Source organism: Salvelinus namaycush, chromosome 41 (genome assembly GCF_016432855.1).
Source record: "Salvelinus namaycush isolate Seneca chromosome 41, SaNama_1.0, whole genome shotgun sequence".
Classification (NCBI taxonomy): domain Eukaryota; kingdom Metazoa; phylum Chordata; class Actinopteri; order Salmoniformes; family Salmonidae; genus Salvelinus; species Salvelinus namaycush.
The window spans coordinates 21,012,292-21,153,814 of record NC_052347.1 but is presented as its reverse complement, the minus strand read 5'-3'; the positions used below and the strand labels follow the sequence as shown (position 1 = coordinate 21,153,814).

Below are 141,523 nucleotides of genomic sequence, written 5' to 3'. Positions count from 1 at the left end.
TTTTTTAGTCATGTGCAAATTGGACAGTAACATTTTTGTTCAGGCTTTTTTCTGTTTTGATTGGATGGTTTTAGACGGTGGGGTATTAATGTGTAAATTGCCGTTGGTGGTGTAAATGAGTGCATATAAGGTGAAATGTGTAGTTCAGGGATTTTTCTGCCATTGAAATCATTGAGGTGGTTAAGTCCAAACAGTGTAAAAAGAGTTCTAATATACTGTATATATACTTTTTTAAATACATTTTCGGGATATCAAAAAACACTTTTAGTGTGTACTTAAATGACTAAAACCAGACATAAAGTGTGTAAAAAAGATAATGGACCTATATATTTTTTGATAACATTGAGAACTTACAATCTCCAAAATAAAAACTAGACAGTCAGGGAGAATTGAAAATTCTAAAAAACAATGAATTTAGCATTATAGATTTTGTTATTATGTTTGAGCAAAAGAACACAACATTAGCCATTCTTTACCCCGCCAAGATGGGGGCTTCTAAAATTATGACGCGCCGACGGGCCAACCGCGCCCCCTGCCATGCCCACCACCTAAGCCCCTTTTTGATCCAGAAGAAAACCTCTAGTTGTGCACCTGAAAATAGCTGTGTGTGCGTGCCTGTGTGCATGTGCATAATACAGTATGTCTGTATAGATGTGTACTTGTACATTTGAAGGATGAACTCACTGTCTAGGCACTGGGCGCAGACGGTCTGGTTGGCACCACACCTCCTCACCACCCCCTCTCCAGGTGGGCACACCTCGCAGCACTCTCCACCCTTGGTGTACTGGACTGACTCACAGGGCACCTGCACCGCCCGCTCCGTCTTAGAAGCCACCAATACCCCAACCTGGCACAGACAGAGAAACAGACAGAAGGGTGTTAAAGCAGAGGTCACCCATAATACTGGCTCATAGAGGGGAATGTTTTGAAGGCAAAAATGACAGCCAGATGCGTATTACAATCATGTTCATAATCTAACCTCGTATCATGATTCGCAAATAAATAATTTTGTCTACATCTAAATCAGAGACAAATTCTTCTACAGAGTAATACATTGTCCCATCCTCAGAGAGCCTTCAAAGGCACATAAAGGCAAGCCTCAAGGTGCTCACCCATGACTGGTCCAAGTAACACCTTTAAACATATGTGCCTAATGCACAACCTCATGTTGCATGTTAGCACTTCAATATATCCTCCCCATACACACATACACACACACACACCCATGATTGCACACACATACACACACACACACACACACACCCATGCATGCACACACTCGTGCACACATACACACACACCCACCCATGCATGCACACACTCGTGCACACATACACACACACCCACCCATGCATGCACACACTCGTGCACCCACACACATACACACACACCCACCCATGCATGCACACACTCGTGCACACATACACACACACCCACCCATGCATGCACACACTCGTGCACCCACACACATACACACACACCCACCCATGCATGCACACACTCGTGCACACACACACATGCACACACACACTTCCCCCCAGAATTCCTGTTCCGATCATCCATGTCCAGCCCACTGCCCTTTACAGTGAAGCTGTCAGTCTGCAGGGTGTTTACAAAGTCTCCTGAACCCATTCATTTATAAGGAGAAGATCTACCTTTGTTTTTCTAAAACTTGATTTGTGTTTTCTTCCCCATAGGGGTTACTCTCCTCCTTATTTATTCGCTTGTAGTGCAAATGTTATTTGAATACTGCTGGCTGGAGCATACTGCAAGTCCAGGCGGGACTGTTTCGGGAAGTAAAGCATTTGAGGAGCTTCACTTTTTCTTTAAGGCCAAGACAAACGGAGCTGTCTACAGGGCTATTGGTCAGACTCATTACTGTTGATGGAGGGCCTGGGAGAGTTAACGTCCTTGTTTTTCATTCTAATTGCTAGGTGTGGTAAAAGACAGATTCCTCTCTGGAATTTGCATAACAAGTCCTCATATTGCGCAACTTAAAACTATAAATTCACACACACACGCACGCAAAGGCATACACACATGCTGCTTCCTGCTACACACAATCTTCTCTCTGTCTCTTTATTTCCACGCCTTTTCTCACTGCCTCTCTCCACTCTCCCTCTCGCTGTCACTTCCTCTCTCTCACTCTGATATAAAAGATGCACTGAGAGCAGCCGCCAGCACAGCTCTCTCTCTCACTCTCTATCTATCTATCTATCTCTCTCTCTCTATATCTCTCTCACTCTCTCTCTCTCTCTCCCTCTCTCTCTCTGTCGATCGACTCTCATCCGCTCTGTACATTTCTCCCTCTCTCTCTTCCCTCTCTCTATCTTCTTTGTATGGTCCTAAAGCACACCGTTGCCTCGTTTTGTACCACAATCCAATGATAAAACTGAGGAGGACAAAATGCAATTTCAGAATCCCCCCCGTCCCCAGTGAAAGTTGTGCCTGTGACCCCTCTACTCTTGGCATGTCTCCCTCTGTTGGAGAATTGCCCAAAGCATTGTTAAACCACACATCAGCATATTTTCTTATCCTTACTAATTTATGCAAACCTTGGCTCTAAACCTCTGTTTTATTTGAATAGGGTCTTACACTATAATCACCAGGTCGGGGAATGTGAACTTGGAATGACGCCCAAACCCCCAAGTTTATCTGTATTTGTGTGCATCTTGTCAGTGAAATAAACTGGCAATTTACCAGCTTCACCTCTGATAAGGAGCCTGCTACTCTCAACATGATCTGAGTGACTGAAAGGTGCTACATGGTCAATCCGACGTCTGCATTGGCTGTGCAGCATTTAGGGTGATATGGCCTCTGCAGAAGTCAGGGTATTCATACTTCTTGAGCTTAGCGGAGCAGCACAGAACTGTTGTGAAGGAAGTTGTCAAGGAAGTCCGTTTGTGTTTATACAGGACCTCCTGACCTACAGTTGAAGTGGGAAGTTTACATGCACTCATGTTGGAGTCTACTTTGTGCATGACACACGTAATTTTTCCAACAATTGTTTACAGACAGATTATTTCATTTATAATTCACTGTATCACAATTCCAGTGGGTCAGAAGTTTACATACACTAAGTTGACTGTGCCTTTAAACAGCTTGGAAAATTCCTAAAATGATGTCATGGCTTTAGAAGCTTCTGATAGGCTAATTGACATAATTTGAGTCAATTGGAGGTGTACCTGTGGATGTATTTCAAGGCCTACCTTCAAACTCAGTGCCTCTTTGCTTGACGTCATGGGAAAATCAAAATAAATCACCAAAGACCTCAGAAAAACTATTGTAGACCTCCACAAGTCTGGTTCATCCTTGGGAGCAATTTCCAAACGCCTGAAGGTACCACGTTCATCTGTACAAACAATAATACGCAAGTATAAACACCATGGGACCACGCAGCCATCATACCGCTCAGCAAGGAGATGCGTTCTGTCTCCTAGAGATGAATGTACTTTGGTGCGAAAAGTGCAAATCAATTCCAGAACAACAGCAAAGGACCTTGTGAAGATGCTGGAGGAAACAGGTACAAAAGTATCTATATCCACAGTAAAATTAGTCCTATATCCACATAAACTTGAAAGGACGCTCAGCAAGGAAGAAGGCACTGCTCCAAAACCGCCATAAAAAAGCCAGACTACGGTTTGCAACTGCACATGGGGACAAAGATCGTACTTTTTATATAACTGTTTGGCCATAATAACCATTGTTATGTTTGGAGGAAAAAGGGGGAGGCTTGCAAGCCGGAGAACACCATCCCAACCGTGAAGCATGAGGGTGGCAGCATCATGTTGTGGGGGTGCTTTGCTGCAGGAGGGACTGGTGCATGTCACAAAATAGATGGAATCATGAGGTAGGAAAATTGTGTGGATATATTGAAGCAACATGTCAAGACATCAGTCAGGAAGTTAAAGCTTGGACGCAAATGGGTCTTCCAAATGGACAATGACCCCAATCAAGGTATTGGAGTGGCCATCATAAAGCCCTAACCTCAACCCTATAGAACATTTGTGGGCAGAACTGAAAAAGTGTGTGTGAGCAAGGAGGCCTACAAACCTGACTCAGTTACACCAGCTCTGTCAGGAGGAATGGGCCAAAATTCACCCAACTTATTGTGTGAAGCTTGTGTAAGGCTATCTGAAACGTTTGACCCAAGTTAAACAATTTAAAGGCAATGCTACCAAATACTAATTGAGTGTATGTAAACTTCTGACCACTGGGAATGTGATGAAAGAAATAAAAGCTTAAATAAATCACTCTCTCTACTATTATTCTGACATTTCACATTCTTAAAATAAAGTGGTGATCCTAACTGACCTAAAACAGGGAATTTTTACTAGGATTAAATGTCAGGAATTGTAAAAAACTGAGTTTAAATGTATTTGGCTAAGGTGTATGTAAACTTCCGTCATCAACTGTACCTATCATCAACCAATCATGTCAATGAGGAGCTATACGGAGCCCTCCGCATTGTCACAAAATTTGAGACGCGCACAGCGACGCGGTACGGAGCTCATTTTTGTCTCTGCGTGCCTCCCCTCTGTAGACTCCGCATTCGCATCACACCACCATCCTCCGACCACATTTTCGGATCAAGCATAAATTGGCTTTAAGTCTTTAACTCAAACGTGTAGAATGAGGCAATGCCCTCACACACACACACACACACACACACACACACACACACACACACACACACACACACACACACACACACACACACACACGCAAACACACACATACACACACACACACGCAAACACACACACATACACACACCAGGTCACATTCCCAGCCTTGAGATGCCTGCTTTGCACTCTCCCTGATTTCATAGTCAATTAGAGACTATTTCTGAATCTAATTCTACAAACATGCTCTATACTACCACAATGTTGTAAAGAAGCTGTCAAAACAGACTGCTCCTGAGTAATGTAGAGGGCTGTTCACATGGTGAGTGAATGAACAAGCCTTATTAGACCAGCAGGTCTTGAAATATCAGGAGGATTAGCCTATGACAGCCACTCACCAAATAATAGCAAATAGTTTGTAATCATCACCATTATCATTATCATCACCCAACTATCCAACATTCACATGCGTGTCATGAATTACTCAAAACTTTCTGAACTTCAGATAAGTCACTACCTCCACTTCAACAGAAGCCTACTGCCAAAAAAAAGAGAAAATATGGTTATTTTAGGATTTCATAACAGGTTCATGCATAAAACTGTTATTAGATCACATACGGGCTGAAATGTTAAGGGTTTGATCAGTCATCAGTAAATGGCACAGATCTGTTTCATATATGCATACTCAGTGTTGGGGAAGCTACTCTGAAAATATGTTTTACCAAGCAACCAATTACTTCACACTGGAAGAAGTTAAACTGGGTATATGGGTGAAGTAGGCAATCATTTTCTTTTTTCAGCATTAGACCTGACTAATTCTCACTTGAAACGTTAGTTTTTTTGTTTCTCATGCTAAATGACACATTCTGTTAACATATGACCTCAATTGCAATTTATCTATGGCATTTCAGGTGCACATATGAACGTTTTTTAAGAACTAGTTTGAGAACAGTTTTTGAATGGATGGACCTGCTATGAAATCCTACATTGTAAAAGGAACCTTGGGCTACGGCACCTGCCTATGAAAAGCTTCCAGGATGGTTGTTCTATAAAGGATTCAGATGAAGAGCATGGGGAACTATAACTGTTATTAGAAAACACACATTCCGGTTTATTATGATCAGTTCTGAGATGAGGGGGGGGGGGGCTGATAAGCACCTTCCCTCCAGCAGTTCTCCTCAGATTAGTATCGTGACTAATTTGCCAGCATTAGATGGGGAAATACGAGGGACAGTGCAGGGATCCCCAGTCCAATACAACTACAGTGTTATAAAGCAAAGTAATAAAATGCAAACAATGAACACGTTTCTCCCATGCTACCTATTCAATCAAAATGAAATATATCTTTATGAAATCAGAGTTATAAATCATGCCATTACTCACCACTCCAAACAACATCACCAATGATAAGGTACCCGCCATGCTTCGGTTTCCTACAGTGTCATAAACAAATAGACTATACTAAATGGATACTGCAAAGGAACATACAGGACGAATTGTTAATTTTAATTCCAGTGGCAATTCTTTATCAATGAGTCCGCAGTGAATTCCCCATGCTCTTCGCTGCCGTGTAGCGTTCGAGACCTTTTGAGAGTGAGATGCGTCGCATTGGCAGGTCACTGGTGCGTGTGTGCAGCGTTCCGGCGCAGGCTGACTGTACTGAGCGCTATCCAGCAGTGCACTGCGGAGGCAAGAGTCGTGCACGAACTGAAGAGAGGCACGTCCACTCTTTCCTGATTTACCCTGTGACTTCTACAGTAGACGACTTGCACGATCTACACCTGGGATCATCAGCTAGATTCAGACGCGCGTCAACTTTTTCTTGAGTGGAAGGTTGGGGGCAAGAACAAAATTACAAATAATTTGTAGACTTCAGATTTACCGCATTAATAAGCCCAAACAGATATAATATTTGACTAAAACATAATAATTCCAAACCTTGCTTGTATTTGCATATGGTAATGTGTCTCTATATTATGCATGGAAATACTTGGAAACAGATATTCCAAATTAAAATAACTTGGAGCTGATTTACATTGTTTTATGTCCAACAATGAAAATGCAACAACAAAAAACACCTGCAGTACAAATTCGGCACTCGGGCCGCCAGTTGGGGGACCCTGATCTACATAGACAAGGATCAACTGGAGTCACTTTTCTGACACTTCATCTATATCTCGCTCTCTCTCTCTCTCTCTCTCTCTCTGTGTTTCTCTCTATCGCTCTCTCTCGCTCTCTAGCTTTCCCTCCAAAGCGTTGCATTGCATGTTGTTTGCCAAAGAAAGCATCCCCGGAAATCTACCTGAAATCTACTGGGCAGATGCGTTTTTCACATGCAATTTTATTGATCATTTCTAATTTATGTGGTCTGTATTATTGCGTCAACTGTATATTAATGAATTAATTTAATGAGCTGGTGCACACCCCAAAAGTTGGTAGAGGTGCTGGCCAACGGCGAGCAAACTAAGCAAAAAAAAAGCGTTGCATACTCTATATACAAGCTCCCGGTAATGTATTGGGTAAACCACCAACGTTTTGTCATCACTGTGCCTTCTTCAGGGTCTGGTGTCAAGCACATCATCATTCTAGGCACAGCTTGATTCTTGCGCTTTTTACATGTTTACGTAATAGTAGCCTATAGCCTACAATATTTACCAGCTGCACCCCAAAAAAGTATTATATACAGTATATGTAGCGAACAAAAGAAGTGGGAAGCAAATCCAGGCGTGAAGGGCAAACACCCTACGCAACGCGCCAATAGGGTTAACCCACTTGGTGGGAATTGTAAAGTGGCTCATATATCGAGGACCGCCATACTGCCCCTTTCGAGCCGGTAGGCACGTCGACTTTCTTTCAATCCCCTTCACAAGTATCTCTGCCTTTCGATGGCCCAACGGCCGCCATCCGACTTGACACCAACGTAGCGAACAGAGGGAGCGGCAAGCGAATCCTGGTCTCAGGCGTGAAAGGCAAACACCCTATGCAACGCGACAATAGGGTTAACCCACTTGGTGGGAATTGTAACATGGCTCAAAGAGCTAGGCTTTTTACCAGCCACACCACAGTATCTTACACAATATAAGGATGCACCACAAGAGGGAGACTGCTTCACTTGCATAGTTGGTCATCCCTGAAGTAACACCACTGTGAATGATCAGGCTATCAAGGTAAGACAGTTCAATGAGGGATGTGCACTTTCAAGAAAGAAACAACTGAATTAATATTGACTCATGTTTTACAATCCATTTTATAACATCATTTCATGTCATGTAATTTCATACCAAGGCTTACAACCGTTGACCTACCACTTGTACTTATCGTACCATGACACAACGCCATATGGTCAGTGAATAGAGTGAGAGACAGTGTGAATTTTCAATTGAGCCATTATGCTCATACACACACCTCTGGGATATGTTCTGTATTGAACCTGTCCATCAAAGCAGATCACATGGTCCATTATGTGGAGTTTTTGAACAGGCTCCATAGTCCTTGATGATACAGTAAATTTGGGAAGGCCACTGAAAGACCACTAATGCACGTCTGAGTTCTATAATTGTGTTTACTGCTCATTGAGGTATTTACACTTAAAGGCAAACTAGTGTTGATGGCTATTGATCTCAGACAATTTGGCCAGCAGAAGCCACCAATCAGGTTGCAGCACACTGAACCTGCTACCGTCACGTCCCACCTCCACTATAACCTTATTGTCCCCCTGACCCTGTCTGGCTCCACCCCTTCTGTACCTATCAGCTGAGGGGGTCTGCGCTACTCTATGGGCTGAAGCCCCCTTGTATTGGCAGGCTGGTTGGGTTTCACGGTTGAGATCTGAATACTCTCCTTTATTGATCTCTGGACACATCAATGATCCCACATCCTCCCAGAAGACCAGCCCCCACTCCTCACACCCCCACGTCCCCCATCCAGAGGACACGGACCAACCAGTCAATTTAATCTAAAACATTGCATAGGAAATACACAAGTAAGAAAGTCTTCTACTGTGTCACTGACCTTTACAGATGGTGTCACTCAAGTTGTTTTTTGTTTGTATGCATGTAGACACAATATGACTCTTAAGACTATATTATTATCCATGATGGTAGGTGGTAGGCCGACCATAGTTTGTTGTCATACACTTGGTTGGTTTGTTAAGATGATTGTCATGGCAACTTGCTAATGGATAAACAGTCCATTGAAAGAGGTGATGATGAATATGATGGTGATTACATGGTTATGGAGGTGTATAGAACTTCTTGCTGAAATGTATCTATCCAACTGGCCATAAATAGCAAATAGTCAGTGAATGAGGGCTCTTTAAGTAGTGTTATGTATATGCTGCTGGTGTGCTGACAAGGCCTTCTATGAGTCATACATTATTCTCGCCCCACATATCATGTTCCTGTCCTTATGATTAGTCAGCATACTGTAAGCCAATGTCATTCCACTCGGCAAGGTCACTCATAAAATATACTCTTGATAATGATTTGATGAGGCTGAACGTTTTAAAGGTTTGAATTGGTAAAGTAGCTGAATGGCCTATTCATTAGATTAAGTAATGAAACATGATAAGTTTCTTAAAGTACCTTACTGTATGACTTTGCCTCATACAGTCTGTTACAGTTTGGTATGGTAACATGGACAGTCTCACTAAGAAGACACTAGAGAGGGTTGTGCTGAAAGCCTCAAAGATTACTGGTTGTCCTGGGACCTTCCCTCTGTGAGCTTTCTGTACACCAAGCGCACCTCCAAATGTGCAGAGAAAATCATCAATGACCCCTCCCATCCATCCAATTACCTCTTTCAGCTCCTCCCCTCTGGTAGACGCTACAGGTCATTGACCACCAAAACTGAACGTTTTAAAAACAGTGTTTTTCCCGCAGCAGTCAGAACTTTGAACTCCCTTCGATAATATAGAGCTACACTAGATGGCCAAAGGTATGTGGACACCCCTTCAAGTTAGTGGATTCACCTATTTCAGCCACACCCGTTGCTGACAGATGTATAAAATTGAGCACACAGCCATGCAATCTCAATAAAAAGACAGTGGCATTAGGATGGCCGGTACTGAAGAGCTCAGTGACTTTCAACGTGGCACCGTCATAGGATGGGACCTATCCAACAAGTCAATTTATCAAATTTCTGCCCTGCTAGAGCTGCCCCAGTCAACTGTAAGTGCTGTTATTGTGAAGTGGAAACATCTAGGAGCAACAATGGCTCAGCTGTGAAGTGATAGGCCACACAAGCTCACAGAACAGGACCCCAGAATGCTGAAGCGCGTAACTCCTAAAAATCGTCTGTCCTCGGTTGAAACACTCACTACTGCTTTCCAAACTGCCACTGGCAGCAACATCAGCACAAGAACTGTTCGTCGGGAGCTTCATGAAGTGAGTTTCCATTTCCTAGCAGCCACACACAAGCCTAAGATCACCATGCGCTATGCCAAGCGTTGGCTGGAGTGGTGTTAAGCTTGCCGACCATTGGACTCTGGAGCCGTGGGAACGCCCTCTGTGGAGTGATAAATCCCACTTCACATCTGGCAGTCCGACGGACGAATCTGGCATTGGCGGATGCTAGGAGAACGCTACCTGCCCCAGTGCATAGTGCCAACTGTAAAATACAGTGGAGAAGGAATAATGGTCTGGGGCTGTTTATCATGGTTCGGGCTAGGCACCTTAATGCTACAGAATACAATGACATTCTAGACAATTCTGTGCTTCCAACTTTGTGGCAACAGTTTGGGGAAGGCCCCATCCTGTTTCAGCCTGACAATGCCCCCGTGCAGAAACTGCTTGAAGAGATCAGTGTGGAAAATCTTGACTGGCCTGCGCAGAGCCCTGACCTCAACCCCATCGAACAACTTTGGGATGAATTGGAACGCCGACTGCGAGCCAGGCCTAATCGCCCAACATCAGTGACCGACCTCACTAATGGTCTTGTGGCTGAATGGAAGCAAGTCCCCGCAGCAAAGTTCCAACATCTAGTGGAGTTAGAGCCTAGCAGCACAGTGCACTGGAGTTAGAGCCTATCAGCACAGTGTACTGGAGTTAGAGCCAATCAGCACAGTGTGTACTGGAGTTAGAGCCAATCAGCACAGTGTACTGGAGTTAGAGCCTATCAGCACAGTGTACTGGAGTTAGAGCCTATCAGCACAGTGTACTGGAGTTAGAGCCAATCAGCACAGTGTGTACTGGAGTTAGAGCCAATCAGCACAGTGTACTGTAGTTAGAGCCTATCAGCACAGTGTACTGGAGTTAGAGCCTATCAGCACAGTGTACTGGAGTTAGAGCCTAGCAGCACAGTGCACTGTAGTTAGAGCCTATCAGCACAGTGTACTGGAGTTAGAGCCAATCAGCACAGTGTGTACTGGAGTTAGAGCCAATCAGCACAGTGTACTGTAGTTAGAGCCAATCAGCACAGTGTACTGGAGTTAGAGCCTATCAGCACAGTGTGTACTGGAGTAGAGCCTATCAGCACAGTGTACTGGAGTTAGGGCCTGTTAGCACACTATTTGGTATTTTTTATATTTTATTAGGATCCCCCATTAGCTGTTGAGAAAGCAGCAGCGACTCTTCCTGGGGTCCACACAAAACATGAAACATGACATAATACAGAACATTAACAGACAAATGATGAGTTAGGGCCAATCAGCACAGTGTGCACTGAGGCTGGGACCGGGCAGGTAGAGGCTGATCTAAGAGGTGGACTGTTCCCTATGAGGTCACAGCCTGGTGTGCATTTCAGCATGGAGTGGAGAGAGTGGACACCACATGTGTGTATCTATTGCTAAGAAGGGAATAGGCTATCACCTGAGAATGGTTACAGAAAAGACCAACATCTAAAAACAAGAAATATGGTTCCCTTACATAAAAGAGTGGCGGTTCAAATAGTTTGTAAGTATAGATAGGCGGTGGGGGGGGGGTTAAAATGTGGACTTTAGCCAAGACTGCAGCAGGGGAGCATTTTTCATTGGCCAGCCATCTTTGTGTTGTCACATTAATTTTGGCATTTACCGTAACCCTGACAGATTGCTGGAGTTCTGTGTTCAGATCGGATGTCAAGGGTTCAAAGAGGATGATGAAAAAGGATGCACAAAATGATGATCCCATCAGGACCATGATAGACATGCCCCCTCTCCCCCTTAAAGTGTTATTATAGGAACCACCTTCAGGTGGAGTTGTTGATTGCTTAGAAACCTGAAGATTCTGCATCGTTCTGAAATCTCTTTTCATTAGAACATCAGGTTAGTGGGGGGGGGGGGGGGGGGGTTCATAGCCGTGCTCCCCCCTCAATCATAATGCGATGCTAAGTGCATTAGTTATGTGTTAATTAGCCCTCTCGTTAATGGGCTGACTAATGATATCCATTCTGTTTTGGGGCCTGCGGTCAACAAGTCCAAAATCACAGATGACTGTATCTCTCCCTCTGTTTCTTTTAGGGAACATTCCTTTGTTCTAGTTATGTGTGTGCATGCATAACTCTCCCCTGTGAGTATTTTGCTAGATTGAGTCATGTTTACTATGCTTTGTACTATGCTGAATTCCTCTAACTGACATGGACAGTGAATTCAAATGACAGCTCTGTATAAAATCAAAGGGAAAAAGCAAAATGCATACAATATGTTATACAGCACCCCTCGTCATGCATTGTGTGGCTATACTGTATCTTCAAAGTGTAAACTCATACCTCATGTCTCGAGTCACAGTCCTCCTCTGACATCTGTGAGGCCAGATGAAGTTGGGCTGGGGCTGGTAGGAGGCACTAACCATGACCAGACATTGACCCAATCTACCCCTTGACTCTGTGGCTCAGAAGGGAAAGCTAGTGCAGTTATGGGTCATATTATAGCTCCCTGAGATGCTCATTCTATCTGGGAGGAGACAAGGGAAACCACGGTCCAACCACTGTCCAAGCCCAACCACTGTCTCCACACAGCCCGTGATGGTGCAATGTGTTTACACTGACTCGACCCACGCACTCACTAACACCACCTTTCTCAGCTCACTAACCCAGCATCCACAATACTAACATAAACAATGGGCAGGTGTTATGTAATGGTCCTGAGTGGTTGTAAAGTCCCTCGACCCTGTTCCTGGTTACAAGCCTGGCGACAGGCCCGTGTCACCCTTCCGGCTCACGCCCGCTCCCCTGCTTTTATCTCGTAAGGCAGCAGCACGAAGCCAAACAGAATCAGTGGTCAGGGTTGTGGCAAGGTGCACTGAGGCTGGGGAGACCAGGTTGTAAAGCACCTGACCTGTTAGAGGGGATGATCCTGAGGATATCACAGGGAAGTGGCCATGGCTCCGTGTTTGTACAGGTGATAGAGACAGACCTGTCTATTACAGTATGGTCTATCTGGCCATTAGAGCATTGAGGAGTGAGAGGGTGTCAGACAAATACAGACGTGGTGGTCCTCTGTTGGCCCTGAGGATGTGGTCTGAGAATTCAGCAAACAGGATGGAAGTCCAGTGTGTCCCTGACATCCCCCAGATGTGAGAAGGATGTTGTCTGTAAGCAGGCAGGTCAGCTAATAAACACAGCATCCCGTTTCCACTGGTGGGATAGATGCTAGGTTGTTCATGTTGTGTGTGTAGACTAGAATGGAAAACTCCCCACTGGGAACACGCTGGTGAATCAACGTTGTTTCCATGTCATTAAAATGGAATTACTTTGAACCAACGTGGAATAGATGTTGAATTGACGTCTGTGCCCAGTGGGTTCTGCCTCCCTTCTCCTACTGATTGTACAGAGTGTCGTAGAGCACATGGGGGCACATGTAGGAACCCAATCTGGTGGATGGATGCATAGCAGTATTTTACAACTGGACACTCACCACCACATACTGGCAACAGAAAAGAGAGGAGTGATTCTCTTTAGTGTCCCTCCTGCTCTCCCCTCTCATTCTAATCAGTCTGGTTGAGCTACTAGCTCTAATCAGCTAAATGGATGGTCTGCTCTGGGTGAATATTGATGATGTTGGGAGGTGGGGACCTTGAAACCTCCCCTGGGGTCTTCTCGGGGGGAGGGAGATTATTATTGCATATTGTTGTGGCAGAATTAGAATTTTCCGCAACAATACTGTTATTATTGTATTGTGTAAAATGGTGTGTATAACATTTCAAGAACATAACGTAATATATTTTATTATGAGTATATCAGTATCAGTAGTTTGCTATTTGCACTATGATATGGTTTCATTTATATCTCTCAATACATACAATATGTATTGAGGGGAGGGGGGGTGTCACGTTCGGGCGGCGTTCGGCGGTCGACGTCACCGGCCTTCTAGCCATCGCCAATCCACTTTTCATTTTCCATTTGTTTTGTCTTTGTTTTACACACCTGGTTTCAATTCTCCAATTACATGTTCATTATTTAACCCTCTGTTTTCCCCATGGTTTTTGTGCGTGTTTGTTTTATGTATTTCGGTCCTATTGTGTGGGCTTGGTATTACTACATGTATTTGGTAATTTTGAGTAAAGTTACTTTGATTACTCATCTCTGCTGTACCGCGCCTGATTCCTCTACACCGGGTACCCCCAGACCTTTTACAGAAACACGCACCTTAAAATGGAGTCAGCAGGAGCAGACAAAACCCCGTTGGCGGTCAAGGAGCGCGTCCAACAGCATGCGACCATGTTGCAACATCTCGGCACCGCCATGGATCGCGTGCTGCAGACGATGGACCGATGGGAGAGAGGAGGAGTTCTGCCAGCGCCTCCACCGGCACCACTACAACAAACACCACCAATCACCCCTCCTTCACCCGGTCCCAGTGGGATTCGGCTCGCGCTCCTGAGGGAGTATGATGGGACAGCTGCCGGATGCCAGGGGTTCCTACTCCAGCTGGAATTCTACCTGGCGACCGTCTCCTGGCTCCTTCGGGACATGAGAGCGTGTCCGCCCTCGTCTCCTGTCTCTCAGGGAAAGCCCTGGAGTGGGCCAATTCCGTATGGGGGGAAGGAGAAGCGGTTTTGGACCATTACGCGGTGAATGTCTGTTCCACTTGAGGCAGGGGACGAGGAGCGCACAGGAGTTCGCCTTGGACTTCCGGACCCTGGCCGCCAGCGCGGGATGGAACGACAGGGCCCTGATCGATCACTACCGGTGCAGTCTGCGCGAGGACGTCCATCGGGAGTTGGCTTGCAGGGATACCACTCTGACGTTTGACCAGCTGGTGGACCTGTCCATCCGGCTGGATAACCTGCTGGCTACCTGCGGACGTCTGGATCGGGGCCTGTCAGTTCCATCCCCCAGCACCACCGCTCCGACGCCCATGGAGCTGGGAGGAGCTGCGCTTAGGGCAACCGGAGGAGCGGCCGTTCCATGCACCATCTGTGGCCGCAGAGGGCACACTGCTGGTCGGTGCTGGGGAGGATCCTCTGGAACTCGAGACAGCAGGTAGGGCACTCTCGTGTCACCCCAGGTGAGTCGGCACCAGGCTCACTCAGAGCCCCTTTTTGCTCACATGTTTTTGTTTATAAAATTTCCTGAATTTTCCCCGCATTCCCAGCATAAGGCGCTCGTTGATTCAGGCGCAGCTGGAAATTTTATTGACAGAGCATTTGCCCATAGTTTAGGGATCCCCATTGTTCCTGTGGATATGCCCTTCCCTGTGCACGCCCTAGATGGTCGACCATTAGGGTCAAGGCTAATTAGGGAGGCCACCGCTCCACTGGGCATGGTTACGCAGGAGGGTCACAAGGAGAGTATTAGTCTTTTCCTTATTGATTGTCCTGCGTTTCCCGTGGTGCTGGGCATACCCTGGTTGGCCTGTCATGACCCCACTATTTCGTGGCAAAAGAGGGCTCTCAAGGGGTGGTCACGAAAGTGCTCGGGGAGGTGTTTAGGGGTGTCCGTCAGTGCTACTACGGTGGAAAGTCCAGACCAGGTCTCCACCGTGTGCATCCCCTCTGAATATGCCGATTTGGCTCTCGCCTTCTGTAAGAAGAAGGCGACTCAATTACCACCCCATCGACGGGGGGATTGTGCGATAAATCTCCTGGTAGACGCAGCACTTTCCAGGAGTCATGTGTATCCCCTGTCACAGGAGCAGACGGCGGCTATGAAAACATATGTCTCCGAATCCCTGGGGCAGGGGTACATTTGAGCCCTCCACTTCACCTGCCTCTTCGAGTTTCTTTTTTGTGAAGAAGAAGGATGGAGGTCTGTGCCCGTGCATTGACTATGGAGGTGTCAACCAAATCACTGTGAGGTACAGCTACCCGCTGCCTCTCATCGCCAGTGCAATAGAGTCAATGCACGGGGCGCGCTTCTTCACAAAATTGGATCTCAGGAGCGCTTACAACCTGGTGCGTATCCGGGAGGGGGACGAGTGGAAGATGGCATTTAGTACCACCTCAGGGCACTATGAGTACCTCGTCATGCCGTACGGGTTGATGAATGCTCCATCAGTCTTCCAGGCATTTGTAGACAAGATTTTCCGGGACCTGCACGGGCAGGGTGTAGTGGTGTATATCAATGACATTCTGATATACTCCGCTACACGCGCCGAGCATGTGTCCCTGGTGTGCAGGGTGCTTGGTCGACTGTTGGAGCATGACCTGTACGTCAAGGCTGAGAAATGTCTGTTCTTCCAACAGTCCGTCTCCTTCCTAGGGTACCGCATTTCCACTTCAGGGGTGGAGATGGAGAGTGACCGCATTTCAGCCGTGCGTAATTGGCCGACTCCCACCACGGTAAAGGAAGTGCAGTGGTTTCTAGGGTTTGCCAACTACTACCGGGGGTTTATCCGGGGCTTTGTCAGGTAGCGACTCCCATTACCTCACTGCTGAAGGGGGGACCGGTGCGACTGCAGTGATCGGCTGAGGCAGACATGGCTTTTGGTCACCTGAAGGCTCTGTTTACCTCGGCTCCAATTTCCTCACGGATCTTCCTCCCTCACAGGATAACACCACGATCCTGGTTGTTGTGGATCGATTCTCTAAGTCCTGCCGTCTCCTTCCTTTGCCCGGTCTCCCTACGGCCCTACAGACTGCGGAGGCCCTGTTTACACAAGTCTTCCGGCACTACGGGGTGCCTGAGGATATAGTGTCTGATCGAGGTCCCCAGTTCACGTCAAGGTTTTGGAGGGCGTTCATGGAACGTCTGGGGGCTTTCACCCCGAGAGTAACGGGCAGGTGGAGAGAGTAAACCAGTATGTGGGTAGGTTTCTGAGGTCTTATTGCCAGGACCGGCCGGGGGAGTGGGCGGCATTCATCCCCTGGGCAGAGTTGGCCCAAAACTCGCTCCGCCACTCCTCCACTAACCTCTTTCCCTTCCAGTGCGTACTGGGGTATCAGCCGGTTCTGGCACCTTGGCATCAGAGCCAGATCGAGGCTACTGCGGTGGACGAATGGTTTAAGCGCTCGGAGGAGACCTGGGACGCCGCTCATGTGCACCTGCAACGGGCCGTGAGGCGTCAGAAGGCGAGGGCCGATTGCCACCGCAGTGAGTCCCCGGTGTTCGGACCGGGTCTGGCTCTCGACCCGAAACCTGCCCCTCCGCCTGCCCTGCCGGAAGCTGGTCCCGCGGTTTGTGGGGCCATTCAAAGTCCTGAGGAGACTGAACGAGGTTTGCTACAGGTTACAGCTTCCCCCAGATTACCATATTAACCCCTCGTTCCATGTGTCTCTCCTGAGGCCGATGGTGGCTGGTCCACTCCAGGAGTCTGAGGTGCGGGAGGTTCCTCCGCCCCCTCTGGACATCGAGGGGGCCCCGGCGTATGCTGTTCGAGCCATACTGGACTCGAGGTGTCGGGCGAGGGACCTTCAGTACCTCGTGGAGTGGAAGGGGTACGTTCCGGAGGAGAGATGCTGGGTGCCGGTGGAGGATGTTTTGGACCCTTTGTTGCTGCGGGAGTTCCACCGTCTCCATCCGGATCGCCCTGTGCCTCGTCCTCCGGGTCGTCCCCGAGGTCAGTGTCGACGTGCTGCTGGAGTCAGGGGGGGGGTACTGTCCCGACTTCCGCCGAAGTCTGTCCCTCTCCTTGTTTGGGCGGCGTTCGGCGGTCGACGTCACCGGCCTTCTAGCCATCGCCGATCCTCTTTTCATTTTCCATTTGTTTTGTCTTTGTTTTCTACACACCTGGTTTCAATTCCCCAATTACATGTTCATTATTTAACCCTCTGTTTTCCCCGTGGTTTTTGTGCGTGTTTGTTTTATGTATTTCGGTCCTATTGTGTGGGCTTGGTATTACTACATGTATATGGTAATTCTGAGTAAAGTTACTTTTATTACTAATCTCTGCTGTTCTGCGCCTGACTCCTCTGCACCAGCTACACCCAGATATTTTACAGGGGGGGTTAAGGCATCACAGCTATTTTGTTCTGGACACACGCAGCTAGTCATGTATTCAGCATATCAAACAGTGGAATGATCAAAGTGTCTTAGTGTATGTGAGAGTGCATGGGAACTAAGCCAGGAGACCATCATTTAAACCTCTCATCCTCTGTATGAGTGTCCTGGGATCCTTAACAACCACTGAGACCAAGACCTCCACTGGATGTCTTCTTCTTATCTGTTAAATGGACAGCACCAGGGAGGAGGGGAGGGGAGGGGAGGAGTTGAAAGAAAAAGCAAACGAGGAAAGGAGGAAAGGAGAAGTGTTAACACAGAATATCTTAGTGATGAGTATTGACAGCCAGGCACAGAGAGGGACTAATCTGATTGGTTGGTGGCCTGGTATTGAATAGCCATCAGTGATAACCTGATCTCCTCTCTCTTCCTCCCTGCTTCCTTTCCTTCCACAATGTGATCTGAGCTCAGGCTCTCATTGAACTCTGCAGGCACTGGACTTCCTCAGCTCCATTCTATTGAATAATATTTACAAATTAATTATTACATTTAATAGGATAATCAAAGTGTGTGCCTGATCCAATGAAATAAACCATATAAATAAATAATACACCAATTGTGAAATGGCAATCCCAAGAATGCTTACTCATGAATCCAAAACATCCAAACACAAATGTAGGCCTACATTATGTTGATGTGTGTGCTTCAATATGTATTTAGTTTGTTTGTGTGTAATTTTACTTGCCACCCAGGGCGGATGTGGAAAGATAAAAGTGTGCGTGTGTCTGTCTGTGTTGTGCATATGCTTATTTGCACGGGTCAGTCTGACCATATTGTTTGCCTCATTGGCAGTGATCAAGGCCTTTAACCTTGTTCAGTCAAGCAGCACACATGGCTTCAAGCTAATGTCCTGGAAATCCCCAACAAGCAAACAAGGAGAAAATAAATGTTCTGTGTGTGTGTGTGTGTGTGTGTGTGTGTGTGTGTGTGTGTGTGTGCGTTTGCATGGGTGTGTGTGTGTGTTTGTGTGCGTGTGCATGTGTTTGCGTGTGTTTGTACAGTACGTGCCATGCAAGCGTGTATACAGGATGTGTTTGTGGCAGTGTGTGTGGCATGCTTATGTCTCTATGTTTTTGCAAATGGATGCTAGAATTTGCACTTGAACTCTTTCCCCTTTCTCCTCCTCCTTTCTCCTCCTCCTCTCTCTAACTTGCTGTATTTTCATCATCTCTCTCTCCAATCAGCAGCCCAATAAACCTCGTCATAGACAACCTTAGATGCTTCATCCCTACAGGCTCTACTGCATCCCTACTGCTCTTTGTGTCCCTTATCATTCCAGCCACAAAGCAATAGCCTTGTTGTTATATCATCACAGTGTCCACTCTATACAAACCCCATCCGTATCAGAATTGTTTACAGGTGAAAAAGACAGTCCAACAACAATCACAGAAATATCCAGACATGCCATTTCATAACAGGAAGGAATTCATATTAAGTTAGGTAATTTGTAAGAGCACTCTATCTGTGGCCACAGCTCTTGAGGCAACAGGGCAAGTTTTCCATCCCACTGCATCTTCATCCAGTAATACATGATGAGAAGTAGAGTTTATTAACATGTCTGAAGGTTCAATAGAGCTCAGGGTCAGATAGAGGTAAACCCAGTCCTCATCGGCTAGGAGAGGGTCTTCTCATAGCCTTCTTCTCAGTGGATTTGTAGCATCAACCCTGTCATAAGTTGTTCATGTACAGTATGTAGCAGAGCAGTGTTTGAGGTTCATGATTTAGCAGGTACCAGTCCCTGAGAAACAGACGCAGATTCAAAATTAACTGGAACTCAGTTTCACTGGTGCCCAATTATTAGCCTTAATTGTTTCCTGCAACTTTATACTTGAGGTTTCCCTCGACCTCGGGATTTGCAGGTGGGGGCAGGAGGGGTTGGGGAAGGTTCAGTTCTTGAAAAGCTAGATAGTAAAAGTAAAATAAAATTTTCTTGGGCACATACACATGGTTAGCAGATGTTATTGCGAGTGTAGCGAAATTCTTGTGCTTCTAGTTCCGACAGTGCAGCAATATCTAACAAGTAATCTAAGAATTCCACAACAGCTACCTAATACGCACAAATCTAAGTAAAGGAATGGAATAAGAATATTTAAATATACGGATGAGCAATGACAGAGCGGCATAGACAAGATGCAATAGATTGTATAAAATACAGTATATACAGTTGAAGTCGGAAGTTTACATACACCTTAACCAAATACATTTAAACTCAGTTTTTCACAATTCCTGACATTTAATCCTAGTAACAAATCAAATCAAATCAAGTTTATTTTATATAGCCCTTCGTACATCAGCTAATATCTCAAAGTGCTGTACAGAAACCCAGCCTAAAACCCCAAACAGCAAGCAATGCAGGTGTAGAAGCACGGCGGCTAAGAAAAACAATTCCCCGTCTTAGGTCAGTTAGGATCACCACTTTATTTAAAAAATGTGAAATGTCAGAATAATAGTAGAGAGAATGATTTATTTCAGCTTTTATTTCTTTCATCACATTCCCAGTGGGTCAGAAGTTTACATACACTCAATTAGTATTTGGTAGCATTGCCTTTAAATGGTTTAACTTGGGTCAAACGTTTTGGGTAGCCTTCCACAAGCTTCCCACAATAAGTTGGGTGAATTTTGGCCCATTCCTCCTGACAGAACTGGTGTAACTGAGTCAGGTTTGTAGGCCTCCTTGCTCGCACACGCTTTTTCAGTTCTGCCCACAAATTTTCTATGGGATTGAGGTCAGGGCTTTGTGATGGCCACTCCAAAACCTTGACTTTGTTGTCCTTAAGCCATTTTGCCACAACTTTGGAAGTACGCTTGGGGTCATTGTCCATTTGGAAGACCCATTTGCGACCAAGCTTTAACTTCGTGACTGATGTCTTGAGATGTTGCTTCAATATATCCACATAATTTTTCCTCCTCATGATGCCATATATTTTGTGAAGTGCACCAGTCCCTCCTGCAGCAAAGCACCCCCTCAACATGATGCTGCTACCCCCGTGCTTCATTGTTGGGATGGTGTTCTTCGGCTTGCAAGCCTCCCCCTTTTTCCTCCAAACATAACGATGGTCATTATGGCCAAATAGTTATATTTTTGTTTCATCAGACCAGAGGACATTTCTCCAAAAAGTACGATCTTTGTCCCCCATGTGCAGTTGCAAACTGTAGTCTGGCTTTTTTATGGCGGTTTTGGAGCAGTGCCTTCTTCCTTGCTGAGCGTCCTTTCAAGGTTATGTCGATATAGGACTTGTTTGACTGTGGATATAGATACTTTTGTACCTGTTTCCTCCAGCATATTCACAAGGTCCTTTGCTGTTGTTCTGGGATTGATTTGCACTTTTCGCACCAAAGTACGTTCATCTCTAGGAGACAGAACTCGTCTCCTTCCTGAGCGGTATGACGGCTGCGTTGTCCAATGGTGTTTATACTTGCGTACTATTGTTTGTACAGATGAACGTGGTACCTTCAGGCGTTTGGAAATTGCTCTCAAGGATGAACCAGACTTGTGGAGGTCTACAAATGTTTTTCTGATGTCTTGGCTGATTTCTTTTGATTTTCCCATGATGTCAAACAAAGAGGCACTGAGTTTGAAGGTAGGCCTTGAAATACATCCACAGGTACATCTCCAATTGACTCAAATGATGTCACGCCCTGACCTTAGAGAGCCTTTTTATTTCTCTATTTGGTTAGGTCAGGGTGTGATTTGGGTGGGCATTCTAGTTTTCTATTTCTTTGTTGGCCGGGTATGGTTCCCAATCAGAGGCAGCTGTCTATCGTTGTCTCTAATTGGGAATCATACTTAGGCAGCCTGTTTTCCACTCTAGTTTGTGGGATCTTGTTTTTGCACAGTAGCTGTTTAGCCCTACAGAACTTTACGTTCGTTTATATTTGTTTTTTTTGTCGGTGTTTCAGTATTAAATATCATGAACACTTTCCACGCTGCGCTTTGGTCTCATTCATTCAACGACGGACGTAACAAATGATGTCAATAAGCCTATCAGAAGCTTCTAAAGCCATGACATCATTTTCTGGAATTTTCCAAGCTGTTTAAAGGCACAGTCAACTTAGTGTATGTAAACTTCTGACCCACTGGAATTGTGATACAGTGAAATAATCTGTCTGTAAACAATTGTTGGAAAAATTACTTGTGTCATGCACAAAGTAGATAACCGACTTGGCAAAACTATAGTTTGTTCACAAGAAATTTGTGGAGTAGTTGAAAAACGAGTTTTAATGACTCCAACCTAAGTGTATGTAAACTTCCGACTTCAACTGTACATATGAGATGAGTAATGCAAGATATGTAAACATTATTAAAGTGGCATTATTAAAGTGACTAGTGATCCATTTATTAAAGTGGCCAATGATTTCAAGTCTGTATGTTGGCAGCAGCATCTCTGTGTTAGTGATGGCTGTTGAACAGTCTTATGGCCTTGAGATAGAAGCTGTTTTTCAGTCTCTCTGTCTCAGCTTTGATGCACCTGTACTGACCTTGCCTTCTGGATGGTAGCGGGGTGAACAGGCAGTGGCTCGAGTGGTTGTTGTCCTTGATGATCTTTTTGGCCTTCCTGTGACAACGAGTGCTGTATGTATCCTGGAGGGCAGGAAGTTTGGCTCCGGTGATGTGTTGTGCAGACCGTACCACCCTCTGGAGAGCCCTGCGGTTGTGGGCGGTGCAGTTGCCGTACCAGGCGGTGATACAGTCCGACAGGATGCTCTCAATTGTGCATCTGTAATAGTTTGTGAAGGTTTTAGATGACAAGCTACATTTCTTCAGCCTCCTGAGGTTGAAGAGGTGCTGTCGCGCCTTCTTCGCCACACTGTCTGTGTGGGTGGACCATTTCAGTTTGTCCGTGATGTGTATGCCAAGGAACTTAAAACGTTCCATCTTCTCCACTGCTGTCACGTCGATGTGGATAGGGGGGTGCTCCCTCTGCTGTTTCCTGAAGTCCACGATCATCTCCTTTGTTTTGTTGACGTTGAGTGAGAGGCTGTTATCCTGACACCACACTCCGAGTGCCCTCACTTCCTCCCTGTAGGCTGTCTCGTTGTTGGTAATCAAGCCTACTACTGTTGTGTCGTCTGCAAACTTGATGATTGAGTTGGAGGCGTGCATGGCCACGCAGTCATGGGTGAACAGGGAGTACTGGAGGGGGCTGAGAATGCTCAAGCTTAATGATGAGCTTGGAGGATACTATGGTGTTGAATGCTGAACTATAGTCAATGAACAGCATTCTTACATAGGTATTCCCCTTGTCCAGATGGGATAGGGCAGTGTGCAGTGTGATGGCGATTGCATCATCTGTGGACCTATTGGGGTGGTAAGCAAATTGCAGTGGGTTAAGGGTGACAGGTAAGGTGGAGGTGTTATGATCCTTGACTAGTCTCTCAAAGCACTTCATTATGACAGAAGTGAGTGCTGCTGGGCGATAGTCATTTAGTTCAGTTACCTTTGCATTCTTGGGTAAGCCAAGCGGTCTCTGTTTCAGGCCAGGTGCCAACCAATCACAGCTGATTTATTGCCAACACACAACCCCCCCCCCCCCCCACCCCACCCCACCACCACCCCACTTAAGTGGACCTGATGGACTTTCCCTGGACCAGCAAATTGAGTCCCACAGGGATAATTTTATGGATGATAATAATTTTAGGAACTGTGCCTGACCACAAGCCTTATCCTGTTCCCCCAATAGAATCCTTCTGAATCCTTCTGGGTCCCATGGCATATTTTGAAAGCTTCACTATTGTTTGTTATTATATCGATCTAAATAAATGTTTTGTAGATAAACATTATGACAGTTGTGTCCAGCAGCTTTTTAATACCAGCTTGTTTTTATTCATATGAAATCAGAGAGCATATGGCCCTATGCATATTAAGATGCACTCTTTATGGGGTATAGAAGTTCAGGCCTCCCCCTGATCTACAGTGTACCACCTCAGACAGACATCGACCCTTTGGGGGGTCATGACATTGGAGCGTGGAGAGGGGAAGGGAAGGATGGCTGATTATTTTTCACGAAGTCTAAATCATCCCTCTCTCTCCCTCCCTCCATGCCTGCTTCTCTCCCTACCCCCTTTTCCCATCCTCTCCCTCCACCTGGAAAAATAGCAGGCGGTGAAACGTGATCCCGTGTGTGTGTGTGGGGGGGGGGGGGTCGCTGGGCTGGTCGCTGGGCTGTCCTACTAATGGAGATGAATGTGGGCTCAGGACTGTCTCCTGGGCCAAACGGCCACTGCACCGCCATCACGTTGAGAGATCCATTTCTCTCCAGCTTCCGTCCAAGCTGCAAATCTTTTTTAATGAGTGGGGAGGGCTGAGACTCACAACTGGATCTGTAAGATTGGGGGGGGGGGGGGATAGAGAGAGGAAGAGAAGAATAGTAACTGGAGGACTATCCTATGCTGAGTTGCTAGAACACGCTAACATCTGCTTTACAGGGATGGAGTATTTTCAACCTAACTTCCGTTTCCCCTGAAAATCGGAAGTGGGAACTTCGCTCAGACGTCTTTCTATGCCTGCTACGTTAGGCTACTGGAGGCTAAAGGAGGATGGATGATAAAGCAAGAGAGCGAGAAAGAGAGGGAGGAGTGGATAAAAGGGGGATTGATATTCATGAGGGAATAATGCAGTGAGATGCAGAGAGAGACTGACAGAGATAAAGAGATCATGATTGCAAACAAGTCACCTCTTTGGCTCACTGTGGGAGGAAGCCTTGCAAACACCAAATCTGCTCATCACCACTCTTTCCCTTCCTCCTCCCTTCCCTTGTACACTCTTAGAAAAAAAGGTGCTATCTGGAACCTAAAAGGGTTCTCCGGCTGTCCCCATAGGTGAACCTTTCCACAGAGGGTTCTATATGGAACCCAAAAGGGTTCTCCTTTGGGGACAGCCAAAGAACCCTTTTGGAACCCTTTTTCCTAAGAGTGGAGTTTACATGTTGTTTGAGAGCCATGGTTCATATTACAACATATTAAAACATCCCATATCCTCTCTGTTTACCATTTTGTACTTACTCTCCTTTCTCTCCAGTCCAGGCTATGCTGGGATGGCAGTCACAACCCTCTCTCCCATTGGCCAGTAAGGTGGGCGGTGGGGAGATGCACTCTGAACACACCAGGTGGGACCCTCCTCACTCTCTCCAAGCACTCTGGGGATCGCTGCATAATGCATGCTCCCAGAATGGAACTTCTAGTCTGAGTAGGGAAAAACACACCAGGCCAGGGAAGAGACTGGATGCCGAGGCTATGTGTCAAAAATAAAACAAGTGCATTTATGCCCCAAGAGCCTCACTTTGTGGCTGTGGGATTTCTTTACTCTAAAATAACCCAGTGTTGCTATTAACAAAGGTGAATATTGGATGTAGAGAGTTAAACTAGAGGTTGACAAAAAAAACAGTATTGAGAGGAAAGTACAATTGTCTGGCTGGTTTTTGGCCTACGTTTCAGCAATTCTACAATGTCTGAGTATCAATATTTTTTACAGTACTGCCTATCTGGTGTATGTGACAATAAAACATCTATTTTTTAATAAATCTGTCAACGTTGTAACCTTGTTCAGAGGGTCAACAAAAAATAGAGGGTCAAAAAAATAATAGCGTGGCAAAAAAATGTTTTTTATGTCTTCCCATTTCCGGATTTCAACAAAAATTGCCCTATAAAAACACTTTACTTTGAGGTTCTTACATGTTGGCTTTAAAAGTAGAGTAGAGATTGACCTTGACTGCACCAGGCTTTGCAAAGTGTTTACTTACCCAGCCAGAAATCTATTAGCCGCTGTATGTGTCTGTGTGACTCATCTCTCTGGCTCTTGGGCAAATTCTGAAAGGGTTCACAAATATAGCCTTCCAGCTTTATGGTATTCTCAGCTAACACAATGTCTGGTCTGCCTGAACCAACTTCCTGTTTTTCATTAACTGGAGATTGAAGGTAATTTAGGACATGCTCTGTTTCTGCATATCTCTCTCTCACTCTCTTCCTCTCCCCCTCGCTCTCTCTTGTGCAGTCTCTCTCTCTCCCTATTCCTCCCCCTTTCTCTCTCACTCTCTTTCTCTCTCTTTCTCTCTCCCTCTCACACACCTGAGCATGTTGCAAGATGGAGAGCAATTGTGAATAGCACCTGAAGTGTTTCCTAACCATGTGACCTGAAGAGGAAAAACTCCATGCCCTTATTTATGAACAGTAGCTACCCAATGTGAAGACCTACAGTATTTCCCTTCCAGTTGTGAATCAGCCCAGTTCTACTGTACATGTTCTGCTTCTGCTGTAGAGAGATGAGTCATCAGCCAGTGGGCTGAGGCTGGGGCTGCAGCACCTGCAGACAGTCACCACACCACAGCACAGTCAGACAGTTTTTCATCCTCAGCTTACCCACCACCTAAGAGGGTCACGGCTCTCAGTCTTTGTTGCTGTCAATTCTTTTTACATTGACTCGAACAAGTCATTCCATGAGCAAACACAAAAAAAGAGACGCCCCTTGGATGGTATGATATGTTTCATGATGTAATATGTTACTTTTATGGCATGACACGTGCTATCATCTGGACCCTGATATGTCTGTCTTTATACAAGCCTCATAAGATAAATAAAATGATCACCTAGGAAATGATCAACAATAACTGATTTAAAATGACTGGTATCTTGCATAATAATGGAGTGAAATATTTCATGTAGTGAATAGATACAGTAACCTATGCAGGAGACCAACCCCCCACAATTGCTTGTCAGAGGGCTCCCCCTTGTGGAAACACATGACATCATGAAGTTAATATACTGCCTCACCATTAGCATTAACTCCATCAATAAATCAATACTGTTAATTAGTTGTTACCTGAACAATGATGTTAGGGCATATTTAGATAAAACAAACCAATCTATAACTTATCATTTATGTTATTGTTGAACATCTCTCCTCTAGCAACTTTCCTCCACTTCTGCCTCCCCTGCATCAGAGGGAACAGCAGGCTTTTGTGTTGCTTTACTTTTGTCCCTGAGTTCCTGTATGATGTCACAGCTGTGATCCAGACTCTGTCTGAGGTCCAGCAAGTCTCTGCAAGCCTTCCAGGATGTCCAGCTTAGACAGCTTCTTGTTAATGGATGACAGCACCTCCTGGTCACCATTATTTACAAGATCCTCCCCAACATCATTCAGCTCTGGGCTGTTGCTGGTGAGACAGTCCTCCTCCTCTACTATGAAAGACCCCATGGTTTTCTTCCACACCATTTCAAAATAGGAGTCAATGAAGGATTCAAGCTCCTCCAAATTACTGTTCCCCCATTGGTCAATCAAGGCCTGCAGGCCTCCTGTTCTGGCAATCTCCTTGAGGGTCCTGTCCCTCAGCCTGGGGTGTCCAAGGGACTGTGTATCCACAATGTCTTCCTGTTTCTTCACCAGCATTCTTTCTGGTTCTTTGGGTTGCTCGACCAGGAGGAGAGCTTGGTGTCCTGGAGAGAACAGGGTGACCGGTTTTCTACCATTCTGTCCATTCCATCTCAGATGATGGCTCTGAGTAGGTCCAGTGTGGAGACAGTCTGGGAGATTCACCACTAGTGTCTGTCTGCCCCCCATGTTCCACATCAGCCCCTCCTGATTCCCCTGAAGCACACTGGCCATGCAGGACAGAAACCCCTCCACATCCAGGATGGAGTGATTTGCTTTAGTCCACCATCCTCCGCTGGCCTCTGGTAGTGCCAACTCCTGTCCACCAAAGTCTGGGGCTCCTGAGTCATCTGGGGTTAGAATGTCCTCTGAACTAGCCACCTCACACACTGCAACACAAGAGAGAGCTCTGTCAGAATAAATACACCATGAAATTATGCACTGTAAGTTCTATCTAATGTGCATCAGTCTTGCTTACCATCATGAAAGGGAGCGTCTGTGTGGTTTGCTACAAGGACCTCTATGCCCTCTCCCATCACTCCATCCATCTCTGGCTCCTGAATCACTGTGAGACTCTTCCCAACCTGTTCTCTTCTCTGTAGAACCTCCAACCTCTCCTCCACCAGCATCTCCTCTATCTTCTGTAGCAGCTCAGTGACCTATGCACCAGTTCCCTGGCTCTTACTGTCCAACACGTGATATCTGTTGCCACACTTCTCGACAAGCCTCTGGAGGGGCTCTCCCTCACTCTCAATGCGCTGCTCGATGGTCGTGTCCCCCAGCCAGTCTCCAAAGGTGAATCGGACCATGGTTCTATTCCATACTTTCTCTCCGAGCGCCTCCAGGTGTTTTACTGCTGTTCTCCAGACAGTGTGGCTGAAGGAGGAGCTCACATTCACCACCACCAGGACCACAGTTACCTCAGAGGCTGAGGGAGACATCAGGGAGCTAGGACCCACTGACAGCCAGCCTGGTGGGTCCAAAACTGTCACAGTCTTACCCCTGACCTTTCCTTGTCCTTCCACACAGTCAGTGGCATGGCACCCTACTTTAAAGTGCTCTCTGCCCAGGATGGTGTTTCCAGCAGAGCTCCTGCCTGTGTTGCGACCACTCAGCAGCATTATTCTCAGCTCTGAGGGACAGTAGAGCTCCCCTGTCACAAACAAATAACAATACTGTCATGTATAACACGTCTGCTGTGGACATAAAATGTATGAATACAAAGTGTTTCATTCACATTGTCAGATTTAAAGCTCTATGAACGAATGGAAAATGTTCATCCTAAATATTTCACACCAATATGAATAGAATCAGACACCTAAAGTGCATTTTGAGAGAGATTGATTTAACTCACCTAATAGAGATCTGGCAGTCTCTCTTTGTTTCTGCCTCCTCGTCAGTCTCTCCCCTGCTCTTTTCTGTTCTTCCCTCCTCTTCTCCTCCAACTCCTGCAGAATGCCACCCTCAATCTTACAGTAACAACTGCTGTTGCATGACATCAGTTCCTAAATCTTTCTCATCAGTTCCGTAACCTGAAATCCTGAGTTGCTTCTATTGTTGAGGACATGATACCTGTCGCCACACTTCTCCACAAGCCACTGGAGGGCCTCCCTCACTCTCAATGTGCTGCTCGATGGTTGTATCTCCCAGCCAGTCCCCAAAGTTGAACAGGACGATGATGTGAGCCCAGACTGTGTCTGTGATGAGCTCTAGGTGCTCCTGCACAGCTCTCCTGTAGGTCTCTGTGAAGGACCGGTCCACACGCACCATCAGCAGGAGGGCATGTGGACCAGGGGAGCAAAGAGATACACTACACACTATCTCCTGTCTGTCAAAAACAGGACTATCCTGAGAGAAGTAATTCATCCACCAGCCTGGAGTGTCCACCACAGTGACTTGTCTCCCAGCAACATCCCCTGCTCCCACCATGCATTGCGCTGTTCTCCTTCTGACCTCAAAGCTTCCTCCTTGACCCAGGATGGTGTTTCCTGCTGAACTCTTCCCTGAGCCCCGAGCTCCAAGCAGCACGACTCTGATTTCGGAGAGATGACATGACTCCCCTGGTAGAAAAGAAGGAAACAATGCAACATCATAATAGATAGTGCTTTACGCTGTCATTTTTTACAAGGAGCACATGTGCGCCTAAGTTGGAAAATGTACGAGGCCAATGAGAAATTTGTACATTTTTTATTTCACCTTTATTTAACCAGGTAGGCCAGTTGAGAACAAGCTCTCATTTACAACTGCGACCTGGCCAAGATAAAGCAAAGCAGTGTGACACAAACAACAACACAGAATTACACATGGAATAAACAAAAGTACAGTCGATAACACAATAGAAAAAGTCTATATACAGTGTGTGCAAATGGCGTAAGGAGGTAAGGCAATAAATAGGCCATAGTAGCGAAGTAATTACAATTTAGAAAATTAACAAGGGAGTGATAGATGTGCAGATGATGATGTGCAAGTAGAAATACTGGTGTGCAAAAGAGCAAAAAAGTAAATAAAAACAATATGGGGATGAGGTAGGTAGTTGGATGGGCTATTTACAGATGGGCTGTGTACACCTGCACCGATCGGTAAGCTGCGCAGATAGCTGATGCTTAAAGTTAGTGAGGGAGATATAAGTCTCCAACTTCAGCGATTTCTGCAATTCGTTCCAGTCATTGGCAGCAGAGAACTGGAAGGGAAGGCGGCCAAAGGAGGTGTTGGCTTCGGGGGTGACCAGTGAGATATACCTGCTGGAGCGTGTGCTACGGGTGGGTGTTGTTATGGTGACCAGTGAGTTGAGATAAGGCGGAGCTTTACCTAGCAAAGACTTATAGATGACCTGGAGCCAGTGGGTCTGGCGACGAATATGTAGCGAGGGCCAGCCGACGAGAGCATACAGGTTGCAGTGGTGGGTGGTATATGGGGCTTTGGTGACAAAACGGATGACACTGTGATAGACTGCATCCAGTTTGCTGAGTAGAGTGTTGGAGGCTATTTTGTAAATTACATCGCCAAAGTCGAGGATCGGTAGGATAGTCAATTTTACAAGGGTATGTTTGGCAGCATGAGTGAAGGAGGCTTGGTTGCGAAATAGGAAGCCGATTCTAGATCAATTTTGGATTGGAGATGTATAATATGAATCTGGAAGGAGAGTTTACAGTCTAGCCAGACACCTAAGTATTTGTAGTTGTCCACATTTTGAGGTAATAAAGCTAGAATCCTTCATTTTTGAATTACAGGTCTCACAGCAAAATATTTTGGCACATATGTGAGTAAAATGGTCACACTGTAGAGCCCTGATAGAACAGAAACATTCTAAAATCTACTGTTGGCAATATGGCAAAGCATTGTGTCCTAAGAACCATCTCAGTGATAACTCACCATTGAGCAGAGATCTCTGTTTCTGCATCTTCATCAATCTCTGCTGAGCCCTTTGCTCCACTATCCTCTTCTTTTCCTCCACCTCTTGTAAAAGCAGTCCCTCCATTTTAAAATAGCTGTCACTATTTTCTGTCACTAGTCTCTGCATCTTCCTGAACAGCTCTGTGATCTGATTTCCACCTGGTCCACTCTTCAAGTTGAGGCAGTGATACCTATGACTGCATTTCTCCACCAGCCACAGGAGGGCCGTGCCTCCTCTCTTGACTTGCTGCTACATGTGCATGTGTCCAGGCCAGTCACTGCAGGTGAAGACGACCATACAGTGACTCCACACTCTCTCACTGAGGAGGGCCAGGTGCTCCTCTACAGCCCTGCAACGCTTCTCACAGAACACTGAGTGTGCCTTAATGACGATAAGGAAAATATGGGGTCCCGGGGTGCACAGAGAGACACTGCGCACTATCTCCCTTTTCACCAGCTGAGGCGTGTCCTGCACCTTGAAGTCACACCACCAGCCAGGTGTGTCCACCACAGTAACCCACCCACCTGCCACCTCTCCCACCCTCCTAGAGCACGTGGTCCGCTCCTTGATGACAAACTCCTCCCTGTCCAGCAGCACATTGCCCACTTCGCTCTTCCCAGAGTTTCTGCCGCCAAGAAGGACAACTTTGAGGTCTGAGAGAGACACAAACAAGACACATGAGAGACCGAGTTACTGTTCATGCTAGTGCACATTTTGTGTTATACTGCCTGACATTAGGCTTCCATTTTAAAGGGACTGTCATTCCCACAATGATTAACGAATAAATTGTAAAAAAAAACACACGTACAGTCACAAGTACATACACAAACACACACACGTACAGTCACAGGTACACACACAAACACACAAGTACATAAACAAACACACACAGTCACAAGTACACACACAAACACAAACATGTACAGTCACAAGTACATATATAAACACACACACATACAGTCACAAGTACAGTACATACACAAACAGACACAGATAGCATGCATGTGTGTATTACGCCACTATGAAACTACTGATAACGTGGTGTATTGACAACTTGATCAGATGTCTGTCACATGTTGCTTTATCGCACACAGTATTATGTACCTGCTGCACACAGTATGTACCTGCCACACACAGTATGTACCTGCCACACACAGTATGTACCTGCCACACACAGTATGTACCTGCTACACACAGTATGTACCTGCTACACACAGTATACATACAGTACATGGGGATATCATAAAAACATGAATAGTTGCTATAAGTAATGGTAATGTTGCCTAGAAATATCAGTACACACACCACATTGATAGAAGAGGGCAGTTAATCATCTTAACTTACATTAAACTGGCCATGTTAGGGTTAGAGTAATACTTTTACACTGATTGATGCTAAAGTTATTAAAAACAACTTGTAAATTGTCCTTTATATACCGTACAACCTTTTTCTCAAGTTGATATGTAAGACAATTGAGATGAAAAAACTTACCACATGTTGATGAATCTCTGGTTGCCATTTCTCTTGATCTTAAGCTTTATCTGTGCTTAGTTTCTCCCCAAAATTGTTGCAATCCAACTCATTTTAGTCATCATGTCAATGCCCAATAACACTCCTTTTACTTCTGGCTTACCACAGTCCTTTTACTTCTGGCTTACAACAAGTTCCTGAAAGACTGGGGTGTAGCTTTTACTCTGAAGGGAGTGGACAGTTGCCTTGATGACTTGTGATGTCTTTATGAGTCTGAAGGTGGGCAGTAATAAGCAGTAATAATGTTGTGTTTATAACCAAATGGGAAGATGGTAATTACGAGTTGTGAAGTTGTAAATATGAATTGAATGCATGAGAATTAACTGAGAATAAAAATGGGTTTAGTAGAAAGCAGATTATTCAGTAGACATTCCTATCGGTCCTAGACTATGGCGACATCATCTATATAAATGCAGCTGCCACTTCATTAAAGCTGTTAGTTGCACATTGCGATTTATTACGGGCGACAATTTTAGTACTCATCACTGCATTCTCTACTAGAATGTTGGTTGGCCCTCTTTGATGACACGTAGGTTGATATATTGCTATGTTTTAATTTATAAAGCTCTTTTACAAAAAGACCCACTGTACTTAACATCATTACTAAACTTTAGACATACGAGTTACCACACCCAGTTTCAGGGATGGCTATCTCTGGAAATTCCTTTGGTCTCTACTGAGTTTTCTTGCACCTTAATTGTGGAACAATTGGCCTCTAGGCCAACTCAGAAAGCTGATTGAGGACCTTATTACTGATGAATGTGTTTGTTTTTTATGACCGTGTTTTTCTTTCTGCTTGCATTTTGCATTTATATTTGGATGTGTGTATTTTCTGTAATTTATGTAATTCAGGGCTAATCTGTAAAATAAACCTTGGTCTCAGTATGACTCACTGATAAAATAAAGGTTAAATAAAAAAATGTACTTCCGAAATGCTGGTATCAAGGTACTTTCCTTAGTAGGTGATGTAGGAGTTCAGCATGTGGGAGAAGTTGGAGCTCAGGGATGACAGACGAGCTTCCCAATAGTAATTACCAGTTGGAGGGCCATTCAACTGGATTTTTACCAGTCGTATATGTGGTAAATACTACTTTCCCACTTGGTTATGAATGCAGCATAAGTAAGGAGCCAGCCATTTATTGCAGTTAAAGAGACATCAACAAGCCACTCCTCTGAGTCAGCATGCCTTGCAAAGTAAAAGATAAGGAAGACAAATACCCAACTTTATGACATGACTCATCCGTCTGAGTTTGTCATCTGCCCAGCCCACCTTTGTCATTGATGCAGTACATCTGTACAGTTATTATCTTATGTTGACCTGCCCATGACTGAGAGGCAGTATATACATCATGTTGTTAAGCATGTCTTAATGAATTGGTGCAGTCTGATTCCGATAGGTAAAAACTGCAATCTTGCATACCAAACATTAATTTTGACAGCATTCCTAGAAAAAAAATGGCAAACTATGCAATGGACAGACAATTGTCCATTGTTTTAAAATACTGCTACTGCAAATGTTTTTTGCTTCAAAGTTGGATTGCAGTGTCACCAATAACGACCCAAACCTCACCTATATGTCTATAGTATTTGCCATTCAAACATATTATCAATCATCTCAAAGAAGGGAAGAAGAAAGGGAAAGGATGGATGCATTTCAAAAGTATTGGAACAGGTCCCTGCTAGTATTTTCTTCCTGCTTTTTCTCGCTCCTCCCACCTCTGGTTACGCCAACCAAAAGCATTTCTCTGCTCATACGCTTTAGCTAGCAGGTTAGCTTTTTTAGCATCTGTGTTACACAATCGTGTCTTTAGGTCAAACCTGAATCAGCTTATCGAGAAGACGGAACTAGCAAGCTAGCTAGTTTCTTCAACAGCCATGGGTGTGCAAGTCAAAGTCGAATACTGGTATGTTTATTTTCCATTTATTGGATTTTTCGCCTTTTTTTAAGCAACTCCCATGCGTTTTAGGTAGCTACTGTAGCTACAGTAGCTAGCAGCTCGAACCAGCCACTTTCATAGCGCAGTGTACCCACTCTTCTATTATGAAACGGGCTGTTTTATGCTAGCTAACGTTAGTTGATGAATGTTTACCTTAGACATTGCTTGGACATTTTCCCCCAACTACTTTAGGGATAATTATTCATCACTAAGCCATGTTTTTGTTTTGTCGTTGTCTTTAGCGGTGGATGAGGGTACGAGCCCCGCTATCAGGAGCTCGCGCGGGTTGTCACCGCGGAATTCACTGAAGCGGAAGTATCGGGCTTCGTAGGAAGGCAAGGTAAGTTGGTCCTTTCCACATAGCCTACTACAGACAATACAGGTATGTACAGTGTTGGTAAGTACACTAATAATGTGAAGCATTTTGACATCGTTACATGTTCTTCTATACTCACTGGACAGTTTATTAGAGGTGTGTGTCACCCTCATGCCGGGTTAGTGCAAAGGCTGAGTGAGTAATGACAGTGGCACTGCCACACGGACGCCCCTTTGCCTCCAGAACGCCCTGAAATATTTGGGGGAATGGATTCTTCAAGTCAGACACATTCCAAAAGGATGTTGGTCTACACTGATGCGATGGCATCATGCAGTTGCTGCAGATTGGATCGTGGTACACCACCGCCATCAGCCTGTACCATTGACACCAGACAGGATGGGTCCATGGACTCATGCTGCTTACGCCAAATCCTGACTGCCATCAGCATAAAGCAACAGGAACCGGGATTCGTCGGACCAGGTGACGTTTTTCCACTTCTCAATTGTCCAGTGTTGGCGATCGCGTGCCCACTGGAGCCACTTCTTCTTGTGTTTAGCTGATAGGAGTGGAACCCGGTGTGGATGTCTGCTGCAACAGCCCATCCGTGACAAGGATGAGATGAGATGTGCGTTCTAAAATGCTATTCTACACACCACTGTTGGCACCAACAATCATACCGCACTCAAAGTCACTTAGGTCACTCTTTTTGCCCATTCTTCTAACATCCAATCACACAGCAATTGAATGCCTCTGCCGGTCTGCCTGCTTTATACAGCTAGCCACGGCCACATGACTCACGGTCTGTAGGAGTGAACCATTTTCTGGGTGGTGTACCTAATAAACTGGCTGGTGAGTGTATGTCTCTACTATATTCTCAGACTACATTGTTTTCCTTGATTTGATGCTTTTGTTTCTGCAGGCAGTTTTGAGATTGAGATCAACGGGCAAGTAGTTTTCTCCAAGCTCGAAACAAGCGGCTTCCCATATGAAGACGACGTAAGTTGTTAACTTCTTACAAGGCTGTCATTTTAATGTCTGACATACTGTGTGTGTCAACTGCCAATGACTACCCCCATTGACACAAGATGTCTTGTCCCCCTGCAGATCATGGACGCTATACAGAAAGCCCATGATGGCAAGCCAGTGGAGAAGATCACCAAGAGCCGCCCGCCTTGTGTCATCCTGTAGATCTCCTCTCCCTCTATTCTCCAACCCTGCCCTCTCCTGACAGCACCATGCTGAAGACAGGACAATGCGCATCCATCACTGCCACTGTCATTACTCACTCAGCCTTTGCACTAACCAGGCATGAGGGTGACACACAACTCTCTGTTGAAACTACACTAGCAGAGTTGGACTAAGACCACTGTCTTTGATTTAGAGTACAACCTGTCGTAAGGTTTTGTTGTGCCTTCTCTCTCCCCTCTCTCTCTGCTCCCATTGAGGTGTTCCAGGACTTATATGATTACTGTAGCCCAAAGCTGAAAGGTTTATAGTATGATGACCCCAGTCCTGGCAGCTCCTATGTTATGGGATCAGAGAAATGGAGGAGACCGTAAGATCGAGGGGCAGACGGGTTGGGGGGAGCACCCTATTATATTCCAAAAGCCTCATTGCCTGGCAGACAGTTACTGCCTGATTGTTCTAATTCCTCTCAAATAATACAGCACCATCATTGGCCAGACATAAATAAAGTTTTGATGAACGTAAAAGATAAATGTTATTGAGTACCAAAAGCAAGACGGGAAGGAGCTCAATTATTTTCTGCCCTCTGAAAATAATTCTATCACCTAGCTCTAAGCATCATAAGCCCTGTTTCCCAACTTGTATCCTGTACCCTACTATGATGATGAATGTGCTGCTTGAACCTGTCAATGCAATGTTTGTCAATTTATTTAATAAGATGTGTTCTAAAGTGGAGACACTTTAAACAAGGTTGAAGCTTAGATTTTTAACGTTTTTTTTGTGTTCAGTTCTGTCACAACTTTTATTTCTCTTTAAAACTAGTGTATCTCAATGTCGGAACTTGGATGTAATCAGGTTTTTTTTCTTCAGTTTTGTCCATCTTATAGCTAATCTGCCTGAAGCATTCCAGGCAGTGTCTTTAACAGTGAACTATATCTCTGTTTTGAACTGTTCTCTTTAGCCGAAACGTGAGAAACACTGTAGTATCCAAACCTCTTGTGAATTTGCAATTGTATATTGCCACTGAATCATAGATAATGCATTTTCATTGACTCAGTGGCTTTTATATATGATCAGCTTCACTATTAGTAGAGCTGACCTTGCAAGTAGATAAATCCTTTGTTGTTTTGAAAGCCATCTCTCACTGGTCTGTTTATGTGCACAGTTTATTGAATATCATCTCTGAATACTATTTTTTTCTGTTTCTTAGGGCTGTCAAGTATGATACCCATTAGGAGAACTTCTATCACAAAATAAAGTTATGGATTATTTAACTGTATAAATATGTTAGTATTGCCTTAACGTGTCATGCTCAAAACTACTTAACATGCTTTTTCTTCTCTTTGTTTCACTTCTGTAATAACTACTCAACTCCATTAGAATGGAGAACATGTCCGTTCTAAAGGGCTATGTAACAACATATTACCATATTATTAGAGTATTGGCTCATTCACAGGTCTGAACTCTCCATACAGTACGTCCCCATGGCAACATAGCACCTCAAGTGTGTTACTCAGGTCTCGGTAATTACTCTCTTGTTGATGCTCACATTCAGACATCGAATGCCACTGTCATGTGATCATTCTATGGGGGGGAACAGCTGTAGGCTACACCCACGCTGTAATGTCAACACAGCCAGCCATGACAACTGCAGTAGGAAGAGAAAAGCCTTTGGAGCAAGAAGCATCTTGGTACGTTTCATACATTGCGCCTGCCTTGATCAAACCCTGTTGACTGGCTACAGTAAAGTGTGTCCGAGTTTTTCTTCCTGTATTGAATGTGTTAAGCAGGTTTGCGGTCAATTTTAATTAATTAGATTCAGGAAGTAAACTGAAATTGTAATTCCACATTGAATAGATGTTCAGGGCAATTTGAATTTTTCTTCCTGAATTAACTGGTGTTCAGCTCAAAATACCACTGCCATCAGGCTAGCTATGTACTTCTGTTAACTGAAATGTTTCCAACTCACTTTGAGTAGGAATAGATCCTCTCAGATATGACATTTTGTGGAGGTGTTGTTCCTGCATGTTATGGTCTTGACATGGAATCCAATACCCTGCCCAGCTATATTATTGTCTCAATACACGTTTCAATGTTTTTCTAGAACTTATCCATTACTATAGAAAAGGATAGAAACTTCAAATAACTCAGGATGATGAGCCTTTGGTGTCTTGATTGTCAATGGTTTTTGTTTTTGCAATGTTTTATTGTTTTACATGAAAAAACAGTTAACTATCGTGTAGTAACTTGCCTGTTTCAGTTGATCACTGGCCCAACCCTACCTGGGACAGTAAACCTGAAATCCAATATACCCTATTAGACTTATAACTAAGGAGGCAGGTTACGATTGCTGCTATTGTATTTTCATATTGAGGTTTCTTACTCCTCCAACCTCAGTCATCCGGGCAAAACACCTTTACATCAGCGAAGCAGAATCAAGAAGAAAGGAGTGAGAAGAAGAATCTGGGTCAAAAGCCATGGGTGTGGTGCAGATCGGAGTGAAGTACTGGTAGGTTTATATTCATTTATATCTGGGAGGATGCGTTTGTTTAACAAAGAGGCCGGAAACTATGGAAGTCATGGAACATTTCCATTATGCAAACTATGGAAATATGGCAACTGCCATACCTTTTAACATTCAGGTATGTTGTATGTTTTTATGCCGTTTTAATTATTCATCACAGTTTTGGTTTTCTATCACTGTTTCAGTGGCCAATGAGGGTACGAGCCCCGCTACAAGAAACTTCAGCAGGCTGTCGCTGTGGAGTTTCCTGAGGCGGAGGTGTCAGGCTTTGTAGGACGAAAAGGTCAGCTGTATAACCAATCAATCACATTTATTTTATAAAGCCCTTTTTACATCAGCAGTTGTCACAAAGTGCTATACAGAAACCCAGCCTAAACCCCCAAAGAGCAAGCAATGCAGATGCAGAAGCACAGTGGCTACAGTGAAATGTATTGTTGTCATATTTACCTATTCTTTTTGGTAAAATACCAGTTTTCATACCTGTTTTGTGTATGTGTCCATCAAGGTTAAACCTACATTTGTTTTGAAGAGAAGTGTAATGCTGTTGTTTCTGCAGGCAGCTTTGAGTTGGAGATCAACGGGGAGCTGGTCTTCTCCAAGCTGGAAACAGGTGGCTTCCCCATGGAAAAGGATGTGAGTAAAGGAAGCTTTCTCCTCTGAAGTTGCAGAACTGTCAACTTCAGACAGTTTGTTTACATCACTGAAATTGACACAAATGTTTTGAAATTCACACAAATGGTCTCAACAATGTGTATGCCCCTTCAGGTCAGGGACGCTCTCCAGAACACCTATGATGGCAAGCAAGTGGAAAAGTGGACCAGAAATCGCCCACCTTGTGTCATCCTGTAGATCTCAGTTCCCTCCATCCTCCAACAGTTATCACTCAGACCAATGCTGCTGTCTGTCACCACTCACACAGCAGAGACTCCTTTCTGTTCCTTCTCTCTCTCTGCTCCCATTGCAGTGTTCCAGGACTTATATGATTACTGTAGACCAAAGCTGAAAGGTTTATAGTATGATGACCCCAGTCCTGGCAGCTCCTATGTTATGGGATCAGAGAAAGGGAGGACATGTGAAGTCTGGTTGGGTGGAACTTCCTTATTCCAGATCTTCTATGCCTATCTGTTTACAGCACCATCATCAGCCAGATAAACGATCAATTTGAGCTGCTGAAGCCTGTCTCGCGTTGTGTTACTGTGTATTGATCTCCCATATTGCAACTGATGCTTTGCAATTAGCTTTAAGTAGAACTGGTCAGTTGAGTAGATGAATTGCTAGTTATGGTAATGAAGGCCACCACCCACTGATCTGTCTGCTACACTAACGAGACATCAGCCCATGTTCATCACACGCCATTTGAATTATCATCGCTGAATACTGTTATTGATGGCTGATGACAATGTTCGATACCCACTGAGAGGACTTCAATCTCAAAATAAAATGACATTGTTTGATACCCACTGAGAGGACTTCAATCTCAAAATAAAATGACAATGTTTGTTTTCTTCCTAATTGTTGTCATGTTCAGAACCCAGGCTTTACTGGCAACACAGGAGGAAGGAGGAGACCGCAACCCATACACACACTTGTTTTCACTGAGGCACATTTGTACACTAGAGGGTGACACAGGCAAAATCCTTTGCCTACAGTTTTCTATTACTTGCCATACTCAACTGAGTGTTAAAAAGTCCTATTCTGTGAAGTGATATTTGCTGAATTAGTTTTCACATGTATCTAACTTCTACAGTATGTTCTGCGTTGTGTACTGTCTGTTGAATTCCTTTTGCTTGGTTGATGGTTTTGCACTTTGGCCCTTTATGAGTTTCTGCTCCTTGGGTGGTAAGTGGCTGACACTGGCTAGGTGGGTCCAGGGTACAGGCTCTGGTAAGGAGTGATAATTCATGCAAGCCTGCTTGCTCTATGCCTGATAGAGCCTATCGTCTCAGTCTATGAGCTCCATAGTACTGTCACCGTCTCTGCCGCCCATTTTGTGCCACACAATTCCCCCATCAGAACTTTATGAATTGAAGCATTCAAAATTAGCATTGTGTAATTCATATATGATTGGGTTGCCATGATAATTTTTGCAATAGACCCCTCCATACCAGTCAACAGTAATTTCTCAACTCTGTGAAGTATGATTTTTTTATGGTGTTATTGGTTTGTCATATGATTTGTTAGAGGAGATTCCCTCCTGCATCGGTTTCGATCAATTATGAAGCTGGTAAGTGACTGTATGTCACAAGAAGGATGCAACCAACAGCCTCTTAAGTTTGTCAATATTGTAGCTAATGGCCGGGAATACATTGCTCCTTGCGGGGATTGAACCGACGACACCATGACTCCCAAGACAAACAACCCCAAGAGAATTATGTCCTCATCTATGTTCTGCATATTACGTACGATAATGCTAAAGAGGTACAGTACAGAGGCATATGGACACAGCAGATGGACCTCAACTATTAATGATAACCGCCCTGTGCCACAGCAAAATTGCAATTTTCTCTATCCCTGTCTGTCTCCCTCTCTCTCTCAGGCTTCTCCCCTTTTGATTTGTCCTATTATTTATTGTTTTCTCAGTAATTCAATACCTTTGATACTCCCTCAACAAGACACACTATTATCATTCCCAGAATGCTTCAGTTCCTGCTTATAACATTTAATTTGCATATACATAACATAAAAGGCTGATCAGATCACATGTTCACAATGAGTACATTACAATACCATTTAGCTCTGAGACAGGTGCCATAAATTGAATGGGAAATAGCATAGGCGCTATAGTAAACGGGGAAAAATTGTGAATGCAAAAGCCCAAGTGCAGTGAACATCTAGAGCCCTGAAATTCAACTCGAAGCATTGAAGACAGTTCCACTCCATTTTTTCATTGTTCCCCTCTAATAAGGGACCGATTTAGACCTGGGACACCAGGTGGGTGCAATTAATTATCAGGTAGAACAGAAAACCATCAGGCTCCGGACCTCATAGGGTAAGAGATGAGTACCCCTGCTCTAAAGTAAACACATGGGTGTGGTCCACTGCTTATCTAGTAACCCCTCTGTCATGAGCATGGATGAACACACTATCATATTTCTAATTTCCAATTCATGCTTTTCACAGATTGATTCAGCATTAATTGACTACTGGTAAGAATGGTGGTGGAGCATCAATAACATTTGCGTTTAAAGTAACAACAGTTGTTGAGTGGTAACAGGGGATGTTATTGATTTCCTCAAAGTTACCTCGCCAAAAAAAAGAAAGATCCAACAAGCATTGAGCCAGTTAATAAAAATGTATTTCAACCGGGCTATACGGTTTTTCAATTACAAGGGCCAGCATTTACAGTAGTATAAACATTTTGTTATTTCCCTTACAGGAGGTGCACAAAATAGAGAAAGTTCCTCACGCAAAGCTGGAGAGATCGTTCATACAGGTATTCAGATACAAATACAGATACAGTATGTTGTGTGTTTTGTAGAATCAGAGCAAATGGAAATATAGTTAAATATTTCATTCTCTGTTCATCTCATTACAAGTCCGGATGGATGTTCCTCTCCTGTCTCATAGAGGTATGGTACAGGTCACCCACAGACCCCCACCATCAGGCTCTCTGTATTTGGATACACAAGATATATTTACTTGTTTCATTGTATGTTGCTGTCATGAGTTTCTAGTGTTTGAAAACCAAGACCCAATCAAGGCCCTAAATGGATCAAGGTTGATCAGATGGTCTGAACATTAAGCCACAGGATGATGGGGGAGTTACAGTAGGTCATACAGTATGGCATGTGTCAGTGGGGGCCTGGGTAACACTTTATTTGGATAGTCCATTTGTAGATGCTGTACGGACTATCTACAGACTATCAGTAACATTTCAACTAACTATCTACTAACCCTAGCTCTAACCCTAACCTTAACCATTATCCTAACCCTAAACTTAACTCTAACCCTAACCTTACTCTAACCCTTATTCTTAACCTAACCCTAACCCTAACCGTAATCTTAGCAAGGAGTTGCTTATTAACAGATTGTTGATAGTATGACCATCTGTAGACCATCTACTGATGGAAAATCCGGACTGTCCAAATAAAGTGTGACCGAGGCCTGGTCATAAGTTTGGCAGCTCTTAATGGAAAAGGTTATTTTTAATAATAAAATCCACTCAAGGTCATCATGAAGGGGAATCCCTCCTTTCATAGAAGGGAATCCCTAGTACGTAAACAAGAGGACGTCAGAAGTCAAGATGCTCACGTCCTGATAGAGTGCCCCCCTTGCATACCCCCTTTCCCCTCCATGCAGGGTGAAGCTGGTCCTGTTGGTCCATACAGGTTTGGTCTCTCTGGCACCCTGTGTCCTGACTTGGCAGCATTCCAAACAGAGAGGGCGGAGGGGAGAGAGGAGGGTTGGGATATCCCTGGCCCAAGGTGGGCCACATCGATAGGGCTGTTTGTCTGTCACACAGGCCTTATCTCTCTATCCCCTTTGGTGCTGAACGTAGTACAGCGTTTCTTGCCCCGGCGTACTTTCAAATGGGTGTTCCCTCCATTTCTCTCTTTCTCTCTCTCTGCCTCTCCATCAGCCCCAGGTCACTCTATCATTGGGTACGTTTACGTTAGCATCGTGGCGATCAACCTATTTCTACTGCCACAGACTAGGCTGGATCACCTTTGTGCAGGTAAGGGTGTGGCTTCCCAGGCCGGGGGTCCTTTACTGGGGGTCTGTCATTGAGGGGGCTTGGGGGTCAGTGGTATTGAGTGGAGTACAGGTGAGAAAAGGTGGGGATTTGAATGAAACATGCGACAGACAACTTTATCTAACTTTCCATGTATCTGAGGTTTATACTAAAATTGTATCATATATGCCTATCAGTGAGAATACATTTTTGGAATGACATATCTGCAAGTTGGAGTTTGTCTTTCTACAACCCAAGTCTTTCAATTAGTCTGTTGCTAACTAACCGTACAATGACCCAGGTGCTTTTTTTCTTGTTTGTAATTGGTACAAAAATACTGTAAAATCTAACCAGCATTATGTGTGAGTTGTATAGTACAATTTAAGGTCTGTAGTGTTTGGTTGTGGACCGTGATGTTTCAAATAACAGCTAACATCACACTTCTCTTCATCAGTTTAATTAGTGATGGTATATGTGAAGAAAGTTGACTTTTTAAAGTTTTCCCGCTCACCTTAATTTAGTGGTCGACGGAGGTTTAAAAAACTCAGGGTCACAAGGTTTGAGAGACTTTGGCGGTAGTGAACAGTGTCTTCTTATCTGTCCATCAGCCTCTGTTGTTCCAATGTTAAACACATTTGCATAGTATTTCTAATCAACATTGTTTTATGTGTATTTGGAGCACTACATATTCATTGTGTAACCAGATATATGAAGACACAATTTTAAGTTAATACACATTAAAATATTCTACTTCTCACTTTACACTTAAAGATTTGTATTGCCTGTCATTGTACCACCAGCCTTTTTTCTCTTTACTGTTTTTGGAGTAGAGTAGATCTGTTAAATTACAAGTTACTGTACCAAATAGTTGTTACAGTATGAATTGTAATATTGTAAGTTACTGTAATAGATGACTAGAGCACTAGGGTGTCTGTCTGGCCTGAGGAGGGCGTAAACCAGAGATAAGACTCTGTGAGTCTCCTACTCAAGCCACTGCAAGGGCCACACTGTCTCAACGGCTGACTCATGGTTAGGAGCCCGGCTCATAGGGGCTATGACATGAGCTGGTGGTATCTTGATTAAATGGGCCTCAAAATGTGTCATAAGTCTGTTTATAAGGCTTACTTGTGTAGAGGTTCATATGCCCTGTTGGTTGGGCTTGTGACACATTGTGACCAATTTGGGTTCACTGTGTGTATGAGTAGTCCATGAAAACATGACAAAAACAGTCCATTTAGAGTTGACACCAGATTACCCCAGATAAAGTTTACCCCAGATTAGCCCAGTTAGAGTTTACCCCAGAGTAACCCAGTCAGAGTTTACCACAGATTACCCCAGTCAGAGTTTACCCCAGATTAACCCCAATTAGAGTTTACCCCAGATTAACCCAGTCAGAGTTTACCCCAGATTACCCCAATTAGAGGTTACCCCAGATTACCTCAATTAGAGTTTACCCCAGAACACCCCAGTCAGAGTTTACCCCAGATTAACCCAGTCAGAGTTTACCCCAGATTACCCCAATTAGAGTTTACCCCAGGTTACCCCAATTAGAGGTTACCCCAGATTACCCCAGTCAGAGTTTACCCCAGATTACCCCAATTAGAGGTACCCCATATTACCCCAATTAGAGTTTACCCCAGATTACCCCAGTCAGAGTTTACCCCAGATGACCACAATTGGAGTTTAACCCAGATTACCCCAGTTATAGAACTGATGCAGGGGCAGTTGAGTCTCAGGTATTCCCAGAATTATTCAGGCCCAGGGCCATAAGCCCCTCCCCTCCCCCAAAATGGTCAAGATAGAGCTGAGAGGTCTAGACTAGAGCAAGGTCTTATTCGATGTCACTGTTGAACCATTGATTGTGACATTAGAGGGAATCCCCTAATATCCCCCCTCTATATGAGAGCGGGCTGGCATTCCTTAGCTCTTCGGAGACTAAGTCATTGGTATGTTTATATTTATAAGGCCATACTGAGACAGCTCCCTTTTCACCTGTGTACCTACATTGTCCAGCAGAAAAATGACAACTATCGCCTGCGCTGACATGTGCATTGTTGACTGTGCCTTAGGCCCGTACAGAGCTAGAGGAAAAAGGTTCATTGTTTTTTAAATATTTCTTTTATTGAACCTTTATTTAACTAGGCAAGTCAGTTAAGAACAAATTCTTATTTACAATGACGGCCTACCAAAAGGCAAAAGGCCTCCTGCGGGGATGGGGGCCTGGGATAAAAAATGTATTTTAATAAATACAATAGAAATATAGGACAAAACACACATCACAACAAGAGAGACACAACACTACATAAAGAGAGACCTAAAACAACAACATAACAAGGCAGCAAAACATGACAACACAGCATGGTAGCAACACAACATGACAACAACATAGTGTGCACACAAAAACATGGTGCAAACATTATTGGGCAAAGTCAACAGCACAAAGGGCAAGAAGGTAGAGACAACAATGCATCACGCAAAGCAGCTACAACTGTCAGTAAGAGTGTCTATGATTGAGTCTTCGAATGAAGAGATTGAGATAAAACGGTCCAGTTTGAGTGTTTGTTGCAGCTCGTTCCAGTCGCTAGCTGCAGCTAATTGAAAAGAGGAGCGACCCAGGGATGTGTGTGCTTTGGGGATTTTTAACAGAATGTGAATGGCAGAATGGGTGTTGTATGTGGAGAATGAGGGCTGCAGTAAATATCTCAGATAGGGGGGAGTGAGGCCTAAGAGGGTTTTATAAATAAGCATCAACCAGTGGGTCTTGCGACGGGTATACAGAGATGACCAGTTTACAGGGGAGTATAGAGTGCAGTGATGTGTACTATAAGGAGCATTGGTGGCAAATCTGATGGCCGAATGGTAAAGAACATCTAGCCGCTCGAGAGCACCCTTACCTGCCGATCTACAAATTATGTCTCCGTAATCTAGCATGGGTAGGATGGTCATCTGAATCAGGGTTAGTTTGGCAGCTGGGGTGAAAGAGGAGCAGTTATGATAGAGGAAACCAAGTCTAGATTTAACTTTAGCCTGCAGCTTTGATATGTGCTGAGAGAAGGACAGTGTACCGTCTAGCCATACTCCCAAGTACTTGTATGAGGTGACTACCTCAAGCTCTAAACCCTCAGAGGTAGTAATAACCCCTGTGGGAAGAGGGGCATTCTTCTTACCAAACCATATGGCCTTTGTTTTGGAGGTGTTCAGAACAAAGTTATGGGTAGAGAAAGCTTGTTGGACACTAAGAAAGCTTTGTTGTAGAGCATTTAACACAAAATCCGGGGAGGGTTCTCTGGCCCTTCCATTTGGAACAAGCTTCAAGAAGTCCTGGAAATTACAAGAGCTCCTACATTTAAATTTGTTTAAAGCAAGGGTAAACACTATGATATAAAATGAAGTGAGGGGCTGTCAGTGTTTTGACCCTTAGTTGTACGACACTTCCCTAAACCATGTTGTTGCTCAATGTGTACATTTATTTTTTTAAACTGTAGTGTTTTACTTTTTTGGCCAGGTCTCTCTTGTAAGAGATTGTTCATTTCAATGGTAAAATAAATGTCAAATGCATGTCTGTATTTCATGTGTCTAATTCTAGTGTGTTTGTGTTTATTAATTTATGTCAATGTGCATTCACATTACAGGGTATGCACAAACGTTGCTGAAAGTTTAAGGACAGACGAAGCAAGCACTGACACACTCCAATGGAGAACGATCTGTCTTTTGGAGAGGTGGATAAAACACGTTTTTATTGCAATAATGCAGTAAATGGGATGGGGAAATATGAGTTGTCAATTCAAAGTATTTGTAACATTTTATTTACATCTTTTACTTTGACCCCCCCCCCCCCTCTCTCTCTCTGATTCCATCCAGGATGTCATGTCCTATGAGGAGGAGAGTGACTCTGCTTTCCCATCTCCGATCAGACCGTGAGTGCTCTCCCCTCTTAAAAGTTCATTTTTTAAGTCGAATTAGCATTTCCTCATACAAAAAGTCCAACCTGAACAATATTAGAAGGAATTAAATGAATGGGTGAAAGAGTCTAAAACAAGATATTGTGAATGCAGCTACATCAAGTGGTTGTCTAGATTGTCAGTGAGAGTGATCAGAAGTAGGCCTACTGTAAATGATTATACAACATCACCCCCCACTGGTCTAAACCAGCATGACGTCCTTATCTGAGAAGGCAGGACTGATAATGCAGAGCTTGCCCAAGTCTCTCACTGAAGTCACCAATCTCTGGTAACACAACCAGCGAATGATTCTGAGGCTACAGAATATACAGACGTCATACAGGCTTTTGCTGCCCCTTTTGGCCAGAACACTAAACACCAGGAGCTGCAGGTACTTCATGAAAGAAAGGAACACAACCTGGCCTGTTGTCTGTAAGATCTGGTGAGACATGGACAGGTGTTGAGGAGCAGCACACCTGCGTCCCGTGCCCCCCCTCACTAACCTGGTTCTCCCCCCTCCCCCTCCCTCCCCAGGACCCCACCGGGCCACAGTGGCAACTATGACCTGGAGCAGAGCAGGCAGGAAGAGGACAGCGACCAGGCCATCCAGAGCATCGTCATTCACACCGACCCAGAGGGTGAGCACTAAACGCTCATCAACACATTCTCTCTACTCCCCTCTGTATGTCTCTCCTACACAAGTACACCTCCAATGGAGTGCTAGGACTGAACACTACCTCTCTGTATTTCAGCCTATCTGAACCTGAACACCAACGCCAACACCAGAGGGGATGCTCAGGTAAGCCCCATTTGGGGTATAGCTTCAAATAAACGTATTCCTAGTATATTGACAAGGAAGTTGCCATTTTGAACCTGAGCATGATGTTGTGTGTGTGTGTATCAGGCCTATGTGGAGATGAATGAGCTCATGGGCAGCAGCTGGCAGGAGACTGGCCGCTGGGTGGGCTATGAGGAGAATTTGAACCCAGCAACGGGCAAGTGGGGCCCCTCCCACGTCTCCTACCTCACCTTCAAGAGTCTGATCCAGCTTCGCAAGATCATGAGCACAGGTGACTATCTGAACAAATTCACTGCACTTTATCACTCAATCTATAATAATTTCTTGACATAATCTGGATAATTTCATATTAGCAAATGAATCTTTTCACAGAGCCACCATATGAAACCGTATTTCCAACAATAGATGGCAGGCAGCAACAGGCCATGTTTGACCTATCCCAAAACTCTGTCTGTGTGTTCAGGTGCGATCATTCTGGACCTGCAGGCCAGCAGTCTGTCTGCTGTGGCTGAGAAGGTTGTGGATGAATTGCAGAGCAAGGGTGAGATCCGTGCCACTGATAGAGATGGCCTGCTGAGGGCTCTACTGCAGAGACGCAGTCAGTCTGAGGGAGCTGGAGCTCGACCCCTGGGAGGAGACATCGAGATGCAGACCTTCTCTGTCACCAAGCAGGTAACACTAGGCTTAGGATCTATATCCCACCGTTAAATCTACATATCATTCCAGCACTTCATGACTTCATTCAACCTCTCTTCCTCTTTCTTTGATAAATCTATCTTTCTCTCCCAATATCTCACCAACTGACCTTCCTCCCATCGCTTTTCAGAGAGATACAACTGATAGCGTGGAAGCCTCCATTGTCCTCTCAGGTAAGTCGTGTGTGAAAAGTGAAATACAACTCACCACCAACTTTTTAAATTTATTTTATTTAACTAGGCAAGTCAGTTAAGAACAAATTCTTATTTACAATGGCGGCCTACACCGGCCAAACCCGGACGACGCTGGGCCAATTGTGTGCCGCTCTATGGGACTCCCAATCACGGCCGGTTGTGATACCTCCTGGAATCGAACCAGGGTGTCTGTAGTGATGCCTCTAGTACTGAGATGCAGTGCCTTAGACCGCTGCGCCACACAGGAGCCCAACTGGATACTCTGCCTGATTTGCCTATTCAACCATTTATTCTAAAGAATATGGAGACTGTAATCTAAGCTCTATGTGTGTGTGTGTTTGTTCCAGGGGTGATGGACTCCCTGGAGAAGCCTGCCGTGGCCTTCGTCAGGCTGGGGGACTCTGTGGTGATAGAGGGGGCCCTGGAGGCCCCTGTGCCGGTGCGCTTCGTCTTTGTGCTGGTGGGCCCCAGCCAGGGAGGAGTGGATTACCATGAGAGTGGCCGTGCCATGGCTGCCCTTATGGCTGACTGGGTGAGAAAATAGGAGTGGAAAGAGGGATGGGTCTTATTAAGGCCAAGGAGCGCAAGGGGAGAGGGGAAGAATGAAAAGATGCTTCATAGTATCTAGATGAATGTTTTCAGTGTTTTACAATAGCTAACCATGCTCTCCCCACGTCTTCGGTCCTACAGGTCTTTAGTCTGGAGGCTTACCTAGCCCAGACTAACAAGGAATTGACCAATGCCATCGCTGATTTCATGGACTGCAGCATCGTCATTCCGCCCACTGAGATCCAGGACGAGGGCATGCTCCAGCCAATCATTGACTTCCAGAAGAAGATGCTGAAGGACAGACTCCGCCCCTCTGACACCCGAATCATATTTGGTGGCGGGGCCAAAGGTCAGTCACACAAACTAACCCTGTAGTTACAACTAATCTAAATCTACATATAACTTGTTAATTCAATTTCCAAATTAGGGATTGTTTACACTTGGCCTACATTTCCTTCTAATATGATTTTCCAAATAAAATTGATATTTAGAAAATGCAGAGATTCTGGAGATTCTAGTCTAAACCCATCCAAAACACTTGCTCTGTCTGTGCTCATTTTGAGTCATTATTTGTTTTGTTTTTGTATCCAGCTGATGAGGCCGATGAGGAGCCAAGAGAAGACCCACTGGCCCGGACAGGCATTCCCTTCGGCGGGATGATAAAGGACATGAAGCGGCGGTACCGCCATTACATCAGTGACTTCACAGACGCCCTCGACCCCCAGGTCCTGGCTGCTGTCATCTTCATCTACTTCGCTGCCCTGTCCCCTGCCATCACCTTCGGAGGCCTGCTGGGTGAGTTCATGTCTGAAGGAGGGACCCACCTAGTATCATAGAGGACAGGAGCACTGACTGACTCTATATAGGATTTGTGGGTAGGCCTACATAACAGCGGTTATAATCATGACCTTCATCCCCCTGACCTCTGCCTCCAGCCGATAAGACGGAGCACATGATGGGCGTGTCTGAGCTGATGATCTCCACCTGCGTCCAGGGCATCATCTTCGCCTTCATCGCAGCCCAGCCTACATTGGTCATCGGCTTCTCTGGACCACTGCTGGTGTTTGAGGAGGCCTTCTTTGCGGTATGTATCATAGAACTTTCACATAACAGCTCAGTGAGCCCTAGCTCTAACCCCTGATGACAGTATGCTGAGCCATCACTGCTTCATGTCCTCAGGATGTCAATCCTATTAGACATGATTTGCATTGGCTATTATGATAACTATGAATTTCAAAGTTACAATGCAAGTACATCATTAACATAAACAACTTATTTTTATAAATCCCATTGTCTAGTTCTGCAAGTCCCAGGAGATTGAGTACATTGTGGGCCGTATCTGGGTAGGCCTGTGGCTGGTGATCATCGTGGTGGTTATCGTGGCCGTGGAGGGCAGCTTCCTGGTCAAATTCATCTCCCGCTTCACGCAGGAGATCTTCTCCATCCTCATCTCCCTCATCTTCATCTACGAGACCTTCAGCAAGCTCGGCAAGGTACCACACATCACTCCACCTCATCTCCTCACATCCATCCCAACATTCACAACATTCCATCCTAAGCACTTTTTTATACCTCAACTGTAAATACAGAAATAAAACCTGTCTTTCTCCTTTCCTTCACACCCCTCCTGTCCTCCGCTGCTAATTAATCTACATACCTACTTTTCTTCTCTTGTTATTCAGATCTTCAAAGCTCACCCTCTGGTTCTGAACTATGATCACTTGAACGACACCCTGGAAAACCCTTTCCACCCGGTGGTCAAGGAGCACATAGAGTATCATGATGATGGCAACACGACAGTGCACGAGGTCGTACATGAGAGGGCCTACCCCAACACCGCCCTGCTTTCCATGTGTCTTATGTTCGGGTGTTTCTTCATCGCATACTTCCTCCGTCAGTTCAAAAATGGCCACTTCCTCCCTGGACCGGTAAGAGCTACAGCTGTTTTCAACAGTGATGACTACTGTATATCTGTGAGCAAAGCAAACTTTTAACAACCTGGTGCTTACACAGTATGTTACTGCTGGACAGTATTGAAGAGAGATGAATCAGGATAGGGTCTTTTAGGGCTGGAGAGCCCCCTCTGTGTTCTGTGTGTGATAGCCTTCACTTCATATGTTTTCCCTATCACCAGATTCGTCGGATGATTGGAGATTTTGGTGTTCCCATTGCCATTTTCTTCATGATCGCTGTGGATATCACCATTGAGGATGCCTACACTCAGGTTAGTGATTTATAGGTTTGTGTTGCCTTGACTAAAAGGTGATCTCGGTGGATAACATATTACTCTATCCTTAAACTGTTTCATGTAAAAAAGGATATCTATTAATAGATTAAATACAGCATATGTATTTTGTGTGTCCCCTGGCAGAAACTTGTGGTGCCCAAGGGTCTTATGGTGTCCAACCCCAATGCCAGAGGCTGGTTCATCAACCCCCTGGGAGAGAAGAAGCCTTTCCCCGCCTGGATGATGGGGGCGTGTTGCGTGCCAGCCCTGCTGGTCTTCATCCTCATCTTCCTCGAGTCCCAGATCACTACGTTAGTAAAATTGTCTTCATGTCCATAGTCCCTCCACAACCGTCAAGCCTCCTAACATTGTTTGACCTATGACCTTTCTAGGCTGATTGTGAGCAAACCAGAGAGGAAGATGGTGAAGGGCTCTGGTTTCCATCTGGACCTGCTCATCCTGGTCACCATGGGTGCCATCGCCTCCCTGTTTGGGGTGCCCTGGCTGAGTGCCGCCACCGTGCGTTCTGTCACCCATGCCAACGCCCTCACTGTCATGAGCAAGGGACCCAAGCCTGAGATCGAGAAGGTGCTGGAGCAAAGGATCAGCGGCATGCTTGTGGCCGCCATGGTCGGTAAGTGCTACCATATAGGCTACTGAGATTTAGCTGATGCAGTCAATCCCGACGAACAGACAGAACACTGGGTGTCTAAAGAAAAGGTAAGCACAGTCCTTTGTTGAGCTCCTAAAAATGTCTGAGAAATGTTTGTTGTTCCCAGGTGTGTCCATTCTCTTGGAGCCTATCCTGAAGATGATTCCCATGACGGCTCTGTTTGGAATCTTCCTCTACATGGGTATAACCTCACTCAGTGGGATCCAGATGTGGGACCGAATGCTTCTGCTTATTGTACCCAGGAAATACTATCCTGCTGACGCCTACGCACAAAGGGTATGCTGCCTTTCTCCACCCCCCATTTGTCCTCCTTTCTGTTTCATCGTTTTATATCATTATTTAATTTATGAAACATACGAGACAATTCCTACACAATAACACACTGTGGCAATCACAACGTAATTATCTGAAAAATCATAAATTACCTTTGCACTTACAAGTTTTACACCATAGTAAATATCAGGAGCGCAACTTTGGTTTTAGAAGTGGGGGAGACATAATTTTGTATTTAATTTTTATACAATCCGATAAACACTCCAAACAGCCTACCCGACCACTCGGAGGCGTCCGCATGGTCCTAAAGCACACCACTGCCTTTTTTTGTATCACATTCCAAAGATAAAACTGGGGGGGCCAAAAATGCTATTTCAGAATGTGCCCGTCCCCAGTGAAAGTTATGCCCCTGGTAAACATATGTATATATCCAATGTGTTGCCCCTGTCTTAACCCTCCTTCTCTCATCTCCTTACTGCAGGTAACTACTATGAAGATGCACTTGTTCACTCTGATCCAGATGGTGTGTTTGGGAGCTCTCTGGATGGTGAAGATGAGTGCCTTCTCCCTGGCTCTGCCCTTTGTCCTCATCCTCACCATCCCCCTGCGCATGGCCATCACTGGAACACTCTTCACTGACAAGGAAATGAAATGTGTAAGTGGCACACAAATGTTTTAATGTGGTTAACTACAATCACAACACATGCATATGTTTTGGGTAGGAGCCTGGTCCCAGGTCAGTACCTTATGTTGTCATGCCGATGAGTGGTCAGAAGATTTAACTAAATCACATACACATGAGAACAGTATGGACCTGATGGAATCTGCAGAGAACATTTTCAAAATACCCATTCAGCTGTTGATCAATAGAATGTCAGTATAGCTATTCATTTTCTACATATTGAGTTCAGTTTCATTTCTATTGGAAATGCTATCTTTCAAATCATTTCAGGAGGTTTAGAATAAATTCTGCCTCCAATAAATCAGTGTGACTCAACTAAACTGTGTGTTTCTCTAATGAGACTGTGTGACCTGTTGTAGCTGGATGCCTCTGACGGCAAGGTGAAGTTCGAAGAGGAGCCAGGAGAGGATATGTACAACGAGTCCCCGTTGCCATGAACACCTGGACACGACCTTTCACTTCTCAACTCGCTACGAGGATCCAGTAAACTCAAGCAATGCTTTAATAGGGACCGGTGTCTAACACATTTATTAGTATGTGCCATCAAAAAATATTCTTTAGGAAAATGTATTTTTAGCCAACTGTCCTGAAACCTCATTGCAATTGGGTATGTTTGTGTGCCAAGCTGAAATGAAGGTCTCGGGTAAGCATTCAAACATTTTTTTATGACAGGTAGCCTAACATTCTACACTATTAATATGACAATTAACATTTATCTCTCAAATACACAAATAATGCCAAAAATATAATCCCATCAGTTTTAGGCAGATAAATAGATAAATGCAATATTATAAGTCACACGAAAATACTTTTCTATGGGACTGTTATTTTAGCCTTGATTCTGTAGCCTATTTTATACCCTAGTTACATTACTCTCCTTTGTTACAGTTTGGTTTTATGCTACATTGTGTGCTTATTGAATGAAAGTCTTATGTAGATTACCTTTTGTTCTTGCTGTTTTGTTTAGTTGCAAGCTAAAGTGTGAGTATGGAGTTCAAATCATCTTAGTTCTATTGTTGGGTGTCCAGTGGTGTCACTCATTCAGTTCTTATACCTAAATACATATTTACTTCAGGATGTAATGCTTTCGGGATTGCAAAGGTGAGGGATACATATAGGAAAATGATTGATTAATCACTGAATGAATTGTAACAATATAATGATGATGTGGGAGAGAAATGTGTAAATATGACATATGAATCACAGCAATAAGATCGGACTATAGGCCTATTGCACCATTTTTTAATTGATCAGGGACAGGTGTAAAAGGACAGCTGTATATTTGGTTTATTGTATGTTGATGTGTGTTTGAATCACTGTACAACTGCTGTTTTGATTTTCACCCAACCAATTAAAGACATTTTAAACCCTTTAATTTCTTAATTTGAGACATTCCATCACTTTATTCATCAATGGTAGGAGGGCTGACAGTGCTGGTCCACAGGAGCACTGAGAAGGGCGCCACTCCAACGCGGTTTAACGAGGCTGTGCGCTCATTGGAAAGTCATTTGTTTCCAATGGATCTGGCTGTCTGGATTGGATGGCTGGTTTACGCCCCCAAACTGACAAGGTGGAGTTGGGAGAAATTACATGAGTGGGAAAATGAAACCGTCAAATAAGCTACTCGACTTTGCAAATGGGAGCACCACTAAAAGTATAGGCCTATCCAAGGAATACAATTCCAGTATCGTTTTCGCAATCTGTCAACAGAGTTAGCGCTGGCATGAATATATGTTTATGACACTTTTTTTCTCAAAATGTTCAGTAGGCCTTAACACTGCAGATTGTTATTAAATGTTATAGTTATTATGCTATAATTTGTGAAATTACTTTGATGTAACAACAGCTAACTAAAGTTCCACTTAGATATAGGCAGCTGTCTGGGACAAATAACTTTTACTAAAGTATCGGTAGTCTAAAAGATTTGCACTCGCTCATTGTCCTCGGTTGGCAACGGCGGGTCGGAGAGCTAAATGTGGAAAAATAGTATGGCTGTGGGTGATGCGTTCGGCAGCGGGGGAGAGATCGAAAATGCGGATGTCTTTGCTAAGAGAAATGGTCGGATCGAGAGAGCTACGCGTTGAGTGGAAGGAGAAAGCAAGTGAGATGGAGGCGGGGGGAAGTTCCCATCTCTGCGGGGACTGGAGCGCCTGTGCCCTGGACCGGCGGCGCAGTGCTGGCTAACATTCAACCCAACCCCTGTTCCACAACGAGCTCGACTCACGCTGAGACAGGTAAGGCTCACAGCCACCTCCGTCAATTCGACTGCTCAAAAGATATATAAACAACAATATTTCCACAAACAATTTACGCTCTATGGTTTATTTTCTCACTTGAGTAATTTTAAAATTACACCTCATCTTGAATGCCTTGTGTTAGCAAAACACTGACTGCTGTAGGGTAGACCATTCCGAGGTCGCCATACCCGAATTTCCTCTCCTTTACCACGGGTAAGAAATGCGAACTATAGGGTCTAAATAATATGGTATAAAATGATAACATTTGCATTGATTATGGACCACCGTCAATTTGGAATTTAATTCACCAATGTATCTTATTTTCTGCTAAGAATTGACTATTTCCGCGCCGAGACCTCCATGCGGTTGTTGACAGAACCAGCCGCCTCTCTGGTTAGCCATCATGGATCTCAGTTTAATATCTCACCGTGTGGGCTCGCCCTCTATCTCGCTTGACAACCATCATTGCCAACCTGCGAAAACCAGCCTTTGGTATTGTTATAGTTGCCTATGATTCTGGTGCGGGGCAGGTTAGTTGCACACCCAGGCTTACTTTAAACCCCATTTCTTGCTAAGCATGTAGTGCGCCATATGAGCTTGTCACCGTCGGTATCCTAACTGACTCGCGCTTTGCCTGTAGCATGGCGGCTCTGGAACCATCCTCGCGCCAGTGAACCATTTGCAATCTCGGATGTACAAATATTTCATTCTGTGTGGTGTCAATTTGATACAATGTAACCGCGGATTGAAACCTTGTGAATGATGATAGATTGTAGTTATGTATCATCATTTCAATTCTGAAGATTAGCGAAGATTGTTACCATTTATTTCCCTTTTTCTTCATTCGTGTGCCTCAGTCTTCATGACCCATCCTCGCCACACGGCTACAAAACCTGGTTTACCCGTGTTCAACAACAGCTGAAAGAAAAGCCGGGGTGGATAGAACCGTTTCACGGTGAGTTTGTATATTAAAATCGTTGTTTTTCAATAAACACAACAGTGAATTTGTCTGTCTGAGATGAATGATTTTCTAAACATGATTCTCTTTCATGGAGACGAGGTCAGTGTTCGGGTCGTTTGGAACTGGATTTTTTTCCTATGGGTTAATGCAAAACTAATAGCGTTAGGCCAATACGTAATATTTTGAACGACCAATTACAAATACATTTATCTAGTTAACGTTACCTGCAATATTGATGTAAATGTATATACAAAATAAAAACGTAAATCATTATCCATGGTGAATCCCCTGAAGTTAGCCAAGCTTTAGCTAGCTAGCATAAAAGTTGACTGGTCTGGTGGTGGTTTTCATATTTTACATTTACAGTAGCTAGCTACTATACCTTTTTAAACCTTAAAATGTATAGATTATTGTAATTTGATTATTTTCGCAGGTGGCCACCGTGTTGGCTAACATATTGCTGTAAATTAATGTAAATCTGATGGTTGCTAACATAATATAGCTAGCGAATTAGCAGCTAGCTAACCATTGCATTGAACCAGCGTAGTGCGGTTGCAGCTAGCTAGCGCGGTCGTTGGCTCGGTTGGAGTTTGTGGACCCCACAAACCGTCTTATCATACCAGGATAGTACTTTTAAATTTCCCATAAACGGCATTGATTTATTGGGACACTAGCTAACTATGTCCAACCACTGTTTTAAACGCATCATTAGACCAGCGATAATTGTATCCCCCCTTAAACACACTGGCAGTCCAACACAAGCTCGTGCGTACTATATCACCAAGAACGGGTAAACAACAGGCGGGGTGCTGACTGCAGAGTCGACATCACATATCCGAAATCGGTTACGCCTCGCGCAAGAATGTCCTGCTTTTTCGAGTCTTTTTCGGTTTGATTATGGTTGCCCGCTTCGATACTAAAACGATTAAAGCATAGAAACGGGTCTCTGAGGACTATGCCCAACAATTGAATTTATTATAAAGCGTAATATGTATCCCTCTTTGGCCCCTCACAAGAGTCGGCCGATAGAGATTCAAGGCGGAGGCAGGTTTCAATTCCAGCTCAATGTTGGTAGTGTGGCTTTGTCGAGTGGTTCATTTGGTAGTATTGTTCCCTGGCCACCATTCCCCTTCGTTGGAGACCGAAAGCAGATCTCCCGTCCATAGTCAGCTGGTTGCCTACAGCTGCCTCTAAATGTTCGCTTCCTCCTTCTGTGGAACCTCCCCACCACCACTCCGAGAAAATCCTCCATTACCGACCGACAGAAGACGTGGTCGACAGAAAGCAAAATGAGTTGCTACTTTAATGTAGAATAAGCTAGCCTATTTTCCAAATCGACATAGAGAACATTACCAGTCGTTGCCTTTTGCGGTGTTATTTGAGATGTGAAACCGTCACAAGCTATAGCCTGTCTCACCGTGTAGCGTAAACGTTTAGGGGCGGTGTAATAAACATTAATAACCATCATGTCGAGGTCGATTTTAATTTCTAGTATTTTAAAAGGCTGACATTTCTTACCTAATATCTTGTTTTGAATGATTAAAAGCAGTCTAATAATCTCTGTCCAATCAATCTTGTTTTCACTATCACATTTTACACACATATTTTAATATGCAAGTCGATATACTAGTAGAATTATATACATTTTTAACCTCTAACCTATGCCATTTCAAATGTGTTTAATCACCAAGCATTATTTTTTCCACATATTTCCTAATATCACACGGCATAGCATTGGCCAAAGTAGTTTTCTGTTACTTTCTCACATTTGCATGCATTAGGTGTATGCAAAGGTAACTTGGCTATTATATATCCTGTGTAGATTTGATTTTTGCCGGCACAGTAGTGAGAGTAAATTGTTGGTAAGATTAACAATGACTCACTGCACCTTGTATATTATTCACAGCCATTCAAATAAAGGGATAGTGTTTTATTAGGATCTGTTTTGTTTATGTGTAGGTTAAAGAAAGTACAGATGAATGGAGAAATGGACGCGTCCACTAAAGACCAAGGTGAGATCATAGTCAATCAACGTGAGATCATAGTAGTCAATCAAGGTGAGATATAGTCACAACATGGAACTTCTTCCTTCCATCCCCTTCAGAATATTGTGCAAAATGGAGAGATTCATGATTTTTTTCACTTCAGCCAGGATAATGGTTGCAGGACAGGCAAGCTGATGTGTGTGTCCTTGTGTGGCTATAGTGTGGACGCAGGACGACCTTCTGAATCTGCTAGAGGCCATGAAAGTCAATCTTCCCCAGAAGGACCTGGCCAAGTACAAGACATCGGAGTCCCATTTGGACTGGGAGAAGGTGGCCTTCAACTCATTCACAGGAGAGATGTGCAAACAGAAGTGGAACGAGGTCTCCAAAGTGGTACGCCATTTCTCTTTCATGCTATACTGTGGACTGGGGTATTGTGTATTTGAGAATAAAAGTGGATTTCCAACTCTTGTCAGTTCAATAGGTACATACTGCATCTTGCCTCTGCAATGCGTTTTATGTTGTTGTTCTGTGTCTTTGGTTCAGATCCGTAAATTTCGCACATTAACAGAGCTGATTTTCGATGCCCAAGACTTCATCAAGAACCCGTATAAGGGCAAGAAGCTGAAGGTGAGCTGCATATCCTCTTTTTATGATAGACACTATCAGTTGCTACTTTCACAGGTGACACATTTATTTTCTTAGCAAATTCAGTCATCTGATGACTGATTTGACTGTCTCTTTGTGTGTAATTTTACTCATATTTGGTATTGTTCTTTCGAATGTTCTTTTGTTTAATTTTTCACCGAACAGAAGCATCCAGATTTCCCTAAAAAGCCCCTGACGCCATATTTCCGCTTCTTCATTGAGAAGAGGGCCAAGTATGCCAAGCTGCACCCTGAGATGAGCAACCTAGACCTCACCAAGATCCTCTCCATGAAGTACAGAGGGCTGCCTGACAAAAAGAAGGTCAGAAGCAGGGAGAGAGTGGGAAGGAAAGGAAGAGATGCAATTAAAGGGAGGGATATAGTGACGTTTGGGATGGGGGGTAAATATGTTCTCCCTGGTAGATACAATTTATTTGAACTGAGTAATTTGCTGACGTTGCTCATGGTCGACTGACTTGTTTTTTTGACAACAGAAAAAATATCTAGAAGACTTCCAGAAAGACAAAGAAACGTTTGGGCACAGCATGTCAAAGTTCAGGTAAGGTTCAAATTTAGGTTATCTGCAACTGGAGTAAATATATATTTGAAGGGGGGGGGATTTCTCCATTGTGTTGAAAGTGTTTTAATTTGCTTGATGAATATGTTTATTTTTATTTAACCTTTATTTAACTAGGCAAGTCAGTCAAGAACAAATTCTTATTTACAATCACGGCCTACCAAAAGGCAAAAGGCCTCCTGCTGGGATTAAAATATAAATATAGGACAAAACACACATCACGACAAAAAACAAAACAACACTACATAAAGAGAGACCTAAGACCACAACATAGCAAGGCAGCAACACATGACAACACAGCATGGTAGCAACACAACATGGTACAAACATTATTGGGCACAGACAACCGCACGAAGGGCATGAAGGTAGAGACAATAATACATCACACAAAGCAGCCAAAACTGTCAGTAAGAGTGTCCATGAGTCTTTGAATGAAGAGATTGAGAATAAACTGTCCAGTTTAAGTGTTTGTTGCAGCTCGTTCCAGTCGCTAGTTGCAGCGAACTGAGAAGAGGAGCAACCCAAGGATGTGTGTGCTTTGGGGATCTTTAACAGAATGTGACTGGCACAACGGGTGTTGTATGTGGAGGATGAGGGCTGCAGTAGATATCTCAGATAGGAGGGAGTGAGGCTTAAGAGGGTTTTATAAATAAGCATCAACCAGTGGGTCTTGCGATGGGTATACAGAGATGACCAGTTTACAGAGGAGTTTAGAGTGCAGTGATGTGTTCTACTGATCACCCCAATCCACAGAAGTAGAGACAAATTTGACCCCAATAACTACCGTGGGATATGCGTCAACAGAAACCTTGGGAAAATCCTCTGCGTTATCATTAACAGCAGACTAGTACGTTTCCTCAGTGAAAACAATGTACTGAGCAAATGTCAAATTGGCTTCTTACTATATTATCGTACCACAGACCACGTATTCACCCTGCACACCCTAATTAACAAACAAACCAAAACAAAGGCAAAGTCTTCTCATGCTTTGTTGATTTCAAAAAAGCCTTTGACTCATTTTGGCATGAGGGTCTGCTATACAAATTGATGGAAAGTGGTGTTGGAGGAAGGTAGCCTAGTGGTTAGAGCGTTGGGCCAGTAACCGAAAGGTTGCTAGATCGAATCCCCGAGCTGACAAGGTAAAAATCTGTCGTTCTGCCCCTGAACAAGGCAGTTAACCCACTGTTCCTAGGCCGTCATTGTAAATAAGACTGACTTGCCTAGTTAAATAAGGAGCATTGGTGGCAAATCTGACGGCCGAATGATAAAAAACATCTAGCCGCTCGAGAGCACCCTTACCTGCCGATCTATAAATTATGTCTCTGTAATCTAGCATGGGTAGGATGGTCATCTGAATCAGGGTTAGTTTGGCAGCTGGGGTGAAAGAGGAGCAGTTATGATAGAGGAAACCAAGTCTAGATTTAACTTTAGCCTGCAGCTTTGATATGTGCTGAGAGAAGGACAGTGTACCGTCTAGCCATACTCCCAAGTACTTGTATGAGGTGACTACCTCAAGCTCTAAACCCTCAGAGGTAGTAATAATACCTGTGGGAAGAGGGGCATTCTTCTTACCAAACCACATGACCTTTGTTTTGGAGGTGTTCAGAACAAGGTTAAGGGTAGAGGGTAGAGGTTGGCCGATTTTAATTAGGGCCGATTTCAAGTTTTCATAACAATCGGTAATCTGCATTTTTGGACACCGATTATGACCGATTACATTGCACTCCACGAGGAGACTGCGTGGCAGACTGACTACCTGTTATGTGAGTGCAGCAAGGAGCTAAGGTAAGGTGCTAGCTAGCATTAAACGTATATTATAAAAAACAATCAATCTTAATATAATCACTAGTTAACTACACATGGTTGATATTACTAGTTCATCTAGCTTGTCCTGCGTTGCATATAATCGATGCGGTGCCTGTTAATTTATCATTGAATCACAGCCTACTTCGCCAAACGGGTGATTTAACAAGAGCATTCGCGAAAAAGAACTGTTGTTGCACCAATGTGTACCTAACCATAAACATCAATGCCTTTCTTAAAATCAATACACAAGTATATATTTTTAAACCTGCATATTTAGTTTATTGCCTGCTAACATGAATTTCTTTTAACTAGGGAAATTGTGTCACTTCTCTTGCGTTCTGTGCAAGCAGAGTCAGGGTATATGCAGCAGTTTGGGCCGCCTGGCTCGTTGCGAACTGTGTGAAGACCATTTCTTCCTAACAAAGACCGAAATTTATTAGCCAGAATTGTACATAATTATGACATAACATTGAAGGTTGTGCAATGTAACAGCAATATTTAGACTTAGGGATGTCACCCGTTAGATAAAATACGGAACAGTTCTGTATTTCACTGAAAAAAATAAACATTTTGTTTTCTAAATGATAGTTTCCGGATTTTACCATATTAATGACCAAATGTCTGTGTTATTATATTATAATTAAGTCTATGATTTGATAGATCAGCCTGACTGAGTGGTGGTAGGCAGCAGCATGCTCGTGAGCATTCATTCAAACAGCACTTTCCTGCATTTGCCAGCAGTTCTTCGCTGTGCTTCAAGCATTGCGCTGTTTTTGACTTCAAGCCTATCAACTCCCGAGATTAGGCTGGCAATACTAAAGTACCTATTAGAACATCCAATAGTCAAAGGTATATGAAATACAAATGGTATAGAGAGAAATAGTCCTATAATAACTACAACCTAAAACCTCTTACCTGGGAATATTGAAGACATGTTAAAAGGAACCAGCAGCTTTCATATGTTCTGAGCAAGGAACTTAAACGTTAGCTTTTTTACATGGCACATATTGCACTTTTACTTTCTTCTCCAACACTTTGTTTTAGCATTATTTAAACCAAATTGAACATGAATTATTTATTTGAGACTAAATGGATTTTATTGATGTATTATATTAAGTTAAAATAAGTGTTCATTCAGTATTGTTGTAATTGTCATTATTACAAATATATATATAAAAATCGGCCGATTTAATCGGTATCGGCTTTTTTTGGTCCTCCAATAATCGGTATCGGCGTTGGAAAAACATAATCGGTCGACCTCTAGTAGAGAGCTTGTTGGACACTAAAAGCTTTGTTGTAGAGCATTTAACACAAAATCCGGGGAGCTGAGTATAAGACTATCATCTGCATATAAATGGATGAGAGAGCTTCCTACTGCCTGAGCTATGTTGTTGATGTAAATTGAGAAGAGCGTGGGGCCTAGGATCGAGCCTTGGGGTACTCCCTTGGTGACAGGCAGTGGCTGAGACAGCAGATTTTCTGACTTTTATACACTGCACTCTTTGAGAGAGGAAGTTAGCAAACCAGGCCAAAGACCCCTCCGAGACACCAATACTCCTTAGCCAGCCCACAAGAATGGAATGGTCTACCGTATCAAAGCTTTGGCCAAGTCAATAAAAATAGCAGCACAACATTGCTTAGTATCAAGGGCAATGGTGACATCATTGAGGACCTTTTAAGGTTGCAGTGACACATCCATAACCTGAGCTGAAACCAGATTGCATACCCGAGAGAATACTATAGACATCAAGAAAGCCAGTCATTTGATTATTATAGTTTTTCTAACACTTTTGATAAACAGGGCAAAATAGAAATAGGCCTATAACAGTTCAGATCAGATTGATCTCCCCCTTTAAATAAAGGATGAACCGTGGCTGCCTTCCAAGCAATGGGAACCTCCCCAGAAAGGAGAGACTGGTTAAAAGTTGAGAGATAGGCTTGGCGATGATAGGGGTAGCAGCCTTAAAACTTCTTATGGCTGCAATCCCGGTAACGGGATGATATGACAACAGCCAGTGAAAGTGCAGGGCGCAAAATTCAAAACAACAGAAATCTCATAATTAAAATTCCTCAGACATACTTGTGTCTTATACCATTTTAAAGGTAATCTTATTGTTAATCCCACCAAAGTGTCCGATTTCAAATATGCTTTTCAGCGAAAGCACTACAAACGATTATGTTAGGTCACACCAAACCACAATAAGCACAGCCATTTTTCCAGCGAAAGATAGCAGTCACAAAAAGCACAAATGGAGATAAAATTAATCACTAACTTTTGATGATCTTCATCAGATGACACTCATAGGACTTAATGTTACACAATACATGTATGTATTGTTTGATAAAGTTCATATTTATATAAAGAAATCAGAGTTTACATTGGCGCGTTACATTCACTAGTCCCAAAAACATCCAGTGATAGTGCATAGCCACATCGTTTCAACAGAAATACTCATCATAAATGTAGATGATAATACAAGTTATACACATGGAATTATAGATATACCTCTCCTTAATGCAACCGCTGTGTCAGATTTCAAAAAAACCTTACGGAAAAAGCAAACCATGCAATAATCTGAGACGGAGCTCAGAACAATAGTCAAATTAGCCGCCATGTTGGAGTCAACAGAAACCAGAAATTACATGATAAATATTCCCTTTGATGATCTTCATCAGAATGCACTCCCAGGTCCACAGTAAATGCTTGATTTTTTTCTCGATAATGTCCGTTATTTATGTCCAGTTAGCGCGTTTGGTAAACAATTCCAAAGTCACAAAGCGCATTCACTAAAACATGACAATGTCCAAAAGTTCCATAACAGTCAGTAGAAACATGTCAAACGATGTACTGAATCAATCTTTAGAATGTTGCTAAAATATCTAGTGGAAGCCGTAGGAAGTGAATACTCATTCATATCTCGCTGTGATTTCAATGGGATCTTGGTTGAAACTCGACCAGCCTCAGAATTTCCACTTCCTGTTTGGATTTTTTTTCAGGTTTTTGCCTGCCATATGAGTTCTGTTATACTCACATACATAATTCAAACAGTTTTAGAAACTTCAGAGTGTTTTCTATCCAATACTAATAATAATATGCATATATTAGTAACTGGGACTGAGGAGCAGGCCGTTTACTTTGGGCACCTTTCATCCAAGCTACTCAATACTGCCCCTGCAGCCATAAGAAGTTAAAGAAGAAAGGGTCGAAACCATCTGACCCAGATGTTTTTTTGGGGTCAAGTTTAAGGAGCTCCTTTAGCACCTCGGACTCCGTGACTGTCTGCATGGAGAAACTTTGTAGTAGGGCAGAGGGAAAAGAGGGAGAAGCATTAGAGATAGTCGCATTAGAAGGGGTAAGAGACGAGGAAATGTTGAATGGGCAATGAGGCATGGCTGAGTCATAGGAATCCTGACTTGATGAAGTGGTGATTTAAAGAGCTCAGCCATGTGCTTCTTGTCAGTAACAACCACATCATCAACATTAAGGGACATGGGCAGCTGTGAGGAGGAGGGTTTATTCTCCATGTCTTTAACTGTTTTCCAGAGCTTCTTGGGGTTAGACCCATAGAGAGAGAACTGCTCCTTAAAGTAACTAACTTTGGCCTTCCGGATAGTCTGAGTGCATTTATTTCTCATTTGCCTGAACGAGAGCCTGTCAGCCTGAGTATGCGTGTGCCGAGCCTTTTGCCTAATGCAATTCTTGAGATGGAGTAACTGCAAGATCATGGTTGAACCAGGGGCTGAACCTGTTTTTAATTCTCATTTTCTTTGTGTGCGTGTTTGTTAACAATACCACTGAAAATATAAAAAAAGAAGGTCCAAGCGTCTTCGACAGGGGATCAAGCTGATTTTATATACCATTTTTAGAGGCCAGTTCATGAAGGAAGACTTGCTCATTTTAAAGTTTTTTAGCAAGCGTCTATGACACATCAGGACAGGTCGTTTCACTGACCAGCCATTAAGAACACAGGCTGTAAAACAGTGTTCATTAAGGTCATTACAGAAAACACAAGACTGATACCTATCAGGATAATTTGTGAGGATAACATTGAGGAAAGTAGCCTTTTCTGGGTGTTTTGAGTCATATCTTGTGGGATTGGTAATAATCTGAGAAAGATTTAAGGAGTCTCGTTGCTTTAGGACATGGTCAGGTGGTTTAAGCATGTCTTAGGGCAGTTAGGGTACATGCCGGTGCTGATGGAGGACGATAGCACCAAGCAACAGTCAACAAAAAGCTTTTTGAAAGTTTTAATGCTTAAAACCAGCAAATCAAATTGTTCGGAGACAGACTTGGTGGAGACAACCAAGCACTGAAGGTGATCCTTGGTAAAGATTGCAAAGGTTATAACCAGAAAGGTTAACATCAGTATTCAAAACACTCTTCCTTAACCACGTCTTAGTAATGACAAACACATCTGGAGCTGTGAACCCACACTTTCAATTGATAAATTTTAGGGAATTAAGCTTCTAGTGTTAACGTGCAGAAAACCCTGGCTTTTACGAGAGCAGAAATCAGTGAAGCAGATAGCAGAGCACAAGTCAGAATTGGGGCAAGCAACAGTAGATGGGCTAGGGTGTACATGCTCATTTCCAGATGTCATCAACAGTAATACAATCAAGGCACAGCATATTACAGGGAGAGCTCTGCAGTGTTGATTTATGACACCTGAATGTGCATCAGATGGCAACAAGACCCTATTGTACAGCAATTTCATCAGGTAACATGAATGCAAAGCCGGGGAGAGGTGGTTAGAATAGGATGGAAGGTCAAACGTCGGTGTAACCAATAGAGTCAGAGTCCCGAGTGTGGGAACAAACAGTCTGTCCCACGGTTTGGTAAAGAAAGTTTGTAGTGAACAAAGCATGCAGGAGTCATGAGGCAAATAGAAAAATGCACAAGAAAAAAATAAGCCATTGTAAGTTCAGAGTAACTCGCCCCAACAGTGCGTGTGTGCTGGAGGCGAGCGAAAGCTCAGGAGAGGGGAGTGTGGTGGGGGTACCTGTACCAGACGGGGAGACGGGCCAGGGCAGACGGTGAACAGATCGCCAGGTGGAATCCAAGCAGCATTGCAGCAGGCAATGCCCACTTGGGAGAAGCTTTTATTTCTGGAAGCAGATTTCTTGTAGAAAATGCCAGTGAATGGTCTTTGAACAGCAGGAAGGGGCTTCAAAGGGCGCTTCAAAGATTCCTGCCACTTGTTGGGCCCAAAGTCCTCGACACCCTTTACTTCACACCTCAGTGCTAATTGAAGTTGTATTTGGTCTGTCCTTGCAAGCCTGGCAGCCTTAACTCAGCATTCAGTCCCCATGAAGTAAAATATCATTCTAATGTACTTTTTAAATCTTTTTTTCTTCTTCTTGGTTTTCAAAATAGAATCAGACCAAATACTACTCACTCAGTTCCCGGTTGGACGGTATCCTCAGGTCTCTGCTGTTTGTTTGCTAGAGCACCCTCCGTATAGCTTGGAAAAAGGAAACCTTGGTAGCAGTAATCTCTCTGGTTAATTTTGGTCAAAATTAGGTTTTAGGTTCGAAGACCATGCTGTGGAGGGTAGCATCCTGCATATGTCCCTGCTGAAAAATCTAAGTTTATCTAACTCCAAGTCTTTCCTTTTGTAAAAAACATGTTGAAAAATGTGAGAGCTCACATGCAGCTGTCTCTCTCTCTCACAGTAGTCATTGGGTTTCTGTGTGACTATAGGGAGGACCATCCCGACCTGGTGGAGAGCATGGCAAAGAAAGGTTCTAATGTGCCAGAGAAACCCAGGACACCTCAGCAGCTATGGTACAGTCACGAGAAGAAGGCCTTCCTCAAAACACACGCAGACGTGAGTTACGCTTTTCAGGACCGTTTGTTAGCACCTACAAAAACACAATGTTCACACTCAATGCTAACATGCTAAAGTTGAACTATGTCCATCTGAAGCAACATATATGTTCTTGAATCTATAATATCTGTTACTAGGCGACCACCAAAGACATTAAAGACAGTCTTGGGAAGCAGTGGACACAGCTGTCAGACAAAAAGAGACTCAAGTGGATTGCCAAGTCCCTGGAGATGCACAAAGCATATGAGGTGAGAGCATCCTCAAATATGAGGCACAAGACTCTGAAGATGGCCAAATTACTGCCTGACTTGTATTTCCAAGAGGGTTAATAGATTTTTAACCCGTGACCCCTGTTTGTTTTCCACAGGAGGTGATGAAGGGCTTCATTGAGACTCACCCAGAGCTCAACATGAGCAACGAGGACATCGTCAAGTCCACCCTCACCAAGGCTGAGAGACACCTGAAGGACAAATCTGATGGCAGACCAGACAAACCACCCCCGTGAGTACTAATCCCCACCAGCACACTTTTAATCTTACCACTGGGTGATCACACCGTTAACTGGACATGGTGACAAGGGTTGTGACCGTGTTGTGTATTCTGTGTGTGTTTTAGGAATGGTTACTCCATGTTCTGTGCTGAGTTGATGTCCAGTATGAAGGACGTGCCCAGTACAGAGCGCATGGTCATGTGCAGCCAGCAGTGGAAGCTGCTGAAACAGAACGAGAAGGACGGCTACCAGAAACGCTGCGAGCAGGTCTGTACTTCACTAGCAGGTGGACTGGTCACTCCATTGTTGACTTTTTGGACATGTTGTCAGAAGTCTTAAGTGCTCAGGTTTTCACAATTCTGTTTTTCAGAGAAAGAAAGAATACGAAGTCGAGATGAACCGGTTTCTTTGTGTAAGTTTGTTTTTCAACATGTATGTGTGTGTCTATATACAGTTGAAGTCGGAAGTTTACATGCACTGACACGGAACCCAAACCGGCTGCGCGCGTGTGCCATCGTGCATACATTTATTTTGTCTCCCAACACCAAACGTGATCACGACACGCAGGTTAAAATATCAAAACAAACTCTGAACCAATTACATTAATTAATTTTTAAAAGCATTAAACATGTATGGCAATTTAGCTAGCTTGCTGTTGCTAGCTAATTTGTCCTGGGATATAAACATTGAGTTGTTATTTTACCAGAAATGCACAAGGTCCTCTACTCCGACAATTAATCCACACATAAAACGGTCAACCGAATCGTTTCTAGTCATCTCTCCTCCTTCCAGGCTTTTTCATCTTTGAACTTATATGGTGATTGGCATCTAAACTTTCATACTATTACCATGACGACCGGCAACAGAGTTCGTCTTTCAATCACCCACGTGGGTATAACCAATGAGAAGGCACGTGGGTACCTGCTTCTATAAACCAACGAGGAGATGAGAGATGCAGGACTTGCAGCGTGATCTGCGTCAGAAATAGAAAGGACTTCTATTTTAGCCCTTGGCAATGCAGACGTGCGCTAGCAGTGTGGGTGCAATAATTGAATAACATAGATTTCTAAATTTATTTTGGAGTCATGAACTTGTTTTTCAACCACTCCACAAATTTCTGGTTAACAAACTATAGTTTTGGCAAGTCAGTTAGGACATCTACTTTGTGCATGACACAAGTCATTTTTTCCAACAATTGTTTACAGACAGATTATTTCACTTATAATTCACTGTATCACAATTCCAGTGGGTCAGAAGTTTACATACACTAAGTTGACTGTGCCTTTAAACAGCTTGGAAAATTCCAGAAAATGATGGCTTTAGAAGCTTCTGATAGGCTATTTGACATCATTGGGTCAATTGGAGGTGTACCTGTGGATGTATTTCAAGGCCTACCTTCAAACTCAGTGCCTCTTTGCTTGACATCATGGGAATATCAAAAGAAATCAGCCAAGACCTCAGAAAAAAATGTGTAGACCTCCACAAGTCTGGTTCATCCTTGGGAGAAATTTCCAAACGCCTGAAGGTACCACATTCATCTGTACAAACAGTAGTACGCAAGTATAAACACCATGGGACCACGCAGCTGTCAAACCGCTCAGGAAGGAGACGCGTTCTGTCTCCTAGAGATGAACGTACTTTGGTGAGAAAAGTGCAAATCAATTCTAGAACAACAGCAAAGGACCTTGTGAAGATGCTGGAGGAAACCGGTACAAATGTATCTATATCCACAGTAAAACGAGTCCTATATCGACATGACCTGAAAGGCCGCTCAGCAAGGAAGAAGCCACTGCTCCAAAACGCCATAAAAAAGCCAGACTACGGTTTGCAACTGCACATGGGGACAAAGATCGTACTTTTGGAGAAATGTCCTCTGGTCTGATGACAAAAATAGAACTGTTTGGCCATAATGACCATCGTTATGTTTGGAGGAAAAAGTGGGAGGCTTGCAAGCCGAAGAACACCATCCCAACCGTGAAGCACGGGGGTGGCAGCATGATGTTGTGGGGGTACTTCACAAAATAGATGGAATCATGAGGATGGAAAATTATGTGAATATATTGAAGCAACATGTTAAGACATCAGTCAGGAAGTTAAAGCTTGGTCGCAAATGGGTCTTCCAAATCAACAATGACACCAAGCATACTTCCAAAGTTGTGGCAAAATGGTTTAAGGACAACAAAGTCAAGGTATTGGAGTGGCCATCACAAAGCCCTGACCTCAATCCGATTACAACATTTGTAGGTAGAACTGAAATGGCATGTGCGAGCAAGGAGGCCTACAAACCTGACTCAGTTACAACAGCTCTGTCAGGAGGAATGGGCCAAAATTCACCCAACTTATTGTGGGAATCTTATGGAAGGCTATCCAAAACATTTGACCCAAGTTAAACAATTTAAAGGCGATGCTACCAAATATGATGTGATGAAAGAAATAAAAGCTGAAATAAATCATTCTCTACTATTATTCTGACATTTCACATTCTTAAAATAAAGTTTTGATCCTAACTGACCTAAGACAGGGAATTTTTACTGGGATTAAATGTCAGGAATTGTGAAAAACTGAGTTTAAATGTATTTGGCTAAGGTGTATGTAAACTTCCGACTTCAACTGTATCTAGTGAATGAGAGCAGAGGCAGTATGTATGTTATTTACTCAGTGTCTGTCTGTCTGCAGAGTATATCAGAGGAGGAGCAGCAGCGTGTGCTGGGGGAGCAGAAGATGATTGGCTTTAAGAAGGGCAGCGGGGGCAGCAAAAAGAAGAGCAGAGCAAAGGTAAGTCCCACAATGTGTCAGTATCACTCACCTCATCAGCTCCACATATTTCACAATAACAATCATAGGGAAGTATGAAATGGAGATGACTGTAATTTTATCAATCTCAGACAAAATAGAAATTGACTGTAGTATGCATTATTTCAGAGGGGATCAATAAAGTTGTATTGAATTGAAAAAAGCTTCCATCGCTTAAATTGCAGCCTAGCCCAGAGAAGCCCAAAAGGCCCATCTCGGCCATGTTCATCTTCTCTGAAGAGAAACGTCCCAAGCTGCAGCAAGAGCGACCAGACCTGTCTGACAGTGAGCTCACCAGGCTGCTGGCACGCATGTGGAACGAGCTCTCAGATAAGAAGAAGGTACACACACCCCAGTTTAATACACACTACCATAGTGCAGCTGAGGGAGGGTTCTGAGCAGTAAGATGCAGTATATAAATATCTATGGTATAGAATAAAATGCAGTTCAATGCATGACCGCATCAATTATATGGCATCGGCTTGTGTCGATGAAAGGGGATTACTGGTTTCAGCCTCTACCTGTGATTGTTAGCTAAATAACTGACGTTGTCTTCCCCCTGTAGGAGAAGTACAAGCGTCTTGAAACGGTCTTGAAGGCAGAGTCTGTGAAGAAGGGACAAGAGGAGCGCAGCCGGCTGCCAGACACTCCCAAGACTGCACAGGACATCTGGCAGCAGAGCGTCATAGGAGACTACCTGGCCAGGTTCAAGGTGGGTGACACAACTATGGCCTTGGATCAGGACTGCCTTTTAAAGCATGTCAACTCCTTCTCCCCTTGTCCTTACTATCTACCTCATTCTTCCTGTGCTTTACAGAACGACCGGCCAAAAGCCCAGAAAGCCATGGAAGCCACTTGGAACACCATGGAGAAGAAGGAGAAGATCATGTGGATCAAGAAGGCAGCTGAGGACCAGAAACGATACGAGGTAAGTGGAATCCAATGTGTCTGAAAGGCAGAGGCCCCAGACATTTAAGTGTCCATTGAGACTTACTGGCACTCTTTTTGCTGACAGAGGGAACTGAGTGAGATGCGCTCTCCTGCAACCATCATTGCTTCAGGGAAGAAGATGAAATTTGATGGTGAACCCAAGAAACCCCCATCGTGAGTGTATTTCTGATGGAGTGCTTCTGTCTGTGTTTTTGATAAACTTACTTCACTGTGTTCAACTATAACTATATTGATCTAGGATTTGTAAATGTACCTTTCAGGAATGGCTATCAGAAGTTCTCTCAGGAGATGCTGTCCAACGGAGAGCTGAACCACCTCCCTATGAAGGAGCGCATGGGGGAGATCGGGGGCCGCTGGCAGAGGCAGCCCCAGAAGGAGAAAGACCGCTACAAAAAGATCGCTGAGGAGAAACAGAAGCTGTACAAAATAGAGCTGGAGCGGTGGCTGGCGGTACGCCATCTTTGATTTGTTGCTGACACTAAGTGCATTGAACATCCTAGCAATTGTGTGCCTGTAATGACCTGACAAATTAAAATGTCCCTGCTTTCACAGAGCTTGTCCTCACAAGAAAGAAATGTGTACAAGGAGTACAACTCACAAGTAAGTTGTCCGTGCTATTCTATTATGCCTTAGAGTGAGAGTATTCACAAACTCTCCCTGTAGTTGCTGGCAAATGAACATGTAAACAAACTGAGTGTTAATCCTATTGTCTCCTATTGTCTTCCTCAGAAAAGAAAAACCCCAGTGAAACCAGGAGGCACTGCAGCCAAAGTTAAGGCCAAGGTAACCAAGAAGTCGGTAAGTCCCAGCTCTGTTCAGTTTATCATTACCACTCTACTTTTACTACTCTGCTCTAAGTCAAACATCATTCATCTCTGACAATCAATCTTCCCCCAGGACACAGAGGATGATGATGACGAGGAGGAAGAGAAGGAGGCTGCCTCATCAGATAACGATTCGTCCAGTGCAGAGGACAGTGAGGAGGAAGATGATGATGATGACGACGATGTTAGTTTTTTGACTTGTGTGAAATTCATCATTGCTGTTGGAAATTATAATGGTGCCCTTGACTGACATGACATGAGGCTAATGTTCTTGTTGTGCGACACCTCCTCTTGCAGAATGAGGAAGACAACGATGATGATGACGATGAGGAGGCGGAGGATAAAGAGAACAAGTCGGAGGGGAGTAGCAGCAGTGATTCGAGCTCAGTGGAGACGTCGGACTCTGATTCAGACTGAAACTGGTCCGTTGTGACCCAAGAGAGACTGAGCAGCGCTGAGCCAAGAGTTCAGGGAGCGCTGCCACTGTGCCGGCCCTGCTCTCCTCACAACCCACCACCAGAGGGAGCCCCTGCCCCACCATGTCCATTTCTCACTCGCTTTCTCTCTTCTGTGTTTCTTCATTGGTGTTCTGTACAAGGAGGGTGAAGACCCTAACACCACCACATCATGACCTTCATCTGTTATTCCTCCAACCCTGCCTTGACCTGCTCCCCTGCCCAGCCCACACCGCTGGGTTCAGGTGGGGACATTTGGCTTCCTTTCTATATTCTGTGGCTAATACGTTTCTATTAGTTGTTTTTTGGGTGACTGTTGATTTTGGGCCCATCCTGTTTTGTCTGTGTCTGTCAGATGCTAGAGGCCACGGTTGTGAAGGGGTGAGTTGTGAACAGGCCTCCTAGAGCCAAAGAACCTATTTGTCTGTGGGATTATTTTGGGGTGGGGGTGCAGGGGACCAAATAATTGCACTCTTGAGAATGTTTCCTTTAGTCTTTTGTTCTTCAGCGCCTCTCAACTTTCTTCCTGCTCTCAATGTGTATGTTTTAATTAGTAGGTTCTTAACGAGGTGGTATCTTCAGGAAAAATTAAGCCATTATGACTGTCTCTTGTTGTTGCTGGAAATTTAGAGGAGATGTATTCATCCACAGTTTTAGTTAGATTTGGATGCATTTAGAAAAATGGCTTTTACCTGTCTTTGACAGGTATTCAAGTTCAAAGGTGACTGACAGTCTATTTATTTATGCTACATAGAAATGCGTCCAAGCTTTTTTGGGGGACAATTTCAAGGGTCTTTGTGGAGCAAGTCCAAGACAATTCGGTTTGACTCATGTTGATTCTCATGTTGATTTTTCAGTTTAGATTTGTTCATCCACTGGCCTGTTGAACAGAATAAATAATGAATGTTTCTTAGTGGTATCAAAGGAATATATCGTTTATCGATTAAGAGTTTTTGCTTGCCACTCTATTTTTGCCCGGACTGCAGATATGAGATTTAATTCCAAACAGACTATGTTGTACAATTTAATATTGGTTTTGATTTCTTCCTTGAACCACTGTTTTACACTTCTATTTGTTCTAAAGCTGATTTAATGAATTTGTTTTAATAATGTCAAGGGCTGTGGTCAGTTCCATTTGAAATCAGGGATAGATTTATTTTAAATAAAATAAAATTGACACCAACCCCGATATTCTTTTACTCGAAGTATCCCAAAAAAGCTTTGCACTTAATGTAAGCCTGTCCCATACTTCCTGTGGTCAACAGTCAACTGTTCAGCCCCTTCATGTGTATGTGTGAGAGCGACTGCATTGGTGTGTGCTGACTGTGGCTTTGATTATCTACCCTTCTCCATGTGTTACTTCTCCACTCCCCAAGGATTAAAAAACATTTGCTTGGTGAGAGAATGGGATAGACGGAGTTCCTAAAAATGTGTCTTACACCAGTCGCATGCTTTTAAATCCTTGAGGGGCAGTGAACAAGTTTGCACTTAGGGGAGAAGGGTACAGAAACCGACTGCAATCTGTGAAGGATGTATGTGCCTGCGTGGTGTAGGAGGCACATCTCATCCCATTACCACACAAATACCTTGATGTAGATTTTTTTAATGCCCTTATCTCAAAATGATTGAAGCCGAGTCATGTGTGGTCCTGTTGGTTACCAGCACAAGGCCAGATGCGTTAGACGACCCACTGGACAGGTTATGTCATAAGTTTAACTTGTTTCCAGGACAGTACAATGGGTTAACAATGGCCCCAGTTTTAAATGGGACTGAGTTAGTCAATTTCTAAATCTCATAATTGTTGACTGAATAACACCAGCATGGTGGGCTATATATGATTTGGTGAAGGGAATGTGGGAAATATTATGGAGGGTGGGATACTGGATTCGGGAAAAGGGATTTGGGGATACAACATACTGTTGTATTGTATTTGTAAATATTGCTTTTTTTTGTATTGTGTGGAATTACTTTGATTTGTAGTTGGATTTATTTGGCCAAGTCTTGTCAGTGGCTCCATCTGAGGCGTGAGTCCATTGCTTGCAGGGGAAACGTTTTTGATTGTATTTGTCCGTTTTAGTTATCTCTCCCCATGTTGGTTTCTTTGTATAAATGACTAAATGAGAATGGCTTTACAGATTTGTACTGCTGATCATTTGACACATTTTTGATGTTTTCTATAGCGGAGGGTGTTATATCCCTGCGGAGGGTGTTATATCCCTGCTATTTAAGCATTTGGAAAATAAACTTGGTCTTTAATAAAGTATACATATTGCATTCATTATTTTTTTACAAATGATTGTAGGTGTTATGTGATGGATGTTGAAGACAATTGCCTACTGAAAATGGATAATGGACCACCTCAAATAATATGTTCGAAATGCCGACCAAACAATAGTGTCCTAAATAAATGGATAAATTAGAATTTCGTCAAATGTACAACTAGCTATACCCTAATCTGTGGTTTGGTTGTTTCATGAGAAATAATCGATAAACGATCACCGTGATTATTTCACATCTTCCCTTTCCGTCAATAACATAAATGGCCACTCGCGAGAGGGGGCGGATCCAGACATCCGATGTTTTTTCTATTTAATTATTGCATATCCAATTATAAATTAAATGTATGCACTTAAGTACAGTCACTTGAGTTGATTAGAAGTTAATTTCCTTTCTCTGACATTTTTTCCCTACTTTAGGCCAAGTAATACGGCACGGCGAACCTCGGTGATCGTTTAGTGATGTCTGTTAGGAAGGAAAATGGCAGCCTCTTTTTACATTTTCTTATCATTTCCCTTTGACTGCTCTGCTGGATCACATTTTAATGACTAGTTAATAGCTACAACAACATGTATCATCCTAGCTAGATACAATGTAGCAAAATAATCTCTTGTCAATGTCCAGCTAAACTGTAACGGCTAACGGTTCAATCATAGATTGGTCGTTGATGGTGAGTGCGAGCTGACCAGTATGATATTTTCTGTAAAGAAATCATTGAAATAATTGTACGTACCCTTATTAGTAAGATTATGTACAATGAGCTGATTTGTTAGCTAGCTATGTTTTTGCTATCGGTAGCAGATATTAGGAAAATATTTGTTTTCAGTTGTTACTGCGTTCTATCCTAGCTAATATCGAACGTTAGCGCAAGCTAGCACGTAGTAGCTAGCCGTGTCTTAATGCTCACTCTAGTCTCTAGACAATACAACTGTTCTGGCTTTACTTTCGTTTTTGTTCTGGTTCTGTCTTGTATTGTGTAGCCGCGACACCAAATTGACTAATTCAGTGAAATGTATTTGTTTATTTGTTTCAACAGCTAACCAAAACAATATCAGGCAGTCACCTCTGCCAACTATTGGCGAATAAGAGGTCTCAACTGAGTGTCGGTGCTCCTTTGTAAGTGTTGATTCAGTCTCACTCTGGGACTTTTGTGGGGTTTTGTCCAATAAATGGATAATCTCTTGTCTCATCACTTATTTTTTATTGTTTGAATGAGTTATATTAAATCACTAAATGTGTGTATTTCCTGTTTTCAGCTCTGTTGTCCACCATAGCTGTGCCATGTAGAAGGCAGTGATTCGCCCTTAAACTTTTGCAAATGAAAATGGAGGATATGTCTCTGTCGGGCCTGGACAACACCAAGCTAGAGGTGAGTAGTGGACTACACTTTCACCATCCTATCATGTTTGGTGGTAGTTGTCCTGCTTTAAAACAGGAAGTTGCTCATGTAGTTTCCTTTCCTTTGTGACTCTGCTTTATTTTTTGCTGCCCTCCACAGGCCTTGGCTCAGGACATCTACTCGGACCTGGTGGAGGACGCCTGTTTGGGCCTGTGTTTCGAGGTGCATCGTGCTGTCAAACAGGGCTACTTCTTCCTGGATGACACTGACCAAGAAAGCATGAAGGACTTCGGTTAGGACCTAAGTGCTTTCTCCTGGGTCTGGTTATCTGGTTCATCTCTGCCTTTAATTTGTTAGTTTATCTTTCATGTATGTTCTCGCCTTGCTCCGTAGAAATCGTTGACCAACCAGGAGTGGACATTTTCGGGCAAGTGTACAATCAGTGGAAAAACAAGGAGTGTGTGTGTCCCAACTGCAACCGGAGCATTGCTGCGTCCCGCTTTGCCCCTCATCTGGAGAAATGCTTGGGCATGGGGCGCAACAGCAGCCGCATCGCCAACCGCAGGTCAGCAAGGGGCCCTGGACGTGGACACTACACTACAATGTGACATAGAAAACAAACCAATACATTCCTCAAGTGAATGGGCAATTCTGATAATTTTCTTGATATTGGTCTACAGAATAGCAAGCAGTAACAACATGAACAACAAATCAGAGAGTGATCAGGAAGACAATGATGACGTCAATGACAATGACTGGTCGTATGGCTCAGAAAAAAAAGGTGAGAATTTAACAAGTGTGAATCCCTGTCTGAATGTTTTTTTGTGACTGTAGCTGAACAAGCACATCTATGCTTGTCTTACTCCCCTCTATTTTCCCTCTGCAGCTAAGAAGAGAAAGTCAGATAAGGTATTTTTACATTCTTTGAAACAACATGTACCTTTGGTAAGTTTCATTGCTGTGGAGATATTTATTCATGTTTTGTATGTTGTGTTTTTGTCCACATGTAATTGCAACGAGGCCAATAGATAAAAAATAACCTTAAGGATTTCTGTTATCCCTCTGTCCTTTCTGCTAAGGCCGGGATGATACCAGTATCGCATTAGTCGTTAGTATCGTGGCAAGGAAACTTCTTTAGGAAAACAGCCCCAATGTTGGAAACAAACATCATTAAGTTCTTATCCAGTCACATTTATTTATTTTACAAGCTATTGTGCAAATTTTACAAACGGCAGCTTTTTAAAGGACCAAATAGTTTGCTCTGCTTTGTGTTTGATTATTTTTTTGCCATACTGGTATTGTCACAGACCTACTTTCTGCTTACAAGCATGGCAAGGATGAACATTTTAGATTTTTTTTACAAATTCAATTGGATCAAGGGGTGTGTGCTTCACTTTTCCTGTTGCATGCTTCGCTAGTTGTTTGTGATATGTTAATCTAGATCAGTGTGAATCTAAATTGACAGTTCTTCTCTTTTTGTGTATTATTTCCTTAGAATCCAAATTCACCCAGAAGATCAAAATCTGTAAAGCATAAAAATGGTGAGTATAACGTAAACTCACCCCATTCTGTACAAATGTGCGCAACCGCAACATTCAAACGAGGCTACAAAGAAAACTAATGGGACTGTAGCGACTGTGTTGACTTCAAAATCGGGGGTGTGAACTACGTTTCTATTCAAGCGTTGATCAACATGGTAATGGCTCTATAGTATTGGAGGAAAGTAGAAAAAACAGACCCTCCGTTACATCGTGACGTGTCTGTAACGTACAGCACGCATAAAGCAACTATTTATGTCTTACAATCTCTCTCCACCAGGTGTAGCACTTCATCCTTTAAAAACAAGAAATGGACAGTGACGGGGGTAAGGGGGGGATACCTAGTAATTTTTTGCGTCATCATTGCATGCGATCATCATTCTCAAAGCCGCTGTTTACTTCTAAGATCACTTTAGCGCCGCCCTAAAAACCCGATTCAAATTCGACACGAACCTTCAAATAGGTATGTAATGACACATTATATAAACTCTTTATAGTGTTTTATTTACATTTTAGAGGCGATAAGTTGGACAGATCGAGTGAAAAAAAGCAATTTTCCCAAACAACATCTCTCCTTCTCACTATCACGCATTAGTTTTGCTTCCCCGCCCGCCATTTTTTTAAAGACCCGACGGAACTCATTGCCTTGTTGAATTACGCAGAAACGGGCAGCGTGGGGGTCATGTAATTGATTCTGTTGGAAAGGGGAGAAATTGTGCTTTACAATGGTATTGACATTACAGTTGATCTGGAAGTATTACGTTTTTGGTGCGCTAAAATAAGGTCAATTGTAAGGACCAAGGTGATGTACAAATGTGAGTGAGTTTACGTTACCTCTTAGAACCCATGTAAGATGCAGGTGAAGTGACAAACTATAAGCTGTGTGTCATTTACATTTACTGAATCCTGACTGCATAATGCATTTCCCTTCTGGAATGTAAATATTTTCCAATTGAAACACATGATTAGAATGGCATTTTTCTTTTTTAATCCTAGTGGCAATCAGTAGATAAAACAATAACAAGGCATTGTCCCCGCCCCTTATTCTGTAAAAAGCTGAGGGATTGTGCAATAATTTTTTTTACCACTCAAATGAATAGGAAGAGCAATGGATGCAAGGACTGACCATCGTGATATCAAAGTTATAGTTTTGAGGCTGTATAGTGTTTTGTTAACAAACATTGGAGTACAACAAGTTCTGATGGGGTATGACAGTTTAAGTTATATTCTTCAAGAATCAATGGGTATATATCATTAATTTATAAATCCTAAAATGGATGTAGCAACTGCAGATTGTCCCTTTTTTTTTTTTTTATGTCATTTGTCAATATAATTTCTCAATCAGCATTTATTTTACTGAAATTCACACTGATATTCATACTAAATTGCATACATTTCTGCTTATACAATGCATTCTGATATACAGAATATTATATGTGTATGGTCTCATGGTGTTTTGGTTGTCGGGAGTTGTGGGAATGTTCTAGAGTCCAGACTCTCTGTAGCCTTGAAATGGAAGTGTGTAGGTGAAGTCGAACATAGAGCCCACTCCTGAATACACCCAATTTATGGCCCTACTTTGTGTGTGTTTGTGTGCGTGAAAGTTTTAGAGTAGTTGGTTGAATGGTTGGGGATGTTTTACACTCTGGTCGTTTCAGTATTGCTGGGGCCAAAGCCTTGTTGCAGATCAGGAAGCTCCGTGCGTGCCGTTGAGAGATGATGCATTTCCTCAGTGATCGGAAGGGGCTGATTACTGCCAGGCCAGCTCTATAATGCCCTCCCCCACTTCAATGTAGGGTCAAAGGTCAACCCGAGAAGAATCTGGGAAAGAACCCTGCCGTTTTGGGGATAGTATATCAGGAAAAGTGTGCCTGGAGTTTGAACTTTCATTCCTAAGGAAATTAACCTTGGCAGAGACCCAGGGTGTCTCCAAAATCCATTGAGAATGTTAATGTGGCCTTCTGGATTCTTCACGATAGATGGCCATTGAAGGAGTCTGCTGCTTAAATCCAGGTCAAAAGCACAATGTTAGCAGAATACAGACGTAGTATAGTATGAAAAGGATCAGAAGCAGCATTGAAGATGAGGATAAGCAATTAAGATATCAGGCGAAGGCCGACTCTTCGTGCTCCACAGTCTCCTGTTTGCTTGATGATTTTAATTTGACATGGATCATGGTGCAAAGCTAATGAGCTGAGAATGACTTACAGGAAGCTGACAATTGTGTGCAATAAATCACAGTTCAGCCTCCAGTTTTCAGTTCTTTGTATGTAATATATCAATTTATTTTCTGTATTGTGTTATATATTGTTTAACTAGTTCAACACTTGAGTGAAAAAAATCATGTCAGATGATAGTCTGGTCCCGGTAATGATAGACTACAGTCAGGTCTCTAAAGCAGACCAGCTGCTTATCTCTTAGTTTCTCAGGTGACTCAACAAGTCCTCTTGTGCATTATCCTATCCATTATCTACTTGACATATTCATGCTTTTGTTTGCATTTATTTTTTATTTTTGTCGTTTTGTATCATGTCTTCATTGATTCTTGATTTCCTGATTGTCCATGTTTCTTGTGAAACGGTGCTGCTATCTTCTATGGAGCGTCAAGGATGTTCCAATGTAATAAATGACCTGAACTCAATCCACACCAGTTTGATCGACCTGTCATTTGTGGCTTTGGCCCTTAAAGTGCTGCTCAATTTCAATCACAGATTGATTAAACCATTCAAATATATTTTGCCTTATGCTTATGCATAAATATGCTTGCTTTTGCAGCACGTATATAATAATCAATTATGATCTCTTACCTCACTGGTCAATAGCTAGAGAGACCTTTGCTTCATCCCGTCATAAACTACATTTTACGTATTTTTTCTCAGACATAGGAATCAATTGTTTGTGACATGTAATATTGTGGATATTGCACTAAATGTAATCACTGCTGTATTTCATGGTTGGTGGTGGTTGTGTGCATCATCTGTGTCTTTGGGAGTCAGTGGCAAGTAGACTGATAGATCATATGCTGTTCTCTTTTTCAGGGGAGCTTAGTAATAGTGTCAATGCAGATCCATACAAGGTAACCAGAATCCATTTTTCTGATGGTTCACACCTACATATCTATTAGTGTGTTGATGTCTGTTATCGTTCTCTCTCCCTCACTGCAGTACAACTATAACACTGGCATCAATTACGAAACTTTAGGCCCTGACGAACTGAGGTCTCTGTTGACAACAGTGAGTCATTTTCATTTATCCATTCTACCATCCATCCACAAGTCTAACTGTATATCGGATCACATCTAAAATCTCAAGAGATTTATCAGCGGTGTGTATGACTGGCTTCTCTAACTACACTGCCCCCTGTCTGCAGCAATGTGGAGTGATCTCGGAGCACACCAAGAAGATGTGCACCAGGTAGGGATTACTCTGCACGCAGACACAGCACATGCACCTCTAATAGTCTTGTCATTTCCACCTAACGTCCTATCAGCTACACGGAGTGCGCACACATACCTTTATCACACAAACTCATTAATACATTTTGTTTCTCAAGCGCTGGCACTAGATGTTAGCTTGAGTCAAAGTTGCTGATTATGATCATGAGCCATTCAGGGTTGTACTGTGCCAGACAGACATCTTCCTGGAAGTTTGATGTCAATGTCACTATGTCCTGTGTCCATCCCTCAGCCTGCCCCTTACTATGGACCTTACCAGGTTCTCAGAGGTGTTTGTTAAACTAGCTAGTCAGGAAGGTCTTCCGTGACTTGAATGACGTGTGTTCCGGACAAGTGGTAAACCTGTGGCCCAACTCCATTATGGAGGCTGCCAACAGACACTCATGGTTACTGTTCTGCATGTTGTTTCCGTGAGACCTTTAACATGATCAGTTTCATTGGTGTGTTGTGATCATGTGTAGTTGGGACTGATTTTTGGGGTACACAAGTGGCAACTCTATGATTCTCAATTATTTTCCATTTCCTTTATAACATACAGTATTTATTAGATGATTGGGGTCAGTTATTGGCTAATTTTCTTTTAAATGTATACTGAACAAAAATATAAACTAAACATGTAAAGTGTTGGTCCCATTTTTCATGAGCTGAAATAAAATATCCTAGAAATGTTCCATACGCACAAAAAGCTTATTGTGTGTATTAATGTGTTTACATCCCTGTTGGTGGGCATTTGAAAAGTATTTCTGTCTGTAATAAAGCCCTTTTGTGGGGGGGAAAACTCATTCTGGCTCCCCAGTGGTTGGACCTACAGTCGGCCCACCCATGACTGCGCCCCTGCCCAGTTATGTGAAATCCATAGATTAGGGCCTGATTTCCTTCTATGAACTGTAACCCGGTAAAACCTTTGAAGTTGTTGCATGTTGCGTTTATATTTTTGTTCAGTATAATACCAAACTGTGTAAAATTAGTGAAACAATTCATATTTGATTGGACTAAACAACAGATATTTTCCAATTGGACTATGTAAGACCCTGATTGGACACTGCCTGCCTTACGTGGTGAGAGACTAACTGGACATTGTCAGTGAGCAAACATTAATCTCTAACCTCCAAACTCTGACACCTGACCCATCATCTGATTGGTCACTGGCAGTGTCTGTTTCTGTCTCTCTCCCACTCTTGTCTCTGCCGTGGCCCTGAGTAGGCGGGGCCACTGTGCATTGTGGGCAGGTGTTTCTCAGGTGTTTGTAATGCCACGTTGTGTCCCTGCCAGGTCCCAGCGGTGCCCCCAGCACACGGACGAACAGAGGAGGGCCGTCAGGGTGTTCCTCCTGGGGCCGTCCGCGTGAGTGTGCCCCTCCCCCGCCCCTCAGGCCTCCATTGGTTCTGACTGGTTTATTCCTAGAACTGATATATTTTATCTTGATTGGTGCCTGTTGTGTCCCTAAATGTACAGGTGTTTGCTTGAGGAGTTGTATTGAATGACTATGTATTTATTGTGGATGTTTTGTGCCAGTTAGATGGACAAGCCTTATCATTGAGGGTGGACTATGTTAGTTAGCTACTGTATGAGCACTCATGGGGCCAACTGTATGGCCTGGATGTGTACTACAGTAGGTGTGCTGTATGGCAGATTGAATGGCTCCACCATGTGTCCTGCTGCTGTCCCAGTGGCTGATCTGAGCGGCTGTTGTCTCTGTCAGGTCGTCTCTGCCCGATGCAGACACAATGGTGGAGAGTGACTGCTACGACGCCTCAGACGGACAGGTTCTCATGAGTCGCCTACAGTGGGACGGATCCTCAGACATCTCCCCCTCCGATTCAGCCTCCTCCAAAGCCAGTAAGAGAACCGAATTCAGGTCCACATTCTGTACGTTCATTACAGTGAAAGTCGGTCTCATCTCATGCCCTGCTCTCGATCTCTCTCCCAGGCACCAACAACTCAGACTCTAAGAAGCCCAAGAAGAAGAAGTCTCTTGGCCTAAACAGCACAGGAGGAGGAGGAGGAGGAGGAGGAGGCGGCAGTGGGAGTGGAGGGGGAAGTAGCTCCCAGAGTAGTCTAGTAGGCCTATCCAACAGAAAGAAGAAGCCCAAACTTCCTGTTCCCCCTGCCCCCAGTATCTATGACAACCTAAACTAGTGTAGTCCCAGTCTGCCCCCCCCCCCCCCCCCCCCCCCCCCCCCCCCCCCCCCCACCGTACCCAGGAAGGTGACTGGAGGGTGACATGGAATTCTGAACCAAGCTTCATCCAGACAAGTCATGGTCTCATACCTAACAGAGGTGCAGATGATAACCCATTAACTCACATCCACTCACTCACACATTAATATCAGCTCTGATTAGCCCAGGGGTTGTAACTTCTCTTTATTCATAAATGGACACAGCACCCCTTCATTTGAACACAATTCTTAGTTGTTGTTGAAGACAATATTTTGCAATTCCAGTTATAAAGAAACATGGGTCATTGATTGTTCACTTTAATAGTTTTTTTGTTAGTCAGTGATTTAGGCTTCAGACATGGACCAATCACACTCCGCTTTTTTGCACTCTGATTTGTTTTCTCCTGAAAACATTGCTTTCTTTTTGACTGTCTCTGTTTAGGAGGGGACTTGTGGACTAATTGCATCACCTTACGGCTACAGCTTTGTTATTAATGTGGTGGGGGATGTCAGTGCCATCTTGTTGTCTCACCAGTATTGGGGTACTTGATGGTGACTTTATCCGTACTAGCATTTTATTGCACATTGGTGTATGTGTGGGTGCATGTGTGTATGAATGTTTGTTGTGTAAAGTTGACTGTTTTCCATGTTGTGGGCCTGTGTGTGTGATTTCATTTGTTTTCAGATTACTATGCATCTCTGAATGTGCCATTGTGGTTGAATCAGTATGTGTTATTTAGAATATTTCACTTTTTTGGTTTATATAATGTCTGCACTCAGTAAATTGTAAATGCAGATGTTGACATGTATCATGGAGTGAGCCAGTGTGTTTTTGTATACCGATACATGTGGTATGATGACCTATGTAAAAGAATCATGATTTAATTGGATACTGTATACATACATGGTAACCTCTCTACCATACACAGCTTAATGCTAAACAGTGCTTCTTCCCTGTCTATCTTTACTGTTTCATACTCAGTCTGAAGCTTCTCCAACCTGCTTCTGCTGCAAATCACAATATCACTCTATACAAGTTGTAGATCTCGCATTGCTTCCTGTTGAATAATGCTATAGTATAGTCAACCTGCTTTTTTCTCTCAATAATACTCTAGGTCAATATGCATCACTTGACTTGCTTTCAAAGTCTGTCTCTGCGCTTGTAGGAATTCAAATCCGCCACCACTTGCAACAGAAGTGCCATGGCTGTTGCATGGGATATTTCAGACTGTTATTCTTGCCATTTTCAGTTTTACTCTAGCTAACGAGTTAAGTTTGATATATATTGTTATTCATTCCTGTTTGAGAGGCCCACCAGACTATACTTGCTAGGGAGAATCTTATATACCCTGAGCTTTCATTTAGAACATTCAGCCAGTGAGTAAGTATGACATCACTTTAATGTGCCCTAAAAGAATCAACCTTCAAGTGAAAAAACACCTATTTTGGGTATGGCTCATTTCATTTGTCCCTCTTTACTGACAGGGTAAAGAACGGCCTGTATTTCTAATGCTGCGTAACTGTTTATTTGTGTGTCTCTGAACAATATGACTGTGGACAAATGACGCAATAGAAAGTGTCTTCACAAAACCAAAACTTTTTTCATGCACGAGTGTGTGCATGTGCAAGTGCAAATATGTCAATTGTATATTAATGTGATGCACAGCTAGGTTTTCTTTATATCTCAGTTTCCCATGTGTACAGAGGTTTCTTTGTCTGAGTAAAATGAAGTGTCATTCAGATTTCTTGCGTTTTGTCATTTTGTCCAATATCAGACATACTCCCTCTTTACACAGGGACTGATTGGTTTGAATGTCTTTAAATCTGAAGCCAGAGGAAAACAATCGAACTTAAGGGATAAAGAGATTTCCCTCTCGTCTGTGTCAAATTCCCTAACAGAAATCCCGATGTGGTTTCATCCCATTCATTCTATGTACAGTAAATACATATTTACAGTATTTTCTAAACCAAACATGTTGCTTATTTTCATGCATTAACTTATATGGTTTAAAATAACTAAAGATAGTGTAGAGTATTTCAAGCAACAAAAATCCTTACAAACTGTTTTGCCTTGCAATAAGGCAGTTGTTACAGTCCACAATAACTAAGGTGAAAGCTCATTCCCAAAGAACTGGAAAGAAAGTAGAAATAGAACCACCACTCCATACATAGCAGGTGGTTTCAAAGTTGCTCTCGAGTCAAGTCTTTAGTTGTATAATCTTCATTTTGTTTCCGTTGCAAATGAGGAAATGAATTGCTCGTTCAAACACGTACTACAAAAAGACAACATTTCTGGAACGTTAACATGTATATAATGAAAAGAGTATGGGGCCATGATGTGAAGAAATGCATTATCCTAGGTCTAGATTCAATCAGATAAGTGTTAACCGGCGATAGCTGACATGCATAGCTGAATTGTCGGCGGTGTAACGGCGTTGGAGCTGTCAAATGGGTGAGTGGCTGCTCTTGATCATTATCACCAAGCCACGCCTGTCCGACTTGCATTAGAAGTTCAGAACGAGAACCTGTAGGCTAGATAGAAATTACGCTCAAATTGAAAATAATTAAAGTAAAGATTTCTAATCAGTCTCATCGAGGTGTAGATTACATCTCACATTCCATTGTTCGAACTTGTAAACAAGGCTCCGTGGTATTTACTTAAAGCAAAGCACGGTTTCGACTGCTACAGTTTTGCAGTTTAACGGACGCTCAGTCCAGAAGGACAATTTCCATACACGGCCACATAGATAAGTCAGATTTCAAAATTCCTAATAAGACACTTAGATCATCACCTTTGTGCACAAAACATCCATTGAATTATTCAAATATTTGTAGCTGATGCCAACATTTTATATTAATCTGTCTGCCATGTTTTTGGATGACATCTGCCCTGCTCCCTGTGCGCACTGAGTGCTAGTGTGCATGTGATGTTGGTCTGTATAAACCGGATTCAATCCGGATATAGACAGACATGAATTGGCGTATGCGAACGTGAGTAGATAACCTTGAAAACAAAAGGCGGACATCATGGACGCAGTCTCCAGTTATTACACCTCAGTGGAATTGACAGCACTAACACAGTTCCACCTCCCACACAACTTCTATACTTATGTCGGATAAAGCGGATCTGATTGAATAGAGACCCTAATTTCTGAGAACAACCTAACACAGAACAGGCTATGTGAAGCCAAACTGGCCAGAAGATATTGCTGACACAGTGGACCAAGCAGCCTGTGGTCCTGGGTGTGATGCTGATGGTTCTGCCCTATAAAGGACCAACAGGAGCTGGACCCACTCAATGTTTTTCTGAGAAGCAAAATTACAGCTCAGTATTATCTCTGCTTCATACTAACAAACACACATTCCAGATAACTTGAATCTCTGCACATACAATCAATCTCACATTATGCTATTTGCTGGTGCATGCACAAACACAGGCACACCCACTCTTAGGATTCCAGTTGAGCTCTATGGTGTCTGAGGCAGAGGCCCCCTGACTCCATTCATCCTCCTGACACAGTTGTTATTCCTTCTCATTCTCCTGCCCAGATGAGGGCCCTTCCATCCTGCCTCCTCTCCCGCTCACCGGCTGTGCATTCCAAAGATGAGGAAGCTGAAGAACACAGTGACTCCCACCAGGGAGATGGTAGCAGGGGCGGTGAAGAACTGACGGTAGTTGATGCGGAAGTACCAGACCACGGCTAACATCACCACGAACACAGGCACCACCAGGCTGCTGGTGCTCAGAGCCAGGCCTGCAGCCCTGATTCCCCCACTAGCCCCAGAGCGAGCTGCCTCCTCTGGGCTGGCCTCCCGCAGCACCTGGGACACGTGGCAGTGGATCACACTGTTGTGAGAGATGTTGAGGGAGAGCAGAGTCCGTTTGGGATCCTGAAGCAGCTGGCCCTGGTAGATCAACTTGATCTGACGCTCCCGCCCTGAGAAGTACTTACTAGAGGGGAGAAAGAAATGTCTCTGTAAGACTGTATGAGAGACATGCATGTTCAATAAATCAAAAAAGAAGGTTAAACACAGAAAATGTATAATGAGAGCTGCCATATCATACTAACCTCTTCAGTAGACCCACTGTATCCTGGGGACTCAGGACTGCCACCTCTTCTGTGTCATTCAGGAACTTCAAACGAACCGTAATGCTGGTGCAGGAGACCACTGAGCTCAGCTTCTGAACCTTCTCTTCTTCCTCATAGTCATCCTCTTCCTCATCATCTTCATCATCATCAGGCTGGTATGTCTGAGGTTTCTTCCCCTGGATATTCAACAGCAGGTCAACTCCAGCCCCCTCTCCTGTTCCCTCACCATCTTCCCTCTCAGACCCAGGCTCCCCCTCCTCTGGCTTGTTCTCCTGGGAGGGTGGAGGTGTTTGCTGCTCTGGGGTGTCTGCACTGGGTGGCCCTCCACTGTAACTGTCATGGCCCCCCAGCCCGATTAGAGAGGCGTGGGCTCCGACTGTAAGTATGGTGCTCAGGATGTGGTCTCCCCGATCTGCCACTTGCGTGGAGAGCCAAGCCAGGACCAGGGCCAAGACCAGAAGTAACACACCGCTTACTGCAGCCACCTCGTCTCCCATCCCGTCCATTGTCAGTGCACACACCGCCATCTCTGTCCTTAGTGTCTGTTGAAAAGCAAAAGAGAAGTGAAAATAGTGCATAGATACATATGAGTAGAAAGCCTATGAGCAGAGACCTGTATTACAACTGTCAGGGACAGAGATCTGTATTACAACTGTCAGTGACAGATACCTGTATTACAACTGTCAGGGACAAAGACCTGTATTACAACTGTCAGGGACAGAAACCTGTATTACAACTGTCAGGGACAGAGACCTGTACTACAACTGTCAGGGACAGAAACCTGTATTACAACTGTCAGGGACAAAGACCTGTACTACAACTGTCAGGGACATAGATCTGTATTACAACTGTCAGGGACAGAGACCTGTACTACAACTGTCAGGGACAGAAACCTGTATTACAACTGTCAGGGACAGAGACCTGTACTACAACTGTCAGGGACAGAAACCTGTATTACAACTGTCAGGGACAGAAACCTGTATTACAACTGTCAGGGACAGAGACCTGTATTACAACTGTCAGGGACAGAGACCTGTACTACAACTGTCAGGGACAGAGACCTGTACTACAACTGTCAGGGACAGAGACCTGTACTACAACTGTCAGGGACAGAGATCTGTATTACAACTGTCAGGGACAGAGACCTGTATTACAACTGTCAGGGACAGAGACCTGTATTACAACTGTCAGGGACAGAGACCTGTACTACAACTGTCAGGGACAGAGACCTGTATTACAACTGTCAGGGACAGAGACCTGTATTACAACTGTCAGGGACAGAGACCTGTACTACAACTGTCAGGGACAGAGACCTGTATTACAACTGTCAGGGACAGAGACCTGTATTACAACTGTCAGGGACAGAAACCTGTATTACAACTGTCAGGGACAGAGACCTGTATTACAACTGTCAGGGACAGAGACCTGTATTACAACTGTCAGGGACAGAGACCTGTATTACAACTGTCAGGGACAGAGACCTGTATTACAACTGTCAGGGACAGAGACCTGTATTACAACTGTCAGGGACAGAGACCTGTACTACAACTGTCAGGGACAGAGATCTGTATTACAACTGTCAGGGACAGAGACCTGTATTACAACTGTCAGGGACAGAGACCTGTACTACAACTGTCAGGGACAGAGACCTGTATTACAACTGTTAGGGACAGAGACCTGTATTACAACTGTCAGGTACAGAGATTAAGTGCTACTTCAAAGCAACCGTCTATAGTTTCGTAAGTGATGGCCTGGCAATATTGTCACAAAAGTTAGCTAGCAAACCGTAGCTAACCATCTAACTAATGTCAACCCAGTTAAAACATGTCACTAATGTGTTTACTACTACATTGTGCATCCGTTGAAGAACTAGCTAGATACAGATGAAAAATGTTTTTCAATGTTTATGCTAACGTTAGAAGACATATTGGTAGGTTACTAGCTAGGTATTAGGTAAGCTAGCTAGCTAGCTAGCTAGTAATAGCAACAAGGACGACCTTCGTTTGCTAACTTTCACTACATTGTCAAAATGCTTTCTATAGATGTTCTTATTAAATGCACACACCAGTTATATGCGCATTTGAATATAAGAGGTGCGCTTACCTGCTATGTAGTCAAATCATGTTTGACGACATGCTACCATGCTAATTTAGCCACAGCCCCGATAATAAAACTGGAGTAGAGGGCCACATAAACACAGATGACGTTACGCCACCAGCACGTAGGTCGGTTAGTGTTTTCAGGAATCCTTGGGACGTCCAACTCTTGTGTAGCTGGCACGCAAACGGGCACAAGCAAGGAAACAAATACATCTAAAATACTAAAAAGTGGCTTCCTCTCCTCGCATTCTCTCTCCTTCATGTGCTGAAAATAGAGTACAGATGAAAGCAATAGTATACCTGTAGTGGGTGGTTGCTTTCACCTGTGCAGATGAAGCAGCCTGGGAAGTAGTTGAGAGTCATACAGTCTGAGTTGTTGTCAATACATTCTGAGATGTCTTTTCATTCCTACCAATCGTCCATACAAATACAATTCATACAAGAACATAAATTAGTTCAGAAAAATAGTATCACATTTTCATAGGCAAAATAGAAAGTTGATTTATTAATAAATTAATACAGAAAACACATTATTGCAACCATTCTTTTAGTTATTGTAAATGCAAATCATTCTCTCTCTTGGCTTCTGTCCCATGTGTTCCACTTTATTCACTGGATCTCCCCTTCATTCCGAAGTAGTAGATACTCCATCAGAGAGCTGGGGATGTCCAATCTACTGATAGCTGCGTCGATACCTTTTCCTAAGTGGCGGCGCAGAGCACAGCGGCACAGGTGCTGCAGGGAGCGGGGCTGGCTAGTCATCTGCCTCACAGAGTCAAAGAAACCCTGGTGCGTCTGGGGACAGAGAGATGGTGAGGGAAAGGGAAGAAGGACATTAGATGGTTCAGGCAGTGAAGGAGAGAGCTGAAAACGGAGGAAAGAACAAACCTCATGTATCTCAAGAGGGATAGACTGCATCCATTCCTCACAGGAAGGGACAACAGTATAGCAGTTCAGCATTACCTCCAGAGTGGCAGGGGAGAGGAGGCAGAGCTTCAGCATCTATATGGAGGAAATCTGTGGGTTATTATTATTATTATTATCATGCCCCCCAAAATATTTTGTCTATGTAGAATTGCAGGGAATTAGCTTTAAAACATTTTCATAGCGCCCCCAAATGAAATAAAATCAAGCTTTTGCTGGTGCACATATTTCATCCCAATAAAATATAATTAAATGGGCCCAAATGCAGCCTCCAACTGGCATTTTTACACCCAGCTTGGCCCAACTCACTTTTCCAATTGCCCACCCTGACATACCAAGCTTTTACCGGCCTTGGCCCCGTGGTTTAGGAGGGAGCGTGCTACAGCCTCAGGATGCTGGTCTGGATAGTCCTCCACCACCTGCAGACAGGAGAATAAGTCTGTCTTATCTACAACTCACTGATTATGAAAATTATAAATATAACTAAATAACCTTATGTCCAAATGGATCTTACACTTTAACCACAGAACTCTCCTTAGCTCCCTCTGCCCCCCCCCCCCCCCCCCCCAATATGGCCCACCCTTAACCCCACCTGTAACAGACAGTCCATGGGTGTGTATCCTGCACAGTTCTGCACATCTGCTTTGGCTCCATGTTGTAGCAAAATTTCTGCAATGCGTGGGCTGCAGTTACTACAGGCGTTGTGTAGAGGTGTGTGGTGTTTCCTGCCTGCAGTGCAGGGGTCAGCCCCAGCTCCCAGCAGCATCTGGACCACGCGGAGGTACCACCCAGCCTCGGCAGGCCTCTCAGCCCCAGCACAGGCTGCATTCAGGGGGGTCTCCCCCTCACGGTTCCTAGCTGACACGTCAGCTCCATGGGACAGAAAGAGCTTCACATGCTCCTCCAGACCCCGACGAGCCACCACATGGAGGGGCGTTAGTTTTGTTTCACTGGTGAACACATTGACCTCTGCCCCACCCGTCACCAGCAGCTCAGCACACCTGAAGAGAGTAGAGACACAACCTTATGATCTTATTTTTCATTAGCACCCACATCAACAGACCCACCTGCCATATAACTTTTGAAACATTCCTTTATCTATAAATAATAGAAATGATCACCAGGCATAGTGTCAGTATGGCTAAGGCGCTGTCACTCACTGAAATGTCTGGGCTGTGCTGCAGAGGTGAAGGGGTGCACTGCCGTCTTCTGCCAGCAGGTCAGGGTCTGCTCCGTGGGCTAGCAGCAGCTGGACACAGCTGTCATACCCACCTATACAGGCATCATGCAGGGCTGTGCTACCACCAGGGTCAGCATCCACCTCCGCCCCTCGAAACAGCAGCTCCTCCACACAGCCTGAGTGTCCCTTGCTGGCTGCCAGACGCAATGCAGATGTCTGCTTGATCTTGGAGCTCATGGTCCACATCCCTGTCAGAGGGACAGAGAGTATGTACATTATTTACCTAGCAGATGCTCATAGCCAGAGAGGCTTAGGTATCTTTAGAGGATAGAATAAAGAGAGTCGATGAGCAGTGATTGGGGAATGATTGGAAGATCTATAAGAAAGGCACAGATAGGTCTAACAAAAAGACAACAGTGAAGCATACAGTAAAAGTGAGTTTATATTCTCTGCGTTTGGCACCTACCCAGCTCTGGAGCCCACACCATCTCTTCATGTACTGTTTCCATCAGTGCATTGACCATGCAGGGGTCCTTTAACACAGCGTGCACTCCCTTCATGTCCCCATACATGAATGTGTTGTGGATTGTGGTGTCTCTGCATCGGGCCTCATAGACCCGGATCTCCTGGAGGCCCCGCTGCTGTCTGGGAGGGGGTCTGGAGGCCCGGGACACAGGTGGCCGGCTCATGGCCCTCCTGTGAGCCAATGCCTGCCGCTTATCCTCCCACTCCTGGAGCTCTTGATCCACTTTCAGAGAATGCAAGGCGGCTGAGCTGAAGGCAAATGTGTCCCTGGACATGACACCCAAAGCTGGAGCAGAATCTCAAGCAACCCACTGAGGTCTTTGAGCAACACATTTGAAACAGTTCCAATTTTAGTTGCTTACAGTGGACACAACATGACTCAGTGCAGCAAATTTGACTTAGACACTGACTAAAAACCTACTGTTATGGCCAATAGTAAACGAAAATCAAGACAGAGACAACAGAGACAACAATTTATTTTGTCTTTGAAGATTGCATTTACATAGTATCAATGTTGTGTGAATATAGAATTCTACTCACCTTGAACTTGTAACCACTGTGAATTCAGAATTTTTTCATGTGAACTCAAGTAAGTTACCATACAAAATATAGTACATTTGCTGTTGTGGATAATGTAATTTTCTTTCGACTACTTCATGACCTGTTTTACAGACACGTCCAAATGTCCTTTCACAAGATATTGTTGCCCCAATAGAAGTTTAGTGCCTGTTATAAATAGAACGCAATCTGATATTCGGGGAACTGCATTAACTGAGATAGTCAGCAGGTGGCGACAAGTGACGACCCATCTCGCGAACGTCACGCAACGTAAACATTTATTACGTAATTACGTTCTACTTGAACGTGGCGGTGCTAATCTCACATTTACAACACCTTGCTTTGCTTGAAAAGTTACACTTTTTTTACGGTAGCAAGTACTGGATGGCTGAATTAAATTATATCTACACTTTCGATTGATCTTATGTATCAATGTAAATAGACAGTTAGAAAAGACATTCGACACGAGATCGCATGACTGCTATGGTAAGAATAGGTCATGTTTGTTTGCTAGCTCTGGTCCTCAGGTCGGTGGCTGCCACAAGTTTACAAATGAGAGAAGCTTCTAGCTAGCTTGGCACGTAGCTAACAGTGTTAGCCAGCCATCTAGTTGGCGAAATGTAATTTACATCTAGCACTTTCTTAGTTGATGCTATATTTGAAGATGTCTTTCTTATTCGACAGACTTGCAAGTGGAATGGATTATTTAACGTTGGGGAGGACTTCGATGATGAGGTGCTGCAAACTGATTTACACAGTCAATGATTACCACCTGCTGATATGATAGTTATGACAGATTATAGCCTTCTGTACAAATTCTCAGATTGACATCACAAGTAATGTAGAGTACTGTTGTGAAACGATTTATTTATGAATTTATATTACACCTCCAGCTTTCTTTGAATATGAGTTATACAATTTTGTGTGTGTGTGTGTGTGTGTGTGTGTGTGTGTGTGTGTGTGTGTGTGTGTGTGTGTGTGTGTGTGTGTGTGTGTGTGTTAGGATCTACTTGAGATGGACTGGTCCGCTCCATCAGTGTCTGCTAGCACAGTGTCCTCTGCAGCACAGTCCTGTTTCCTCCGTTCAACTGCAGCATCAACTCCTGCTGCCCCCTATGGCCAGAATAACTCACATCAACCATCCATAGAAGGCATACTTGCCCATAGGGGCCTGTCGGATGGCCCAGGGTCAGAAAATGCAACACCGAGCAGTGTAGGACAGTCTGCTGCTTTGGGTTTGAGACAGCTCTCTACATCTAAACAATTGCCCTCATTCCCTCTTCCCCCTCTCCACCTTCCTACACTGAGTAGGGGACCGTGTACAGTTACCCAACAGAGCTCCTCACCAGCTCAAAAGATGAAGTCAAACACAACAGGACAGCAAGAGGCCCCCTCGCCGCAGGATGACTTTGATGATTGGGATGTTGACCTGGCAGACCTAGATGAAAGTGAACCACAGATGAGCACTTGGGCTCAGGTCCGAGAAACTGCTCCAGCTGCAGATCTAACCAAGCCCAGCGATGACTCTGTAACCCCAGCCAAAAGACTACGGCCCACAGCCTGTGGTGGTGCTCAAACCGGGCCCAATGTGGGTCTGAGAGGATTCAGTACCTCTAACCAAACGTCTGGTCTTCCCATTAGTAGTATACTCCACAGGTCCTCATTCCCTGGCCCCTTCCCCTCTCCACACCCTGATCCTAGTGCTACTTTCCTCCTAGCTCCACCCCAGAGCCCAGTGTTTCCTGGCCTCACCATGGCCTCCAGCCCCTTCCCCAGGCCTGTGACCCCCAGACCAATCAGGGGGCTTCCTTCCCAGGTACAGAGGCCCTGGGCTACACCTCTGGCTCAGGGACGCAGCCTTTTTGACCCCATCTCCCCAGCCCCCTCTAGTAGGTTTGGTGGACCCATGCCTTCCCCCTGTCTCACCCCCTGTTCCCTTCACACGCCCGTCTTCACTAACCACTTGATTCAGCTGGTGTCCAACTCCAACAAGACCCCCCAGAGACCCCGTTCTGACCACATCCGGCCCAATACCCGCCGCTTCCCTGGGCCTGCAGGAATCCTACCACAACAGGTGTGTCTCTTTCTGCTTCTGTCCCGACCTGCCTCTCTATCTGTTTATTTGTAGTCTTAACTAATCTCAGCAGTCAGCAATGTGCTTGGTTGTGATACTTAGCTACTGCAGGGTTCCATTCTCTCTCCTTAAAGCAGCTCCATGGGCAGAGCCTGGATGACATTGTGGTGGCCATTCCTCAGACACCTGCACATGGGGCCGTGGCTCGACCGCCCAGTCAGGTACTATCACACTGATGTGTAGCCTATACATTTACAGAATGTATCATGATATTAATTAACCTTTTTGCCCATTATTTATTATATCATGTTGCTTTATGAACATGTGATGTGTCTGTGTTTGTGTGTGTAAAAAACCTGTCCAGGTTCCCAGCTCTCAGACTGAGGAAGAGGATTTCAGTGGAGGTCCGTGGGCAACGATGAAGGCAGAGATGGGATTGGACGAAAGGAACTCCTCCTGTTTTCTGCACTCTTACAGCGTGGCCATGGTACTACGCAAGGTGACCAGCACATATAGCGTTATCCAATTTACACAGCCTATGGTAGCTTAAATGGCATGAAAGGTGACTGAAAGGCTAACAGTGTTCAGGCTGTGCGTGGCTATGTACCCTTCAACAATATGCATAATTTAACATAGCATATTTAATGTTAGAAGCTTTAAATGCCATATCATCTGGTGCAAAAATGTAACACTTGCGTAACACCGTTTGCATAATTTGACTTCATGAGCATGTTTTTTTGCACCCAGGGCAGCCTCCCTGATAGAAGTTGATGGGGTGTTTTTCTCTATGTTAATGGCCCTTGTCTCTGTGGTGGAGGTCTATCAGTATAATCAGGACAAATGACAGGCCTGTGCCTGGGGTGTTAGTAGTTATTATCCCAAACATGATCACACATTAATCATCTTAATGGTTATTCTGTTGTTTTTCCACAGTCTTAATGTGCCACTGCTAATGGCAACTCTGCATGAGTAATTGAGCTGTTTAATTAATTAAAGTTAATGATTGGCAGTTGTTTGAACTTGTTTTGTAGTGCTCTAATACGAAGGTCTCTCTCTGTCTCTCTCTGTCTCTCTCTGTCTCTCTCTGTCTCTGTCTCTCTCTGTCTCTCTCTGTCTCTCTCTGTCTCTGTCTGTCTCTGTCTGTCTCTGTCTGTCTCTGTCTGTCTCTGTCTCTCTCTGTCTCTCTCTGTCTCTCTCTGTCTCTCTCACTCTCTCACTCTCACTCTCTCACTCACTCACTCAGGCAGCCCTGAAACAGCTGGCGAAGAACAAGGTCCCCAACATGGCTGTGGTACTAAAGAGCATCCTCCACACACACGCTGATGCCAAGGCTGTGTTCAGGGATCCCACAGGTAAGGCCTACTGGTGGTAAGGTTGTGCTTGTAGGTATAACTGGTCACACAGCCATTGCAGTGAGTGTGTGGCTGGCGTTTTGTGTGTACACCACTGAGAATTCACCTGAACTCGCTTCACACACCATGTGATTCAGTGGAAGACATCTGGTTTGTGTCATTGTCCCTAGGCCCCTCTTTCCTCCATTTTTCTGTCTCTTTCTCTCATTTTCTTGCAGTTCCTCTATTTCTCTCTGAGTACTGCTTGAACCTAGCAGGTCATCATGGCCTCAGGAGAGCCAGCGTGAGGACTCCTGAGCAGATCTATTAAAGTAGATACTTAACCTTAGTGCTGTGCTTATTAGTGATTCTATCATTATGGATCAGCATCAAATGAACGGGTATTAGCTACATGCTGATCACCACGGACTATTAAGTCTCAGTCATCTGTGCATTTCCTTGCTGAAGTGTGGCCCATGGTGCTACCTGTCAACAGATTACCCCTGGAGGGGGATGCACTTATTACTACACTCTTGTCATTAGTAGGAACAATGTGATCAGTGTGCTCCATGTGGTATGAATCAATCACCGTGCTTCTACACCTGCATTGCTTGCTGTTTGGGGTTTTAGGCTGGGTTTCTGTACAGCACTTTGAGATATCAGCTGATGTAAGAAGGGCTTTATAAATACATTTGATTTGACATGTATTTTATACAGCCATTTTTACATCCACAGTTGTCACAGAGTGCTATACAGATACCCAGCCTAAAACCCTAAAAAGCAAGCGATGCAGAAGCACAGTGGCTGGGTATGCTGTTTTGCTCTGACTGCACTGGTAGAGCACAGTAGTAATATGTGTGTGTCTGACTGAATGTAGGAGAGATGCAGGGCACAGTGCACCGGCGCCTCCTAGAGGACAGACTAGGGGAGCTCAAGACAGGGGCGGTACTGCTGCTCAAACAGGTAGGACTTCCACACCTCACTATTTACCAGTGTTTCATTGCAAAACATTTGTTGGATTCTTCAAAATGTTTGAGCTACTCACAATATAATCACTAAAACAAATTGTGTGTGTAAAGTTGATATTTTTTGCACTATGTTAGCTGTAGACCCATAATTAGTTGTCTCTTCATGAAGGTGGGTGTGTTCTCTCCGTCCCACCGTAACCACTACCTGAACGTGACACCCAACAACCTCCTGAGGATCTACCCTCCTGACGGCTCGACTCTGTCCTCCACACAGACCCAGCTGCCCCCACTCCACCTGGTGAGAGACCACGACCAAGGCCTGGAGGATATCTTGTCGTTATCCTAGGCTGTTGGGAGTTTGATGTAACAATGACAAATCATTGATGAGTAAAACTTGGTGTCTTGACAGATGTTTTGTATTTGTTTGTCTAACTCTACTGTTGAATGTAGGAGCCAATGTTGGAATCACCTGATCAGTCCTCCAGTGTCCCAGGAGCCCCTGTGTCTCAGATGGAGTTGTTCTATGATGATGATGATGATGATGAAGAGGATGTTCAGGCCCCACAGGTCTCTGCAGACTCTGGTGCTGGCTCCTCTAGTGTTCCACAGGGCCCGCCTGCTGCACAACTGGACGTGTCCTGGGACGCAGGTGGGACTTGGATATGCATATGAGTGTATGTTCTTGGTAAACCAATCAGCAGCTCCACCCTGTGTGTTTGTTTGATTGAATTTTTCTGTCTGTGTTGTGCAGATGACCTTGATGAGCTTCTTGGGGAGTTGCCTGTTGAGTCCTACTGCCTCTGACACCTGCCCACCTACCCCTTACGGATAAGGTACATTTATACAGGGGAGATGTAGGACAACTCAACCGTCACTTACATGTGAATTTGAGTTTGATGCATTCTGACCGCACGTTGGATGCCTTTCTACTTGATTCCCCCGGAGAATCTTGTCGCCTGAAGTGCTATCATTTTGTGTTTGGTGTGCTGTGACCATTAATCGCTCCGGTATAAATTGCATGTCGGCCGTGTGGGGGAAAAACTCTGAGGTGTTGGGAACTGAGACTGTCGCTCCCGCGTCTCCCAAATTTGAATGAAGCTTCACTACCCATACTGCTACGGCTACATCCCATACTGCTACGGCTACATCCCATACTGCTACGGCTACATCCCATACTGCTACGGCTACATCCCATACTGCTACGGCTACATCCCATACTGCTACGGCTACATCCCATACTGCTACGGCTACATCCCATACTGCTACGGCTACATCCCATACTGCTACGGCTACATCCCATACTGCTACGTGCTACGAGTACATCCCATACTGCTACGGCTACATCCCATACGGCTACATCCCATACTGCTACGGCTACATCCCATACTGCTACGGCTACATCCCATACTGCTACGGCTACATCCCATACTGCTACGGCTACATCCCATACTGCTACATCCCATACTGCTACGGCTACATCCCATACTGTTACGTGCTACGGGTACATCCCATAGACAGTCATCCCCCTGTTTGAAGACCTGCTGGCTGATGTTTTGTATATTTTTTTACTTCACAGTGCAGTCTTCTCTAAATCATAGCTAACTACTGTATGTGCACATAATGTCTTGTAAAACATGTATATATTAAAGAAGACTTCTGTTCAATAATACACTATACACAACTGAAATGGTCTCTGATTTTCTTGTCTCTCTAATTTGCGGTCTTGGGAGTGATTGAGAATGCACTTACTAATAGGAACAGTATATGGAAAATCAAACATTACAATTAAATGTCCATTTAAACCCTTGCTTGATTGATCTACACTTCTGGTTTAATTGCATCGTAGTGGTGTGCTGTAATTAGGCACCGGTGTTGCAAGATTTCATTGGAGAGTATCCTGCTGTTCATAGCCATTGTCCATTAATTGGAACTGCAAATCCTTTTTTCAATTTAAAGTTTTTAAACAGTTTTCTTGTCTTTCAGTCAACTAACACTATTTTAAACATTGATGGCGCTGATGAAACGTGGCGTGAACTGAAGTATCAGCCTGAAGTGAATGACCTTAAACAGTCTCCTGGAGCCTTCTGACTGTCATTCTGTACCATGCTCTTCTTTCTCCATTTCTGTCTTATTGCTATTTCCTCTGTCTCTCCTATCCTCTTCCTCTGGCCATGTTCTGCTCCAGCCTGTTCACCATGCATTACAATTGTGTAGAGACTTTAGGGGAGGGATTTTCTGGGGGTTTAGTCTCTGTGGAGTTAAATCCTTTTTTCCTGCTTGGCCAAATATATTCATCCAGCTCTGTCTGGTGGAGCCCTGGGCGGCTGGGACAGTCACAACCTGACAAATGGGGTCTTATCTGGTTACTCCAGCAGGATGGGAGGCCCACGCCAAAACTTCACCACCACCAACCTCTCTGAGGCATCACTAAACAGCCTTACTTTCTGTACTACCCCACCCACCCCTCCAAACTTGACTTGTAGACAGACTGACCTACAATTCAAATCACCTTGCATCATAATTAACTACTCAATATTGACCAGTCAGTCAACATTTTCCCATGATGCAGCACTGTTTTGATGCTCTCGAACACGACCATGGTCTTTTACCTGTGGAACTTTTGTTCATATATCCCATTTTCCTTACCCGAACATGTACTACCAGTAGGGGGCAGTGGCTCACCCCCCCACTGCTGTGTTATGCCTTACAGGCAGTGCCGGTGTGTATGTAAGACTTATTAAAGTCTCAGCTGGTAAGATCTGAGCTGTTGGAGGGTAAACTCTACTGTCGTCTGCACATGTTCCAATTATATATAGGTGTAACAAGGTGGGTCTAGCCGGCTCAGGTCCAGTGATGTACTTTGTATTCCCATGCTGAAACCAGATGTGTGTGTGTATGCATACTACCGTTCAAAGGTTTGGAGTCCCTTAGAAATGTCCTTGTTTTCCATGGAAACATACATGAAATGAGTTGCAAAATGAATAGGAAATATAGTCAAGACATTGACAAGGTTATAAATAATGTTTTTTAAATTTTTATTGAAATAATTGTGTCCTTCCAACTTTGCTTTTGTCAAAGAATCCTCCATTTGCAGCAATGACAGCCTTGCAGACCATTTGTTGAGGTAATCTGAAGAGATTTCACCCCATGCTTCCTGAAGCACCTCCCACAAATTGTATTAGCTTGATGGGCACTTCTTATGTACCATACGGTCAAGCTGCTCCCACAACAGCTCCATAGGGCTGAGATCTGGTGACTGTGCTGGCCGCTCCAATATAGACAGAATATCAGCTGACTTCTTCTTCCCTAAATAGTTCTTAGTTTAGTTTGGAGCTGTGCTTTGGGTCATTGTCCTGTTGGCATGGTGTTGGAAAATGGAGTGATAGCCTTCCTTCTTCAAGATCCCTTTTACTCTGTACAAATATCCCACTTTACCACCACCAAAGCACCCCCAGACCATCACATTGCCTCCACCGTGCTTGACCGTCCTCCAGCATCTTTACATTTTTTCTGCTTCTCACGAATGTTCTTCTTTGATCCGAACACCTCAAACTTAGATTTGTCTGGAAAAAAGTGTTATGGACAATCTTCCTCTGTCCAGTGTCTGTGTTGTTTTGCCCATCTTAATCTTTTTATTGGCCAGTCTGAGATATGGCTTTTTCTTTGCAACTCTGCCTAGAAGACCAGCATCCCGGAGTCACCTCTTCACTGTAGACGTTGAGACTGGTGTTTTGCGGGTACTATTTAATGAAGCTGCCAGTTGAGGACTTGTGAGGCGTCTGTTTCTCAAACTAGACACTCTAATGCACTTGTCCTATTGCTCAGTTGTGCACCGGGGCCTCCCACTCCTCTTTCTATTCTGTTTAGAGCCAGTTTGTGCTGTTCTGTGAAGGGAGTAGTACACAGCAATGTACGAGATCTTCAGTTTCTTGGCAATTTCTCACATGGAAAATGTGAGGAAGGCAGACGTTTTACGTGTCCCCAAACGATTGCTTTTCTTTCTTCATTTATTTGCATTCTTTAACTTATTTTTCGACTTATTTTGTACATAATGTCGCCACTAACGTCTCTTATAACTGAAAATAACTTCTAGACATCAGGGCTGCTATTACTCACCACGGACTAGCAGAATCCTTTTTTTTTCGCTCACCAGTCTGACGAGCCTGACGCGAAGGATATACTGCTTCCTCGGGAACAGGCCCAGATCCCTGTGATTTGCGTGAAGAGGAGGTGGAGAAAAAGGGGCCGAAGGGCAGGCTGCCTTCTGAGAATTTGTAGGTGATCGAATAAACCCCCACTTCCCTACATTCTGCTAGCAAACGTGCAATCTTTGGAGAATTAAATCGATGACCTACGCAGAAGATTAAACAACCAACGGGACATTAAATACTATAATATCTTATGCTTCACGGAGTCGTCGCTGAACGACGACACTGTCAACATACAGCTGGCTGGTTATACGCTGTACCGGCAGGATAGAACAGCGGCGTCTGGTAAGACAAGGGGCGGCGGACTATGTATTTTTTTAAATATCAGCTGGTGCACGATATCTAAGGAAGTCTCGAGCTATTGCTCACCTGAGGTAGAGTATCTCATGATAAGCTGTAGACCACACTACCGTAGCTGTTTACATATCACCACAGTCAGAGGCTGGCACTAAGACAGCATTGAATGAACTGTAATCCACCATAAGCAAACAGGAAAACGCTCACCCAGAGGCGGCGCTCCTAGTAGCCAGTGACTTTAATGCAGGGATACTTAAAACCGTTTTACCAAATTTCTATCAGCATGTTAAATGTGCAACCAGAGGAGAAAAGAATTCTGGACCAGCTCTACTCCACAGACGCATACAAAGCGCTCCTTCTCCCTCCATTTGGCAAAGCTGACCATAATTCTATCCTCCTGATTCCTGCTTACAACCTTAAATTAAAACAGGAAGCACCAGTGACTAGATCAATAAAAAAGTGGTCAGATGAAGCAGATGCTAAGCTACAGGACTGTTTTGCTAGCACAGACTGGAATATGTTCCGGGATTCCTCCGATGGCATTGAGGAGTACAACACATCAGTCATTGGCTTCATCAATAAGTGCATCGATAACGTCGGCCCCACAGTGACCGTACATACCCCAACCAGAAGCCATGGATTACAGGCAGCATCCGCACTGAGCTACAGGCTAGAGCTGCTGCTTTCAAGGAGTGGGACTCTAACCTGGAAGCTTATAAGAAATCCCGCTATGCCCTCTGACGAACCATCAAACAGGCAAAGCGTCAATACGGGACTAAGATCGAATCGTACTACACCGGCTCTGACGTTCGACAGATATGGCAGGACTTGCAAACCATTACAGACTACAAAGGGAAGCACAGGTGCGAGCTGCCCAGTGACACGAGCCTACTAGGTGAGCTAAGCTACTTATGCTCGCTTCGAGGCAAATAACACTGAAACATGCATGGTAGCACCAGCTGTTCCGGGAGACTGTGTGATCATGCTCTCCGCAGCCGATGTGAGTAAGACCTTTAAAAAAGTCAACATTCACAAGGCCGCAGGGCCAGACGGATTACCAAGACGTGTACTGTGAGCATGCACTGACCAACTGGCAAGTGTCTTCATTGACATTTTCAACGTCTCTCCCTGTCCGAGTCTGTAATACCAACATGTTTTAAGCAGACCAGCAGAGTGTCTGTGCCCAAGAAAATTAAGGTAACATGCCTAAATGACTACCGACCCGTAGCACTCACTTTTGTAGCCATGAAGTTCTTTGAAAGGCTGGACATGGCTCACATCAACACCATTATCCCAGAAACCCTAGACCACTACAATTTGCATACCGCCCCAACAGATCCACAGATGATGCAATCTCTATTGCACTCCACACTGCCCTTTCCAGCACCCATGTGAGAATGCTATTCATTGACTACAGCTCAGTGTTCAACACCATAGTGCTCTCAAAGCTCATCAACAAGCTAAGGACCCTGGGACTAAACACCTCCCTCTGCAACTGGATCCTGGACTTCCTGACGGGCTGCCCCCAGGCGGTAAGGGTAGGTAACAACTCATCCGCCACGCTGATCCTCAAACCAGGTGACCCTCAGGGGTGCGTGCTCAGTCCCCTCCTGTACTCCCTGTTCACTCATGACTGCACGGCCAGGCACGACTCCAACAGCATCATTAAATTTGCCGATGATACAACAGTGGTAGGCCTGATCACCAACAATGATGAGACAGCCTATAGAGAGGTCAGAGATCTGGCCGTGTGGTGCCAGGACAACAACCTCTCCCTCAACGTGATCAAGACAAAGGAGATGATTGTGCACTACAGGAAAAAGAGTACAGAGCACGCCCCCATTCTCATTGACGGGGCTGCAGTGGAGCAGGTTGAGAGCTTCACATTCCTTGGTGTTCACATCACCAACAAACTAACATGGTCCAAGCACACCAAGGCAGTCGTGAAGAGGGCATGACAAAACCTATTCCCCCTCAGGAGACTGAAAAGATTTTGCATGGGTCCTCAGATCCTCAAAAAGTTCTACAGCTGCACCATCGAGAGCATCCTGACGGGTTGCATCACTGCCTGGTATTGTAACTGCTCGGCCTCCGACCGCAAGGCATTACAGAGGGTAGTGTAAACGGCCCAGTACATCACTGGGGCCAAACTTCCTGCCATCCAGGACCTCTATACCAGGCGGTGTCAGAAGGCCCTAAAAATTGTCAGACTCCAGCCACCTTAGTCATAGACTGTTCTCTCTGCTACCACACGGCAAGCGGTACCGGAGCGCCAAGTCGAGGCCCAAGAGTCTTCTAAACCACTTCTATCCCCAAGCTATAAGACTCCTGAACATCTAATCAAATGCCTACCCAGACTATTTGCATTGCCCCCCTCCCTCTCCCCCTCTTTTACACCGCTGCTACTCTCTGTTGTTATCATCTATGCATATTCACTTTAATATCTCTACCCACATGTACATATTACCTCAACTAACCGGTGCCCCCCCTCATTGACTCTGTACCGGTACCCCCTGTATATAGTCTCACTATTGTTATTTTACTACTGCATTTAATTACCTTTTACTTTTATTACTTATTCTTATCTGTATTTTTTTTTAAACTTAATTGTTGGTTAGGGGCTCGTAAGTAAGCACTGTAAGGTCTACACCTGTATTCGGAGCATGTGACTAATACAATTTGATTTGAATAGCCTTCATTTCTCAGAACAAGAATAGACTGACGAGTTTCAGAAGAAAGTTCTTTGTTTCTGGACATTTTGAGCCTGTAATTGAACCCACAAATGCCGATGCTCCAGATACTCAACTAGTCTAAAGAAGGCCAGTTTTATTGCTTCTTTAATCACGACAACAGTTTTCAGCTGTGCTAACATAATTGCAAAAGTTTTTTTTAATGATCAATTAGCCTTTTAAAATGATAAACATGGATTAGCTAACACAACGTGCCATTGGAACACAGGAGTGATGGTTGCTGATAATGGGCCTCTGTACGCCTATGTAGATATTCCATAAAAAATCTGCCGTTTCCAGCTACAAAGCTACTAAGTGACCCCAAACCTTTGAATGGTAGTGTATATACTGAACAAAAATATAAGCGCAACAATTAACGATTTTACTGAGTTACAGTTCATATAAGGTAATCAGTCAATTGAAATAATTTTGTTAGGCCCTAATCTATGGATTTCACATGACTGGGCAGTGGCGCAACCATGGGTGGGCCTGGGAGGGTGTAGGCCCACACACTGGGGAACCAGACCCAGCCAATTATAATGGGTTTTTCCCACAAAAGGGTTTTTACTGCAGACAGAAATACTTCTCAGTTTCATCAGCTGTCCGGGTGGATGGTCTCAGATGAATCTGCAGCTGAAGAAGCCGGATGTGGAGGTCCTGTGCTGGCATGGTTACATGTGGTCTGTGGTTGTGAGGCCGAAGGTGACGTACTGCTAAATTCTCTAAAATGATGTAGGTGGTGGCTTATGGTAGAGAAATGAACTTTGAATTATCTGGCAACAGCTCTGGTTGGCATTCTTGCAGTCAGCATGTCAATTGCACGCTACCTCAACCTGAGATATCTGTGGCATTGTGTTGTGTGACAAAGCTGCACGTTTTTTGTGGCCTTTTATTGTCCCCAGCACAAGGTGCACCTGTGTAATGATCGTGCTGTTTAATCAGCTTCTTGATATGCCATACCTGTCAGGTGGATGGATTACTTTGGCAAAAGAGAAATGCTCACTAACAGGGATATGAACAAATTTGTTGCCAACATTTTAGAGAAATAAGCTTTTTGTGCATATGGAACATTTTTTTTTTTTTAATTTAAGCTTATGAAATATGGGACCAACACTTTACATGTTGCGTTTTTTTTATTATTCAGACAGCCTTGTTCTAAAATGTATTAAATAAATGTTTTTCCCCGCATCAATCTACACACACACAGGCCCTATAATGACAAAGTGCAAACAGGTTTTTAGAAATGTTTACAAATTGAAACTGAAATAGCTTATTTACATAAGTATTCAGACCCCTTGATGTTTCTACAACTTAATTGGAGTCCACCTGCGGCAAATTCAATTGATTGGACAGGATTTGGAAAGGTACACACCTGTCTTTTATAAGGTCCCACAGTTGACAGTGCATGTCAGAGCAAAACCAAGCCATGAGGTCAAAGTAATGGTCCGTTGAGCTCTGAGACAGGATTGTGTTGAAGCACAGATCTGGGGAAGGGTACCAAAACATTTCTGCAGCATTGAAGGTCCCCAAGAACACAGTGACTTCCATCATTCTTAAATGGAAGAAGTTTGGAACCACCAAGACAGGGAGGTGACCAAGAACCCGATGGTCACTCTGACAGAGCTCCAGAGTTCCTCTGTGGAGATGGGAGAACCTTCCAGAAGGACAACCATCAATGCAGCACTCAACCAATCAGGCCTTTTATTGTAGAGTGACCAGACGGAAGCCACTCCTCAGTAAAAGGCACATAACAGCCCGCTTGGAGTTTGCCTAAAGACTCTCAGACCATGAGAAACAAGATTATCTGCTCTGATGAAACCAAGATTGAACTCTTTGGCCTGAATGCCAAGCGTCACATCTGGAGGAAACCTGGCACCATCCTTACGGTGAAGCATGATGGTGGCAGCATCATGCTGTGGGGATGTTTTTAAGTAGCAGGGACTGGGAGACTAGTCAGGATCGAGGGAAAGATGAACGGAGCAGAGTAAAGAGAGATCCTTAATGAAAACCTGCTCAGGACCTCAGGCTGGGGTGAAGGTTCACCTTCCAACAGGACAAAGACCCTAAGTACGCAGCCAAGACAATGCAGGAGTGGCTTCGGGACAAGTCTCTGAACGTCCTTGAGTGGCCAAGCCAGAGCCAGGACTTGAACCTGACCGAATATCTCTGGAGAGACCTGAAAATAGCTGTGTAGCGACACTCCCCATCCAACCTGAAGGAGCTTGAGAGGATCTGCAGAGAGAATGGGAGAAACTCCCCAAATACAGGTGTGCCAAGCTTGTTGTGTCATACCCAAGAAGACTCGAGGCTGTAATCACTGCCAAAGGTGCTTCAACAAAGTACTAATGTGATATTTCAGATTTTGTTTTGTCATTATGTGGTAAAATTTAAACCATTTTAGAATAAGGCTGTAACATAACAAAATGTGGAAAAAGTCAAGGGGTCTGAATACTTTCCGAATGCACTGTGTAAGATATATCTATATATTATATATTACAATCTATCATTGGCTGAAACATCCGCCCTTTAACTTCATCACCCCAACCCTGCTGTAGTAATGAACCAGTGCCACTCTCCTACTCCCTCACACTCCCCATGTTTAATACTCCCTAATTATCTTCTACTAAGAGCTTATTATTTTTCATAAGCCATTATGTGATGAAAGAGTAATTAACTTGTTCATTCTCCACAAGCGTATCAGGGACTCTTTCTTTAATTATTTGATAAAATGTCAACACAATATTCTCCTCTGTGGTCGTTTTCTTTTCACTCGAACCCTGGGGTAGAGGAGGCCTTTTATCTCTGGTGGAAAAGGAAGTTAACTTTCTGTTAATTTGCAGGGTGACTCATCATGATTGTGATTCACATTAATAACATAACTCAGAGGTTTAGGGACTTATTCACTGACCTCTGAGTGAAAATGGATGACAGAGTATTTCACATTCCATGGCAGGTAGGGCTGAGAAGTGCCAGGGACCTCCCGATACGATATATATTGCAATTTACACAATTCTCTCTACATATATATTGTGATTCGATCTTGCGATTTGATGTTCTAAACATATTGCCACATCTGCTGCGGAGAGATGAGAGAGAGCCATGAGAAAAGTGTTGATCAGTCATGGAATAAAAGTGCTGAAAACATGATGGCTCACTAATTAAAAAGAAGATGGAGAACAAGCTCTAAGGATTAAAAAATACAGAAGTTTTAGCGCTGGTACAGCCGGCTAGCTCTAGCTAACGCAACCTAGCAAATAAATTAATACATTGATACTTGGGAGTGAAATTATAGTGTGATAGTAACTTTTTAATATATTTTCATCACTAAATTGGCAGGTTATGAACACCCTCAGGTAGATGTCAACGCTTTCCAGTGTGAGGAGTTAGACAGCTGCAAGAGCATGAAATGAATTCCATTATGCAGTGCAAATTTAACAATGCATACTGTAGGAAGACTACAATATCCTGGCTGAGTGGTTGGTTTTATGTCATTGCATTAGTATATGACTTTGGGTAAGGCAACTGCTGCTGCATCCTCTGTAGAATATCCCTGGTAGTTGGCTAAATGGAGAAAAATGAATCCACTCAAGATGGATAGCATTTGCTAAGTACAGAAAAGGTGGTAAATAATAAAGACTTATCTCCAACCCAGGAGACGGCTAATCCCTGTAAAACTATGCTCATTACTTCAATGGGGAAGGGGAGATTTCCTTAATTAAGTTGTTAAGGAGCCAGCAACCAAACAGGTGTTTGAGGCCACTGCAAATTTCATTTGAGAGAAATGTGATTGACTGATACAGGGGCGGACTGGGACCAGAAATTGGCCTTGGCATTTATAACACACTGGACCATTTTTGCCCTTGAGGCCCCCAGTATTAGCAAGAGAATTATCATTTTGCGCAGTTAAACAGGCCCACTGGGCTATATATGGACCAGCCCAACTGTCATTTGCCTGAAATTCCAGATGGATTCCAGAATACTGATATTCGTGTCACTTAGTGTGTCAGGCTGTGTGTGTGTATCTCAAGTGCTCACAGACTTTAATTTTTTACACTGAACAAAAATATAAATGCAACATTCCATCATTTCAAATATTTTACTGAGTTTCAGTTCATATACGGAAATCAGTCAATTGAAGTAAATTAATTAGGCCCTAATCTATGGATTTCACATGACTGGGAATACAGATATGCATCTGTTGGTCACAGATACCTTTAAAAAAAAGGGAGGGGTGTGTATCAGAAAACCAGTCAGTGTCTGTTGTGACCATCATTTGCCTCATGCAACGTGACACATCTCCTTCACATAGAGTTGATCAGGCTGTTGATTGTGGCCTGTGAAATGTTGTCCCACTCCTCTTCCATGGCTGCGCGGAGTTGCTGGATATTGGTGTGAACTGGAACACGCCGCCGTACACGTTGATCCAGAGCATCCCACAAATGCTCAATGGGTGACATGTCTGGTGAGTATGCAGGCCATGGAAGAACTGGGACATTTTCAGATTCCAATAGTTGTGTACAGATCCTTGCGACATGGGGCTGTGCATTATCATGCTGAAACATGAGGTGATGGCGGTGGATGAATGGCAGCACGACAATGGGCCTCAGGATCTCGTCACGTCAAATTGCCATCGATAAAATGCAAATGTGTTACTTGTCCATAGCTTATGCCTACCCATAACCTCACCGCCACCATGCTGCACTCTGTTCACAACATTGACATCAGCAAACTGCTCGCCCACATGTCTGCCATCTGCCCGGTACAGTTAACCGGGATTCATCTGTGTAGTGCACACTTCTCCAGCGTGCCAGTGGCTATCGAAGGCGAGCATTTGCCCACTGAAGTCGGTTACGACGCCAAACTGCAGTCTGGTCAAGACCCTGGTGAGGACGACGAGCACGCAGATGAGCTTCCCTGAGACGGTTTCTGACAGTTTGTGCAGGAGTTCTTAAGTTGTGCAAACCCACAGTTTCATCAGCTGGAACACTGCTGCGGAGACTTGCTTCCATTCAGCCACAACAGCATTAGTGAGGTCGGGCACTGATGTTGGGCGATAAGGCCTGGCTCGCAGTCGGAGTTCCAATTCATTCCAAAGCTGTTCGATGGGGTTGAGGTCAGGGCTCTGTGCAGGCCAGTCAAGTTCTTCCACACCGATGTCGACAAACCGTTTTGCTTTGCACGGGGGAATTGTCATGCTGAAACAGGATAGGGCCTTCCCCAAACTGTTGGCACAAATTTGGAAGCACAGAATCGTCTAGAATGTCATTGTATGCTGTAGCGTTAAGATTCCCCTTCACTGGAACTAAGGGGCCTAGCCCGAACCATGAAAAACAACCCCAGACCATTATTGCTCATCCACCAAACTTTACAGTTGGCACTATGCATTCAGGCAGGTAGTGTTCTCCTGGCATCCGACAAACCCAGATTCTTCCGTTGGACTGACAGATGGTGAAGCGTGATTCATCACTCCAGAGAACGTGTTTCCACTGCTCCAGAGTCCAATTGTGGTAAGCTTTACTCCACTCCAGCCGACGCTTGGCATGTGTATGGTGATCTTAGGCTTATGTGCGGCTGCTCGGCAATGGAAACCCATTTCATGAACAGTTATTGTGCTGATGTTGCTTCCAGAGGCAGATTGGAGCTCGGTAGTGAGTGTTGCAACCGAGGACAGACGATTTTTATGCGCTTCAGCACTCGGCGGTCTTGTTCTTTGAGGTTGTGTGGTCTATCACTTTGCAGCTGAGCCGTTGTTGCTCCGTTTCCACTTCACAATAACAGCACATACAGTTGACTGGGGCAGCTCTAGCAGGGCAGAAATGTGATGAACGGACTTGTTGGAAAGGTAGCGTCCTATGACGGTGCCACGTTGAAAGTCACTGAGCTCTTCAGTAAGGCCATTCTACTGCCAATGTTTGTCTATGGAGATTGCATGGCTGTGTGCTCGATTTTATACACCTTTCAGCAACGGTGTGGCTGAAATAGCCGAATCCACTAATTTGAAGGGGTGTCCACATACTTTTGTATATATAATGTATCATCACTTCACTCTGTTATATAACGATATGATAGTTATATCAATATTTGCTCATAAAGGCGCTTCCACCGACATTATTCGCATAATACATTTTACCGACACAAAATGATCCCAACATGAACGAACATTGTCTGTTGGCATTTCTAAAATTGTACTGGAATGTCATGTTTCCATCAAACGTCAGGTAATTCATCCGCATGAGATGGTTGGATGGAAACGTGGTTACTGACACAGACCCCACAAGAGGTGATGGGACAGACTACTGATAAAGAATATAACTCACTTTATGCTCCACGCAAGGATCGATCATCAAAGCACTAGCGCAAAGGTAGGTCAATCTTCCAGGTATCTGTAGCGAATAGGCAAAAAAAGTCCTAGCGGTAGCCTATTATATGGATAATATAACTCGAACTTACCATAAAAGAGAATGAATCACACAGGCATGCAAGTTGTGTTGTTCAAGGATGGTCTGTTCAGGCAAAGATTATGACTACAGTAACTGCCCCTGTCATTTGTGATTCAAGTGTGTAAACCCATCATTTGCCACGCGCCAAACCACTTTTGCTGCATAGGCCTACAGAGTTTGAGCCGACATATCTACTTTACATGTTGACATATCTACTTTACATGTCTCAACCGTGGTGGTCCCACAGTTGATGATGAATGTATATAAAAAAATGACGTTGGGTTTAAAAAGAAAGAGGGATGCAAAGTTTAGTCTCAATAGGGAAAGAGTTAAGAGCTGGAAGGAATTTGCAACAAGCACACCACAATCACAACTTGTGGGAACGTCTCTATAGATGTTAATTTGGATAAAACGCCTTCGGCTTTTATTAGTATATAATATGCTAAGTGTGTCTCTAATATCTCTGTCTAAATGACTTCTGCCTCATTCCCAGATTTACAAACCAAATCTAGTCAACCTAGGCTAATTCAGGCCTGGGGTAGTCTACAGGCAAGTCCTCATTTTTCTGTTCAGAAATTAAAAGCAAAAGTCTAGCCTACAGCCAATGGATATCTAAATTGCCTACCCATTGGTCAAAATTAGCTCTGGCGCCAACTACATTGTTCACAAACCATGCTGCTGCTGTAGCATTCAGGGGTTGGTCAGTTTTGCCATGCTCTCTCACATTTTATAGCCTAGCCTATATATTTAAACAGTCTATTGATTTCTAGATAAAGATAATTGAATGCTTCCTTGTCAACCCATATAGTGATCATGTAAGCAGTAGGCTAGTTAGTTTAGTGATCATGTAAGCAGTAGGCTAGTTAGTTTAGTGATCATGTAAGCAGTAGGCTAGTTAGTTTAGTGATCATGTAAGCAGTAGGCTAGTTAGTTTAGTGATCATGTAAGCAGTAGGCTAGTTAGTTTAGTGATCATGTAAGCAGTAGGCTAGTTAGTTTAGTGATCATGTAAGCAGTAGGCTAGTTAGTTTAGTGATCATGTAAGCAGTAGGCTAGTTAGTTTAGTGATCATGTAAGCAGTAGGCTAGTTAGTTTAGTGATCATGTAAGCAGTAGGCTAGTTAGTTTAGTGATCATGTAAGCAGTAGGCTAGTTAGTTTAGTGATCATGTAAGCAGTAGGCTAGTTAGTTTAGTGATCATGTAAGCAGTAGGCTAGTTAGTTTAGTGATCATGTAAGCAGTAGGCTAGTTAGTTTAGTGATCATGTAAGCAGTAGGCTAGTTAGTTTAGTGATCATGTAAGCAGTAGGCTAGTTAGTTTAGTGATCATGTAAGCAGTAGGCTAGTTAGTTTAGTGATCATGTAAGCAGTAGGCTAGTTAGTTTAGTGGGAGGGCAACAGGAAAATTGAGATATTAAAACTGTGAATGTTACATTGCATTCAGGGGCCCTAAGCAAGATTTGGTTGGGCCCCCAACGCAAAACATTTCAGTGGCCCCCCTCTTGACGGTGGAGAGAGAAATTTATGTTTTAAAGTACATTTCCTGCAATTCTACACATTTTGCCATGGGGTCTAGAGAAAATGTTGCCATTTTAATGCAAGTTTTCTGCAGTTCTACACATTTTACCATGGGGCGGAGAGAAATGTTTTCAGTCATGACTTATGCCATGTTACTGAAATCTGATTGAAGGTGACTAACAAAATCAATGAGGGTCCCCTGGAGGTCAAGGCCCCTGGGAATGCATGCCTGGTCGGTATTTGGACATAGTAACTGGCTAGACTAACTTACCAATCTAAAAAGTTCTCCCATGTCACCCCGTTCCTTCACACTCTCCACTGGCTTCTGTCCTGGCAATTTCCTGTATTACCAAATGATGAGAGAGTAAACCACACACCAGTCAGAGTTATACTTAAACTTCAACTTTAATAATCATTAAGCTTTTGCAATAGCATTTGACTTTCAACATTTCAGTATCTCTAATGAAAAGTTGAGAGTGGCCAACATAATGGCAACTGAGATCTTTTATAGCAAAGATCCACCCCCTAGTCGACATGACAAACCGCAGGAACTGCTTCACAAAGAAAGACTTTTACTTTAGAGAGGAGTATCCCATACAGAGACAGCATTCGCTATAAATTATCGTTCAGTTTGGTCTCCTAAACAAGGTTCTAATCTCATCCTTGATACTTCACTGTCTACCAAAACATTACCTCATCCAATGGCATATATCAATTGTCAATCCTAGATACTCCCAAACCTGGACAAACTCAAAATCAGACAGTGAGCCTCTTAGGTCAAATACTAGGTCAAGATAAGGGCAACCTCAGAGGGGAAATACAATGGTTCCAGACACAGCCATACTCTTTCCCCCAATGAGAAAAGTAGGGAGTGACTGGTGTACAGACATTGTATGAGATAGCGACAATGGTTCCCCATTAATAACGCCATCCCTTCACATGGTTTAGGAATAGTTACATTGACATATGAAGACAAGCCTGACCTCTCCCCTCTCTGGCCCCAAGTGACTAAGCCCTATCACAGAAGTGATAACTGCAACTACCAACCCTATAAACAAAGGGAAAGATTTTAATGACAAGTATCTCACAAGCATATTATGAAAATAAAACATCTTATCTATGTTACCCAACTCATTCTGATTCATCCCCAACACTTCCACATGAAGCTTCCATTTGAAGACCATGGTACTTGCCTACGGAGCAACTAGAGTAAATGCCCCTCCCTACCTTCAGGCTCTGCTCAAACCCTACACCCCAACCCATGTACTCTGTTCTGTCACCTCTGGTCTCTTGGCCCTCCCACCCCTGTGGTAGGGCAGCTCCCCCTCAGCCCAGTCCAAGCTCCCCTCTGTCCTGGCACCCCAATAGTGGAACCAGCTTCCCCCTGAAACTAGGACAGCTGATTCCCTGCCCATCTTCCGAAAACATCAACAACAACAAAATAACTTTCGTGAACTAACTCTCGCACTTGACTTTTTCCTCTTCCTAGCTCTGACTTTGCTGACAGCTACTTTATTGAGGAAAACTGTACTTACTGTGATGTGTGGTTGTCCCACCTAGCTATCGTAATGTGAATGCACCAACTGTAAGTCACTCTGGACATTAAAATGTAAAAATTGTTAGCTCACATTGCTAATTGTGTGACTGTCAGTGACTGACAAAATAAGCGAGAAACTGATGATGTACGACCAAGTTTCAAACTTTTACTAGTCTGATTCTCAACAGTCAGTTGAGACACCAACTGAGTTCCCAAAACCTGCTTATGTTGCTTATGCCTGGAACCGGCCCTGTGTAGAGGACTATATTTAAGAAATAAGGCCTGAGGGGGTGTGGTATATGGCCAATATACCACGGCTAAGGGCTGTTGTTATTCACGATACAACGTGGAGTGCCTGGACACAGCCCTTAGCTGTGGTATATTGGCCATATACAACAACAAAAAACTGAGGTGCCTTATTGCTATTATAAACTGGTTTCCAACGTAATTAGAGCAGTAAAAATAAAAGTTTTGTCATACCCGTGATATATGGTCTGATATACCACAGCTGTCAGCCAATCAACATTCAGGGCTCGAACCAACCAGTTTATAATTATCTTCTTATTGGTTAGCCACATACATGCTCTTACCGCCCCTAACTCCATGTCTGTTTCTATTTCATCAAATCTGTAGCCCTCTCCATTTACTATGCTCTTCCTCTCCCTCGATTGTCTCTTCTTCTCTTTTTGCACACATAGCCACACTCCTTTCTCTTCTCAGTCCCCCTCGGTCTCCCCTTGTCTCCTTGTATTACTTGGCACATGCAGCCCTGCTCTCTCCACGCTATACCCCTGCCACCCCCTCTACCGACACACACTGTTACATATCTCTGGGTCAAATGTAGCTTCAACAAACAAGTTCTCTCATACAGACTCTTTGTGATATATCTCACTCACGCTAACACACATACACAGGGATACACAGAACACACACATTTGGGGTTATGTCTCTGCATTACTTCTCTCTGTGTGACATCTCTGTGCAATCTTTGCCCGCTGGGCACAAAATGCAGTGTTTGTTATTAGTGGGGGAGTGGAGACTTTCTGTCTTTCTCTTGCTTCCCCTCTCCTTGCCCCCCTCCTTCTGTCTCTCTCCATCCCTCTCCACCACTCCTCATGCGTGATCTCTCTCCTCCACCTTTCCCTAACCATCCGTCTCCCTGACAATCTGCGTCCTGCATCCATCCGTCAGTCGGTTAGTGGTGAGATGGGGAATATGAAAACAGGCGGGCGGAAAAGAAAAATGAGAGCAAGAGGGAAAGAAAAACAGAAGCAGATTCAATAAGAGACTGTGGAGAGGAGGAGTGTGTTTGTGTGTGCTCTATCCTCTCTCTCTGCGCGAGCGTGTGTAAGCGTGTGCGTCTCTTCTGGCTCCACTGTTGTTCACTGGCTCCATGGATGAGCTGGGCAGAGGAGGGAGAGCGGAATCAGCGGATGCGTCTGGCCAGAGGAGAACGGGAGGAGTTTGGATCGGCATGCGCGACAAACTGGCGGCACTGTACATCAGCGGCTCTATCTCCATCCCTCCCTTCCCCCTCTCTCTCCCCTTCTCTCCCTTTCTCTCTCACGCGCACACACACTCTCAGACTCACACACACTCACACAAGGGCTGGATGTCATCTCGCTAGGCTGAACAAGAGGTGCTTAGGCTTGTCATTAGTCGCACAGGGAGATCCAGAGAGTTGAGTGTGTGTGTGAAGTGGGGACACTGAATACACAGAGGTGGCTTTGATTGGCTCGTGGCTTAAATGACTCTCTCACTCTGTGTCACAGTGGACTTACCTCTGGGATCCTGACAACGAAAACGGTCACTGAGAGAAGGAGAGAGGGCGGGGGGATGTTGGCGGAGCGGAGGGGGGAGGTTTCAGGCACAGAGAGGCTGGCATCCAGAGTAACTAGGGACAGAGAAAGAGTGGAGGCGCGGAAGGAAGGGATGCCCTGGGGGTGCATCTTTCTATTCTTCACGCTCTCTCTTTTCTATCTGGAGTAAGGACTTGGGGGTTGTGAAGATCTCTGCCTCGTGCTCTTCCTCTCTCTCTGTCTGTAGGTCTGTCTTTGGCTTGATTCTCTGGGTTGCTTTATTTTGCTCTGTGTCTCTGTGTTTGTCACTCTTTCTGTGCTGCAGGTGTGTATGTTTGGGACACTCCCCCTCTCCCCTTTCTCTTTCTCTGTGTGAACTGAACGTGTGATTATGTGTTCCTTTTCTAGGTGGTAGCTCAGGGCTCTCATTGCATTGCCTCTCCCGCTCTCTCTCTCTCTCTCTCTCGCTCTCTCGCTCTCTCATTCTTTCTCTCTCTCTCTGTGTATGTGTGTGTGTCTCTGTAGGTGTCTGTGTATTGGGGCGTCCTTGGCTGTGGGACCAGAGGGGCCATGATGGACCTAAAGGATAGTTGTGGCAGTGAGGGGAGCCATGAGAGCTCCAGTCTGCACCCGTCCTCCTGGCAGGCCTTCTCCCACACCAGCACGCTACACGGCCTGCGCTTCATCTTCCCCTACGGCCGGCCAACACCTCGCCGCCTGCTCTGGGCCGCCGCTCTGCTGGCCTGCCTGGGCCTCCTGGCCATGGAGAGTGCCGAGCGCCTGGCCTACTTCCTTTCCTACCCCCATGTGACGAGCGTGGATGCCGTGATGTCAGGCAGCTTGGTGTTTCCTGCCGTCACCGTGTGCAACCTCAACGCCTACCGCTTCAGCCGCCTGTCCCGCAATGACCTGTACCACGCTGGGGAGCTGCTGGCCCTGCTGGACGTCCACCTGAGGATCCCTGAGCCCCAGCTGGCCGAGCCTCACGTCCTGGCCTTCCTCACAGACAAGGCCAACTTCACCGCCTACAGGCCCAAGTCCTTCAGCATGCGTGAGTTCACCGAGAGGGTGGGCCACGACCTTAAGGAGATGATGCTCTACTGCCGATACCAAGGCCAGGAGTGCAGCCACAAAGACTTCAAAATCGTAAGTCTACTCATAGTCTCCCTGTCTTTGCTCAGGTCTGGCATGGGTCACATCTGCTGCTACTGCAGCGCAGTTGAGTCTCTCACTCAGAAGGCTTTGTCTGTCAAGTGTTAATGTGTGTTCTGTGATATGGTCTACAAGTTTTCAAAGTTTTTTCCCTCTGAGTTGACTTGATGTATGTTGGTAGCTGAGGCTGTTTCCTCCCATGCTACTGTGCACTGGGTCCCCTGCTGTGTATTTCTCTTGATATTTTTGTACTTCCATCTACAGGTAGTTTTTTAGTGATTGTGTACTGCAAGCACACACTCTGCAGCTGTCCTGCTATTGTTTTCTTTATTTCATCCACAGGACAGCTCTTGGGGTTTTTACAGTCTGTGCTACAGGTCTCTTGATAGTTCCCATAAATATGGAATAAGTAGTTTGTCTTTGGGCTAAACACATGTGACATCATTTCAGATTTCATGGAATGACAGCTTTTGTTACCCAGCTACAGCTCTTGTTACCCAGTTACAGCTGTTGTTGCCCAGTTACAACTCTAGTTGTTGCTCAGTTACTGGTCTTGTCCACATACAACTCTAGTTGGCCAGTTACAGCTGTTGTTGCCCAGTTACTGCTCTTGTCCACATACAGCTCTTGTTGGCCAGTTACATCTCTTGTTTCCCAGTTACAGCTGTTGTTGCCCAGTTACTGCTCTTGTCCACATACTGCTCTAGTTGGCCAGTTACATCTCTTGTTGCCCAGTTACAGCTGTTGTTGCCCAGTTACAGCTGTTGTTGCCCAGTTACAGCTGTTGTTGCCCAGTTACAGCTGTTGTTGCCCAGTTACTGCTCTTGTCCACATACATCTCTAGTTGCCCAGGGACATCTCTAGTTGCCCAGGGACATCTTGTGTTGCCCAGTAACAGCTCTTGTTGACCAGTTACAGCTCTTGTCCACGTACATCTCTCGTTGCCCAGGGACATCTCTAGTTGCCCAGGGACATCTTGTGTTGCCCAGTAACAGCTCTTGTTGACCAGTTACTGCTCTTGTCCACGTACAGGTCTAGTTGGCCAGTTACAGCTCTTGTGGCCCAGTTATAGCTCTTGTTGCCCAGTTACAGCTCTTGCCCAGCTACAGTTTGTAGGCCACAAGTACAGGTTGCTGCTAATGAGTTTTCCTCAGTGCTTCTGGTCTTGTAGCCATAGAGCAGTAGCACACACACAGGCCCTGCTGTAGACATGCCTTTAGGATCTGATCTGCTTTGACGAGGTTCCCTTTGAGGAGTGTAATCATTCTTGTCATTAAAGGAGAATATCAAAGATATCACTCTCTGTCTAAACCAGCATACTGGCAGCTTGTAGATTGTCTGAGTTGAGGCTTCCAGGTCGCCCAGTTTTGTAGTCACAGATGGATTCATATCTTGGTTTTTCATCTCGGGACACACTCACTGTCACTGCACAAAGACTAACTGGCAAGGCAACAGTGATGTGTAATGTAATAGCTTCACTGGTTTTATTGGTGTGGTCTCAGTGACTCATTTTTAATTCTGTCAGGAATTAGTCATTCTTCAATGGTGAATCTGTAACCTAGTAATCTTTTGGGAATCTCTGTTTGGACAATATGTCATTTCCTGTTAACTCTGTTGGATCCTTTAGGTGTAAATATGGACCTAAGAATGCTCTGTAGTCATACTTGCTAGTCCCTGTAGTGATTTATGCACTAGTGACGTTTCTTCAAATCAAATTGTATTGGTTACATACAAATATATAGCAGATGTTATTGCAGATGTATTTATATTTGAGTTTCTTCAAAGTAGCCACCCTTTGCCTTGATGACAACCTTGCACAGTCTTGAAGGAGTTCCCACATATGCTGAGCACTTGTTGGCTGCTTTTCCTTCACTCTGCAGTCCAACTTATCCCAAACCATCTCAATTGGGTTAAGGTCAGGTGATTGTGGAGGCCAGGTCATCTGATGCAGCACTCCATCACTCTCCATATTGGTCAAATAGCCCTTACACAGCCTGGAGGTGTGTTGGGTCATTGCTGAAAAATATTTTGATTTGTTTAACACTTTTTTAGTTACGACATGATTCCATATGTGGTATTTCAAAGTTTTGATGTCTTCACTATTATTCTAAAATGTAGAAAATAGTAAAAATAAAGAAAAAACCTTGAATGAATAAGTGTGTCCAAACTTTTGACATGTACTGTATAGAAATATTTGGACGAACAATGTCGGAGTGGCATTGACTAATATACAGTAGAATAGAATTCAGTATATACATATGAATTGAGTAAGGCATGATGTAAACATTATTAAAGTGACTAGTGTTCCATTATTAAAGTGACCAGTGATTCCAGATCGTTGTGATGTGTACACCAAGGAACTTGAAGCTTTTCACCTTCTCCACTGCGTTTTGTTGACGTTGAGGGAGAAGTTATTTTTCTCGCACCACTCTAACAGGGCCCTCACCACCTCTCTGTAGGCTGTCTCGTCATTGTTGGTAATCAGGCCTACAACTGTTGTGTTGTCTGCAAACTTGGTGATTGAGTTGGAGGCATGCGTGGCCACGCAGTCATGGGTGACGAGGGAGTACAGGAGGGGGCTGAGTACGCACCTTTGTGGGGCCCCTTTGTAGAGGATCAGCGATGTGGAGGTGTTGTTTCCTACCTTCACCACCTGGGGGTGGGATAGGGCAGTGTGCAGTGCGATGGTGATTGCATCGTCTGTGGATCTATTGGGGACGTATGCAAATTGAAGTGGGTCTAGGGTGTCAGGTAAGTTAGAGGTGAAATGAATCTTAACTAGCCTCTCAAAGCACTTCATGATGATAGAAGGGAGAGTTACGGGGCGATAGTCATTTAGTTCAGTTACCTTTGCTTTCTTGGGTACAGGAACAATGGTGGACATCTTGAAGCAAGTGGGGACAGCAGTCTGGGATAGGGAGAGATTGAATATATCCGTAAACACTCCAGCCAGCTGGTCTGCGCATGCTCTGAGGACGCTGCTAAGGAGGTCGTCTGGGCCAGCAGCCTTAAGAAGGGTTAACAAGTTGAAATGTCTTACTCACGTCAGCCACGGAGAAGGAGAGACCACAGTCCTTGGGAGCGTGCCGCGTCGGTGGCACTGTGTTATCCTCAAAGCGGGCAAAGAAGGTGTTTAGCTTGTCCAGGAGGAAGATGTCGGTGTCCGCAACGTAGCTGGTTTTCCCTTTGTAATCCGTGATTGTCTGTAGACCCGGCCACATACGTCTTGTCTCTGAGCCATTGAATTGCGACCCCACTTTGTCTCTGTACTGACGTTTTGCCTGTTTGATTGCCTTACGGAGGGAATAACTACTCTGTTTGTATTCAACCATATTCCCAGTCACCTTGCCATGGTTAAATGCAGTGGTCTGCACTTTCAGTTTTGCGCGAATGCTGCCATCTATCCACGGTTTCTGATTTGGGTAGGTTTTAATGGTCACAGTGGGAACAACATCTGCTATACACTTCCTGATGAACTCAGTCACCATGTCAGTGTATACATCAATGTTATTCTCAGAGGCTACCCGGAACATATCCCAGTCCGCGTGATCAAAACAATCTTGAAGCATGGATTCTGATTGGTCAGACCAGCGTTGAATAGACCTTAGCACGGGTACTTCCTGTTTGAGTTTCTGCCTATAGGAAGGGATGAGCAAAATTGAGTCATTAGTGTTTTAGCAGCGCGGGTGCTACAGTCAATGTGTTGATAGAACTTTGGAAGCGTTTTCCTCAAATTTGCTTTGTTAAAATCCCCAGCTACAATAAATGCGGCCTCAGGATATGTGGGTTCCAGTTTGGCTGTGACTATAACCGAAGATAATTATCTTGGGAGGTAATACGGTCGGCATTTGATTCTGAGGTATTCTAGGTCGGGTGAACAAAAGGACTTGAGTTTCTGTACGTTATCACAATCACACCGTGTGTAGTTAATCATGAAACATACAACCCCGCCTTTCTTCTTCCCGGAGAGTTCTTTATTCCTGTCTGCGCAATGTACTGAGAACCCAGCTGGCTGTATGGACGGGGACAGTATATCTGGAGAGAGCCATGATTCCGTGAAACAGAGTATGTTACAGTCCCTGATGTCTCTCTGGAAGGAGATCCTCGCCCTGAGCTTGTCTACTTTATTGTCCAGAGACTGAACATTAGCGAGTAATATACTCTCAGTGGCTTTTGAGTCTTGTCTTGTGACTCTCAGTTGACCTGTGTCAGGGAGAATGTTGGAGCTTGGAGCCTAAGATTTTCATTGTACCCTGCAATCACACCTGCAACCCTGTACATGTGACTGTTAAACACTCTGAATCTGAATCATGTTGACAGTCTACAAGAGAATGCACTGTCATAATCTCTGCCCACTGCCTGTTTCCTTGGTCTCTCTCTTTCTCTTTCCACTCTCCCCCTTCCTTTGTCACAAAAATATATATATCCTTCTACCAAGTCAAAAAGATTCACAGAAATAGAAACACACACACACTGGAGTATTACCATGACACAACAGGGACCAGAGTTTGAGTGACATTGTGATGAATGACCGCAGGGAGGATTGTGGGAACATGGGCGTCAGTGTGATGTGACAGATGGAACTGGAACAGAATAGAATACTACACAAAAGAGAAAGCAGAAATGTGTTTTTCCATTCTAGTGATAGTGTCAATGTGTATTTGTGTACATTTGAAATATATTTACGCATGTGAATAAGAGATTGCATTTGTGTGAGTGTTAGATTCTAAATGTAAATACATTTGAATAATTGAAAAGTCTGTGTAGCCTATATGTGAGGCTGGAGCCGTGTGTGTGTGTGTGTGTGTGTGTGTGTGTGTGTGTGTGTGTGTGTGTGTGTGTGTGTGTGTGTGTGTGTGTGTGTGTGTGTGTGTGTGTGTGTGTGTGTGTGTGTGTGTGTGTGTGTGTGTGTGTGTGTGTGTGTGTAATTAACTGTGAAGGTGTGTGTGTTTATGTGTTTATAATGTGTGAATGTGATTCTGATTGTGTTAAGTAATGCTCCCTCTGTGTGATTATTACAGCCCTGATTAAACGCTGATTGATCACAGTGACAGGCTACATCAGTGTCTGCCAGACTGAATGCAGCTCAATGTGACAGTTCTACAGTAGCATCCCCTCAGATTGATGCCAGGGTGGGCCCTATCACACACTCAACCTTAATGAGAGCCAGCCAGCATGGCCTGATGATAGCAGCCAGACTAGGGGCTCTGTATCACACAGATGCTAATTAGCAATACATCTGACCCAGCCTGGCCAAGGGTTACAACCACAATGGTGTATTTTCATCACTGCATTTATGCACTACACAACCTGTGGCCCCATCTGACTGGCTGGTTGTAATAGATTCGTCTAGCTACATGGCCAATTGCCTATGTCTACATTGTTGTGTCTGTGTTTAACCCTGATCCCTATGAAGGGATATATCCACTTGAAGTATGTTTATTGGGTGTCAGATAGCCTAGAGGTTAAGAGTGTTGGGCCAGTAACCGAAAGGTCGCTGGCTCGAATCCCTGAGCCGACTGAAAAATGTGTCGATGTGCCCTTGAGCAAGACACGTAACCCTAGTCGCTCTGGATAAGAGTGTCTGCTAAATGACTAAAATGTAAAAATGTCCCACCATCAGAGCAGCACAGAACACCAACAGGTAGGGGTGTAGGATACATTATGTTTCCTCTCACTAAACATTTTATTTGTTTTAAAATTGTGCATTTCACTCCATTTGAAATCCCCATGCATCATATTACATCCTTAATGTGAATGGATCCATTCATCGTTAATGTGCCATTACGAAGCCATTTTACGGTCCCTACAGGGCACGGCTCAGTCTGTTAAAGGGCACGGGAACCACTGCTAACTCACTCTCCCTGGTCCGCCCCTCTAAAACACCCCAGAGACAGGAAAGCAACCTGTTCAGAGGACTGGCTTGAAATGTGCATGCCCTGCTGTTTATTTAAAAGACACCGCAATAGTGTGGATCATGTGAAGTAGTGAATTGGTGGTCTCTGGATCGTGGTGCGGTTTTCGAGAGAGAAGGGGAGCGCTTGAGTCAGTGAAGACAGAGGGACGTGAGCGAAAAAGAGAACGTGATGGAGCCCCAGTCAGTCAATAAAGAGAGGGTGAGAGAAAATGGGATGTCAAGGCATGGAGAGAGAGAGAGCTGGACTAGGTGGTAAAGCCAGCAGGGAGAGAGAGAGAGCTGGACTAGGTGGTAAAGCCAGCAGGAAGAGAAAGAGAGAGCTGGACTAGGTGGTAAAGTCAGCATGGAGAGATAGAGAGAGCTGGACTAGGTGGTAAAGCCAGCAGGGAGAGAGAGAGAGCTGGACTAGGTGGTAAAGCCAGCAGGGAGAGAGAGAGAGCTGGACTAGGTGGTAAAGTCAGCATGGAGAGATAGAGAGAGCTGGACTAGGTGGTAAAGCCAGCATGGAGAGAGAGAGAGCTGGACTAGGTGGTAAAGCCAGCATGGAGAGAGAGAGAGCTGGACTAGGTGGTAAAGCCAGCATGGAGAGAGAGAGAGAGAGAGAGAGCTGGACTAGGTGGTAAAGCCAGCATGGAGAGAGAGAGAGCTGGACTAGGTGGTAAAGCCAGCATGGAGAGATAGAGAGAGCTGGACAAGGTGGTAAAGCCAGCAGGGAGAGAGAGAGAGCTGGACTAGGTGGTAAAGCCAGCATGGGGAGAGATGGAGAGCTGGACTAGGTGGTAAAGCCAGCATGGAGAGAGAGAGAGAGCTGGACTAGGTGGTAAAGCCAGCAGGGAGAGAGAGAGAGCTGGACTAGGTGGTAAAGCCAGCAGGGAGAGAGAGAGATCTGGACTAGGTGGTAAAGCCAGCAGGGAGAGAGAGAGAGAGCTGGACTAGGTGGTAAAGCCAGCAGGGAGAGAGAGAGAGAGCTGGACTAGGTGGTAAAACCAGCAGGGAGAGAGAGAGAGCTGGACTAGGTGGTGAAGCCAGCAGGGAGAGAGAGAGAGAGCTGGACTAGGTGGTAAAGCCAGCAGAGAGAGAGAGAGAGAGCTGGACTAGGTGGTAAAACCAGTAGGGGGAGAGAGAGAGCTGGACTAGGTGGTAAAGCCAGCAGGGAGAGAGAGAGAGAGCTGGACTAGGTGGTAAAGCCAGCATGGAGAGAGAGAGAGAGAGCTGGACTAGGTGGTAAAGCCAGCAGGAAGAGAGAGAGAGAGCTGGACTAGGTGGTAAAGCCAGCAGGAAGAGAGAGAGAGAGCTGGACTAGGTGGTAAAGCCAGCATGGAGATATGGAGAGCTGGACTAGGTGGTAAAGCCAACAGGGGGAGAGAGAGAGCTGGACTAGGTGGGAAAGCCAGCAGGGGGAGAGAGAGAGCTGGACTAGGTGGTAAAGCCAGCATGAAGAGAGAGAGAGCTGGATTAGGTGGTAAAACCAGCATGGAGAGATGGAGAGCTGGACTATGTGGTAAAGCCAGCAGAGGGAGAGAGAGAGCTGGACTAGGTGGTAAAGCCAGCAGGGAGAGAGAGAGATCTGGACTAGGTGGTAAAGCCAGCAAGAAGAGAGAGAGAGAGCTGGACTAGGTGGTAAAGCCAGCAGGAAGAGAGAGAGAGCTGGACTAGGTGGTAAAGCCAGCAGGGAGAGAGAGAGAGAGCTGGACTAGGTGGTAAAGCCAGCAGGAATTGAGAGAGAGAGAGCTGGACTAGGTGGTAAAGCCAGCATGGAGAGAGAGAGAGAGCTGGACTAGGTGGTAAAGCCAGCAGGAAGAGAGAGAGAGAGCTGGACTAGGCGGTAAAGCCAGCAGGAAGAGAGAGAGAGCTGGACTAGGTGGTAAAGCCAGCAGGAAGAGAGAGAGAGCTGGACTAGGTGGTAAAGCCAGCAGGGAGAGAGAGAGAGAGCTGGACTAGGTGGTAAAACCAGCAGGGAGCGAGAGAGAGCTGTACTAAGTGGTAAAGCCAGCAGGAAGAGAGAGAGAGAGCTGGACTAGGTGGTAAAGCCAGCAGGGAGAGATGGAGAGCTGGACTAGGTGGTAAAGCCAGCAGGGAGAGAGAGAGAGCTCGACTAGGTGGTAAAGCCAGCAGGAAGAGAGAGCGAGCTGGGCTAGGTGGTAAAGCCAGCAGGAAGAGAGAGAGAGCTGGACTAGGTGGTAAAGCCAGCAGGGAGAGAGAGAGAGCTGGACTATGTTGTTAAGTCAGCAGGGAGAGAGAGAGAGCTGGACTAGGTGGTAAAGCCAGCATGGAGAGATGGAGAGCTGGACTAGGTGGTAAAGTCAGCAGGGAGAGATGGAGAGCTGGACTAGGTGGTAAAACCAGCAGGGAGAGAGAGAGAGAGAGCTGGACTAGGTGGTAAAGCCAGCAGGGAGAGAGAGAGAGCTGGACTAGGTGGTAAAGCCAGCAGGGAGAGATGGAGAGCTGGACTAGGTGGTAAAGCAAGCAGGGAGAGAGAGAGAGCTGGACTAGGTGGTAAAGCCAGCATGGAGAGAGAGAGAGCTGGACTAGGTGGTAAAGCCAGCAGGGAGAGATGGAGAGCTGGACTAGGTGGTAAAGCCAGCAGGGAGAGAGAGAGAGCTGGACTAGGTGGTAAAGCCAGCATGGAGAGATGGAGAGCTGGACTAGGTGGTAAAGCCAGCAGGGAGAGAGAGAGAGCTGGACTAGGTGGTAAAGACAGCAGGGAGAGATGGAGAGCTGGACTAGGTGGTAAAGCCAGCAGGGAGAGATGGAGAGCTGGACTAGGTGGTAAAGCCAGCAGGGAGAGAGAGAGAGCTGGACTAGGTGGTAAAGCCAGCAGGGAGAGAGAGAGAGCTGGACTAGGTGGTAAAGCCAGCAGGGAGAGATGGAGAGCTGGACTAGGTGGTAAAGCCAGCAGGAAGAGAGAGAGAGAGCTGGACTAGGTGGTAAAGCCAGCATGGAGAGAGAGAGAGCTGGACTAGGTGGTAAAGCCAGCAGGGAGAGAGAGAGAGCTGGACTAGGTGTTAAAGCCTGCAGGGAGAGAGAGAGAGCTGGACTAGGTGGTAAAGCCAGCAGGGAGAGAGAGAGAGCTGGACTAGGTGGTAAAGCCAGCATGGAGAGATGGAGAGCTGGACTAGGTGGTAAAGGCAGCAGGGAGAGAGAGAGATCTGGACTAGGTGGTAAAACCAGCATGGAGAGCTGGACTAGGTGGTAAAGCCAGCAGGGAGAGAGAGAGAGAGAGCTGGACTAGGTGGTAAAGCCAGCAGGGAGAGAGAGAGAGCTGGACTAGGTGGTAAAGCCAGCATGGAGAGAGATAGAGAGCTGGACTATGTTGTAAAGTCAGCAGGGAGAGAGAGAGAGCTGGACTAGGTGGTAAAGCCAGCATGAAGAGAGAGAGAGCTGGATTAGGTGGTAAAACCAGCATGGAGAGAGAGAGAGCTGGACTAGGTGGTAAAGCCAGCAGAGGGAGAGAGAGAGCTGGACTAGGTGGTAAAGCCAGCAGGGAGAGAGAGAGATCTGGACTAGGTGATAAAGCCAGCAGGAAGAGAGAGAGAGAGCTGGACTAGGTGGTAAAGCCAGCAGGAAGAGAGAGAGAGCTGGATTAGGTGGTAAAGCCAGCAGGGAGAGAGAGAGAGAGCTGGACTAGGTGGTAAAGCCAGCAGGAATTGAGAGAGAGAGAGCTGGACTAGGTGGTAAAGCCAGCATGGAGAGAGAGAGAGAGCTGGACTAGGTGGTAAAGCCATCGGGAAGAGAGAGAGAGAGCTGGACTAGGTGGTAAAGCCAGCAGGAAGAGAGAGAGAGCTGGACTAGGTGGTAAAGCCAGCAGGAAGAGAGTGAGAGCTGGACTAGGTGGTAAAGCCAGCAGGGAGAGAGAGAGAGAGCTGGACTAGGTGGTAAAACCAGCAGGGAGCGAGAGAGAGCTGGACTAGGTGGTAAAGCCAGCAGGGAGAGAGAGAGAGCTGGACTAGGTGGTAAAGCCAGCAGGAAGAGAGAGCGAGCTGGGCTAGGTGGTAAAGCCAGCAGGAAGAGAGAGAGAGCTGGACTAGGTGGTAAAGCCAGCAGGGAGAGAGAGAGAGAGCTGGACTATGTTGTAAAGTCAGCAGGGAGAGAGAGAGAGCTGGACTAGGTGGTAAAGCCAGCATGGAGAGATGGAGAGCTGGACTAGGTGGTAAAGTCAGCAGGGAGAGATGGAGAGCTGGACTAGGTGGTAAAACCAGCAGGGAGAGAGAGAGAGAGCTGGACTAGGTGGTAAAGCCAGCAGGGAGAGAGAGAGAGCTGGAGTAGGTGGTAAAGCCAGCAGGGAGAGATGGAGAGCTGGACTAGGTGGTTAAGCAAGCAGGGAGAGAGAGAGAGAGAGAGAGCTGGACTAGGTGGTAAAGCCAGCAGGGAGAGAGAGAGAGCTGGACTAGGTGGTAAAGTCAGCAGGGAGAGATGGAGAGCTGGACTAGGTGGTAAAGCCAGCAGGGAGAGAGAGAGAGCTGGACTAGGTGGTAAAGCCAGCATGGAGAGAGAGAGAGCTGGACTAGGTGGTAAAGCCAGCAGGGAGAGATGGAGAGCTGGACTAGGTGGTAAAGCCAGCAGGGAGAGAGAGAGAGCTGGACTAGGTGGTAAAGCCAGCATGGAGAGATGGAGAGCTGGACTAGGTGGTAAAGCCAGCAGGGAGAGAGAGAGAGCTGGACTAGGTGGTAAAGACAGCAGGGAGAGATGGAGAGCTGGACTAGGTGGTAAAGCCAGCAGGGAGAGATGGAGAGCTGGACTAGGTGGTAAAGCCAGCAGGGAGAGAGAGAGAGCTGGACTAGGTGGTAAAGCCAGCAGGGAGAGAGAGAGAGCTGGACTAGGTGGTAAAGCCAGCAGGGAGAGATGGAGAGCTGGACTAGGTGGTAAAGCCAGCAGGAAGAGAGAGAGAGAGCTGGACTAGGTGGTAAAGCCAGCATGGAGAGAGAGAGAGCTGGACTAGGTGGTAAAGCCAGCAGGGAGAGAGAGAGAGCTGGACTAGGTGTTAAAGCCTGCAGGGAGAGAGAGAGAGCTGGACTAGGTGGTAAAGCCAGTAGGGAGAGAGAGAGAGCTGGACTAGGTGGTAAAGCCAGCATGGAGAGATGGAGAGCTGGACTAGGTGGTAAAGGCAGCAGGGAGAGAGAGAGATCTGGACTAGGTGGTAAAACCAGCATGGAGAGCTGGACTAGGTGGTAAAGCCAGCAGGGAGAGAGAGAGAGCTGGACTAGGTGGTAAAGCCAGCAGGGAGAGAGAGAGAGCTGGACTAGGTGGTAAAGCCAGCAGGAAGAGATGGAGAGCTGGACTAGGTGGTAAAGCCAGCAGGAGGAGAGAGAGAGCTGGACTAGGTGGTAAAGCCAGCATGGAGAGAGATAGAGAGCTGGACTATGTTGTAAAGTCAGCAGGGAGAGCGAGAGAGCTGGACTAGGTGGTAAAGCCAGCATGGAGAGATGGAGAGCTGGACTATGTGGTAAAACCAGCAGGGAGAGAGAGAGAGAGAGCTGGACTAGGTGGTAAAGCCAGCAGGGAGAGAGAGAGAGCTGGACTAGGTGGTAAAGCCAGCAGGGAGAGATGGAGAGCTGGACTAGGTGGTAAAACCAGCAGGGAGAGAGAGAGAAAGAGCTGGACTAGGTGGTAAAGCCAGCAGGGAGAGAGAGAGAGCTGGACTAGGTGGTAAAGCCAGCAGGGAGAGATGGAGAGCTGGACTAGGTGGTAAAGCAAGCAGGGAGAGAGAGAGAGAGAGCTGGACTAGGTGGTAAAGCCAGCAGGGAGAGAGAGAGAGCTGGACTAGGTGGTAAAGTCAGCAGGGAGAGATGGAGAGCTGGACTAGGTGGTAAAGCCAGCATGGAGAGAGAGAGAGAGCTGGACTAGGTGGTAAAGCCAGCAGGGAGAGAGAGAGAGCTGGAGTAGGTGGTAAAGCCAGCAGGGAGAGATGGAGAGCTGGACTAGGTGGTTAAGCAAGCAGGGAGAGAGAGAGAGAGAGAGAGCTGGACTAGGTGGTAAAGCCAGCAGGGAGAGAGAGAGAGCTGGACTAGGTGGTAAAGTCAGCAGGGAGAGATGGAGAGCTGGACTAGGTGGTAAAGCCAGCAGGGAGAGAGAGAGAGCTGGACTAGGTGGTAAAGCCAGCATGGAGAGAGAGAGAGCTGGACTAGGTGGTAAAGCCAGCAGGGAGAGATGGAGAGCTGGACTAGGTGGTAAAGCCAGCAGGGAGAGAGAGAGAGCTGGACTAGGTGGTAAAGCCAGCATGGAGAGATGGAGAGCTGGACTAGGTGGTAAAGCCAGCAGGGAGAGAGAGAGAGCTGGACTAGGTGGTAAAGACAGCAGGGAGAGATGGAGAGCTGGACTAGGTGGTAAAGCCAGCAGGGAGAGATGGAGAGCTGGACTAGGTGGTAAAGCCAGCAGGGAGAGAGAGAGAGCTGGACTAGGTGGTAAAGCCAGCAGGGAGAGAGAGAGAGCTGGACTAGGTGGTAAAGCCAGCAGGGAGAGATGGAGAGCTGGACTAGGTGGTAAAGCCAGCAGGAAGAGAGAGAGAGAGCTGGACTAGGTGGTAAAGCCAGCATGGAGAGAGAGAGAGCTGGACTAGGTGGTAAAGCCAGCAGGGAGAGAGAGAGAGCTGGACTAGGTGTTAAAGCCTGCAGGGAGAGAGAGAGAGAGCTGGACTAGGTGGTAAAGCCAGTAGGGAGAGAGAGAGAGCTGGACTAGGTGGTAAAGCCAGCATGGAGAGATGGAGAGCTGGACTAGGTGGTAAAGGCAGCAGGGAGAGAGAGAGATCTGGACTAGGTGGTAAAACCTGCATGGAGAGCTGGACTAGGTGGTAAAGCCAGCAGGGAGAGAGAGAGAGCTGGACTAGGTGGTAAAGCCAGCAGGGAGAGAGAGAGAGCTGGACTAGGTGGTAAAGCCAGCAGGAAGAGATGGAGAGCTGGACTAGGTGGTAAAGCCAGCAGGAGGAGAGAGAGAGCTGGACTAGGTGGTAAAGCCAGCATGGAGAGAGATAGAGAGCTGGACTATGTTGTAAAGTCAGCAGGGAGAGAGAGAGAGCTGGACTAGGTGGTAAAGCCAGCATGGAGAGATGGAGAGCTGGACTATGTGGTAAAACCAGCAGGGAGAGAGAGAGAGAGAGCTGGACTAGGTGGTAAAGCCAGCAGGGAGAGAGAGAGAGCTGGACTAGGTGGTAAAGCCAGCAGGGAGAGATGGAGAGCTGGACTAGGTGGTAAAACCAGCAGGGAGAGAGAGAGAAAGAGCTGGACTAGGTGGTAAAGCCAGCAGGGAGAGAGAGAGAGCTGGACTAGGTGGTAAAGCCAGCAGGGAGAGATGGAGAGCTGGACTAGGTGGTAAAGCAAGCAGGGAGAGAGAGAGAGAGAGCTGGACTAGGTGGTAAAGCCAGCAGGGAGAGAGAGAGAGCTGGACTAGGTGGTAAAGTCAGCAGGGAGAGATGGAGAGCTGGACTAGGTGGTAAAGCCAGCATGGAGAGAGAGAGCTGGACTAGGTGGTAAAGCCAGCAGGGAGAGATGGAGAGCTGGACTAGGTGGTAAAGCCAGCAGGGAGAGAGAGAGAGCTGAACTAGGTGGTAAAGCCAGCAGGGAGAGATGGAGAGCTGGACTAGGTGGTAAAGCCAGCAGGGAGAGAGAGAGAGCTGGACTAGGTGGTAAAGCCAGCAGGAAGAGAGAGAGAGAGCTGGACTAGGTGTTAAAGCCAGCAGGGAGAGAGAGAGAGAGCTGGACTAGGTGGTAAAGCCAGCAGGAAGAGATGGAGAGCTGGACTAGGTGGTAAAGCCAGCAGGAGGAGAGAGAGAGCTGGACTAGGTGGTAAAGCCAGCATGGAGAGAGATAGAGAGCTGGACTATGTTGTAAAGTCAGCAGGGAGAGAGAGAGAGCTGGACTAGGTGGTAAAGCCAGCATGGAGAGATGGAGAGCTGGACTATGTGGTAAAACCAGCAGGGAGAGAGAGAGAGAGAGCTGGACTAGGTGGTAAAGCCAGCAGGGAGAGAGAGAGAGCTGGACTAGGTGGTAAAGCCAGCAGGGAGAGATGGAGAGCTGGACTAGGTGGTAAAACCAGCAGGGAGAGAGAGAGAAAGAGCTGGACTAGGTGGTAAAGCCAGCAGGGAGAGAGAGAGAGCTGGACTAGGTGGTAAAGCCAGCAGGGAGAGATGGAGAGCTGGACTAGGTGGTAAAGCAAGCAGGGAGAGAGAGAGAGAGAGCTGGACTAGGTGGTAAAGCCAGCAGGGAGAGAGAGAGAGCTGGACTAGGTGGTAAAGTCAGCAGGGAGAGATGGAGAGCTGGACTAGGTGGTAAAGCCAGCATGGAGAGAGAGAGAGAGCTGGACTAGGTGGTAAAGCCAGCAGGGAGAGAGAGAGAGCTGGAGTAGGTGGTAAAGCCAGCAGGGAGAGATGGAGAGCTGGACTAGGTGGTTAAGCAAGCAGGGAGAGAGAGAGAGAGAGAGAGCTGGACTAGGTGGTAAAGCCAGCAGGGAGAGAGAGAGAGCTGGACTAGGTGGTAAAGTCAGCAGGGAGAGATGGAGAGCTGGACTAGGTGGTAAAGCCAGCAGGGAGAGAGAGAGAGCTGGACTAGGTGGTAAAGCCAGCATGGAGAGAGAGAGAGCTGGACTAGGTGGTAAAGCCAGCAGGGAGAGATGGAGAGCTGGACTAGGTGGTAAAGCCAGCAGGGAGAGAGAGAGAGCTGGACTAGGTGGTAAAGCCAGCATGGAGAGATGGAGAGCTGGACTAGGTGGTAAAGCCAGCAGGGAGAGAGAGAGAGCTGGACTAGGTGGTAAAGACAGCAGGGAGAGATGGAGAGCTGGACTAGGTGGTAAAGCCAGCAGGGAGAGATGGAGAGCTGGACTAGGTGGTAAAGCCAGCAGGGAGAGATGGAGAGCTGGACTAGGTGGTAAAGCCAGCAGGGAGAGAGAGAGAGCTGGACTAGGTGGTAAAGCCAGCAGGGAGAGAGAGAGAGAGCTGGACTATGTTGTAAAGTCAGCAGGGAGAGAGAGAGAGCTGGACTAGGTGGTAAAGCCAGCATGGAGAGATGGAGAGCTGGACTAGGTGGTAAAGTCAGCAGGGAGAGATGGAGAGCTGGACTAGGTGGTAAAACCAGCAGGGAGAGAGGAGAGAGAGCTGGACTAGGTGGTAAAGCAGCAGGAAGAGAGAGCGAGCTGGGCTAGGTGGTAAAGCCAGCAGGAAGAGAGAGAGAGCTGGACTAGGTGGTAAAGCCAGCAGGGAGAGAGAGAGAGAGCTGGACTATGTTGTAAAGTCAGCAGGGAGAGAGAGAGAGCTGGACTAGGTGGTAAAGCCAGCATGGAGAGATGGAGAGCTGGACTAGGTGGTAAAGTCAGCAGGGAGAGATGGAGAGCTGGACTAGGTGGTAAAGCCAGCAGGGAGAGAGAGAGAGAGCTGGACTAGGTGGTAAAGCCAGCAGGGAGAGAGAGAGAGCTGGACTAGGTGGTAAAGCCAGCAGGGAGAGATGGAGAGCTGGACTAGGTGGTTAAGCAAGCAGGGAGAGAGAGAGAGAGAGAGAGCTGGACTAGGTGGTAAAGCCAGCAGGGAGAGAGAGAGAGCTGGACTAGGTGGTAAGTCAGCAGGGAGAGATGGAGAGCTGGACTAGGTGGTAAGCCAGCAGGGAGAGAGAGAGAGCTGGACTAGGTGGTAAAGCCAGCATGGAGAGAGAGAGAGCTGGACTAGGTGGTAAAGCCAGCAGGGAGAGATGGAGAGCTGGACTAGGTGGTAAAGCCAGCAGGGAGAGAGAGAGAGCTGGACTAGGTGGTAAAGCCAGCATGGAGAGATGGAGAGCTGGACTAGGTGGTAAAGCCAGCAGGGAGAGAGAGAGAGCTGGACTAGGTGGTAAAGACAGCAGGGAGAGATGGAGAGCTGGACTAGGTGGTAAACCAGCAGGGAGAGATGGAGAGCTGGACTAGGTGGTAAAGCCAGCAGGGAGAGAGAGAGCTGGACTAGGTGGTAAAGCCAGCAGGAGAGAGAGAGAGCTGACTAGGTGGTAAAGCCAGCAGGGAGAGATGGAGAGCTGGACTAGGTGGTAAAGCCAGCAGGAAGAGAGAGAGAGCTGGACTAGGTGGTAAGCCAGCATGAGAGAGAGAGAGCTGGACTAGGTGGTAAAGCCAGCAGGAAGAGAGAGAGCTGGACTAGGTGTTAAGCCTGCAGGGAGAAGAGAGAGCTGGACTAGGTGGTAAAGCCAGTAGGGAGAGAGAGAGAGCTGACTAAGGTGGTAAAGCCACATGGAGAGATGGAGAGCTGGACTAGGTGGTAAAGGCAGCAGGGAGAGAGAGAGATCTGGACTAGGTGGTAAAACCAGCATGGAGAGCTGGACTAGGTGGTAAAGCCAGCAGGAGAGAGAGAGAGCTGGACTAGGTGGTAAAGCCAGCAGGAGAGAGAGAGAGCTGACTAGGTGGTAAAGCCAGCAGGAAGAGATGGAGAGCTGGACTAGGTGGTAAAGCCAGCAGGAGGGAGAGAGAGCTGGACTAGGTGGTAAAGCCAGCATGGGAGAGATAAGAGCTGGACTTAGTTGTAAAGTCAGCAGGAGAGCGAGAGAGCTGGACTAGGTGGTAAAGCCCAGCATGGAAGATGGAGAGCTGGACTATGGTGGTAAACCAGCAGGGAGAGAGAGAGAGAGAGCTGGACTAGGTGGTAAAGCCAGCAGGGAGAGAGAGAGAGCTGGACTAGGTGGTAAAGCCAGCAGGGAGAGATGAGAGCTGGACTAGGTGGTAAAACCAGCAGGAGAGAGAGAGAAAGAGCTGGACTAGGTGGTAAAGCCAGGAGGGGAGAGGAAGGAAGGTAAGTATCCTAGTGTGATCAGATGCTATATGAATGAACAGTGATTAGGGAAGGAGATGTAGTCTCTATGTGATCAGATGCTAATGATAGACAGTGATGAGGGGAGAGGGAAGGAGAGTGTAGTATCCTAGTGTGATCAGATGCTATGTTGAATGAATCAGTGATGATGGGAGAGGGAAGAGAGTGTAGTATCCTAGTGTGGTCAGATGCTATATGAAATGAACAGTGATGAGGGGAAAGAGAGGTGTAGTATCCTAGTGTGGTCAGATTGCTATGTGAATGAACAGTGATGAGGGAAGGATAGTGTAGTATCCTAGTGTGATCAGATGCTATTGAATGAACGTGATGAGGAGAGAGAGTGTATTGTACCTATGTGATCAGATGCTATATGAATGAACAGTGATGAGGGGAGGAGAGTGTATTATCCTAGTGTGATCATATGCTATGTGAATGCACAGTGATAGGAGGGAAGGAAGTGTATAGTATCCTAGTGTGATCAGATGCTATATGAATGAACAGTGATGAGGGGAGAGGGAAGGCGAGTGGTAGTATCCTAGTGTGATCAGATCCTATATGAATGAACAGTGATGATGGAAGGAGAAGTGTAGTATCCTAGTGTGATCAGATGCTATATGAATGAACAGTGATGAGGGAAGGAGAGTGTAGTATCCTAGTGCGATCAGCTTCTATTGAATGAACATGATGAGGGAAGGAGAGTGTAGTATCCTAGTGTGATCAGATGCTATATGAATGAACAGTGATGAGGGGAGGAGAGTGTAGTATCCTAGTGTGGATCAGATCTATGTGAATGAACAGTGATGAGGGGAGGAGAGATGTAGTATCCTAGTGTGATCAGATGCTATATGAATGAACGTGATGAGGGATAGGGAAGGAGAGTGTAGTATCCTAGGTGGTCAGTGCTATATGAATGAACAGTGATGAGGGAAGGGAGAGTGTAGTATCCTAGTGTGATCAGATGCTATGTGAATGAACAGTGATGAGGGAAGGAGAGTGTAGTATCCTAGTGTATCAGATGCTATATGAATGACAGTGATGAGGGAAGGAAGTGTAGTATCCTAGTGTGATCGATGCTTATGAATGAACAGTGATGAGGGGGAGGGAAGGAGAGTGTAGTATCCTAGTGTGATCAGATCTATGTGAATGAACAGTGATGAGGAGGAGAGTGGTAGTATCCTAGTGTGATCAGATGCTATATGAATGAACAGTGATGAGGGAGAGGGAAGGAGAGTGTAGTATCCTAGTGTGATCGATGCTATGTGAATGAACAGTGATGAGGGAAGGAGAGTGTAGTATCCTAGTGTGATCAGATGCTATATGATGAACAGTGATGAGGGAGAGGAGAGTTGTATTATCCTAGTGTGATCAATGCTATGTGATGAACAGTGATGAGGAGGAGGAGTGTAGTATCCTAGTGTGATCAGATGCTAATGAATGAACGTGATGAGGGGAAGGGAGGAGAGTGTTAGTATCCTAGTGTGTCAGATGCTATGTGAATGAACAGTGCTGAGGGAAGGAGAGTGTAGTATCCTAGTGTGATCAGATGCTATATGAATGAAAACAGTGATGAGGGAAGGAGAGTGTGTAGTATCCGTAGTGTGATCAGATGCTATATGAATGAACATGATGAAGGGAAGGGAAGGAGAGTGTAGTATCCTAGTGTGATCAGATGCTATGATGAATGAACAGTGATGAGGGGAGAGGAGGAGAGTGTAGTATCCTAGTGTGATCAGATGCTAATGAATGACAGTGATGAGGGGAGAGGGAAGGAGAGTGTAGTATCCTAGTGTGGTCAGATGCTATGTGAATGAACAGTGATGAGGGAAGGAGAGTGTAGTATCCTAGTGTGGTCAGATGCTATGTGAATGAACAGTGATGAGGGAAGGAGAGTGTAGTATCCTAGTGTGATCAGATGCTATATGAATGAACAGTGATGAGGGAGGAGAGTGTAGTATCCTAGTGTGATCAATGCTATATGAATGAACAGTGATGAGGGAGAGGGAAGAGAGTGTAGTATCCTAGTGTGCATCAGATGCTATGTGAATGAACAGTGATTGAGGGAGGAGAGTGTAGTATCCTAGTGGATGATGCTATGTGAATGAACATGGATGAGGGGAGGAGAGTGAGTATCTAGTGTGATCAGATGCTATATGATGAACAGTGATGAGGGAGGAGAGTGTAATTCCTAGTGCGATCAGATGCTATATGAATGAACAGTGATGAGGGGAAGGGAAGGAGAGTGTAATATCCTAGTGTGATCAGATGCTATATGAATAACAGTGATGATGGAAGGAGAGTGTAGTATCCTAGTGTGATCAGATGCTATTTGAATGAACAGTGATGAGGGGAGGGGAAGGAGAGTGTAGTATCCTAGTGTGATCAGATGCTATATGAATGAACAGTGATGAGGGGAGGAGAGTGTAGTATCCTAGTGTGATCAGATGCTATATGAATGAACAGTGATGAGGGGAGAGGGAAGGAGAGTGTAGTATCCTAGTGTGATCCTAGTGTGATCCCCCCCCCCCACTGTGAGCCTCACACTCCCCGCTCCCACTCACCTGTCTTCAAGCAGACTGATGAGACGAGGTGTGTCTCCTCCCAGAGCCATGCAGAATAGAACACTACACTCCAGACATAGAAGTCTTTTAAAACGCCTTTTCTGTGCCTCAGATATGACGTAGTACTTTGGCAGTGGTGCTGTGTTGTGTGAATGGTGTGTGTGTGGGGGTGGGGATGTGTACTGAAACCTATCTGTTTGTGTGCCAATCCTGTATATGTATTGGTAATACTGCCCACAGGGGAGCTCATTTAGCCATCTCTGTATAACTGGAGAGGAGAGTGAGGGAGAGATGAGGGACGGGGGGAAGGGAGGATAGAGAGTCATTTTATTAGCTCTTTCATTGCCAGGACAGCCTTGGTTTTAGGATGTTGAGATGCAGAGGTGCAGAGGGACCCATGCCAGTCCTGGAGTCACTGTGTAAGGCTTGGTGGCGAGGGACCCATGCCAGTCTGAGGTCACTGTGTAAGGCTTGGTGCAGAGGACCCATGCCAGTCTGGAGGTCACTGTGTAAGGCTTGGTGCAGAGGGACCCATGCAGTCTGGAGGTCACTGTGTAGGCTTGGTGCAGAGGGACCATGCCGTCTGGAGGTCACTGGTAAGGCTTGTGCAGAGGGACCATTGCCAGTCTGGAGTCCTGTGTAGGCTTGGTGCAGAGGGACCCATGCCAGTCTGGAGGTCACTGTGTAAGGCTTGATGCAGGGGACCCAATGCCAGTCTGAGGTCACTGTGTAAGGCTTGGTGCAGAGGGACCCATGCCAGTTTGTGAGGTCACTGTGTAAGGCTTGGTGCAGAGGGACCATGCCAGTCTGGAAGTCACTGTGTACAGGCTTGGTGCAGAGGGACCCATGCCAGTCTGGAGGTCACGGTGTAAGCTTGGTGCAGAGGGACCCATGCCAGTCTGGAGTCACTGTGTAAGCTTGGTGCAGAGGAACCCATGCCAGTCTGGAGGTCACTGTGTAGGCTTGGTTCAGAGGAACCCATGCCAGTCTGGAGGTCACTGTGTAAGGCTTGGTGCAAGGGACCCATGCCAGTCTGGAGGTCACTGTGTAGGCTTGGTGCAGAGGGACCCCATGCCAGTCTGGAAGTCACTGTGTAGGCTTGGTGCAGAGGGACCCATGCCAGTCTGGAGGTCACTGTGTAAGGCTTGGTGCAGAGGGACCCATGCCAGTCTGGAGGTCACTGTGTAAGGCTTGGTGCAGAGGGACCCATGCCGTCTGGAGGTCACTGTGTAAGGCTTGATGCAGAGGGACCCATGCCAGTCTGGAGGTCACGGTGTAAGGCTTGGTGCAGAGGGACCCATGCCAGTCTGGAAGTCACTGTGTAAGGCTTGGTGCAGAGGGACCCATGCCAGTCTGGAGGTCACGGTGTAAAGCTTGGTGCAGAGGGACCCATGCCAGTCTGGAGGTCACTGTGTAAGGCTTGGTGCAGAGGGACCCATGCCAGTCTGGAGGTCACTGTGTAAGGCTTGGTGGCAGAGGGACCCATGCCAGTCCTGAGGTCACTGTGTAAGGCTTGGTGCAGAGGGACCCATGCCAGTCTGGAGGTCACTGTGTAAGGCTTGGTGCAGAGGACCATGCCAGTCTGGAGGATCACTGTGTAAGGCTTGTGCAAGAGGACCCATGCCAGTCTGGAGGTCACTGTGTAAGGCTTGGTGCAGAGGGACCCATGCCAGTCTGGAGGTCACTGTGTAAGGCTTGGTGCAGAGGGACCCATGCCAGTCTGGAGGTCACTGTGTAAGGCTTGGTGCAGAGGGACCCATGCCAGTCTGGAGGTCACTGTGTAAGGCTTGGTGCGAGGGACCCATGCAGTCTGGAGGTCACTGTGTGTAAGGCTTGATGCAGAGGGACCCATGCCGTCTGGAGGTCACGGTGTAAAGCTTGGTGCAGAGGGACCCATGCCAGTCTGGAGTCACTGTGTAAGGCTTGGTGCAGAGGGACCCATGCCAGTCTGGAGGTCAGGTGAAAGCTTGGTGCAGAGGGACCCATGCCAGTCTGAGGTCACTGTGTAAGCTTGGTGCAGAGGACCCATGCAGTCTGGAGGTCACTGTGAAGGCTTGTGCAGAGGGACCCATGCCAGTCTGGAGTCACTGTGTAAGGCTTGTGCAGAGGGACCACATGCCAGTCTGGAGGTCACTGTGGTAAGGCTTGGTGCAGAGGGACCCATGCCAGTCTGGAGGTCACTGTGTAAGGCTTGGTGCAGAGGGACCCATGCCAGTCTGGAGGTCACTGTGTAAGGCTTGGTGCAGAGGGACCCATGCCAGTCTGGAGGTCACTGTGTAAGGCTTGGTGCAGAGGGACCCATGCCAGTCTGGAGGTCACTGTGTAAAGGCTTGGTGCAGAGGGACCCATGCCAGTCTGGTCACCGTGTAAGGCTTGTGCAGAGGGACCCATGCCAGTCTGGAGGTCACTGTGTAAGGCTTGGTGCAGAGGGACCCATGCCAGTCTGGAGGTCACTGTGTAGGTTGGTGCAGAGGACCCATGCCAGTCTGGAGGTCACTGTGTAAGGCTTGTGGCAGAGGGACCCATGCCAGTCTGGAGGTCACCGTGTAAGGCTTGGTGCAGAGGGACCCATGCCAGTCTGGAGTCACTGTGTAAGGCTTGGTGCAGAGGGCCCATGCCAGTCTGGAGGTCACGGTGTAAAGCTTGGTGCAGCGTGGACCCATGCCAGTCTGGAGGTCACTGTGTAAGGCTTGGTGCAGAGGGACCCATGCCAGTCTGGAGGTCACTGTGTATCAATTCATCATCAATCAAATTTTATTTAGTCCACATAGCACATGGTTTAGGCAGATGTTAATGCAGTGTAGTCGAAATGCTTGTGCTTCTAGTTTCGACAATGGGCAGTAATACCACAGTAATCTACCTAACAGTCCACACTACTACCTTACACACACACAGTGTAAGGTAAAGACTTGTACATAAGATATATGGAATGAGTGGTGGTACAGAACGGCATGGCAGAAGCAGTAGATGGTATAGAAGTCCGTATATACATATGAGATGATTACTTGTCTGGTATGTAAACAGAAGTGCATATTTGAAAGTGGCTAGTGGTAGCATGTCTTGCATAAAGAGCAAGATGCAGTAGATGATATAGAGTACAGTATTTATACATATGCGATTGGTAATGTATGGTATGTAAACATTGATTAAGTGGCATTGCTTAAAGTAAAAGAAAAAAAGCCTAGTGTACATTTTTACATAATTTCCATCAATTCCCATTTTTGTAAAGTGCGGAGTTGAGTCAGTATGTTGGCAGCGGCCGCTAAATGTTAGTGGGGCTGTTTAACAGTCTGATTGGCCTTGAGATAGAAGCTGTTTGTCAGTCTCTCGGTCCTGCTTTGATGCACAGTAGCTGACCTCGCCTTCTGGATGATACGGGGTGAACAGCAGTGCTTGGGTGGTTGTTTTTGTCCTTGATTATCTTTATGGCCTTCCTGTGACATCGGGGTGGTGTAGGTGTCCTGGAGGGCAGGTAGTTTGCCCCTGGTGATGCTTTCTGCAGACCTCACTACCCTCTGGATACCTTACGGTTGTGGGGCGGAGCAGTGCCGTACCATGCGGTGATACAGCCCGACAGATGCTCTCGTGATTGTGTCATCTGTAGAAGTTTGTGAGTGCTTTTGTGACAAGCCGATTTCTTCAGCCTCCTGAGGTTTGAAGAGGCGCTGCTGCGCCTCTTCACACCGCTGTCTGTGTGTTGTGGACAGTTCATTTTGTCCGTGATGTGTACACCGAGGAACTTAAAACTTTCCACCTTCTCCACTACTACCCGGTCGATGTGGATAGGGGGGTGCTCCTCTGCTGTTTCCTGAGTCCACAATCCATCTCCTTTGTTTTGTTGACGTTGAGTATGATGTTATTTTTCCTGCCACCACACTCAGGGAGGGCCCTCACCTACCCCTGAGGCCGTCTCGGAGTTGTTGGTGATCAAGCCTACCACTGTAGTGTCGATCCGCAAACTTGATGATTGAGTTGGAGGCGTGCATGGCCACGCAGTCGTGGGTGAACAGGGATGTACAGGATAGGGCTCAGAACGCACCCTGTGGGGCCCAGTGTTGGGATCCAGCGGGGTGGAGATGTTGTTACGCTACCGCTCACCAGCCTTGGGGCGGCCGTCAGGAAGTCCAGGACCCATTGTCACAGGGCGGTGTCGAGACCCAGGGTCTCGAGCTTGATGACGAGTTTGGAGGGTCTATGGTGTATAAATGCTGATGCTTTGTTAAAAAAAATCGTGAACAGCATCTCCACATGGGTATGTCCTCTTGTCCCAGATGGGTTAGGGCAGTGTGCAGTCCGATGGGCGATTGCGTCGTCTTGGACTATGTGGGGAGTAGCAAATTGAAGTGGGTCAGGGTGTCCTAGGTAGTTGAGAGGTTGATAATGAATCTTACAGTCCTCTCAAAGCACTTCATGATGACGTAGAATGAAGTCTACGGGGCGGTAAGTCGTTTAGTCAGTTACCTTAGCTTCTTGGGAACAGGAACAATGTGGCACTCGTGAAGCATGAGTTGGGGGGGGGGACCAGCAAAGACTGGGATAAGGGATGAGTTGAATATATCCGTAACACATCCAGCAGCTGGTCTGCGCATGCTCTGAGGCGCGCTGGCTAATGGCGGTCGTCCTGGGCCAGCAGTCCTTAAAGGGTTACACATGTTGAATGTTTACTCACTCGCCAGTGGAAAGGAGAGACCGACAAGGTCTTGTGGAGCGGCCGGTCCGGTGCACTGTATTATCCTCAAAGCGGGCCAATAAGTGTTTAGCTGTCCAGGAGAGAGATTGGTCCTCGACGGGCTGGTTTCCTTTGTAATGCCTGTGATTGTCCTTGTAGACACCTGCACATACCTCTTGTTCTGAGCTGCATTGGAATTGCGACCTCATTTTGTCTCTGTACTGAGCCTTTGGCTGTTTGATTGCTTGACGGAGAGAATAACTACACTGTTTTGTATCGTTCATTACTATCCGCATTCACCTTGCCGCATGGTTAAAGTCAGTGGTCGCTGCCTTCAGTTTTCACGGAATGCTGGCCGTCATCCACGTTTCTGTTGAGGAATGTTTTTTATCGTTGCTGTGGGTACGACATCGTCAATGCAACTTCCTAATGACTCGCTCACCGATCACATATTCGTCAATATTGTTGTTGGACGGTCGATTCACCGCGAACATATTCCAATCTGCGTGATCGAAGGCAGTCCTTGAAGCGTGTATTCAGATTGGGTCGACAGTGTTGAACAGACTGAGGCGCGGGAGCTTTGTTTGAGTTTTTGTTTGTAGCTGGAATCAACAAAATGGAGTCGTGGTCAAGCTTTTCCGTAAAGGGGGCGGGGAGGCCTATAGAGCGTCGCGAAATTAGTGTAACACTGGTCTAGTGTTTTCCCAGCCCTGGTACACCATCGATATGCTGTAGAATTTGGGATTTTGTTTTTTAGATTAGTCCTTGTTAAAATCCCCAGCTATCGATGATGCAGCCTCAGGTGTGTGGTTTCAGTTTCCAAAGATCAGATAAAGTTCGTTTCGGGCCATCGATGTGTCTGCTTGGGGGGGATGTAATAACGGCTGTGATATGATTGCGAGAATTCCCTTGGTATATAATGCTGTCGA

At 45.2% G+C, this 141,523-nt stretch overlaps 10 protein-coding genes and 1 pseudogene across 17 annotated transcripts in view; 7 read left to right on the top strand and 4 right to left on the bottom strand.

The window, feature by feature from the left end:
* LOC120034288 (tumor necrosis factor receptor superfamily member 16-like) overlaps positions 1–6,081 on the bottom strand; it is a 36,432-nt gene extending 30,351 nt beyond the window's left edge. The window contains exons 1-2 of the mRNA XM_038980790.1: positions 6,009–6,081; positions 685–847 (exon numbers count right to left, since the gene is read on the bottom strand). Of these exons, the coding sequence (XP_038836718.1) occupies positions 685–847; positions 6,009–6,047 (202 nt within the window). The 5' untranslated portion in view covers positions 6,048–6,081. The remainder of the gene's footprint in view (positions 1–684; positions 848–6,008) is intronic.
* Positions 6,082–26,510: 20,429 nt separating this feature from the next.
* Positions 26,511–28,480, bottom strand: LOC120034548. Its single transcript, XM_038981147.1, has 2 exons — positions 27,821–28,480; positions 26,511–27,731 (listed from the first exon to the last, which is right to left on the bottom strand). The coding sequence occupies exons 1-2, from the start codon at positions 27,969–27,971 to the stop codon at positions 26,971–26,973; spliced, it is 912 nt and encodes a 303-aa protein (XP_038837075.1). The 5' UTR covers positions 27,972–28,480; the 3' UTR covers positions 26,511–26,970.
* Positions 28,481–34,017: 5,537 nt separating this feature from the next.
* LOC120034162 (migration and invasion enhancer 1-like) lies at positions 34,018–36,983 on the top strand. Its single transcript, XM_038980612.1, has 4 exons — positions 34,018–34,170; positions 34,446–34,543; positions 35,439–35,515; positions 35,624–36,983. Exons 1-4 carry the CDS (start codon positions 34,142–34,144, stop codon positions 35,705–35,707), a joined length of 288 nt encoding a protein of 95 aa, XP_038836540.1. The 5' UTR covers positions 34,018–34,141; the 3' UTR covers positions 35,708–36,983.
* Positions 36,984–37,116: 133 nt separating this feature from the next.
* On the top strand, positions 37,117–39,740 carry LOC120034161 (annotated as a pseudogene).
* Positions 39,741–42,725: 2,985 nt separating this feature from the next.
* LOC120034039 (band 3 anion exchange protein) lies at positions 42,726–54,309 on the top strand. Its single transcript, XM_038980433.1, has 20 exons — positions 42,726–42,903; positions 46,533–46,619; positions 46,762–46,817; positions 47,376–47,479; positions 47,594–47,640; positions 47,746–47,911; positions 48,104–48,312; positions 48,467–48,509; positions 48,878–49,062; positions 49,221–49,428; positions 49,671–49,874; positions 50,015–50,163; positions 50,378–50,572; positions 50,762–51,007; positions 51,214–51,303; positions 51,451–51,617; positions 51,699–51,940; positions 52,086–52,255; positions 52,734–52,907; positions 53,294–54,309. The coding sequence occupies exons 2-20, from the start codon at positions 46,593–46,595 to the stop codon at positions 53,369–53,371; spliced, it is 2,760 nt and encodes a 919-aa protein (XP_038836361.1). The 5' UTR covers positions 42,726–42,903; positions 46,533–46,592; the 3' UTR covers positions 53,372–54,309.
* Positions 54,310–54,568: 259 nt separating this feature from the next.
* On the top strand, positions 54,569–74,751 carry LOC120034074 (nucleolar transcription factor 1-like). 2 transcript variants are annotated; one of them, XM_038980496.1, is made up of 22 exons: positions 54,569–55,168; positions 56,029–56,126; positions 58,092–58,189; positions 58,338–58,510; positions 58,664–58,747; positions 58,931–59,086; positions 59,259–59,323; positions 66,849–66,975; positions 67,113–67,223; positions 67,343–67,476; positions 67,591–67,732; positions 67,836–67,877; positions 70,142–70,240; positions 70,444–70,599; positions 70,824–70,970; positions 71,076–71,186; positions 71,274–71,362; positions 71,470–71,659; positions 71,762–71,809; positions 71,939–72,007; positions 72,107–72,217; positions 72,331–74,751. In XM_038980496.1, the coding sequence occupies exons 3-22, from the start codon at positions 58,108–58,110 to the stop codon at positions 72,448–72,450; spliced, it is 2,256 nt and encodes a 751-aa protein (XP_038836424.1). In that variant the 5' UTR covers positions 54,569–55,168; positions 56,029–56,126; positions 58,092–58,107; the 3' UTR covers positions 72,451–74,751. The 2 variants fall into 2 exon arrangements, with proteins under 2 accessions (XP_038836424.1, XP_038836425.1); XM_038980497.1 differs by having other exon boundaries at positions 58,092–58,144; positions 72,331–72,450.
* Positions 74,752–75,206: 455 nt separating this feature from the next.
* LOC120034476 (ataxin-7-like protein 3) lies at positions 75,207–84,997 on the top strand. Of its 6 annotated transcripts, none has more exons than XM_038981053.1 (14): positions 75,207–75,435; positions 75,802–75,881; positions 76,022–76,134; positions 76,264–76,396; positions 76,498–76,669; positions 76,785–76,885; positions 76,991–77,013; positions 77,600–77,645; positions 80,681–80,718; positions 80,807–80,875; positions 81,012–81,055; positions 82,369–82,440; positions 82,799–82,935; positions 83,027–84,997. In XM_038981053.1, the coding sequence occupies exons 3-14, from the start codon at positions 76,084–76,086 to the stop codon at positions 83,233–83,235; spliced, it is 1,095 nt and encodes a 364-aa protein (XP_038836981.1). In that variant the 5' UTR covers positions 75,207–75,435; positions 75,802–75,881; positions 76,022–76,083; the 3' UTR covers positions 83,236–84,997. The 6 variants fall into 6 exon arrangements, with proteins under 6 accessions (XP_038836981.1, XP_038836980.1, XP_038836982.1 ...); XM_038981052.1 differs by having other exon boundaries at positions 75,208–75,435; positions 76,991–77,049; XM_038981054.1 differs by lacking the exon at positions 82,369–82,440 and having other exon boundaries at positions 75,208–75,435; positions 76,991–77,049.
* Positions 83,444–89,640, bottom strand: LOC120034477 (transmembrane and ubiquitin-like domain-containing protein 1). Its single transcript, XM_038981058.1, has 3 exons — positions 89,450–89,640; positions 87,326–87,888; positions 83,444–87,207 (listed from the first exon to the last, which is right to left on the bottom strand). Exons 2-3 carry the CDS (start codon positions 87,871–87,873, stop codon positions 86,838–86,840), a joined length of 918 nt encoding a protein of 305 aa, XP_038836986.1. The 5' UTR covers positions 87,874–87,888; positions 89,450–89,640; the 3' UTR covers positions 83,444–86,837.
* Positions 89,641–90,054: 414 nt separating this feature from the next.
* On the bottom strand, positions 90,055–92,163 carry LOC120034286 (ankyrin repeat and SOCS box protein 16-like; the record flags this gene model as incomplete). Its single annotated transcript, XM_038980789.1, has 6 exons — positions 90,055–90,240; positions 90,334–90,447; positions 90,705–90,788; positions 90,962–91,370; positions 91,530–91,797; positions 92,016–92,163. Coding segments are annotated over 6 exons (1,209 nt in total), but the record flags the coding sequence as incomplete, so codon positions are not given.
* A 768-nt stretch (positions 92,164–92,931) lies between these two features.
* Positions 92,932–98,697, top strand: LOC120034167 (homologous recombination OB-fold protein-like). 2 transcript variants are annotated; one of them, XM_038980619.1, is made up of 10 exons: positions 92,932–93,118; positions 93,317–93,367; positions 93,636–94,706; positions 94,844–94,927; positions 95,071–95,205; positions 95,950–96,058; positions 96,915–97,000; positions 97,175–97,303; positions 97,456–97,654; positions 97,757–98,697. In XM_038980619.1, the coding sequence occupies exons 1-10, from the start codon at positions 93,107–93,109 to the stop codon at positions 97,807–97,809; spliced, it is 1,929 nt and encodes a 642-aa protein (XP_038836547.1). In that variant the 5' UTR covers positions 92,932–93,106; the 3' UTR covers positions 97,810–98,697. The 2 variants fall into 2 exon arrangements, with proteins under 2 accessions (XP_038836547.1, XP_038836546.1); XM_038980618.1 differs by having other exon boundaries at positions 94,841–94,927.
* Positions 98,698–116,103: 17,406 nt separating this feature from the next.
* asic2 (acid-sensing (proton-gated) ion channel 2) overlaps positions 116,104–141,523 on the top strand; it is a 424,410-nt gene continuing 398,990 nt past the window's right edge. Inside the window, exon 1 of the mRNA XM_038980976.1 lies at positions 116,104–116,676. Coding sequence (XP_038836904.1) covers positions 116,104–116,676 — 573 coding nt within the window. The remainder of the gene's footprint in view (positions 116,677–141,523) is intronic.

Excerpts from the sequence above, each read along its gene's own strand:
- LOC120034477 (XM_038981058.1), bottom strand. The coding sequence starts at position 87,873 with ATGGCGGTGTGTGCACTGACAATGGACGGGATGGGAGACGAGGTGGCT. Across the intron at positions 87,208-87,325 it reads ACAGTGGGTCTACTGAAGAG|TAAGTACTTCTCAGGGCGGG; the intron begins GTTAGTATGATA and ends TCTCCCCTCTAG.
- LOC120034476 (XM_038981052.1), top strand. The coding sequence starts at position 76,084 with ATGAAAATGGAGGATATGTCTCTGTCGGGCCTGGACAACACCAAGCTA. Across the intron at positions 76,886-76,990 it reads GTATGGCTCAGAAAAAAAAG|CTAAGAAGAGAAAGTCAGAT; the intron begins GTGAGAATTTAA and ends TTCCCTCTGCAG. Across the intron at positions 80,719-80,806 it reads TCAATGCAGATCCATACAAG|TACAACTATAACACTGGCAT; the intron begins GTAACCAGAATC and ends CCCTCACTGCAG.
- LOC120034548 (XM_038981147.1), bottom strand. The coding sequence starts at position 27,971 with ATGCTGGTGGAGGAGAGGTTGGAGGTTCTACAGAGAAGAGAACAGGTT. Across the intron at positions 27,732-27,820 it reads AGACGCTCCCTTTCATGATG|TGTGTGAGGTGGCTAGTTCA; the intron begins GTAAGCAAGACT and ends CTTGTGTTGCAG.
- LOC120034167 (XM_038980618.1), top strand. Across the intron at positions 95,206-95,949 it reads TGGCCATGGTACTACGCAAG|GCAGCCCTGAAACAGCTGGC; the intron begins GTGACCAGCACA and ends TCACTCACTCAG. Across the intron at positions 96,059-96,914 it reads TGTGTTCAGGGATCCCACAG|GAGAGATGCAGGGCACAGTG; the intron begins GTAAGGCCTACT and ends GACTGAATGTAG.
- LOC120034074 (XM_038980496.1), top strand. The coding sequence starts at position 58,108 with ATGAATGGAGAAATGGACGCGTCCACTAAAGACCAAGGTGAGATCATA. Across the intron at positions 58,190-58,337 it reads GATCATAGTAGTCAATCAAG|TGTGGACGCAGGACGACCTT; the intron begins GTGAGATATAGT and ends GTGTGGCTATAG. Across the intron at positions 67,733-67,835 it reads ACCAGAAACGCTGCGAGCAG|AGAAAGAAAGAATACGAAGT; the intron begins GTCTGTACTTCA and ends TCTGTTTTTCAG.
- LOC120034039 (XM_038980433.1), top strand. The coding sequence starts at position 46,593 with ATGGAGAACGATCTGTCTTTTGGAGAG. Across the intron at positions 48,510-48,877 it reads AGCCTCCATTGTCCTCTCAG|GGGTGATGGACTCCCTGGAG; the intron begins GTAAGTCGTGTG and ends TGTTTGTTCCAG. Across the intron at positions 52,256-52,733 it reads CTGACGCCTACGCACAAAGG|GTAACTACTATGAAGATGCA; the intron begins GTATGCTGCCTT and ends TCCTTACTGCAG.